The following is a 113,067-nucleotide window of genomic DNA, read 5'->3' as shown; positions in this document are numbered from 1 at the left end:
AAAAGAGAACATAGTTTATTTGAATAGCCAGAAGAAATACAGGGTGGTTGTTAACATAAAAAGTGGATGAGGGAGAGAGTGAAGGGGAGAGAGTGAAGGGAAGGGGAGAGTGGAGTCAGTGGACACCAAGCAATAAGTAGTTAAAACAAATCAGGCCATAAAAGGCTTTAAAGATATGTTAGGATGTTTGGGGTTTATGCCAAACAAAGTGGATAATTATTAAATGATTTTAAATAGAGGACTAACATGATCTAGGTTGGAGTTTTATAAGAGAACTCTAGTTTCTGATTTAAAAAAATGGATGGGAGAGAAAAAAGCTTAGAGGCAGCAAATTCCTAAACGAGGTTGCTTAAAAAATCCAGGATAAAGAGAGTGTGATGATCATATTTTAATGTGAAACACGTGAATAAATATAATGATATTCAGAAGACATAACCAATAGCAAATTAATTTTTAAATAATTAGAGAAAATAAATAAGATAAGGTAAACAAGCTTTGACATGGGAAATTAGTTGAATTCCATACCATTCAGTAAAATAGCGTGATCAAGAGAATGTGTTGATTGTGAGGAAAGAAAGGGAAGATGATAATATTTTTGAACACGTTGACTTTGAAGTTTCAGTGAGATATCCAAGATGAGATAACAAGTAGAGAGTTGACAAGGTGGGGCAGAAAAACAACTGGGAGTAGGGCTTTAGACTTCAATAACCACCAGCATACAGATTGTTATTGAATTTGTGAGCTTACTGTGTGCTAAACAAATTTAACCCCACAATAAGCCTATGAATTAAGTGCTATTTTTTCTTTTATTCTAAAAAGAAGAAATTGAAATAGGATAAAAAGACTAAAGGAAGAGTAAAAATTTTGTGCATTTATGCTTTTGATGGTAGAAAATCATATATACTTCCATCTGAGGCCTATCATTTTCTTAGGATTTGAAAAATCCTGACCTCTCTCCCTCTAATTCTACAAATAATTTTCTCCAACACAACTGAGGTCTTGAAATCCATAAGAATTGGATCCATTATTGTAGGATTTCCTGCTATTGATTTACATAAGAAATTCTATTAAATCAATATGATTATTGACTTCCCATAATCTTTTTCTCCATGTTCTCATCCCCAGATCACTGAATCCCTTTAGGAAAGAATTAGAGGGATGATCTTGTCCCCAATCTGTTTTGTTTTTATACCATAAATAATGGGGTTGCTTGCAGGAGGGATTGTGTGCAGAAGGGGTTACCACATAGAGGATCGCAGATGTGAGATGAAACTTCTGAGAGATATTGTGGTTAAAGCAATGAGTAAGGAGAGAGAACATGGCTGGTGTGTAGAATATGAGAATGACACTAACAAGAGAACTGTGGGTGCTGAAGGCTTTCTGGTGGGCACCTCTGGGTGGAAGGTAGAAAACAGCATGAAGAATGAGAGTGTACGAAATACCAATGAGGATCAGGTCCAAGATAATAGTCATTATGGGCACAGCAAAGCTATACCAGATATTGATGGAGATGTCAGCAGAAGCAAGTCTGACCACCCCTATTTGCTCACAGTATGTGTGTGAGATGATAAGTGTCCTGCAGAAGGGCAGACACATCACCAGGAAAACAACAAGCGAAATGGTACTAAAGCTCTGGCCAAAAATACCCACCATGATCTTGAAATCATTCCAGGTGTCAAGACACTAGTGTATATCTCAAAGGGGAACAAATGACCATATAATGATCAAATGCCATGCCCAACATGATGGCTGAGTCCAGTAAAACCTGAAGTGGAGAAAAAAACAACCAGATGAGGCAGCCAGGAAATATGATTATCTGAGCTTTCAACCATAGTATGCCAAGCGTTTTGGGGACACATGTGATGCATAACATTAAGTCTGCAGAAGCCAGCATTGAGAGAAAGAAGAACATGGGTACGTGGAGGCTGCGATCCATCATGATGAGGTAGAGAAGGATACCACTGTCTGAAAGGGCCACAAGGTAGATCATAAAGGAATCATAAGGGAAAGGAATTTCAATCCAGACGTGAAACTACTCCAGTTCTGGGATCCTCACCAAAATGAAGGAGTCTGGATTGAATTTTGTCAATTTCAATGTTGCCAACATCTTGATTGTCATTTCCTGAGGACAAAAATATCCATTTGATTCCTGGGACTGACTGTCCATAAATTCCCTTTAGGTCTTTTCCACAACAAGGATCCCTCCCTTTCTGTCACCTAACACACACTAGAAAAAAATGCAATCTCCCTCCTGTCACAACCTCTAAAGCATTTACCAAAAGCCACCAAGAGACCTCAATTAAACCAATAATTCCCCATCTATAGACATTACCATAACTATATTGTTACTATATTGGAAAAATATCCCAACAGATCTATGACCTGGGAGGACATTGGTCTTTTATTGTCAACTGTAGTAAAATTCCAAGATTATCTTGCCCTCACCAGTAACTCAGTTTAAGATTTCTCAAGGATGTAAGTATTGAATATCCTACCTGATGTGAGTCTTACTGAGGTATCTATTTAAAGAAATAATGGGGGCCATGTGTGAATTAGCAAACCTGCATTTTTTAATGCCAGTGTATCATTAGGACTAGGGTGAACCAATTTACTACATCCCAGAATTTACCCCCACCTCTTCAATATCTGGAAGAAAGTCTCTATCTAAGCATTCTTCTGTCAATTCTCCTGAACAATTCTCCAAGACTCATTATCTTATTCCACCTGCCAACTTCCTGACCCGCTACCCACCTTCGTCATCACAGCATTCTCCCACTGCTGGAACATAGTGATCTGAGAGTTGACTGTGACTCTTTGTCCTCCTTCAGTCCTTATAACTCATCTGCCAGCTCTTATGATCATTTTTGGAAATCCCTATTTGATCTGCCAACTCCATTTCTTCTTCACTTCTTCATCTACTTAAGTCATCTTGATCACTAATTGAAGCCATAGAATAAGAATTTTGGTGCTTTCAATACCTTGAAAACTCTTCTCTTTGTTTCAGGCTGCCAGATTGCTCTCTTGAAAATATGAAAACTTTCAGGCCAGGGGCCTCTGTGTTAGTGCTGACTATCCCTCATCCTTAGTCTTATCTGGCTCTATGCCAAAGCATATTCCTGTGTGCCTTAGATTTTTGTGTTGAACAGAGACATAGTTGCCTAAGTGATGGAGAGATTTGGAGCTGAGGAAGGGAAGGATACACAAAGGGAGGAGAATCTCTGCTCCCGAAGGAGAGGAGGGAATTAACACCATATGGGGCAGGGTCTGAGATTCAATTCCATATTAAGGGAGTCTGTGTATGAAAGACACATGTCTGTGTAAGCTGTGTATGAAATATTAAACTGAGAAACTGTGAGTCTGAGAAAGTGGCATTGAAGAGGTAAGTCTGGGTCAGATATTTTCAGGATGGAGAGGTTATAAATATGGAGGAATGGATGGGGAATGGGTACCAGATACGTGGATAATTCTATAGCAATGTTCAAGAAGGTGTGGAGGGCTGAAGGGGAGAATTGTCTAGGGTGACTGGCGTGAACTGTGTTTTCCTGGGGAGTGGGATGGAAGGGCAGTTTAGAGGGCCACTTTCCAGGTGAGAATGGAAAGCTTGCTGAGGAAGTGATCAAGTAAGTGATCACAAGTAAGTGATCCTTGGCTCTTAAAGAGGATGCAAGAATCGTAAGTGATACACAGGTTCTATCCTGAGACATTGAGGAATAACAAGGAAAAGAGACATTCTACCACATTTGGGGGACAACTTATAAAGGACAACGTTCCTGGATGATGCAGTCAGGTGAAGGATTCAAAAGCAGATGGAAAAATAAATTCACTGGAATAGAAGGCACAGTTTTTCTACCCCTGTTGAAATGAGAGACTAGGCATTTTTCTAAAGATGACAGAAGCATGAACCAGCGGGCAAGGGAATGAGTATATAAAGAGTAGAAGGTCTGAAAATGGCAGGGGGGCGGGCAGCCAGAGAGTCAACTTTAAGTGGAGCTCTTTGGGGTTGCTCACTTGTTTGGGGAGGTGGCAACATCAATGGGTGCCTGAATAGGGGTGAAACCAGAAGTCATAGGGATAAATGATAGGGACGTACTGTGAACAAAAGCTGCCTTGGAGGTTGATTATTGAAGAGCAGAACTGCAATTGAAGAAGAAAAATTGTGCAGGTGCTGACGTGACTGACAAAGGTGGGAACATATAGTGGAAGGTGTGCATGAGGAATAATGCTGTGGAAAGAATGAGCACAACAAATGGCACAGACTACAGACAAGAAGAGAATGTGAGCACAGATCTATGATCGTAAACCTGGGACTTTTATGATGAGTATGGGTCCTTGACAGTGTGAATTTACGTGGCTGATGAGTGGGAACTTACCTATTCAATCATTTTTCAGTTTAACATTCACTATTACATATCAAGTCTATCCCAGACACCGGTGCTGACCCTTAGGGATCTCATAATATTAATATATTGAGGCTGAAAATATTTCAGTGTGATAAATACTATAGAGTGAAATAGATAACTATAGGGGAACATTGGAGTACAGGGGAAGTGCATAACCCAGCTTCGGGAAATGAGGAAAGTCTTCCTAAATGAAAAATATAAACTGGCTACATTAAAAGGGAGGATGGAGATAGAGCAAGTGGATTGTATAAAAGAACACAGAGTAAGAAGAGCCGGTTCAGAGACAGGCATTTTGTCCACTATTGATAGAGAAAGCAGAGTACTGTGTACATAACTCTATTAGGCAATGGGAAATTATTATCTATAAGTAGCATGCTCAAAATCATCTTTTGAAACATAATTTGTATAGGGAGGATGGTTAAGAGATTGGAAAGACTGTAGGCTAGGAGGTTATTTGGGAGGTCTTTGGATAGTGGATTTGGAGCCTTAAAAACAATATAAATGGCAAACACAGATTTGGGAGGTGGGCTAAATGAAGCCACAGCAAGTGACAAGGTTGGCCAGGGAGAGTGAAGAGTGAGGATAGCCTAGAGATAGACCAACAGGAAGTACCAACAGTAAACCATCCAGCAGGGACAAAGGAGCCCTTAATGAGGACTGAAAAGGGAGGCCAAGGACAAGGGAAGGACCAGCGGAGGGCAGAGAAATCAAAGTCAAAACATGTATTTCATTGAAAGCGTGAGTTTAAAGGAAAGAAGAGAGGCAGAACAGGAGGTAGTGAGGCAGGCTAGCAGAATAAGATATTTTTATTATAGCTGTTAATTTTTTGTTTGCTTTCAAGGTTAAAAATATTTGACAGTTCATAAAGAATAAAGATCTAGGAAATTAGGAGAAACTGAAGATAAAGAAGAGAGGAGATAATTGACGGAACAAAGTCCCTGAGGAGGTACGAAAAAAAGGGATTTCAATAGGTGGGGAAATTATTCTTGAAGATAGACATACATAAATACATACATATGCACATACATATATACAATATATAGATGAAGTAAAATATAGCTATAACAGTGGAGACATTGAAACACAGAAGGGACATTAACTCTACTTTCTCTGAGAGTGGAGGAAATGAGAGAAGGATGATGTGGAGATAAGATAAATTTACAAGACTGGATTAATAATATAAGTTGTCTCCTGATAGTCTTGAAGTCTTAGATATGTAGTAGGAGAGAAGTTCTGTTGAAAGGGTGGAAGAGGAATTTGGGTGGTGGTAAAAGTTGTATACCATTGTGAGAATAATTTAATAAGACTGATGAGAAGTCAGCTGGCCTGGTAAGTACTAAAGACTATTTGTATGGCTGTATCGTTTTCTTCACATGCTGACTGAGTGAACTGAGAAAAATACTGGTTAGAGTTAGCTGAAGCTTAAGCATTTTCATAGAGAATGCTGCATAAAGCAATTAGGACTGAGACATTCTTGGTCCTGGCAGAAGAGATGGACATAGACTAGATTCAGAAGAAAGTATAAAAAGTTCTTACATCAGAGATTCACGAACTTTAGCATGAATCAGAATCATCTGGTGGCATTAAAAAAACAAAAATTCTTCCTTCAACCCCAGAGATCATGATTCATTAGGTGTGAGGTAGTGTCCAAGAGTTTGTGAGTTCCCTGATGATGCTGGCCTGGGGACCATATTTTCAGAAGCATTATTCCATAACTTCCTTCATGTTCTGGGTGATAGCCCCACACCTCAGAGGCACAGGGGTGACTCAGGAAGCACCGCATAGTTTAATAAGGCTTCCACAGACAAATTTAATTTAACACACCAGCAGGACACCAATTATGCTCATTTAAGATCAGAAAATTGTTACTCAGAAAAGAGTGACTTATCCAAAATCACAGTCTGGCAGAGCAGATCTCTGACCCACGTTTTTCACACCTTGTGCAGTGTTCTTTCTACATGACATTGTTGCCTTCATTGCCTCCTTACTTGTCAAAGCATCTGTAACTGAGGGAAAAGAGATGTGAGGTCTGCAGTGCCCAGTGCCCCCAACCCTCTGCTTCCACATAGTCTGTTAAGCAGAGGCAACTCCTCTCTGGTGAGGAACTGCAGCCCCTCTGTGCATAGCCTGAGGCTTTTGCAGAACTCATTACAGTTCCTATGCCCATAGAGATTATAGAGATTGTTTTTTATTTTTCTAGCTATTCCTGCTTTCTTCAGAACCCATAGCAGTGCACTGAGTCTGGCAATGTTTTCAAGCCTTGTGTTGCCTGAAAACCTTAGAGCTGTTTGGAGAGCCTCTGAATACGGACACAGAGCATGTCTGTGGGTAGGGCCTCTATCTGTGCACTTTGTGCAGAGCTTGTGTGTGATTGTCTGTAGGGAATATACCTGTGTACAGAGCCCATAATGGTTGTAGGAATTGTGAGTGTGTACACACCTAGTGGCTGTTTGCAAATCTTTATGTGTACTGTGCTAATGTATACAAAGTCTGAAGCTATTTTTCCCCCATGACACAGGTGAGAGCTCTGCAGAAAATCATGGCTCTCTTATTTGCTAACAGCACAGCTGCTGTGAACAGTTCTGACACTCGCATGGCAGGCTGCCTCCTCATTGGCATTCCTGGGCTGGAGCGCCTACACATCTGGCTCTCCATCCCCCTCTGTACCATGTATGTAGCTGCTCTCATAGGCAATGGCATTTTAATTTGCGTCATTCTCTCCCAGCCAAGCCTGCATGAGCCCATGTACATATTCCTGTCCATGTTGGCCAGCACTGATGTCTTGCTCTCCACTTCCACGATGCCCAAAACACTGGCCAACTTCTGGCTAGGTTCTAGCCACATTTCCTTCAATGGCTGCCTCACCCAGATGTTCTTCATCCATTTCCTTTTTGTGGCCGACTCTGCAGTCCTGCTGGCCATGGCCTTTGACCGCTACGTGGCCATCTGTTCCCCTCTGCGATATGCCACCATCCTCACAAGCACGGTCATTGGGAAGATCGCCGCTGCCACCCTGACCCGCAGCTTCATCATCATGTTTCCATCCATCTTTCTCCTGAAACGCCTGCACTATTGCCGGATCAACATCATTGAACACACATTTTGTGAGCACATGGGCATAGCCCGTCTGTCCTGTTCGGATATTTCCATCAATGTCTGGTATGGGTTGGCAGCTGCTCTACTCTCCACTGGCCTGGACATCATCCTTATCGCTGTTTCCTACATTCACATCCTCCTAGCTGTTTTCCGCCTCCCTTCTCAAGATGCCCAGTCCAAGGCTCTGAGCACTTGTGGCTCTCATGTCTGTGTCATCCTACTTTTCTATGTCCCTGCCCTCTTTTCTGTCTTTGCGTACAGGTTTGGTGGGAGACGCATCCCACGCTATGTCCACATCCTTCTGGCAAACCTCTATGTGGTCATTCCACCTATGCTCAATCCCATTATCTATGGAGTGAGGACCAAGCAGATTTTGGAAGGAGCTAAAGAAATGTTTTCAAATCTTGCCAAAGAATCTAAATAAATGCTCCCAACTTGAGCTCACCTTAATCCCTTTCTATACCTATTACTTGTCCTATATTTACCCATCCTTATTTCTACATCTTCCAGTTATTCCCATGCCATTGTCATCTGTGTCCCAATTTATTTAAATAAATGTTCTACTTAAATTGGTGGTTGCCAGATGGGGTTGCGGGGGTGGGGGATAGTGAAAAGGGTGAAAGGGATTAAAAAGAGCAAATTGCCAGTTATAAAAATTGTCACAGGGATGTAAAGTACAGCACAGGGAATATAGTCAATAACATGATAACTGTGTAATGGGTACTGGACTGACTGATCAGGGTGATAACTTCATAAGTTATATAAATATTTAATCACTATGTTGTATACCCGAAACTAATATAATATTGTATGTCAACTCTAATTGAAAAATAAATTAAAAATAAATAAATTGTGGAAGTCATTCAGCTCAGACAGTGGGACTCAGACTAGACAGCTTCCATTGGACAGCTTCTTATGACTGCACTTGAGGAAAACATTTAAAACCTACTATCTTAACTAGCTGTTTCATTTTCATTATTATTTACTGATGTAAAATAATGTCCACTTTTATATGGCCCTTACCAAATTAAAATAGAAGTTAGCTGCCATTTTTGATACTCTTTATTCACTATGAGTGATGTAATGATAGTCTAGAAAATCTACAATTAACAAAGACGACAAGCTTAGTAATCTTTCTCTCGAAGTGGTTTCTCAGACATATCGCATACTCACAATCAATGTATAAGTCTGTAGAAACATTTGGAATTCAGCAATATGAGTCAAATGCCTTGAAAATGTTCATTCTCTTTGACCTACTAATTCTTCTTCCTGGAATGTCACTCAAGGAAATAATCAGAAATGAGCACAAAGATTTATGCAAAAAGTAATAAATTCCACAATTATTTACAATAGCAAATAAGCCAAAAAGGGAAATAGCTTTAATATCCTGCACTGATGACAAAACAAATAAATACTTACTATCAGATATTAGTGAGCCATTAAAAATAATGTTTATAAAGAGCTTAATTGGTTTGATAAAATGTCTCTGGTTGAGTACAGAATACAAAGGAATAAATACAAAAAAAATAAAAATAAACATTCTGCTAAAATCCATTTGATTTTTTTCTTAGAAATCTATAATAGCCACCTATTCTTCCACCTATTATTCAAATACTTAATGATTTTCTATCATCTCAAGAAAAACTAACTAGGGGAAATGTGATAGCTTACCTGAAATCTACCATCCAAATAAGACTTTTCTCAGCATTTACTTGCATTTTCTCCCTACTAAATTACCTAATCCCTTACATATAATTTTGACATTTAGATTTGCCAGTTCAACATCTTTCTGACAATGAGAACTGTCATGTCTAAAAATTCATAGTCCCATGGGACGATACTTCTTTTTATTACCAGCTACACATGTCCGTAATCACATATGTGTGTATACACAAGTTCAGATATGCTAACACACAGCAATATATGTAGGCAGACACATCCATCTGTCAAAATGTAGGTAATTGTATAGGGATAGAGTACTCTTTTCCATCCCCAAATGCTTTGCATTTAAAAATTATATTCATTGTTGAAATAAGAAGTCAAAATACCAACTTATATCTAATAGATATAGAGTCATGTATTCTTTAATGAATTGTTAAAGAAATTTAAACATCTATATGTAATGTAGTAACTTGCTCACTAATCATTAATTAGTCACACCAGAGATTAGTCTAGCTTGATGTTCTCTGGGATTGAGAAGAACAACTCAGCCTGAATTTCAGTTCAAGATCAATTCATCCTCGAAAATCTAGTTCATATTTCAACTCTGTCCAATACAGCCCACAATGAAAGATACATCTTTTGAGATTCTTCACCTCTTTTTATCTAAGTCACTATTTTGTTGGGCACTAGGAACATGTGTTCATATGTTATCAGAGATATTTTCATGTTTGTGCCTTTACTCCCTGTCTAGAATGCATTCCTTAAAGAAAGGAGTTATTCTGAAAGTATTTTTAATCTCTGTTGTCCCAAAGCGTAAGACCCTGCTCATAGCAGATATGCAATATTCAACTGGGGAGAAATGTTTTCAAGTTATATTACAGATCAAAGGATAATTTTTCCTACTATATAATGGGCCCTTAAAATGTAGGGCAAAAACAATCACAAGTCTGATGAAAAAGAGGACAAAGACATACTTAATTAGAATATGCTTCACCTTTAACTTTTTAAAGAGAAAATACAATTAGGACTACACAAAAATACCATTTCTCACCTGTCAGATTGGCAAAAATTTAAAGGATTAACTCAGTGTTGGCAATGATGTGAGAAAACAGGCTCTCTCAAACATTGCTCATGAATATACAACGTAATAGAATTTTTGTGGAATTTGGAAATATCTTAACAAAATTCATATGCATTTATCCTTTGATCCAGAAATCACACTTACAAGAATATATACTTCCCTTTCAGATATACCTTCACAAGTGCAATATATGCATAAAGTTAGTCATCATGGCAAAGTTTTTATAACTGAAATATTTGAAATAACTTAAATAGAGTCTGAATTCCTGGATTTCAAATCCACACTCTTATGCTTGCTTACTAGGAGTATAACTGTTTCCAAGTTTACACAAAGGCTAAGTCACACAGATTTAAGTTAAAGTTACAGTTACTATATTCAGTACAGACTCGCTGTTTGTCATGGGGAAATATACTTAGCCTCTTTAAGGTTTAATTTCCTGCTCTGTAAAAAAATGGTAATAATACCCATTTCAGAATTGTTTTGATTATTGAGATTATCTAGATATTAAAAAAAAGTAATAACTGATGTATTAATGGGCAGTATTGCTATCAAATTTTTCACTATTATAAAATAGCTGGAATGTACTTCTTTTTTGGTATATTTGTTTGCGCCTCTGGGAGAACTGTATTTTTATAGGTGAAATGCCTGAACATGAAACATTTAAATCACAGATTATGCATATTAAATTTTGATAAATTACTACGTTTTTATTTCAAGACAAAAACTTTCTACTATTAGGTTGGTGCAAAAGTTATTGCGGTTTTTGCAATTAGTTTTAACCTTTTAAACCACAATTACTCTTGCACCAACCTAATATATATTTTTATTTTGTTTATAATTACAAAATAACAATGCTATTAGTAAAGAATTAAACTTTTAAAATAGAAAGCAAAGTTTCTTTGATGTTATTTCCACAAAAGTAACATGTTCTTGTCCAGAATCAAAGGGGGAATCTGCTCTTTTCCATGTTAAGAAATACCTTCATGCAAGAAACAATGCCTTGTAGATTGAGGGCTGAGAATCTGAGATGGAGACTGAATAAGGAAGGTGTGCTCCAGAAGGTATAACATAGTTTGTAGAGAAAAGTATCTAGGGTTTTGAGATATTTCTTCTCATTGAGTCCTTACCACTCTTCCAAGTCTTCCAACTCAGCCCTCCCCTAACATTATCTAAAGAGTTATTCTCAGCTATTACCTGAGAATGTCCAAATGTCTTTAATATTTCAATTTGACAGATTTTAAAAGAATTGAAACTGAAAAAACAATGAAAGAAAAAGCTGAAGCAGTTTCTTCTCCACCCCACCTGCATTTTTCTAAGCCTCCCAGTCCTCAATCCCCTTATTACTTTAAACTTCAGCCCTAGAACAAACATCAAGACCAGATGACAAACGTTTTTGCTCTTCCAGTGTCACAGCCTACTGATAGTCACTTTCATTATTTATGCTAGTTTTATTAATGAGAAGGCTTTTAAAAAATCTTATTTGCCTCTCTATGTCCATATTAATTATTATGTGGTATGTATGCACATACAGGGATTCCATGAGAATATGGGTCCCCAGGGCAGATCTGGTAGTTAAGGCTTATGTGCCATCTTGAGCCAGGAAGAAGGGAGAGGGGATAGTGTTTTGGGACTTCAAAGGGGAGGAAGTCAATTCACATGGAATGGAGATGGAAAATCAAATGTTTAGTAAATAAATGTTTATTAGGCCATCTTTAACAATGGGACACAGATTGAACTTTGATCAAAGGGATCTTGCTAGGTTCCTCTCTGTCTATCAGACTTAGTTCATACTAAACTATAGTTATCTATGATGATAGTTCCCTTCCTGGAGCAGGTCCTCTAAATGCTTTTAGACAGTTAGGGGTAAAGTCAAAGGTTTTTCCACAGTTTTTTTCCCCTTAAAAATGACCAGTTTAAAATAATCAATATCTCAAAGAGGCATGTTTTGGGGTGGCAAATTGAGCTCTCCCTCACTCCCTTAAATACCACAACACATTTCTCTTCTTGTTACTTGCATTATTCATCTCTTAACTCCCTTACCTATTATCCTTAATGTCTTTCATTAAGAAGTGAGAGTAAGAAACCTAGATGTACATCTAGAGTTATTATCCCTAATACCACCTACACGTTGTCACCAAAGAGCGTGGAGAGAAAACCAATTATTTTATTAATCCATTCTCTTCTATCTATACTCAATAGAGTCTAGTTAGCACTTTTTCCTCCATACTAAAGCAATAGCTGGACATTTATTCTCCCTGGATTTAGGCATTTTTGTTACTTCCAGGTTTCTTGAACCTGCTCACTACTGCCAGGGGATCTTTTCTTACACAACATTTAGCCTTTCAGAACATGTCATTCCCCAGCTACCTCCCTACCATCACACACACACACACACACACACACACACACACACACACCTGGTTAAAACTTTTAACTTTTTAGTGGTTTGCCAACAATATCAAGACAAACCAATGGGAAAAGAATATAGTCCTAGGACAACTGGATATCCACATGGAAAAGAATAAAACTGAACCTCTAAAAATTAACCCAAAATAGATCATAGACCTAGGTATAAGAGCTAAATTATAAAACTTTTAGAAAAAAATATAGGAGCAAATCTTCATGACCTTGAATTAGGCAAAGCATTCATAAAAATGACACCAAAAGTACAAGTAACCAAAAAAAATTGAATTTCATCAAAAATAAAAACTGTTCTTCAAAGAATGCAATCAAGAAAATGAAAAGATAACTCCTAGAATGGAAGAAAATATTTACAAGTCATAGAACTCATAAAGGACTTGAATCTAAAATATACAAAGAACTCTTACTTAATGATAAAAATACAAATAACCCAATTAAAAAATTGGCAAAGGATCTGAATAGTCATAGTAAATAAAGCTTATAAAGAGATGTTTCACACCTTTAGTCCTTAGGGAAATGCACATTTAAATGCCAATGAGAAACTGCTTCACACCCATTAAAATGACTATAATAGATGACATATAGTAACAAGTATTGGCATAGATGTGGAAAAGTTAGAACCCTCTTATTCTGCTGATGGGAATGTAAAATGGTACAGTCACTTTGGAAAACAGTCTGGAAGATCCTCAAAAGAGATTTAAATACACGATCCAGCAATGCTATTCTTAGGTATATACACAAGAGAAATAAAAAGCCTATGTTTTAAAAAAAAATTGTACAAGAAAATTCATAGCCACATTATTCGTAATAGCCAAACAGTAGAAACAATCCAAATGTCTAGAAAAAGATGAATAATAGATATGTAGATGTGGAAAATTCATACACTGTAATATTCAACCAAAAGAAAAAAGTACTCATACACCATACGACATGGGTGAAACCTGAAAATATTATGCTAAGTGAAAGAATCTACATTGCCCAATCTTGTCTGTCCTGATTTATCTGGACACCCTCCCTCTCTAAGTCCCCCTCCCCCAACCCACTTGGCCTGCTTTTTCCTCTAAGAGTTGCTGTGTCATTGAAACCCTACTGTCACAGTTTCTAGGCTTTATAAGCTTTGCATTTATTCATAAGGACTTAAAAACAAGCAGTTATGGTCTCAATGTTGTATGTGATAAAATTACAGATATAAATTTAAATTATAATCTAACTTAAAATTGATAAATTTTAATTATCTTTTTGCAAAACATGCCATTTTGATGCCAAGTGGTTATCTGTACTCACTCGTATAACGTTAGATATTTTTACTTATTTAGATATTTTAATATATTGATATGGAGTACAGATGTCTTATCTGTGTTATTGAACACTGACACCATGTCAGAAAGGTAAAATAAAGTGAAGACACTTTAAAGTATCCCCTCTGGCCTTCAGTGTCCTAGGCCTCAGAATTTGCAATTCAGTAAGCAAACAGCTAGCTACCTTACTTAAGCCGGATAGGACACTGGCGACCACACCCCTGCAGTGCAGGACCTTAGGGTATGTTGGGCAAATCCGCCCTATCAGCTGCAGCATCTTCTCCTCCCTCTCGTCCCGCCTCTCTCCCCCTGAGTCTTTCGGCTTTGGTGGACGTGGCTGCAACTGCAAATCTGGGGCCTTGATTCAAGCTACGGGTTCCAGGTTAGTGAGCAAATCCAATTTCTTGCCAGCCACCTCTGTCCCCACTAGTCCTGAGAGTTTGACTTAACATGTTGCGTTCGGAGTTCGCGGGTAGAGGAAGAGTGAGGGAGACCTCTGCAGTTTTGAGTTGTCTCAAGTTTGGGAAGGGATCACAGAAGAGGTACCTTGGGAGCTACGTAGGAGTAGTCTGTGTAAAGAGTAGTGATAGATAAACTCTTATTTTGGAAACTAAACCATGTAGGGGAGGCAGCTCCAGAAGTTTTGGTAGGGAATGACAGCAGACCAGCGACTGGCGTGGATTCAGAGGTCAGCGACCCCTCCCCCATCTCCTGCCTTTCTGCTCCAGGAAGTGAGCACCGTTTATCCTCCACCCTGGAGGCAAGGAGTGGAGCCATTCGCCCTCAGCCATACCTGCGGGCTGGCGGGGGAGCCCAGCCTATCTCCGAAAGGGGCAGGGCCAAGCGCTAGTTGAGCACGGAAAGAAAAACAACAACCAAAAAAAAACACTGGTGAGCGCCCTCCATTCCTCAGAATCTATTTTTCAAACCCCTTGGTTTGCTCTGAAGAGCCTTGACCACTGATGCTGCCGACATCTGGAGCTTCCCTTAATGTGCCCGTCACAGGAAGAGGTCTGCCGGCCGACTTGTGACTGAGCCACATTATTGTCACTTCTGGCACAGGTGACAGGGCAGGGAAAAACATGAGGTCCTTTTCCTTACAGAGCTCATATAACAGATAATCTTATCTTTCTTTTTCATCCTCACTGCGAATGAGCTTAGGAAAAACATTTAATCAATGAATCAATCCAGACAGAAATATATGGTTAGGAGCTTGGGTGATGCAGTCAGACCCCCATGTCCCAATTCCGGCTCTGACCCCTGGACCCTGGCTCTGTGCCCCCACCCTCACCTCCAACCTGTTACTTGACCTCTCTGAGCTTCAGTTTCTTCCATCTATAAAATGGACAGAGTAATGTTTATATCCTAGAGTTCTGGTGAGGATCAAGTAAGGTACAGGTTTAAACACATAGGCAGGTACACCAAATAGGTTTACTATTACTCAAATTATTAATTATTAAGGTATTGACAAATTCAGTGCTTACCTTTTAAAAGTCCACAATTTTTGAAAGCATAATGTAGGGAATAAAATATGTTAAAATTCACTATGATAAAAGAAAATAAGTCTATTGACTTCTAAACAAGTTAAAATATAACAGAAATTACAAGTGGCATTTCACAGAAGCAGAAGTAAGCAAACATAGAAATTTTATAATTTATCCTAAGAAACTTAGTTAATGGATTATCTATCACTCAGGGAGAAGAAAACCTGTGCAGGACAATATTTTAAGAATTTTCAAAGTTAATAAGTAAGTTTTTGAAATGCATGGGATAGTGGTTCTTTTGAAGTTTGACAAAATATTTGACACTGACTATTTTCCAATTCAAATATTTATGGAGTACCACCTTAGATAATCCAGTCCAGAAAATAGGTTAAAGTGGAATGTAATTCTATACGAAGATAAAAATAATGTTATTCCGTAAGTAAAGAAGCCCAACTTTGTAAATGTAGTTGCTACCTGTTCAGGTGTTTACTTCACTTTCACTAGCACTCCTAGCTGGGGAGCAGTCCTGTCCCTGTTATTTTTAATTTTCATTCTGAGCGCCCCTATCCTGTTCCGATCCTTTAATATTTCCTGACCAGTCAGTTACTTTTATTCTGAAAGCCATTTTTATATCGAATTATAACCTTCTAATAGATGGTTCAGATCTAAATATCAGTCCACTCTCTGGCCCTCCACCTATACCCCTCCTTACCCCCACCCCGCCCCTTTCTAGCTATTTTGCACACTAAATTGCATCTACTTAAAAAGGACATGCTGCTGCGTTGCCTTCCTTGAAGCATTGCCAGTGAAGCCTTAATGTGCGTACGAGTCACCTAAAGATCTTAAGGTGCAGGTACTGAATTGGTTGGGGTGATGCCTAGAGATTCTGTATAAGAAGCTCCACTAGGATACCAGTGCTGCTGGTTAGCAGGTCACTTGACCTTATTCTGCCATCTGCTTCTGATTTAACTGTTCCTATCTGGTTCTGAATTTGGCCTGTTTCATTTGCTACTTTGATCCTCGCGCTCTGGTATCTGCAGATCTCTCATTTCTCAGCCCATCCACACTGCTCTTGAGCCATGGCCTCCGTCTGAGACCCAGCTAGCCTTCTGTGTCTAACTTTTGGACCGCTCTCAGGGGCTGCTGGTGGTCTAGGGCCTGCTGGTATGTGGGCAAGGGTTGCTCAAACCCTTGCTAATTATACATTAGCTAACTCCTTCACAATTTCTTTTCCCCCCAGCCTCAACTTTATACCCTTTGACAGGAGACAGCAACTCTTACATCATCTTTTTTCTTTAACAGTCTTCTGTCTTGAATGTCCAAAGTAGTGCATTAGATGGAAAAGAAATATGGAAATACAATTTAAAATTTCCTCATTAAAAAGAAGAAAAATAGGAAAAATGGATTTTAATATTTTAACTGAATGTATCCAAAATATTAGGGCATGAAATCAATATTAAACTATTAATGAGATATTTTAGGTTATTTTCTCTTACTAAATCTTTGCAATCCAGTATGTATTTTATATTTACAATATTTCATTTCCAACTTGCCACATTTCAAATGCTCAGTAACCACAGGTGGCTACACTATTTGTCAAAACAGTTCTAATTTATGCTTAGATCAGAAAGCCAAGCCTTCAATTTTTCTCATTGCATTTCGTCTTCTTTTTCTTAGCTCTATTGAGTTATGACTTACATTTAGTAAGTTATCGATTTTAAGCTTCTAATTCTGAGTATGACATGTATACAGTTGTGTAACCACCAACACAGTCATGATATCTAAAGGACATTTCTATCACACACACCAGCTTCCTTGTGTCCTTTTGCAAACCATCCCCTTTTCACAGCCTTGAGCCCTGGAATACACTAATCTGCTTTAAAATGGTATAGTTTTGTCTTTTCTAGGATTTCATCTAAATGGAATCATACAATAACATATTTGCTGTCTAGCTTTGTTTGCTTTGGATAATGCTTTTGAGATTTATCTTGTATGTATCAGTAGTTTTATGCCGTTGTTTGGATATACCACAATTTGTTTATTTACCAGTTATGATTTTATGGATTATTTCCAGTTTTTGGTGATTATTGCATTGCATTTATGAGGCAGAAACTCTTCCCTAAGAGAATCATGTATACCAAGTATACTTTTGCCTGAAATAAATGTATGCATGTATGTTTATGTTGGGGGAGATGTAGTGGACCTTCAGCTAAAATAGTAAGTCTAGTATCACCAAAAAAAAGTTAAGACATTTTTTGAAGAGAAGTTTTATGTTCCCAGCAAAATTGAGGGGAAGTTACAGAGATTTCCCATATACACTCCGCCCCCACACAGGCATAACCTCCCCCATTGTCAGCATCCCTCACCAGAAGGGCACATTTCTTACATTGATGTACCTACATGAACATAATCAGCTGAAGTCCGGGGTTGAGTCTTGGTGTTGTACCTTCTGTGGGTTTGGACAAATGCGTAATGGTGTATATCCATCATAGTCTCATACAGAGTATTTCCCATGCCCTACAAACCCTCTGTGCTCTACCTAGTCATGCCCCCACCCCAACTCCTGGCAACCATTGATCATTTTATTGTCTTTTCTAATTTTGCCTTTTCCAGAATATCGTATAGTTGGAATCTTGCAGTATGTAGCAATTTCAGATTGACTTTTTTCACTTAGTAATAATATGCATTTAAGGTTCTTCCACGTTGTCTCATAGTTTCATAGCCCATTTCTTTTTAGCACTGAATAATATTCATTGTCTGGATGGACCACAATTTATCCATTCATCTATGAAGGACATCTTGGTTGCTTCCAAGTTTTGATAATTATGGATAAAGCTACTAAAAATATCTGTGCACAGCTTTTTGTGTAGATATAAGTTTTCATCTCCTTTGGGTAAATACCAAGGATCATGATTGATGAATCATATGGTAAGACTGTGTTTAGTTTTATAAGAAACTGTCTTCCAAAGTAGTTGTACAATATTGTTTTGTTTTGTTTTGTTTTTGTTTTTTTCTTGCTCTGTGTTTTCTGGTTTTGCATTAGGGTGGTGCTGGCTTCATAGAATGACTGAGTTGGGAAGTATTTCCCCTACTTCTATCCTCTGAGAGATTGTAGAGAATTGGTATTATTTCTTCCTTAAATCTTTCATAGAATTCACAAGTTAACCCATCTGAGCCTGTTGCTTTCTGTTTTAAAAGGTTATTAATTATTGATTGAATTTCTAGAAATAGGCCCATCAGATTGTCCATTTCTCTTTGTGTGAGTTTTGGCAAATTGTGTCTTTCAAAGAATTAGTCCTTTTCATCTAGATTATCAAATTTGTGGCTATCGAGTTGCTCATAGCAGTCCTTTACTATATTTTTAATATCCTTAGGATTTGTAGTGATGAGTAATGGCCCTTCTTTCATTTCTGATATAAGTAATTTGTGTCTTGTCTCTTTTTTTCTTAGCCTGGCTGGAGGCTTATATATTTTATTGATCTTTTCAAAGACAATTTTTTTAACATAACAATTTCATCAAATAGCACATTTGTTTCTGTTGTGATGCCCCCGTGCCAACATCAAGTTTACCTATAAGCTTAGCAGTAACTTACAGTTTTATTCCCATTGTAAAGTTAATTGCTCATCTCTGTGTTAGGTACCGTGGTAGGATCTGGGCCACACACATGATCAAGAGAAATTGGGCCTCTGCCTTCGTAATCCTGATTTAACAAAGGCTAGTGTTCTAAGTGAGGTTATGTAGGTATGTAAGGAAATGTTAAACCAACTAAGTGCCCAGTTAGTTGGTTAATTTGGTCAAACATGAGTATCTTAGATGACAGGTAAATACTTCTGTAATATTGATTAGTTGCTTGGCCTTCATTAATTGTTAATAATTTTATTCTGCACCCTTATGGAGAAGTGGAATAGAGAGAAGTAGTAAGAACTCTGGCTCCGTAGCCTGAGTGTCTGCCTTCCAATCCCTGATCAACCACTTGGACATGCTTCTTAACCTCCCTGGGCCTCAGTTTATACAACTGTGAAATGGGGTTGCAGGGACACTCACTGTTGTTATAAGGAATTATTGTTACATGCATAATAATTAGATTATTGCCCAGTACCTAACAGTCTTTCAATAAATACTTGCCTTTAGCATTACTATTACTAAACGAGGCAAAGCTGAACAGGTCCAGGACCTGCAAGAGCACCAGAGACCACTCGGGAACAGCACTGAGGTCCTGTTTTCAGTTCATTTACAACCCTGGCAATGCCCTGTACTCGCCCTGCTCAGCTATGTATGCTATGTCTCACAGAATGTATTCTCTTAGTCTGGGACACATGTTTTCTCTTTCTCAGGCCCTTCTGTAGGATCTATTGTTAGTGATGAGCAATTTGATGTTTTTGATCCATCAGGAAAATTAGTGCAAATTACAGGATCTTGTATCCTCAAATTATACCCATACTATGTTGTCATCAGTGTACATCTGCCTTTGCTGGGGGGCCAAACAAAGAAAAAGTTTGGAATTATACCTGCTCTCAGCTGCCCTGTGGCCTAGCCTGTACATGAGGGTCACAGTTGGGCCCAGGGCTAATGTGCCTTTAACTACACAGTGCATTTGTGTACTTGCTTTCCTTCAGTGGCCCAAATGAGACTTCAGCTAGGGAAGCAGAGAAAACAGCTTTCAATGAAAGTGATTTACTGGAACAGTAAAACTAAAGAAAGAAAGGAGAGAGGGAGGAAGGAAGGAGGGAAGGAAGAAGGAAAGAAGGAAGGCTAGAGAAGATTCTCAGTGTGATTTAAAACAACTGTAATCTAATTTAACAACTGAAAACTTCCAAGAATGAGAAAAAAGATGTTTTGCATCTATCTTAATTCAGCACACACAAAAAATAAAGTTAGAGTAAGTTGCAGTATTTCTAGTTGTCTAGTTAATGAAGTGTCTAGCTTTCTTAACTGACCCTTGTGCCAGGCACTCAGACACCTCATATTTGTCCTTAAATGTCATCTTATTAGATCTTGTTATGAATTGAGAGAGTGGGTTTTTCTCCTAGATCCCAAAGAAGTAAGAAGATATGAAAGGGGGTGAGAAAGTGAATCATTTATTCTTATAACAAATATTTATATCGATTTTGTTATTTCTATCCCCAGTAAAAATACTGAAGAGGTTCTTTTCCTCATGGTAACAGGTAAGGAAGAATCAAAGAGCTGTGACAGCATAAGTATAGTGATAACTAGTTTTTAATGAGACTATTCTACACACTAGCTCAGATAATTATTACAAATATGTTATAAATGAGGAATTAGTTTCAGCAATATACAAAATGTTAAACCACATCTCGGATCAGGAATTAACAGTGTTCCAAACCTAGAGAGAAAAATTCAGGATTTAGACCTGGGTCTATGTGACTCCAGCACTAGTGCCTTCTCTTCTGCCCCACACTGCAGGAAAAAGGAAGCAGCCTGAGTCCCTGGGATGTGACGCCAGGAATAAAACAGAGAAGGAAACTACTGATAACTCCAGAAGAACTGTAGGATGCCTTTTAATGCCAGGAGGAAGAGAAAAATCATGCAGAATCAGTACAGTCAAAAAATAAGGCAAGCACAAGTTAGGATATGGATAGAAACAAGCAGAGTCAATTTATGGCTGAGTGCCGTTGCTAGTGGTACAGGTGGCATGAAGAACACATCCTCTCCCTTTAAGGACCAGACTAGCCACACTGTTACGCTGGTTAACAACTTGAGACTTGGAGTTGCCTAAAACTGGATTATAATCTTCACTTCGTCACTTTGAAACTTTTGGTAATTAAATATCTTCTTAAGAAATTCACTTTTCAAATTCATAAAATAGGTATTCTTAAACTTCCCTGATAGAATTATTGTGGGACTAGATTATATAATGCCTATAAAGAGTTCAGCCATTGCCTAGCACATAAAAGGTGCCTAGAAAATGGTATCTATGATTATTTTTCTGCCTTCCACAATTCTTTAAAATGAATACCCTCATGCACACATACTTATCTGCATTAATAATGAATCTTTGTCTATGTCTTCAAAAATGGATTTGTCTCCTGCAAGGACTCTAAATGGCTTACCTCCTCATAGAGTATTTGTTTCGTTCATCATTATCTCTCCACGCCAAGAATAGCCCTAATGCTTGACTGACTTAGATTCTTACCCATAGCATGCGTGGTGTAAAAGCTGTGGGGTTGGGAGAACTCTGAACTAGAAGTCGCAAGACAGCCTCCCCCTCTTCTTTTTTTCCTCTCATACAATTTTTTTTTTATTGAGCTATAATTCAAATACCATAAAATTCACCCTTTAAAGGTATATACAATTCAATTTTTTTTGGTATAATTACAAAGCTCTTCAACCAGTACCACTATCTAATTCCAGAATATTTTCATCACCCCTAAAGAAACCCCAGACCATTAGCAATCACTGCCCATTTGCTTTCCCACCAGCCCCCAAAAACCACTAATCCTTTCTATGTGTATAGATTTGCCTATTCTAGATATTTCATGTAAATTGAATCATGTATTATGTGGGCTTTTCTGTCTGGCCTCATTCACTTAGCCTAATGTTTTCAAAGTTCATCCACATTGTGGCATATATTGATACTTTATTCCTTCCTTCCCTCTATCTTTACACTTTTCTCCCATCAGTGATTCCAAAATACTTCCTCCAAATGCTATAAGACATCTTTGTCCCAGCCACCCAACCTGCATACCTCTTCCTCAGGTCTTTGTGGACTATCCTATCACTAGAACCTGTGTGGCCTCGGCTTCCCCACCTACCCTCTTTCTCCCTCACACATGAGACCCCTAAAGGTTCTGTCAAAGTCTATGACAGGTTGTCGTGAAATTTCTTCATCAAATGAGAACTTTCCCATTTCCACAATCCTAAAGCATGCATCTGTGCCTGACTTTTACCACCTTTACCACTTGACTGGTTGAAGTTATGAGGTCAAAGCAGGGCTTTGAACCACAACTCTGGGCATGTTAGGTTATGCCAATTCTACAACTTAGAAGATGTGTGATTTTTATAAAGTCACTTAATTTCTCTATTTCTTTATCAAAGAGCCAAAAATACTCTTATTTATTCAGAGTTTTCCTCTGAGGGATAAAGAAAGCAGTGGAATCTTTCTAAATTACAATTGAGTTAGCTGTAAAAACATTACCGCACGTTATTGTGGTCATGGCAGCTGGTAAGTATATGGAGAGTGATTGTATGGGTGGCTGAGCCTTAGCGAGGCTCAACAGAGCAGACTCTTCTGATAAGGGAACATGTAAGGAGAATCTTCTGGTAAGGAAACATGTTGAATGAAATCAGAGTCATGCAGATATTAGGGTGAAGGGTCTTTCTTGCAGCAGTAACAGCAAGTGCAAAAATCCTGAGGCAGCAATATGTTTTGATGCTTTTAACGTTGAGTGGGTGTTTTGGTGGGCTGAGAAGAGGTCAAGTAGATGGTGGCTCACACAAGGTCACTCCTCTCCAAGTCTTCAAGTTGTCTCTCCATCCAGTAGGAGTAAAAGGAAATCATAATCTTTGCTCTAATGAGAGTGCAAATTGATATCTAATATGAACTGGGGTAATGAATATGTTTGAAGGTAGAATGAGAAGCTCTTGTTACCCTAGGTGTCTGACCTCTTTGTCCAGGATAGTCAGCATCCCTTTTCCCCTTCCTCATTTTCTTACTCTGACCCTTTTTTGTTTGCCCATCTACCCAGGATCCTGTAAGCAGGAAGCACCTTAGAAGCCAGACCTGGGCAGGTAGCAGCAAGAATGGCTGCAATGACTTCAACATTACTGGTGGACATACAGGATGAGGTCACCTGCCCCATCTGCCTGGAACTCCTGACAGAACCCCTGAGCATAGACTGTGGCCACAGCTTTTGCCAAGCCTGCATTACGGAGAATAGCCAGGAAGCAGTGATCAGCCAAGAAGGGGAAAGCAGCTGTCCTGTGTGCCAGACCAGCTACCAGCTGAGGAACCTACGGCCTAATCGGCACCTGGCCAACATAGCGGAGAGGCTCAGGGAGGTGGTGTTGGGCTCAGGAAAACAGCTAACGGTGATTCTTTGTGCGCACCATAGAGAGAAGCTGCAGCTCTTCTGTAAGGAGGATGGGAAGCTCATTTGCTGGCTTTGTGAGCGGTCTCAGGAGCACCGTGGTCACCACACATTTCTCATGGAGGAGGTTGCCCAGGAATACCAGGTGAGAGCCCACACGGAAGGAAAGCAAGGAAGAACAGAGTTCTTGGCAGGAGATTTTAACTTCATCATCTAATCTAATTTCTTTGTAGTCCTCCCATGTAACTAAAGGAATGAACCTAGAAAATGCCACTTTGGCCAAAAGTAGAAACATTGCTTCTTTCTTATTGCTCAAGTTCAGCTCTTGAGCAGAGGATGCTGCTGGGGGCAAATAGAGGTCTTGATGGATTGAGTGTGGGAGAAATGTTGGCAATGAGAGAAAAAGACTTAAAGTATTTCATGGTCAGGTTCTTTCCCCAGGAGGCAAGAGAATCAGCCTGTTCCCATTGGTTTCCATCCTCTGGTTATAAAAGGTACTTTGGCCTTCTCTATTTTTCATGCCAGGGCAGCACAGTCTTCTTCTGTTGTCAGCATAATCTCTATCCCATTCATTCCATGTCTAGGCACTGAAACAATTTAACAGTGGACCCTGGTTGACTTGATGTGTTTCTTCCAGGAGAAGTTCCAGGAGTCTCTGAAGAGGCTGAGGCAAGAGCAGCAGGAAGCTGAAAAACTAAAAGCTGTTATCACAGAGAAGAGGACATACTGGAAGGTAAAAGAGATTATTCCTACAGGTGTCCTGGGACAGGAATCTGGGCATGGGAGTCAAGGGCAAGGAGACGTGGTCCTGTCTGTTCCCAGTTTGGCTAGAAGAGCTTGCCTTTGCCTCTTCCTTCACTGTAGCCCTTCCAAACCAGGGTATTGTTCTTGGTGCAGTGGGAGGAGAGAAGGAGAGTTAGCAAATGAACATATCAAAAGAGAACCCAGGTTTTTTAAGACAATCACATAGGAGTGGAACCATGGCCATTGGCAGCACCTAATTCTTGATTCTAGACTTTGTTCTACAGTTTCAAGCTCTGAAACTTGGAAAGGCAGATTAGGCATAGGCCAGTCATTCCTATCTCAATACTCAAACTTGGATGGGGAGGCTGCTTAAAATCTAAACCTCACCCAGGAATCCAAGTCTATATCTAGGAGGCCTAGATAAGGCTGCCTGGGGCTAATGTTCTGAGAAGAGTGGGAGGGAGAATAGAAGGAAGAGCAGGTTCTGTAGAAGCAGAGCTGAGCCTGACTCACCATCTCTTAGAGAGGAGGCCCTCAGATGAGTAGACTAGTAGCCTCTTTCTCTCCCCATGTCCCTGAAGAGTCAAATGGAACCTGAGAGACACAGGATCCAGACAGAGTTTAATCAGTTGAGAAGCATCCTGGACAAAGAGGAGCAGCGGCAACTGAAAAAGTTGGAGGAAGAACAGAGGAAGGGGCTGAGTATTATAGAAGAGGCTGAGGATGAGCTGGTCCACCAAAGCCAGGCACTGAGAGAGCTCATCTCAGATCTGGAGCGCCGGTGTCAGGGGTCCACAATGGAATTGCTGCAGGTGAGACTCACGAAGGAGCCCTCGATCTGGGAGGCAGGCCAAAAAGATGCTAACTTTCTTACCCCTCTGACATGAAACTATATCCTGTCGGGTCAAGAACAAAATTCCTTGAACCTTATAGTGCCTCTTCCCTATTAAGCTGTGCAGAAGTCATGGATAAAGCATAGGTAATTAAAAGTACAAATGCTAAGGGGATGTCTCACTTTTATTAAATAGTGGTCCACAAGTTCATTTGATACTGCGGAGAAGATCTATTGTATCCAGTGATATTGCATAACGGCATTAATCAATTTTGGCATTGTTGACGTTGTGGGCTAGAAAATTCTGTGCTGTGAGGGGCTACCCTGCATATTGTAGGATGTTTAGCAGCATCCCTGACCTCTACCCATTGGATGCTAGTAGCAACCACCCCCAGCTGTGACAGCCAAAAATCTCTTCAGACATTGCCACATGTCCCTTGGGGGGGCAACATCTCCCACCTCCTCACTGTTGAGAATCACTGGTCATTAGGCACTTGTTTTTTTTGTTTGTTTGTTTTGTTTCATTTTGTTTTTTATAAATTCTATTGGGGAATTTTGGGGAATAGTGTGTTTCTCCAGGGCCCATCAGCTCCAAGTCGTTGTCCTTCAATCTAGTTGTGGAGGGTGCAGCTCAGTCCAGTCACCGTTTTCAATCTTTAGTTCCAGGGGGCGCAGCCCACCATCCCATACGGGAATTGAACTGGCAACCTTGTTGATGAGAGCTCGCGCTCTAACCAACTGAGCCACCTGGCTGCCCTGCCATTAGGCACTTGTCTTGATGCTGTGTTGGGATTTGTCAGGTACTTACACCAGCTTAGTCATGGGCAAACATATACCAAGTTCAAGTACTTCGAGATTCTGTAATCACCAGCCCTTCTTTGCTTTCACTGTCTTCTCTAGGGCAGAATCATTTAACATGTAACAGAAGTTTGAACTGGTCTTTTAAGACAAAAAGAAGCCTAGGCTTCAGTCTGTGTGTGAGTGTATAAGTTGGGAGAGTGCAAGGTGTGGCCAAGCAGCAGCCTAACCGTCTGTTTCCTTGTATTTGCCCCCAGTGAAAGGAGAGTCTGTGAGACGGACCCTTTAAGGGACTTTGCTACACCTTTGTGTTTGCACCTTATGTCTCCCTGTTTGGCCCCAAAAAGATGGCTGGTCAGCCAATAATGAGTAAGATTCCCCATGGGGGGGACAACTCAAGCCAGGCACAGTCAAGTGGGGACCAACAGGAGAACCCACGTGGTTCATAGAGGTGGGCACAGCCCCCCACCTTCCCCAAGCCAAAAAAAGCCTCTGCCTCAGTGGCTGCATTCCTTCCCAAAACCTGCAGGGGAAGAGATTCAATGATGTGCTCTCCATCTATTCATATGTATATAGGTTTTGTCCCTTGGGGAAGTACAAACATCCTGAGACTTAAGATTCTGCTGCCTGCAGGCAAGGGTGATTGGCTTGAATCAGTTTTCTATTATAGTGTATGGAATTCACAGATCCTGAGATTGACAAACTTTATCTCCTTTGCTTCCCCACCTAACTAATAAAAGCTTAAGCGTAGGCCGATTAGGCTCCACAGCCCAGACCTTGAGGCTGCCAGTCCCTTGGCCCTCTCACTTAAACTCTATTCGTGGCTACTGTCTTTTCTTAACCCTTTGCTGCCCTCCTTGCTCCCCACAACCCTTAAATCTGGAGGGATTTGATGCAGGGGCTTAAACTTTGTTGGTAGAAGTTGAAATCTTTGAAGGCTGTTTTTTACATAGAGTGAATACTGTGACACGAACTTGAGACAGAAGGTACCTTGTGACATTCTGGAACTTTCAGGCTGTTCTGCATTTTTTTCTTTGCCTTCTTGCTTTCCTCTTGCTCTCACTTTGCTGCTGGAACAATCATTTCTTTGCTTACTCTTGGGCCCTAGTACTGGGGTCTAAGGACAGTTACCTCCTACCTGTTGGAGCTTTTCCTCATTTACTGCTTCTGGTTTCACATCTTCATTTTATTCTTCTTGACCTTTTTTGTCTTTGATGTTGGGTTACTCTTAATGATTCCCCCTCCTTGTTCTAGCCCCTCCACCGACTCCTCAAACTAACCATTATTCCATAAGTGCAAAGGGATCATTTATTTATATTAATAGTCCAGACACCTGTCTTGACTCTCACACCCATTAGTATGACTGCCCAATGGACATTTTTAACTTGAATGTTTTCTCAGTGAATCTTCCTTCTCTTTTCCATACCTGTTTAACATTGTTGCCCATTAAGATTTCATAACTGGATATAAGCCTGCATCTTTGAAGTTGCAAAATGTGAACCCTGAGAATAAAGCTAACATAGGAGAAATAGCCATGTGGTGGCATGCTTATTGGGTCATTTGAGTTCCTCAGTACAACCATGCCTTAAAATTGATGTAATCCCAAATACTTAGTGTCAGTTGACACATCCACCTGCTCTATCACTTTCATATTTGAGCCAGTTTGAGTGTTTCTGAACCACAAATAGCCCCAATACAGAAAAAAATAGTTATTCTATATTATATAGATCAAACCATCAGCCTTTTCTTCATTCATTGAGGAGTACAGAGCAGAAGTTAGAGAGACCAAATAGACCATGAGGCAATTCTATTCAAATGGAGCAGACAGTGGCAGGGATGGTAGTAAAGAGCACGCGGGTAAAAGAAGTTAAGGATGTGAAATGGTCTAAGTGGGACATCAGCGTGAATATCAGGTAGTTTTTAGGACAGTACTTTGTCTTAATTTGCTGACTGTGTGGATGCTGGTATCGTTGAGGAATATGGAAGATAGCAGCAGACCTAATGATTGCAAGAAAAGTAAGTTTTCTTTTAAACCTCTTGAGCTTGTGGTGCCCATGGCTCATTTGCTGAGGAATATAAAAGAGATCTGAGCAGAAGTACAGATTTGAGAATCTTTAACGTGTGTGTGTGTTGAAATCAAGAAAAATAGATGAAGTCAGCAAAGGGAGAGTAGAGGATTAGAGGAGGTGAGGTTTGGGAAACAGTCACATTTATGACCGCTGTGTCCTCAACAACCAGAATGTAAGTATTTCGAGGACAGAAATTATGACTTAATCATGTGAGGTTCTCTAGATCCAGGCACAATGCCTGGTAAATAATAGATGATGTACATATATGACATTATACACACACACAAAGAGTTGTAAAAATAAAGGTTCTAATGAATGAATTGAATCATTTCCTAACATCCCTACATGGGGACTAGGAGCTGTCTGCTCTGAGTTCTTATCTCTATTATGTGGACTCCATATTGGGACTATCTTTATTCCTGTCATGTCACTGGGTTGTAGGGATGGGATGAGGAACGTGGATGAGGCTGTATTAGAGGGCACAGTCTATTACTCCTTGATTTAACCTGTTTCTTTCCTCCCTAGGATGTGAGTGATGTCACAGAAAGGTATGTGCAGGAGAACATGAGATGGTTCCTTTGGACTGACAAAAGATTCCTATACCCATAGGGTTATATTGTAGTCAGTGGGAGAGGGAAACAAATCATAGGGTAGGGAAGATTTAGGACTGTAGTGTCTTAAGTTGCTCATCATAAGAATTTTGGGGTTTCCAAAAGTTAAGGGAATGGCCTGGTTTCTATGATAGGAGAATTGGGATGATGGGAGGTCACAAACTGGAGGCAGCAGTGTCCTTAAGAATAAAGGGTTGCAGTATCATTGACTTCCCTAGTACCCTGCGATAGAACTACTTTTCCTCTTTACCTGCTTCCAGCCCTGAAACCAGTAGTTTTTAGCTGCCTCAAAACAGGCAGGGCTTTGCTTTGCCCACGTATCTGATCAGAGGGAAATTTCCCATCTGCCTTGTTTCCCAAGGTCCTGGAATCAGCTCTTGAGACAGATGCTGTAAATTTCCTTTTCTACCTTGGCTTTGGAATAGTCCGTGCCTTGCTACCTAGTTCTCCTCACATTTCCATTTTTTTCAGTTCCAATAAAAATATAGACCTGAGCTCTTGAGAAGAGTGGTTTTGGCCCTGGATCAAAACAGGGTCTCCTCTCTATCACACACTCTAGAATCTCACCCATGAAGGTGATATCTAATGTTGCTCCCACACCAGGTACCTTAGAGCTCTTCACAGACACATGAAATATGGAGCCTATTGTCCCTTCTGAAGTCTGCACTGTCAGTTTAGAGGTGAGGACATCTCCTTTCTCCAACTGGTATAATATTCCCAACACTGAATCCTAAGATGTTGCTCTGAAGACTTTTCTCTTTAGGCCTCTGGGAGACTCTAAGGCCTAAACTCAAAGACTCTTGAGAGAGGAGGCCTTCGCTTGATGCTCCCAAAGTCCCACCAACAGGTTCTCGGTGTTCTGCCTGTCAGCACAGACTTCTCCAGCCCCTCGTACACCCTCTAAGATGGCACTGACATTTTAAATAGTTTGGGGGTTTTTGTCTTGTATTGTTTTTTGAGGCAGCAAAGTATTTCCCAGCAATTATTTTATTGCATTCTATACAACCTCTAAGATATATGTAGAGAAGAGAAAATTACTGCATTTTACAGAAACAATAACCAAAAATGAGGCTTTGAGGGGTTAAATCTTTGATCAAAGTTTACACAGATGGTGAGAAGCTAGTTTCTAGTTAGGTCTTCTGGCTTCAGTGTTGGGGCTTTTCGCAGAATGGTGCCGATTTTCTTCAGGGAAGAGTGTTGAAGTTCACCCATGAATCTGGGAGATGTAAGACAGCAGTGTTGGAGGAACCCGAGGTCAGTAGTGTAAGAAATTCATAACGTCTGTTCTCTAGGAGTGAGTTCTGGACCCTGAAGAGGCCACAATCTCTTCCTACCAAGCTGAAGAGTGTGTTTCGAGCTCCAGATCTGAAAAAGATGCTGCGAGTGTTCAGAGGTGAGGAGACTGAAGGAACAGATTTTGGATGTGAGGTTATTGTAGTAGTAAGAAATAAATAGAATAGAGGGTAGCGTTGGTATTTGAGAATAGTGGTGAAGAAAAGGTCAGAGAGGGAGGGACATAATGTGTGAAGAGATGCAATTCATATTTAAGGGGGAGTGAAATGGCCAGCATACATCCATCCTCATAATTCCCTGCCACACTCCCTCAGTTAGTCACACCTGAGACTGTTGTTTCTCTACAGTAAGATTGACTCTTTATCATTACAGGGCTGACGGATGTCCAAAGCTACTGGGGTAAGTAGAAACCATGGCCTTTTAAGCTAACGTGCTCTGACCCTTTTTCACATGTTTCCCCCTCCCCACCCCCAACAGACCCCCACACACTCTCAGGTAAGATGTGATAATTCTACCCATCTTCCCATCACATAGTTCCAGTTCCTCCCACCCACTTCCTGTGTTTCCTCTTCTCAGTGTCATAAGATCCACGCACCCATCCTCATCTGCTGATGTTGTACCTTTTCCCACAGTGGACGTGACTCTGAATCCACAAACAGCTAATTTAAATCTTGTCCTGTCTAAAAACCGGAGACAGGTGAGATTTGTAGGCTCCAAGCTGTCCGGGTCTCATCTGGAAGAGCATTATGACTGTGGTATCCTGGGCTCTCAGCACTTCTCCTCAGGAAAACATTACTGGGAGGTAGATGTGGCCAAGAAGACCGACTGGATCCTGGGGGTGTGCAGTAATGCAGTGGGACCTCCATTCTCTTTCAACAAGTGTGCAAACACTCGAAATGTTTACTCCAGATATCAACCTCAAAGTGGGTACTGGGTAATAGGGTTACATCATAAACATGAATATAGAGCCTATGAGGACTCTTCCAGTTCCCTGCTCCTCTCCATGACAGTGCCTCCTCGCCGTGTTGGGGTTTTCTTAGACTATGAGGCCGGCACTGTCTCCTTTTTTAATGTCACAAACCATGGCTTTCCCATCTACACCTTCACTAAATACTACTTTCCTACCACTCTTTGTCCATATTTTAATCCTTGCAACTGTGTAGTCCCGATGACCTTGCGTCGCCCAAGCGCTTAAACATTGTGCTGTCCCCACCCACATCTGAGCAGTACCCTCTGAGGCTCATCTGCATGCTCAGTCTCCTTCCTGACCTATTTTCTGCTTCTCACTCCTTTTCTTTTGAACATTTACTCAGTGCTAGAATCATCCAGTGGTGACAATGAACATCCTTGATTAAGTAATTTCAGATCTCATGACGGGTGGTGGGTGTCTTTCAACATTTTACCATCAAGCATGGTATTTAATGGAGATTTTTTTTTTCAATGCATGAGATCATATTGAGGAAGTTCTCTTCTAATTTGCTGTAAGTTTTTGTACTGAATGGAAAATTGAATTTCAACTGATAATATCTATGTAATTACTGAAATAATCATGTGTAATTTTTATTCTGTTATTAGAGTACATTGATTTGTTTTAACTTTTAAATCTAACAAGTTTCCTGAAATAAGTCACTATTATTCCTCATATACAATACTGGATTGGTTTAGGTTTTGTTTCTATCTGTTTATGAAAGAAATTGATCTGTAATTTCACATTCTTGTCACATTATCAGGTTTTATAAAATGCAATAAATAAGCAAAGAAATTGCTGCATTTTTGTGGAAGTGTATATAGGATTGAGTGCTAAAAACCATTATAATGTTAATTTGGGTGGCTTTAAAGTCAAATTAAAGAAAGAGATTCTAACTTCAGTTTTCACTACAACCTTCATGGATCTTAAAAATTTAAGTATAGTAATGGAAAAATGAAAATATCTTCCAAAGGCATTGAAGTTAAAATGGGGGAGAGAGGGAAGTGATCGACCCAATACAGATTTTTTTTTTTTAGGAAGAGAATGATTTCTTTTAGTTTCTCCACATCCCCTTTCCTTTATGGTCAAACATGAACAGCTAGTGAGTGAGCAGCTGTGGCTTTGGTAGAGAAGTGCTGTGTGCTTTTTGAGCCAACCATAAAAGAAATTATGAAGCGGATATGAGGGGGAAACAAATATCAAGCACTTGACTAGAGTTGGCTGTCTAATATCGTAGCCAAGAGCCACCAGGGGGCTACTGAGCAATTCACATGTTACTAGTCTGAATTGAGATGTGCTGTAAATACAAAATACATACCAAATTTTGAACACTTAGTACAAAAACCAATGTTAAATATCTTAGTAATAACTTTTATATTGTAAAGTGCAATGATAATATTTTGGAAATATTGTATTAAATAGAATAACATATTAACTTTACCTGTTTCATTTTAATTTTTGATGTAGATACTAGAAAATTTAAAATTACATATGTGGCTCACATTACATTTCTGTTGAACAGCTCTTCCTGTAATGCAATTTCTATCCCTAAGGGGGCCCTAGTATAAGACAGATACGTTCATCTCTACATGGACCCCCTACCCCTCTGAGTAATTTTTATAGAAGGTAATAGTGATGAGAAGAGGATCTGAGTATATCCAGAAATTTATAATTTGGAAGATCATAGAAAGGGGTCATGGCCAGAGAATATGATTCTACCTCTTCTGGTCCATCTTTAGCCCAAATGTCTATTGGACATTTGAAGTTCCTTCATGGTTTGAGGAAATACTAGTTTATCATCAAGGCTCAGCTGTGAGACCTGTGGTGAGATGTGCAGGTTACAGTAAAAGACCAGTCCTGGTTTGCTCTAGGGTAGGGTCTCATTTGGCAAGTCAAATTTCTGGGAGACCAAATGTACCTTCTTCATCCTGATTTGGACTTCAAATGGAAGAAGTATGGAAGGAGAGAGAGCAAAAAGCTGGTAGAAGTTGGAGAATGAGAGATGATGCTAGAAGAATATATGAGTAATTTAATTGCTCCTTTTCCACTTATTTTCTCATGTAGGAAGTTCTAGGCTAAAGGAGTAAGCCCAGCTGTCCTCTCCATATGGAGTTATCCAGTGAATGACCTTGGATAATAGGGAAATCAAAGTGCTTGCTGGGATTCTGTATGTGAGATGTGGGGAGAATTATTGGGATGCATGGAATGGGTTTGCAGCCTTGGCTTTTTCCGGGGGGTCTGGGCAGAGGCCTACTGGCCTTGACATTTTTAGTGTGATCAGTAGACTAAATTGCTAGGAAGAATCAAAAACATAATGGATGAAATAATAAAGAACATTTTGATGTAAAAATCTAACATGAGTATTAACAGGCGTAAGTGGGTGACAGTTCCATGTGGGATTCATGAACCAGGCTTTCTTCCATCTGCTCTACCATCCCCTAGGACAGTATTGTCATCAACATCAGGACAGCAGAAGGTTAAAGAAAACTGGGGAGAGTTTATTTCTTAAATCCTTAGTTTATATATAGGATTCATAATTTCTGCTCATTTTCTGTTGCTGAGAATAGCCATGTGGCCCCACCTAACTACAAGGAAGATTGTAAAAATGTCTACCTACATGTAATTATGTACAGTCAAATTTTCAAGGGAAGGAAAATTCAGGTTTTCGTGGAGACCTAGTGGTCTGTGACACAGGACATTCAAAGGAGTGCCTGGAACCTGAAGCGACTCCTCTTCTGTAATGATTACAAAAGACCCAGAATCTTGGTTTTTTTCTGAGGTAATATTTATTCCATCCTGTAGCCTGAAGTTCATAAGGAAAAGATGGGAAGGGTAATGCTGTTCCCAGAGTTTTAGGCAAGTGGTATCGTTATCCTAACATTTCTCAGCAGTCTGCTTGCTAGAGCTGGCATTTGCAGTTGATCCTAATTTAAAGAAAACTTTTTGGACAGGAGGGCTTTTAAAATATCTTTACTGTGATGTAACTGGCATACAGTAAGTTTTACATACTTAAATGTACAATTTGATAAATATTGACTTGTGAAACCATCAGCATCAAGACAAGATAGATATCCATCCTCTTCAAAAGTTTCCTCCTGCCCCTTGGTAATCCCTTTTGTCTCTGCCCACTTCACCCCCATCACCTCGCAACCACTGTTCTGCTTTTTCTCTTTATCATTTGCGTTTTCTTGAGTTTTATATAAATGGAATCATTCAATATTATTGTCTGGTTTCTTTCATTCTCTAGATTGTTGTTTATCAAGAGCCTACTTCTTTTTTATTGCCAGATAGTATTTCATTGTATCAGTGGATGATTCATTATAGCAATAGAATTATATTGTATGTAATAACTTATCCATTCACCTATTGATGCAAATTTGGATTGTTTCCAGTTTTGGGCTTCTACAAAAACTGGGAATATGGCTGTTATGAATATTTTTCGTAAAGCTCTTCCGATAAGCATAATTTCATTTCTTGGATAAATACCTAGCAGTAAAATAGCTATATTAGACATATGGGCAATTATTTTGAAGATGCCAAACTATTTTCTAAAGTAGTACCATTTTACACCTGACTTCAGTTGCTCTACATCCTTGCTGTAATGTGGCTCAGTTTGTCTTTAATTTTAAACATTCCAATAGACGTGTACTGAGGTATCTCATTGTGGCTGTAATTTGCATTTCTCTAACTCCTAAGGATACTGAGCATCTTTGTGTGTGTTTGAGATCAACAACATGTCTATGGTGAAGGGTCTCTTCAAATTGTTTGCTCATTTTCTTTTTAACTGGATAGCTTATTTTCTTGTTACTGAGTTTTAAGTATTTTTTATACATTTTTGATACAAGTCTCTTATTATATAACTGATTTGTAAATATCTTCTCCCAGGATGTAGCTTGCCTTTTCATTCCCTTAACAGTTTTTCAAAGAGCAGATGTTCTTAATTTTGATGACGTCCAGTTTAGCAAGTTTTTCTTCTATAGATTGTGCTTTTGATGCTTTATCTAAAACTCTTGTACATTTTTGTCATATTTGTCCCTGCTTCATATGCTGATGCTATTGTAAATCATTTTGTCAATTTCCAGTTATTCATTGCAATTTTATAAAAACACTTTTAAATTTGTTTATTGATCTTATATCCTAAAATCATGCTAAACTCATTTATTAGTTTTAGTTGTTTTTATAGCTTTCATAGGATTTTCTACAAAGATGATTATGTCACCTGTCTCCACTGAGATGATCATATTTTCCTTTTGTTGTCTGTTAATATGATGCATTATAGTATCTGATTTTCAAATTTTAAACCAATCTTGCATCCATGGGATAAGTGCCACTTAGTCATAATGCATTATTCTTTCTATATATTGAATTTAATTGCTAAAGTTTTCTTAACTATTTTTCCATCTATTTTCATGAGAAATAGTTTAGTTGTTTTCTGTTTATTTGTTTATAATGTCTTTGATTTTGGTGTCAGAATAATGCTGGTCTTGTAGAATGAGTTGTTCAGTATTCTCGCCTCTTCAATTTTATGGAAGCATTTACATCGATTTGGCATTATTTCCTCCTGAGAGTTCGGAAGAATTCCCCAATGAAGCCATCTGGACTTGACGTTTTATTGTGGGAAGGTTTTTAACGCATAATTCAATTTCTTTAATAGATATCAGGCTCTTCAAGTTATCTGTTTTTGATTTTGGTAGCTTGTACCTTTTGAATGAATTTTTCTATTTCATGTAAGTCAGATGTCAGCAAACTTTTTCTGTAAAGGACCAGGTAGTAAATATTTTAGGCTTTGTGGGCTATATAGTCTTTCTGTTGCAACTAGCCATTGTGTTGTGAAAGCAATCATAGACAAAAAGGAAACACGAGTGTGACTTTGTTTCAGTAAAATCTGATTTACAAAAATAAGTGACAAACCAGATTGGGCATGCATGGCATAGTTTGCCAAACCCTTAAGTTATCTAATTTATTAGCATAAAATTATTTATAATGTTTATTACTCTTTTAGTATCTGTAGATTTGTAATGATGTCATCTTTCTCATTCTTGATATTGGTAATTTGTACGTTTTCTCTTTTTTTCTTAGTCTGGCTAGAGGATTATTAATTTAATTAACGATCCTCTTAAAGAATCTGCTTTTGGTTTTATTGATATTCTCAATTGTTTTTATTTGCTATTTCACTGTCTGCTCTTTATTATTTTCTTTTCTTCGCTTACTTTGTGCTTCACTTGCTCATCTTGTAATTTCTTTTTCTATATGATGGAAGATGAGGTCATTGATTTCAAGTCTTCTTTTCTAATACCAGAAAAGAAGGTCTTCTAACACCAGAGCTATACATTTCATTGTACGGCTTTAACTCTATCTCACACATTTGATATGTTTTCATTTTCATTCATTTCAAGATACTTTCTAATTCCCCTTTTGATTTCTTCTTTGACCATTAGATGATTTGGGGACTATCTATATATGTTATTAATTTCTAATTTAATTTTGTTATGATTCCAGTAGATACTTTATGTACCTTGAATCTTTGTTAAGATTACTGAGACGAGTTTTGTGGTTCAGCATATGGTCTATATTGGTAAATGTTTCATGTAAATTTGAAAACAAGGTGTATTCTGTTGTTCTGGGTTGCAGTGATCAACAAATATCATGTTGGTTGATGATATTGTTGGTTGATGATATCCTTGTTGATTTTCTGTCTACTTGTTTTATCAATTACTTTGTCTCTGGGTTGTGGCTTTCACAAGTGTCTCTCAGCTCACCTCCCCTTAGATGAGTTAAAAAGGATAGAGGTTGTTGGAGTTGAGTAAAAGTCTTCCCTAGTTGAACCAAGGCTCTGGAAAAGTCTTTTCCAATGGAGAGGAGGCATTTGTTATGGGGAATGCTCTGGGCATATTTCAAAATGTGTCTTTTATCCTCCCTCTGCCAGAGGAAAAAAAGGATTGATTTTCTTGGCTCCTCACTAAGGGAAACTGATTTGGGTTTCTGAAGGAAATTCCAAGAATATGTGGTGGTCCCTTAAGGCTGCTTCTCCCAGGAATTTCTCACTCTAAAGTTAGTCCATGCTTAGCCTCCAGCAATTCTTCAAAATTACCGTTTTTAATGCTCCTACCTATTTATGGCTCCTGCAACTTTTTCTCCAGGTAAGTAGATGTAGGTCGTTGTTCTCTGTATTTACTCAGCGATCAGATTTTAGGGTAGAGATTTGTCCTGTGCCCTTAACTCTGATGGGTCCAAGAAAATTCATTGATGTTGTGGGGGTCCAGTGGGAATCTCCCTAGAAGGGGCCACCCTGGTTTGCAGTTTATTTGGAGCTGAAAAATAATTGAAGTTCAACAAACTCAGGAAGAGGTGTTTTTTTTACCTCCCCTTTGCCTACCTAAAGAGATTCAGATCGAAAAACCTGCTTCAGGAAAGGAACCTTAGCATATTCATTTTAGGACAATGAATTAAATGTGGCAGAGGGTGGGGATCCAAGCAAAAATCTGTTCCCTAGATTCCTCTTTATGTCCCATTGTTTGTGGGTGGTCTGCAAGAATTTGCCAAATGTTTGCTCTTTCTCGTCCACCTGTGAATTGCCTACTTCCCCCTTCTTATTCTAAAATTATATATATATATAATTGTATAAAATTATATATATATATATATATATATATATATATATAATTTTGCCTCACTATCTTTGGAATTTTCATGCTTATATGAATTCTCCCTGCACACATATTAACATTTTATTTTCTCCTGTTCTTCTGCTGTATGTCTTTTTTGAATTTTTTGGCCAGCCAGAAGAACTAAGGGGGTAAGGGCAATATTTCCTCAGTGCTGACAATGTTTAGTTTGTTCAGCTTTTTTCTTGTAAGGAAGTAATGATTTTCAGGTTCTTTACATGTTGAAACTAAAACTGGAATTCTCTGATATTCTTTTTTTAGTTCTGCAGAAATTCTCTTTCACCAGAAACACTTTTCTCTATTTGCCTAGCTAAGTCTCTATTTTTCAATCTGGTTGCTTGTCCGACAACTTAGGATACAATGATAGAGAAAGACTGAGCAGTACTGGGAGGGGCTTCCTCAGCAATAGTGCAGGTCAGCCCCACTCTTTCCAGTCATGAAAAAACTAAGGCCTGTTCTTTGTCTCCAGTGAGATAGAAGGTCAAACAGTGCTGCAATACTTGGTGATATCCTCAGCTCTTATGGCATTTTCATTGCCAACTATCCCTTACCTACTTCTGAATTAAGATAAATAGAATTAATGAACTGCTTGATGAAGCATTTTCTGCTCTGGTCCCTTTGCCATGAATTTTTTATTCCTCCATCTCCAGGTAACCTTTGATGGGGGGGAGGGATTTCAAATCAGACACATCTAGTCTCTCTGTATGTTGACACACCCACCCCCATCTCCAGCACTGATCCATGGAAATGAAATCAATTTCTAACAATTTCCCTTTGACTCATGCATACTGGTCACCCCATTGCTACAATGAGGCTCTGGCTCACTAATGTTAAAAAGCAAAATTCGACCAAGTAAATTTGAAGATCTAATTGGTTTTATTAAGCAATTCAAGAATTGGGCAGCATCCCACCTATCTACTAGAAGGGCACTCCAAAGTGTTGGGAAAATGGAAAGTTTTTATAGAAAGGAAGGTAGGGCAAGGGAGCTACTTTAAAGAAAAGAAAGGATTATTTTGGGGCCTAGACACCTTTTATTTGGGGGAAGAGAACAAAGGTGTTTTGTTTGTTTGTTTGTTTGTTCTGTTTTATTTTTTATCAATGCAGATTGCCTCTAATTTCTATGGGGGATGGAGAGGGCCCACATGACAGATTACTTTAGTGGTGCTTGACCAGGAAATTTCATACTGGTTGATTAAGATTATGTTTCTGGGAGAGGTTGAAACTGCAGTTAGATCACCTCCATGGACAATGAGCAGGCAGCCATCACCCAACAGTGACCCGGAGTGTCTCAGCCCTGGGAATCAGATCCTCATTAGAATAATCAAGGATCTGCACTCATTTGTATGAAATTCTTGTGATCTTTCATTTTCCTGAGGACAATTGATACTGACTCCAACCCCACATCTACTTTTTCTTATTTTCATCTGAGTATCCTAAATTCTTCTCCCTTCACAGTGTCTGACCTAATAAGCTATGCACCGTCCTCATTCATGTGATTCTCATCTAGTCTCCCTAGAGTGGGAAGAGGGGAGTTATTTTTTTTCTTAACATTGCTTTGCCATTGAGACCCTATAGGTACAGTTCTGTATCCTGAGTTTTAAGTTTTCTTGAAAATACTGGAGACAATAACAAAGCCCATATTATCTTCAACTTATGGGGGGTAACATCTCATAGTTGATAAATAAATATTAATTATTCTACCAACACACAGTTATTCCAAGTGGTCATGTTTAACAAACTCATACAATTCTAGAATATTTGTATTTAATGTGGGATAGGAGTACATTTTTGTTGTTGAACGTCTTTGGGGAAAGCTGAAGTAAACAGTGGATGCTTTATCGCTGGCATTTGTGGCCCTCTTGTTCTTGGAGGCCTCAGATTTTACTCTTCTTCGTTCAGTAAATGTGCCACTTGGCACTGCTGAGTACAAAATGTTCAGAAGGTCTCCTTCCCCTGGCTGCATCCAGGAAGCTTGAGCTCTGAAAGTTCACACTGTGCTGTGCTCTCTGGCCCTGTCAGCATGCTCCTGCTCTCAGCTTGCCTGGCCCTTCCAAGTGATTCACTCTCAAACTACCACTGGCTGGGGTCACCAGGAGGAGGCCACTGCAGCATCATCTGGTCTTTTCTAAAGCTGGGCCAAGGATTTCAGTTTGGGGGAATTATCCCAGCTCCTTTCTGTCTCCTGGTTGCTGTCTTCTCTTACACACAGAAACTTGTTTTTCGAAAAGAATATAATAGAGAGGTTAGTTAGTATGTTGCTTGGTAGACAGGGGGGTCACTGGTTGAATAAACAAAAAGCAGCCATATTCTGAAACTCCAGGTCCTGGAATGTCTCTTCTCCAGGACAAAGATATGAGACTGCGCCTGAGGTTAATAAATTATCTCAAATCCCTTCTGGCCGGACAAAGGAACAGATCTGATAGATAGGAATGGGTCATTTCCTTAATCCCTTCAGGATGGGCAAACAGGACAAACCTGATAGATGAATTCAATTAGTCTCCAGCCCCGTTCCCCAAACAGGCAAAGGAAGGTATAAAAGTTAAGAGCTTTTGCCTCAGTCCCTGGGCTTCCCAGTTTTAGGTACCCTCTCTTGCTCAGGGGCTACAACCTCTTCTGCTCTAATAAACTATCTTCCTTTACAACTTTTTGCCTCTCCCTGGTCCGTGTGTCCATTCTTCAGCTTCACGAGACACGATCCTGGCCCACACCCAGAAACTGCCGGCAGATCCAATATCATTTACATCATTTGGGGACTCACAGGAAAATATTCCTACTTCAATAGCATATACAATATACCAAAATAAATTGCAGCAGAGGAGAAAGTGGTCATTTTATGCAAACAAGGCAAATGGTAGCAAAAACAACTACAAAAACAATGAAAAGTGGTTCATTACAAATAATTTAAATGTTCTAAAAAATTGCACAGTTCTATGCTAATAAGCTTTAGAATGTCTAAAGTTCTGAAAATAAAATAATATTCAAAAAACAACCAAAACTTCATAATACAATAAAAATTAAAAGATATACAAAATTATCTTCCATTACCTTAGCGACTTACACATACTGATACTTGTAGAGACCCAGGCTTCGGAGTCATTTCTGCAAGAGGCTCACTGAGAAGAGAACCCCACTGGGCCCTGCTCTGGGAGGGTGTGGGGGCTATAGAGAGATAATGGGAACAAAGCCAGCAGGATCTGGAAAAGCTTCCACTTTACTCTTGCCTGATACTCTTGCCTGATATCTATGTAGTGGTCGCCATGTTCCTCCAGATAATTCCCAGTTCTCTCTCTGCCTGCATAAACGATGATCAATGATGTGACCCTTGCCCACCTATTGTGGCCTCTCCTGTTTACCTAGAGCTCCCAGTACAATCCCATGGAATCATTCGTAGATTCCTGAATACACCAAACTTATTTATTCTGCTATCTAAGCCATTACTGCTTCCAAGAAGCACAGCTCAGCTGAGAGGGATGTTCTGGAGGAAATCTTGATACCCTAACTTCAGTTTCCAAAAGTGGCCATTTTTTTCTACTTTGAACATATTACATTTTGGTAAAGGGTTGGACTGGATAACTGTTATGGGAGCTATCCTGTGCACTGTATTAGGTTGGTGCAAAAGTAACTGCGGTTTAAAAGGTTAAAAAATAACTGCAAAACCGCAACGTTTGCACCAACCTAATATTGTAAAATGGTTATCCGTATGCCTGGCCTCTGCCCACTAGATGGCAGAAGCATCCCCCTAGTTAAGACAATTGTCAGACTTTGCCAAATGTCCCCTGGGGCAAATCTTCCCTCCCCACCCCACTTTTCTAGAACCACTGGGTTAAAGCATTTCCGTCGCTGCAGTGACCCTAAAGGACCGCCGCCCATTTGGCCCTGAAGCTCCTTCCCCTTTCTTTTTCCTGCCAGCCCCAAGAATTTCACTTTCACTTCTCAGCCAGCTGCTCTGGAGGACCTACGTACTTCGTACAGACCAAGCCCGCTGGAGAGTGAAGCCTGAGTACGCCTGCCCCGGCTTTTCCTCACCACTTAAACCAGGAGTCAAGACATCTCCAATGAGGTCTGAAGGTGTGTGCGGAGGTTTATTGGGGGGGTGGGGAAGAGGACAGAGGGTGGAAGACTCCGGAAGGAAAGTACTAGATGAAGTTAGGTGAGTTTAGTTTGTGACTCAGACATGCGCTGAGGGGACGAAAAGCCAGCTTACAGGCTTCCTGCTCTGAGGGCAGACAGATGGCAGCCTTGAGTCTGGAGAGGGAAGGCCTTGAAAGAAAAGAGTGTTGAAGAGGCGGAGGACCTTGTTTGTTTCCTGAAGGGGCCCTTATTTGTCCCGGCTAAGTTCACCCCCATCCTCTTCCTGTTCTGTAGCTTTGATTGTTTGCCTTGCTGAGGGGAACTGGAATTTCTCTCTCTCTCTCTCTCTCTCTCTCTCTCTCTCTCTCTCTCTCTCTCTCTCTCTCCTCTCTCTCTCTCTCTCTCTTTCAAAGAGATAATCAGAAAGTCTCTTCTCTGCCCAACTCCACTCCCTCAGAAGAAAAGCTAGTAAAAGAGGTCCCTGTTTTCCGAATGTGTGAAAGCCCAAGCACCCAGTATGGGGCATCAGGTAGAATGGAGCCTTGGGGGCGTGGCCAGGCGTAATATTGAAGCTGATTCGTTCACTCCCCTCCTGGCACCCGAGGGGCTGTCTGTTCCCTTACCGACCGAGCCTCAGCTGTTGGCCTGCCTGAAGACAGCAGGTTGGGTGATCTGACTGCTGCCTCTGAGGCTGCCTGTGTCCTCGGGAATCTACTTGCACTTCCCTGAATAAACCTGCTTACTCTTCAGCTGCCCATTGTCCTCAGTTGCCTTAGAGCTCTTAGACACACCTTTGCATCGATTGTTACCTCAATTGCTTGCTGTTTTTCTTTGTTCAGAGCTAATTAATAGGGGTTGATTATTGCTCAGAAGGAGCCCAAAGACTCAATGGTCTTGGCTAAGAAGTTTGCTCCATGAGTTGACATGTCACGTCCTAAGCTCATTTATGAGCAATTTGCACACTGATTGATATGTCACATACATTCCAACACCTGCCCATTCTGTCCTATACTCCCACTTTTCAGAAATCACTGTTGCTGCCTTCCTGGGAGTCTATGCCTTACTCCTGGAGAGGGTCTATTACTGGCCACATGTTGATTGTCTCCCCAGTGTCAAGAACTTGGGCATTCGTGGGTTCGTTGCTCATGTGTGGGCTTCTGCCTCCTCTACACTCCTCTTTCTGTGGTGATTATGGTGGCAGCTGCTTTGACATCAGCTACTTGCAGCCCTACTCTGAACATGAGGTCTACAACCCCATGGTAGAAAGCATGTTCTATTCCTCTTTCCTCTGTAGGCTCTTGGTGTTTCTCAGCATTGGTTGGATACTGAATAGAATGAAAGATAACAGAGAACTTCACATCCATGGTAGGCTTATAGCTTCATTTGTAAGCAAAGGTGGACATTATCATATTATGTAAATTCCTGGTCTAGCCAGTCATCAGAGCCTGATCTAACCAATTGTTACTGCATCCAATGGCTAACAGTGTATGGACTTAAGACAATTTTTAGTATCTGTACAATTGGCTGGATTGTACCTTCCAAGCACATTTATGGAGCCCTTATTTTTCATCATGTTCACTTCATGGATCATTGGAGAAGTGGGCAGATTTCTAGGCCTAAATGTAACCCCATACAGCATTCATCATACTCCCACCCTTTCTTTTTAGAGCAAGGGGAATATTTATGGTTTGTTACATACTTCATATCTTTCACTATCAAACCTTTTCAACTGTATTAGTAACCTAGGCCTGTAACAAATTACCACAAACTAGATGGCTTAAAACGGCAGAAATTTATTCTCAAGTTCAGAAGGCCAAAAATCCGAAATCAAAGTGGTAGTACAGTTGGTTTCTCCCGCAGGCTCAAAGGGAGAATCTGTGCCATGTCTCCTAGATTTTGGTGGTTTCCAGCTATCCTTGGCATCTCTTGCCTTGTTGCTACATTATTCAAATCTCTGTTACCATTGTCAATTGGCTTTCTTCCCTATGTATCTGTGTGCCCTCTCCTCTTATAAGGACACTGGTCATTGGATTTAGAGCCCATCCTATTCTAGAATGACCTCACCTTAACTTGATTAGCTCTGCAAAGACCTTATAAGGTCACATTCACACAAATGAATGTATCTGTGTGGGGTACACAATTTCAGTCCATTAGAACAAATATCAACACATTAATATCTACTGAGATCATTTTCCCCCCCTTCACAGTTCCTTGTCCATATTGAGGCCAGGTTCTAAGAATCAGCATCACCATGCTGCCACTCTGATATGCCTTCCGACTGACCATCAGCAATAGTTTCAAGTTTGGCTTGCCATTCCTACTTATGTGACACCAGGATATAAACCAGCCAGGGGCACTTAGCCTGGCAGAGGCATATAGGATGAAAGACACAGCATGTTGACGTGACTGCCTCAGGTGAGCTCTCAATGAGGGTCCATACAATGATATAGGAGGTACTTTATCCCCCTCTTGACAGGTCATTTGTAAACAAGAGTCTGTCACTTTCATATCATTTAGGAAGTGTCACATTTCTAGTCTCTTTAGGCTCATGTAATACAAAAGACCTAGCAGCTCTCTGCACACCAGCATTCTAATACTTGTGGAAGATGCTATGTTCTCCATCAATTGGGCATTTATATACGTGGTTCCTTCTCCCTGAAATATTTTTCCTCTTTCTCATTCCGTTTTCCCTTCTCATCATTCAGCTTTCAGTTCAATCCTTATTTATTCAAGAAGGATATCTTTGCTATTCTCTTGTTTGGCAAATTATTTGACTTGCCAAAAATGTGTACCTATGTGTGGTAGTGTTTATGACACTTACCAGACCTCCAAAAGAGGACCCTGAGGACATTAACCCAATTCAATTTATTGAATAATCTATGTAAGTCATTTAATTCTATGTACACATTGAATAAAGGGAGTACTCTTATTTCTCAAAGATTTTTATATGAGGAATGAATAGGTCAAAGTCATTTATGAATTGCAACAGGTTATACAATTGTTAGTGATAAGATTACTTCCGTATTGTGGTCCTTCCTGTTTTTGTGGGTGTCTCTGGGGAGTGAATATGAGGGTATGGGAGAACTCTGTGAGGGACAGGTATATCAGAAAGTAAATACTTCATCACTGGAAACCATTTCTGTGGTCCCAAAGCTCACCTGTGGGAGAATAGCTAATTCATGGAAAGAAAAGACAAAATTCTATTTAAAAAAAAAACAAGAAAAGTCTAATCACCTATGGAGAAATCCTGTGTATTCTTGGCTCTAGGGATACAGCAGTGAATAAAAACAAAGTCCCTGATCTATATGTGGGTTACATTTTAGGAGTGGAATATTTAAAGATTTATATATTTAGGAGTGGGATATATATATATATATATATATGCACACACACACACACACACACACACCGTGTTTCCCCGAAAATAAGACCTAGCCAGACAATCAGCTCTAATGTGTCTTTTGGAACAAAAGTTAGTAGAAGACCCAGTCTTATTTTACTATAAGTCTGGGTCTATATTTTACTGTAAGTCTGGTCTATAAGACTGGGTCTAATATAATATAACATAATATAATATCATGTCTTATATCAAATTTTGCTCCAAAAGACGCAATAGAACTGATTGTCTGGCTAGGTCTTATTTTCAGGGATATACGTATAGATATAGATAGATATACTGGGGTTGCCAAAAAATATATACAAGCGGACACTTTGGTCAACGTTGCTCAAGCAGCAGTTTGCCTTACTCAGAAGTATCTGGACACTGATGGTAACCACTTTAAGCACCTCTTGTAATTGCAGAAGTCAAATGTGACTTGTATTCATCTTTTGTTATCAGTATGTATTGATTATGACAATTTTAATACAGTTTTCCTTTCTTAAAATGTGTATACATTTTTTTGGCGCTGTGTGTGTGTGCTATGTGTGTGTGTGTGTGTGTGTGTATATATATATATATATAAAATAGTAATAATAAGAAACAGATGGCAAATGTACACGAGTGATGTTTTGGTGGTTGTGCTAAGTTATTCATATTAGGCCTTTCTGATGAGAGGACATGTAAGAACAGAGCTGAGTGTAGTATAAGAAGAAGTCATGCAGATATCAAAAGGAGGATCATTCCAGGCTAAAAGAAAAGCAAAAGCTCTGAGGCATTAGTGGCTTACCCGGGCCACTGAATTTCATTTCTGTTTTATTTTCTCTCTTCTTTTTTGTCCTTCAATATGTCAGTCTTGGCCAATCCCTGATGTCTGCACAATTAGTATCATTTCTATTTGTGCCATTCTTACACCATTCCCTTTCAATCTGCCCATGCATTCAGGAATCTTTAAGCAAGAAGAGCCTCAAGAGTCAGGACAGGAAGAAGCCAGGGGAGCAGCTGCTGTGGTTTTAAAATTCCTGGTGAACATGCAAGAAGACATGACTTGTCCCATCTGTCTGGAGCTTTTGACAGAACCCCTGAGTCTAGACTGTGGCCACAGCTTCTGCCAAACCTGCATCACTGACAACAAGGAGTCAGAGATTGGCCCAGGAGGGGAAAACAGATGTCCTGTGTGTGGTATCAGGTATTCCCTTAGAAATCTACGCCTTAATCAGCATCTGGCCAACATAGTGGAAGGATTCAGGGAGGTCAAGTTGAGCCCAGAGGAAGGGCAGAAGAGAGATCTCTGTGTGCGCCATGGAGAGAAACTCCTGCTCTTCTGTAAGGAGGATCGGAAGGTCATTTGTCGGCTTTGTGAGCGGTCTCGGGAGCACCGTGGTCACCACATATTCCTCATGGAGGAGGTTGTCCAGGAGTCTCAGGTAAGAGACCAGGATGGAGGGAGACAGGGCAGACGATAGTACTTGGTTGGGAAAGCTCACCTTTCTATCCTTCTTTACTCACCACGGCACCATAGTACCGAGCCCCGTAATCTCCTTTCATGTATTTCTCTTACCTTATGCTCATGCTCCTTTCGTGTATTTCTCTTACCCATGCCTGAAGGATATTTCTATGTATTCCTTCCATATACATAAAGGATGAGCCTAGAGTACAGACTCATGGCCAGGAGTAAAGGTTTTCTTTTTTTCACTTTTGTTGTGTGAATGAGGAATTTCTTTCACAAGTTTACCTCTCACTGCTCCTCTCGGCATGATGGTTGTTGAACATTGTGGATTGGATGTGGAAAGAGTTTCATTAAAGAGGACAGGATTTTCCTTGCCGTAGCAGAGTCAATACTTAATCTAAGAAAAGAGAAAATCAGGCTACTCTTGGTGGGGGGATGGTGACAGCCAGGAATGAAGATTAATTCACCTCCTCAGATTTTCTCTCATGTCATAGATTCGAATCACCAGATTCTAATGACAGTTTTTTTTTTAACTGGTCTCCTCTGAGATCAGCCTGATTTGTTCCCCATTTATTCTCTATCCAGATGCTAAGAAAGCTCATGGCTTGACTCTGTGTGATTCCCCTCTCTCAGGAGAAACTCCAGGCATCTCTAGAGAGACTGAGGAGAGAGCAACAGGAAGCTGAGAAGTTGGAAGCTGAAGTTAGAGAAGAGAGAACTTCCTGGAAGGTAGGAGGAGACACTTCCTGAGGGATTTCTGAGATATGAATTTTGGCAGGACCTTCCATCCCAATTGCAAGGGCACCTCTTCCTCTTTGTTTACTGACATTGAATGAGTCCAGAAGCATTCAATTAGTTCTCTTCCTTGTCCCGTCTCTTGGGGGTGGGGGCAGGAGAGTGAATATTTTAAGTACACATTTTACAAGTACAATGTTACAAGTACACACAGACATTTGGAACTGAAAGCAAAGACAGACTTTATGGTGAGAAAGGCTGGAGAATTCCATTTTCCAGTGAGGCTCTGACACCTTCAGTGAAAGACACTGGGAAAAGGATCAAGATTTTCCTCAAGATTCAAATCGGGAGTGTAGTAATGTAGGAAACCATGAATGTCCAGGACAGCTGTCTATAACCTAAATCTTACTCAGGTTTTGCATTTGTCCCAAGGTTATCCTAGATAAGACAATCGGAGGCATTTTTGATTTGTACTGAAGGGAAAATACTAGGGGGGAAAAAAAACACTAGCTTTCCCAAAAGTTACTCTCCTGCGTCTACACCCCTCCTGGTTAGAACTCCCTGAAAAAATATTTCTTTTCTGGCTCCTAATTCCTTGCAGAGTAGGCTGTCAGGCTGATTCATTGCTTTTCTCTCTTGTTCAATTTTGCAGTATCAGATACAGACTGAGAGACAAAGGATACAAACAGAATTTAATCAGCTTAGAAGAATCCTGGACAGTGAGGAGCAAAGAGAACTGGAGAAATTGGAGGAAGAGGAAAAGAAGACATTGGAGGACTTGGCTGAGGCTGAAGCTGAACTGCTCCAGCAGAGCCAGTTGCTGAAAGAGCTCATCTCAGATCTGGAGCGTCGTAGTGAATGGTCAACAATGGAGCTGCTGCAGGTAAAAAGGGTCATCCAATCTGAGATTCTTAAAACACAGTCTAAGTTGCCTTCTGTTCGGTGTCCTTAAGTTCTTAGTCTGGTAAGATGTTTCTTTGGCCTTGTAGGGAGTCTGAGAATAAAGGCAACAGATAGAAAAGGAGAGAGATTCACGAGACACATAGAGGACAGGATTTGAGCTTCCAGATCCATCTGTGATCTCCCTGATCACAATCCCTTTTTTCTTTTCTTTTCTTTTCTTTTTTTTTTATTAAATCAATTTTGGTTGGCTTCTTTGTCATGTAAAATTAATTATACTAATCCAGACAGCAAAAACACTCCTTTGGTTGTAAACCCAGCTGGTGGCATTTAAGAGTAAGGCCAAATATTTTCATACATATTGTTTAAAACAAATAAACCCATAGTGGTGATGATGTGGCAATGCAGACAACCAAAAGAAGTTAAGGATGTGGAATAGGTGTTGGTAAGATATTTTAGTGTTTTGTATAGAGACTAAGTGAATACTGGTACTATTTTTGACAAATGGGCATAATAGAAAAAACAATACGGTTGGTAAATAGTAGGTTATATTTTAGATATTCTCAGTTGCTGCTATGTTTTTTCTTCATTATGGAATGTGTTATACTGGATAGATGATTAAAAACAGTAGACAATGATTAGATATGTAAAATTTGGAATCAACAGCATCTGCATGTGAGCTAAAATTTAAAAAGTAGAAGAGGTTTCTCGTATAACATAATGTAGTCTGCAAATAGACATAGTTTCACTTTTTTTCCAATATAGATGCTTTTTATTTCTTTTTCTTGCCTAATTGCCTTGTCTAGAACCTCTAGTACCATATTGATTACAAGTTGTGGCAGCAGACATTCTTATGTTATTCCTGATGTTAGGGGAAAAGCATTCAATTTTTCACTATTAAGTATGATGTTCACTGTGAGTTTTCTGTAGATATATTTATCAGGCCGAGGAAGTTCCCTTCTATTCCTAGTTTGTTGTAATTATTACTGTTTTGTTTTTATCGTGAAAAGATGTTGGATTTTTTCAAATAACTTTTTTTTTCTGCCTGTTAAAATCATCCTGTAGTTTTTAAATCTTGTTTTCTATTAATATGATGGTTTATATTGATTGCTTTTCTTGTTAAACCAACCTTGCATGTCTGGAATAAAAACGACTTGACTATGGTATGCAATCTTTTATATTTTGCTGGATTCAGTCTTCTGCTCTTTTGTTGAAAAAAATGTGTGTCTATATTCACAAGGGACATTGGCCTGTAGTTTGCTTTCCTTGTGATGTCTTTGTCTGGTTTTAATATCAGAATAGTACTGGCCTCATATTAGAATGAGTTGAGAAGTGTTCTCACCTCTTCTATTTTTTTTGGAAGAACTTTTGAATTATTTGTATTATTTCTTCTTTAAACTTTTAGTAGAATTCCCCAGTAAAGCCATCTGGGGCTGGACTTTTCTTTGATTTTCAATGCAAACTCCACATGTTTTGGGTCTGTTCAGATTTTCTATTTCTTCTTGAATCAGTCTTGGTAGTTTCTGTGTTTCTAGGAATTTGTCCATGTAATCTAGGTTATCTAATTTATTGGCATACAATATATTCCCTAGCCTTTATAATCTTTTAATTTCTGTAGGGACTAGTAAGGGCTCCTCTTTTTTTGCTTATTTTAGTAATTTACCTCCTCTTTTTTTTCCCTTGAAGCATCTAAAGTTTTGTCAATTTTGTTGATATTTTCAAATAATTCGCTTTTGATTTCTCTGGTATTCTTTATTGTTTTTCTATTTTTTTCTTTTATTAATCCTACTCTATTATTTATATTCCTTGACTCATATTTTCTTTCTTCTTCCTAGGACATGAGTGGAATCATGAAATGGTAAGTATGAATGACGAGGAGTGGTGCATTTGTGTTCTGAAGAAAGGTTTGTAGTCATGAGTGTTATTTGGTCGTCAGTCAGAATGAAAAAAATCTCCCAAAGTAAGGAAAGTTAGATGTAGTATTATTTTAAATTGCTGGTCATAGATGAGAATTTAAGTGTTCCATATCTATTGAAAATGAACCAGATTCTATGGTAGTGAATTCAGTGGTTGGAATTCACAGAGTTAGAGCCAGTAAAGATAAGAGGGATAAGGGACTTCACCATCAGTCTCTTGTGACTTCACTCCTTTAATTCACCCTGTCTTTTCTCTGGTTCCTGTATTTCATATATGCTTGACTTTATCACATGGAGGGCCTCATCAAGCCCTAAAATAGGTTATGGGGCAACACCTTTATATTTACTTTGCTTAAGCAGGAATAGAGGAGACCAGGCCATTATACAAGGTTCTCTTTAGATTTCCAAAAACAAACAAGCCTTGCGGTTAGTGGCTTTGACCCTTGTGCCATTAATTAATCCCCCCTGTTCACACACTTTAGAAGTTTACATGGGAAAGTATAGCCATTATGTCTGAAATTGCCAATCCATCTGCCAGCTTCAAATTCTTTACAAACACATGAAATTCTAATCTTTTTCAGTTCAGTAGACAACTTCTCCTTTGCCAAGTTCTTTTAACTTTTCCCAGAACACCTGAAATCACAAATGTTATTTGAGATTTCTACAACACTGGAGCTCAGGCTTTGGACTAGGGTACAGGCTCACAGGCTCTCCAAAACAAACAAACAAAGAAACAAAAAAAAAACCCACATCTCAGCCAAGATCTGTAGCCTCACTACTGATCTGCCTGGGAATACACATGTATGGCCCTTTTTTGGGAGACTCACTATGATGACTTTTCCAAATATTACATACCTTTTTTAGAGGTAGCAAAGGCTTTTCTTATACATTATTTCATATTATTTCCGTGAGGTATTAAGGGAAGGGTTAATTATTTATTTTTAGAAGAAGAAGAAACTATTTCTTTGAGGTGAAGACTTTCCCAAGGTCACACACTGGGTAACTGGGAAGGTAGACATGAGCACGTCTCTTCTGGCTCCTGTGTCAGGACCACCCTTTTCTCCTCCTCAGGCTTCTCAGAGAAGAAAAGTTCAAGTGTATTAATGGCATGGAAGGAGAGGAAGACAGTGGTATTGGAGGGACACAAGATAAGAGATGTGAGGTCAACATTTTTTGTCATCCCTAGGAGTGACACCTGGACACTGAAGAAGCCAAAAACTGTTTCCACAAAACTGAAGAGTGGGTTCCGTGCTCCAGATCTGAGTGGAATGCTGCACATGTTTAAACGTGAGGAAAGCCAGGGCAGGAGTGTGGATGTCAGATTTTTTTTGTGTCAGAGACTAACCTGGGGAGCTGGTGTAGTTTCAAAGTGAGGATAGAAGGGAGGGTGTTCAGAGAAGAAGGGATATTGCTAAAGATGGTTATATATAAGGTAGAATGGCTAGATATCTGGTTTTTCCTCTCATTCACCAGTTACTAGCCTCACAGCAATCTTCTTCCCCCTCCCTACTCTAGAGAAGAGATAGCTATCGATGTTTAATCATTTGCTTCTAATCAACATTATTGAATCTTTTTATCATTTCAGAGCTAACACATGTCCAGTGCTACTGGGGTAAGAAGTGACTTGGTCATCAAATCATTGTGTTCTGATCCCCTTTCAGAAGTTTGTGGTTTCTGTGAGATCTCATGGTCTTAGCCCCATGCGTTCTCCTCACCTCCCAATGCATATGTACAATATATTTCGCCAGTGTTTTACACCACTTCCCCAATCCGTCAATACAAGCTCCGCCTAGTAACTTTCCAAGATTTGTTTTCATGTCACCAGATAAACCTACACCATACCTGTCACCTAATATATATATATTATTTTTTTTCTCTGCAGTGGACATCACATTGAATCCATTCAACCTAAATCTAAATCTTGTCCTTTCAGAGGATCAGAGACAGTTGGCGTCTATGCCAATTTGGCCTGTAAAGTATTATAATTATGGTACTTTGGGCTCTGAATATTTCTCCTCAGGGAAACACTATTGGGAAATAGATGTGTCCAAGAAGACTGCCTGGATCCTGGGGGTATACTGTAGAAGACGTTCCCATAATACAAAGATTGGTGTTAGACGAGGCATAAATCATCAAACAGTTTACTCCAGATTCAGACCTGAAAATGGCTACTGGGTTGTAGGATTACAGAATGAATCTGAGTACAATGCCTTTGAGGACTCTTCCACCTCTGATCCCAAGGTCTTGACTCTTTCCATGGCTGTTCCTCCCTGTCGTGTTGGGGTTTTCCTAGACTATGAAGCAGGCACTGTCTCATTTTTTAATGTCACAAACCACGGGTCACTCATCTACAAGTTCTCTAAATGTCGCTTTTCTCAGGATGCCTATCCATATTTCAATCCTTGGAACTGTCCAGCTCCCATGACTCTGTGCCAGCCAAACTCCTGAACCTTCTCAGGCCCTCACCCGGTTGTAGAGCCTCTTATCCTAAGTGTCATCTCCTGCACCTGAGCTCATCTGTACCATTCTTAGCATCTCTACCTTGCTGTCTCCCTTTAGAACTTTTACTCATACTTGGGACGTACAGTTTCTGGTTTGAGTTAGGAGAGGACCTTATTTACCCATTTTTGTTTTCTCAAAGAAAGACATCAGAGTCCCTCCTAAAGACAGAGCTGTATTGGTATGGTAGCATCTGTGCCCGTCCATTTATCCATACTTTCCTTTATCACTGACTTGATGAGACGTGGTAAAACCTGTCTTCCACCATCCTTGATCCTAAGACAGTTTATAATAATCCTACCCACCATCAACAACTAAGGAGTCTTTGAGTGTACGTCTGTTTTTGCCCAAGATACAGAATGTTCATTAGAGAGTCAAGAAAAGAAAAACAAAAATAATATATGTACCCAGAGTGAAAATTCTGTGTTCAGAGTGTTTGAGTTCAAATCCTCTCTTATAAGCTGTGTTAATGATGAATAAATTCTGAGTTCCTTTTTCCCAAAATAGAAATTGAGCTTTAAAACTGTACCTAACTCTTAAAATCATTGTGTACAACTGTCATTCAACGTAAAGTACCTTCTTAAGTGTCCTGCACAATATAATAAATATTTGCTTTCGTGATTACTGAAAAGTATAAGCTGTGTCAGTGTCCTATACAGCAGATTCGTGCCTTTGAGAGGAGCAGTAAATGATTCTGCTGAAGTCTCATTTTTTGAGTTCCCAGGCACTGCTGTCAAGACCACTCCAGTTTCAGTCTTGTTTATAGAACTTTCTAAACTGATGCTGGGACTGCTTTAAAGGCCCTTTTGGGGAGGAAGGGTTAGAAAACTGCAACATATGAGTTTCAAAATCTGTCCAGCAGAGGGAGCCATGTCTTAAAAAGAACAGCCTTTTGGTATTCAAGCCTTTACCTTGAGTATTCCACCATATACACATACCATCTCACACATTTTTTTTCTAATCAGTTTGAAATTATGATGAGGTTTTGACTTACTCAGGATAGCAAAGGAACACACTTTTCTTAAAGAAGCATACATTATAAATTAGGGCCAATCACTGCATAGAGCCCATATCAAGATATCAAGGGGTAATAACTTATCTCAGGGGAATGAGAAGGAAAGTACTTGGCCTGGGAAAGGTATGCATATGCACATATAAACCTCATACTTACACACCAAATGTATATATGTATAATATATAAATTATGTGCATAAATATGTAGAGAGAATGTTTATCCCAATTAATCTTGAAAAATACCATAAGAAGAAAAAATCCCTACAGGGTAGTTAAATAAATAAATATATAAACCTATGAAGTGTTTCCAATATCCCACAGCTAATGAATGGAGGAGGTAGGATTAGAACTTGGTCTGTGTTTCTCTAGCACAGGTGCCCTTTCTGCAGTGTATTCCTCCTAAAAAGATAAGAGCCAGATACCCCAGGATGTGGGTTAGGAGGGAGAATCCAGAAGATGTAATCTACATCCTTCTACAGAAGGAGCCAGGAGCATCATGGGAAAATCTTAGGTGTCAATAGATATAGACTGATGTGTTCAATACATGTATCCATTAGTGATATAGAAACAGCTCGTGGTATTGGCTTGAAACATGTTGAGCTTTTTCATGATCAGGGAGCTCTTGAAGGTAACATACAGGGTGAACATTGGGAGTTAAGAGCCTGAACTTTGAAATGAGATAGAATATCATTATTGTGATGTTGCTCCTTGCAGGCCTTTATTAAATGAAATGTAATTGGATTCAGTTTCTCATCAGAAATAAACACACTAGAACTTACCTGATAGTGATATGGGGGAACTAAATAACAAAATGTTTGCAATAATTTCCTCATTTCCTAGCACTTAAATACTGATCCAGATTGGTGTTAATTAATTTTCACTGTGATTTTTAATAATGAATATTAACAATAAATATTTGTACTTCAAATATGAATACCTTTGTTATGGTTTGAAATACCATAAGTTTATTAAGTAATCACCGATCATTTTTAAATTTCATCTTTGTAAAATAAGTATTTGCTTTTTTTAAACTTCAAATATATTTTATCTTATAGGTAAATAATTTTCTGAGTATGCAATTCTAGGTTGTTATTTATTTCTCTAAACATTCTTTTTGAATTTGATATTTAATAGTCTACAATGAATTAAATTGTTCTTTTTTATTGTGGTAAAAACACTTACCATGAGATCCAACCTTGTAAATATTTAAGGTGTTGCAGTTCAACAGGTGTAAAAATTCAGGCATACAAGATGAATAAGTTCTATAGATATGCTGTACAACATTCTGCTGATAGTTAACTATATTGTTATTATGCACATAATAAATATTTATTATAAAAGAAAGTCTTATCTTCTTCATAGCTACCTAGTCTTTTATTTTAAGTACTGGAATGAATGGCCTCTTTAATCTAAGTGAATATACTAGATGAAAGTTGATTTGACGTTCTTGTCTATTTCCACAGTAATTCTCTTTCATTAGAAAGCCTTTTCTCTGTTTGCCCAGACAAATCTCCATTTTTCAGGTGCTGATTCACATTATGACTTCCAGTGATAGAGACAGGGTCAGGAGTTCTACCTGAGCTCCCTCAGGTTTGGCGTAAGTCAGTGTTTCCTTTTCCTGGTCAGCCTCTCTTTTTCCAGGGAGCTGGAAGGCTACAGTTGTCCTCAGGAGTGAGTAAAGCCTGTTTTCCTCCAGGGAGGCAGCAGGGTGAATGCTGCAGCAGTGAGTGTTCCTGCAGCACATGGTGTTGTCCCCATGCCTTCTGGCATTTTCGTTTCCAACTCTTTCCCAAACTATTGCTGAGCTGAGAAGCTGACAGAAAAAGAAATATTTGGCTACTTGACCAAACAGTGTCTTCTCTGGATTCTTGTCTTCACAAGAAATTCTTCAATTCTCCATTTCTGGGTGGCCTGTGGTAGGAGAGGGATCCACTCTCAGATACTGGGGGAACCTGATTCTTATCCATATTCCCTTTGATTTCTGCTTTGCTGTCACCCTATTGCTGTGATGGCTGAGGCCATACGTCATTAGGAAAAACCTGTATTCTATGGAATTATACAACAGGTACTCTCCAAGGATATCCATGGGTTTTTGTTCCCTGGAATTTCAAGTCTCCAGTTCAGAATGTGAAACAAATTACAGAAAAAGTACTTGAGTTAGCAAACACAAAGGAGAAAGTTCTTCACACTGAGACATCTTTAAACAAAATACAGCAGCCTCTTCCCCCAAATAAAGCCCTCTCTTCACAAGAGTATGAAGCCTGTAAGTAGCTTCCACTTGCATTGCTGCTCCTCAGAAAATGCCCTCAGAAGGGATTCTGGACTCCTAATAAAAGTTAATTGAGCATCAAGTGTGGGTTTTCTCATGGTGCAAGTTTTCCCCTCTCACCTCTGAACATCATAGTAACAAATACTCCATCCTATATGTTTGGGACCTTTAGGATAGTGCTGGGCCATTAATTTGTGAGATGGATATCCACGATAGAAATTTGAGGGGAGAGGATCAGCAGAATTTGAGGAATAAACAAGCTTCATCCTGTAGGTTGGTCCATGGAAATTGAGCAGACACTGGTACTTAGAGCTCTCACTAATGGTGACCGGAAGTTCTAAATTTTGGGGACCTGAGATCCCAGTTGGGATAGAGACACATGATCTGCTCTTAAGGATATCAGATTGCAATGATCATCCACTTTGCCCAAGATTTTTGATGGTGGATTTATTAATCCTGATTCCTAATCTCTCCATATTGTCCAATCTTAGGTTAATTTTTTGTACGACACATAGAGCAACTGTACCATACCTCCCAGTGCTACAAACCCTCCCAGTCCTGGTGACTCATCTATCACCCAGGGATGATAGATGATCACCCAGGGATGGAAAGTGAGACATTGTTGATCTCCACAGGGTAATTTGTTTTTACATTATTTTAAAAGAATGTTTAAATTTAATTTTCTAATTATTCACGAAATATGATGCTAACTCTAAGTTCTTCCTTTTTTCCTTTTCATGAGATTGATATCCCTAATTTATTATTATCATGAACAGGTACTATATTTTGTTATAATGCTTTTCTGCATGTATTGAAACCACCATGCGATTTTTACCCTTTTGTTTCTTGTTTCAATCAACTCCTTTATAGTTCTATTATTGTTGTGTTTGTAGTAGTTTTTCTGTGGTATAAGCTTATGCTATTTCCTTTATAATTTTTACAGATGATTGAGGAACTGTTCATTGTTTTTATATTTGTTAATTTTTATGAATCTACTTTTCATTTCACATCATCTTTCTTTTGTGATCCTGAATTTCTCTTAAGAAAAACTTCGATTTATTTCTTGAGTGATTGTGGTTTTTAGTTTTAGTATTTCAATTGAAAAGAAAAATATTTCTATGTATTTTCTGACATTTCCTATTTGGTCATTATATAAGCATATTTTCTTTTGCATCTTTCACCTTAGATATAATAGCTTCTGTGAAGTCCTTGTATATTAAATACAACATCTGGATTATTTCACAGTTGGTCTCCATTGACTTCCCTTTCTCCTGAACAGGGTCATATTTTCTACTTTTTTCATACGTTGAATAATTTTAGATTGTATCTAAAATTCCCCCTGGGGAATTGTGAATATATGTAGAGATTCTGTTTATTTCTCTGAAGAATATCATTGTATTTTGTTTTGTTTTTTCACACAATTAAGTTGGTTGAACTCAAGTTCTATATGCTCCCCTGCATTTTACAGGAGCTGGGATTTGTGATTAGCTCCATTAGCCCTATTTAGACTGCTCGTCATCTGTATCAAACATTTGTAGTTCAGAGATTTGATCAGACATTTTATGAACAATTGGAGATTTCTTCCTCTGGATATCTCTTTTAAAGATAATCTCTTACCGCTTTTTAGCCGCTGTGGTAGCTCTACATTATTCTTGTTCTTCAAGTGAGTAAGTCTGAATGTTGCTGAGTTATAACTGTCCACACACAGTTGACTGAGGTGTTTCTTCAAATAAAATCACAAAACTGGGACCCATCCCCAATAGTGTTTCCTTCTTCCAAGTATCTATTACACAGTAGATTCTGACTGCTTTTGTCACTCTCTAGGTCCTTCACGTTTAGTTTCCTTCCTTCCTTCCTTCCTTCCTTCCTTCCTTCCTTCCTTCCTTCCTTCCTTCCTGCCTTCCTGCCTTCCTGCCTTCCTGCCTTCCTTCCTGCCTTCCTGCCTTCCTGCCTACTTTCCTTTCTTTCTCTCTGACACATTTGTGCAATGTTTATAATATTGATCTATCGATTAAATGTGCTGTTTTATTGAAATGAATATCTTCATTAGTAGAAATAGAAACTAACTTTTGCTTTCTTTGCATCTTCTTAGCTGCAAAATTGAATTACTGGATTTTACGATCTCTCGTTATACAAATTACTAGATTTTGTTGAGAGTGCTTGTACTCTTTTGTAGTCCCACACACATCCAGAAGAGGACAATGAACATATGAAATATGGTGATTAATGTAAAGATATTTAGAATAGATGTAGTTTTAGGTATATTATATGATTGAAAGTAGAGGGTATTGAAGAGTTCAGAGTGTGACTGTGCTTGTGTGACAAGCACCGCATAGGGGTATTGACTGCAATGTTCAAAAGTTATGAGGCCCTTATCCAAGACACCCTTCTCTGTCCAATACGTTTTTCTTTTACAATCCATCCACAGTTACAGTACCCTTTTACTGCTCTCGCTTTAAATCTCTAAACTGACCCCACATCCTTGGTCAATATCTTGGGACTCTTTTATGAAGCATACGATTTCAAACTGAGACCGCGTGATCCTGCCAAGAAACTTGAAAACTTGAGTCAATATGAAACCTGAATCTGCCACGCTCCTCTCACTACACGGAATTTTACACCAGAGCTGACCATGTTGGCACGCTCCACATTCCTTGTTATCATGTTCTAGGTGACAGGAAAAAATGAACCCTCCTTAGGGCTCAGTATTTGCACTCCAGTCATTATTATCTCCTGCTTAGAGAGAAACCTGATGAAATAGCTTTCCTTTTGGCCCATGGATTTTTAACATTTTCCCATTTGAGAACATCTTGGGGCAAAATAAAATTTAAAATGCCGTTGAAATGTGGTAGTGGAGACAATGAACACCAATGTGATGAAGTCTTAGGAAGAAAACAGGAGATAGGAAAAATTGTTGGTTATAATTTAGCAAAAGAGAACCATATATGGTAATAACACCAGACAAACAGCTAAATTTCATTTTGTGACACAGCAACTATATTTGCAGCAGGAACAGTATAATAGAAGCATGATTTATCCTCCACATGTTCAATCAGTTAAAATTGTATTTATCGCAGTGTATCTATTTATCAGTCCTTAGATGCAATACCTTCTAATAGAGCTAAAGAAATAAGCAAAATAGAACAACTCCCTTCCTGATTTCATGAAACTTATATTTGTGGATGCATGGTGGTGCTGGTGTGAAGATTACTAATGGTAGTATTAGTGATAATACTAGGCTGCCCATTGCACTTTCCTTACTGCCTTCCACTTACGCATTTTCATTTCCTAACTTAGGATATACTGACCTGAGTTCTCACCTCTAGGAGTAATCCTAGTTCCAGGCAAAAGAAGCCCTAGGGAAAGAGTCTATGTGGTCTCCATGGGCCACAGCTCAGGCTTCTGGGCCTGTTCTGCGCAGATACCAGCAAAGATGAAAGCTATGTCTGGTTCTGCTCAGGGCTGAAAGAGATATTTTGAGAAAGAACACAGAAGAAAGCCACAGAGTTCTTTGAAGCTTAATGATTTAACACATGTAAGATTGAATAGTATAAGTATAATAGGCTTTGACATGGCTCTTCACATAAATTCCTAGCACACTCTCCTCTCTGGATTTGGTAGCCTTAATGATGTGACAGCTGACCTGCTCTGTAGCTTCTCTTGTGTTTACTAGTCCTACAAGATTTCCAAGTTCAAACTCTGGGATCTCTTGCAGTTCCTGAAAAGTCACTAACCTTGCCCATCTTCTCTTCTTTCTGCCACCCAGAAACTGATTTTGTCTGAGAGACCAGGAGCAGGAGGAGCACATAGTAACAATTTCCATAAGGGGAATCTTTGCAACTTTCAGTAAAACCAAATGAGATGCTAACTTGGTATTAACAATCTGAAAAGATGTCCTAAGTGGCATGATATCAAGATTCTGAGACCCATGAAAAAAGTGAGTTAAAGTGGGGGCCTCATTATTTAACCACTTCTCCTCCTATTAAACACATAGCTCTAACCCAGTATGTAGACTCACTCAGAGGGTACATACACTCAAACCTCTCTCTCTTTCTTTTACTCTAGCTTTTCCTTATCAGACCGGATTTTACTGGATTAATGTTGACTGTGCATTATCACTTTTACAACATTCTCCTTGTACCCTTACCTCTCCCAATCCTTTTTAGACACACATCTTTTGAAATGGCACTGTTCACCTGAGTCATTATCATTGTCACAGTTCAGCTGTGCCATTTAACCCAGGATTTTAGAATTCTTTCATACTGTATTAGCTACAGTTCTCTAGCGAAACACTCAATATTTTATATACATGTAATATATAGTGTATATATTATATATAATATATACATGTATATATATATATATATATATATGTATACACACACACACACACACAAGGTCTGACAATTACATTCATGAACTTGTTGCAACGATGTTGGTAAACTTTTTTGATATCAGAGGGATTATTCATTATGAATTTGTACCAACTGGACAAATAATTAACCAAGTTTACTATTTGGAAGTGCTGAAAAGGCTGCGTGAAAAAGTTAGATGACCTGAACTTTTCCCCAACAATTCATGGCTCTTGCATCACAACAATGTACCAGCTCACAGGGCATTGTCTGGGAGGGAGTTTTTAGCCAGTAAACAAATAACTGTATTGGAACACCCTCCCTACTCACCTGATCTGGCCCCCAATGACTTCTTTCTTTACCCGAAAATAAAGGAAATATTATAAGGAAGACATTTTGCTGACATTCAGGACATCAAGGGTCATACAACAACAGCTCAGAAGGCCATTCCAGAAAATGAGTTCCAAAATTGCTTTGAAGGGTGGACTAGACACTGGTGTCAGTGCATAGTATCTCAAGGGGAGTACTTTGAAGGTGACAGCAGTGATATTCAGCAATGAGGTATATAGCACCTTTTCTAGGATGAATACGCAAACTAAATTGTCCAACCTCATGTGTTTGTATGTATGTATATGTATATATATGATATGTATGTGTATATATATGCATATATATGTATATACATATATATATGCCCTTCATATATATGAAGGAGATTTATTATGAAGAACTGGCTCATGTGATTATGAAGATTGAATAGTTCAAGACCTTGCCTAGAGTCCCAGGAAAATTGTGGTGTAATTTAGTCTAAGTTTAAAAACTTGAGAACCTGGGTAGTCAATGGTATAAATCCTAGTCCAAGGGCAAGAGAAAACCTACATCTCATCTAAGGTAGGCAGGCAAGGAGCAAAGAGAAAACATTCTTTCTGCTTCTGCTTCTGTTCGATGCAGGCCCTCAAGAGATTGCATGATGCCCTAAAACATTGGGAAGGATAATCTGTTTTACTGAGTCCACAGTTCAAAGGCTAATGTCACCTGGAAACAACACACTCACAGATACACCCAGAAATTATGTTTAATCTGGGCATCTTGTGGCCAGTTGAAGAGATACATAAAATTAACCATCACAATTACTTTTCCGTTTCATTTGTATTATGTGAGGACTATAGAGATTATATATTAGTTAAATAGTATTAGATGACATTGCCCAACAAATGACACTTCATGGATTTTCATCTTTGCAGTCTCTTTAGGAAGTGTCACTTTGGTCATATTGAATACAGGTTCTGAGAGTCAGCATCAAGGTGCTACCACTCTGTGATAGCTCCTTTGACTCAGTACCTGAGGTAATTTCAGATTTGGGTAGCCAACCCCTCTCACATGACCTAATGTACCTTAGCTGGTGAACAAGCACAGAAGACATCTACCAGTATTGCTGCCTCAGGTGAACCTTGGGTGTAGGTCCCCACTGTGGTATTATTCCTTCCTCAAGACGTCTCATTTTAAGGCAAAAAGACCAGGTGGATGTGTGTGAAATTACACTGCTTGGGTAAGCCTAGTTCTCCAAACCATGTGTACATTGAAGAGCTTTGAGAACAGCTTCCAAGAGCAGAACTGAGACAGGATTAAGAATGGAGTCACTGGCCCTGCTGTCACAGGCACAAAAACCTTGAAATTTCCCAGGGCCCCTATGTGAAGGCCTCCCATTGGTCCATTGTGTTTCTACTTTCCTGCCCCTCCCCCAAGAATTTAGCTTTCGTTTTCACTCTGCTGCTCTGGTTCCTGGGTGGAGATCAATCAGGTGCCTGGCTCGGGGAGTGAATCCTGACCGAGTCTGCACCTCAGGCTGGAGCTGCAGGTCAAGTAGATAGGGCTGTTCCTTGGCAGATTGGAGGTGAGTTTTCCTGTGCTCCCTGGGCAGTGCCTGGGGTGTGATAGCTTGGCAAGACTGTGTCTTCCGTTGTTTGAGACCGTGGGCCTGGAAGTGTACCACCCGCCACCCCAGGCTCTAGGGCCAGGCGCTAAGTGGAGTCCGCTGTGAGGGCTGCTCAGGCCCAAAGGCTGTGGCGGGACGCTGGTGGCAGGCGTGCTCCGGTAGAGCCGCGATGGTGGCGCATGGGTGCTGGCCCTGGGAGCGCGGGCACTGCCCTGTCAGCTCTGGAGGCACAGCTGCAGCTCGGGGGCGGTGCGCCCTTAGCGGCGCTGGCAGGTTAGAGCAGATGCAACAATGGAGCCAGGCAGCCTGGAGCAGGCAAGGCAGGGGATGAAACAACTGTGGAGCCCCCTATGTCTGTGTCAACGAAAAAACATCCAGCCTAAGAGAAAGCCTATAAGAGTTTATTTGAGCCAAACTGACGACAATTTCCAGGAAGCAAAGTCTCAACGGATTGAGAAAATGCTCCGGAAAATGGCCATTTTGCAACTTTCTACATTAAAATCAAAAGAGGAAGAAATTCATGAGATCCATTGGTTGTAGGTTAAGGGCGTGAGAGAAAGCAAAGCAGGGAATCTCTGGGTTTGGATAAAAAACAAAATGTAGAGACACACATTTCTTTTACATTGGAGGGTACAGAATAGTTAATAGCATTTTACAGCACATAGAGATGGTATTTGGGGAACAAGATAACAATGAGGGATTTTGTAGTTTCCTGCTTCTGTGGTGGTTTCTGCCCCCTGGGAGATCCGGAAAAAGCAATTACTCTGACATTCCCAGGGCATGTTATTTTAGATGCAAAAAGAAAACAGACAGGCTCACTTAAGGTAAAGATTGACCTTTGTCAAAAAGCTACAGGCCAAGGATGTGAACTCCTGGCATAGCCCACCTTAGTTAGGAATTTTTTGTTTACACCATCCTATGTGGTTATTTTCAGTCTCCTGAGCTTGTCAGGTTTAACATGTGGCCCCTTCATTGTCCACATCTGTTTCCAGTACAAGTCCAACATGCTTCCTTCCACTCCTGCAGAAGATGGGTCTCCTTCATAAGTGGTGTAGGCACTTCTCAAACTTCTGCTTTTGCACGGAGTTCTTGATGTCCTTTAAGTCCTGTGTATGAGCCCTCTAAGAGAGGAGCCTCCATTTCCTATAAGTGGTGTAGGCACTTCTCAAACTTCTGCTTTTGCACGGAGTTCTTGATGTCCTTTAAGTCCTGTGTATGAGCCCTCTAAGAGAGGAGCCTCCGTTTCCTATAACCCTAAGGTTTCTGGGCAGCTTAGGTAGGAGTGGGGACATCCTCCCAGTGTGACGGGCTCTAGGCTATTTCCTCTCCTATGTCATGTGGCAGCAACTTTGACCTTAGCTGTTTATAGCTCCTGTGAAAATAAATTCCATAGCCCCAAGGCAGGATGCCTGCTGTGCTCCTACCTCCCATATAGTCTCCTAAAACATCTCAGCATTAGTTGGATCCTAAATGGGATAAGAAATAATTGGAGGCCCCAGCCCCATGTTTGGAGTACAGCTTGAGGCATAAACAGGGTTAGACATCATTTAATATTTACCCCTGATAAAATGTCTACCTCTTATCTTGCTGTTCATCAGAGCCTGATCTGGGCCAGAGTCTCTACAGCCAGGGGCGAACTGCATATGGCCTCTGGGCTCTTTTCAGTATCTGGACCATTAGCTGGATTACATTTCCAATTCTCCTTCTGCCTCCTTCCTTATCAGGTTTCCTTCAAGTGTGATGAACATGGCACCAGAGGACATGGTCAGTAGGTCTGAATTAATCTCCATGCACAGCCTTTATAGCTTTTCCCTCCCTAGCACAGAACAAAGGGAAAACTTATTGTCTCACACTGGAGATCTTTCTTTTACCATCAAACTTTGGTAACCATCAGGACATTAATATCTACTGAGATCTTTCTTGTCTTTGTTCCCCTCATAGTCCCATTTACCTAGTATTCCTGATAGAACTCTGGAGCCTAGACTGTGGCCACATGGCCATATTGAGTTCAGGTGGAGGAATGAGCATCACTGTGCTACCGCTCTGTGATATCCCCTCTGACTGACAGCAGCATCATTTCCCATTTGGATGGTCATTCTTATCCATGCAACCTCCTTAAGACATAAACTGCCAGGGTCTCTTAGCTCAGCTAAAGATACAGGACAGTGTGTCAACATGGCTGCCTCAGGGGAGCATTCAGTGATGGTCTTCACAGTGTTATAGGTAGTACTGTATCCTTGTTATCTCAGCTTTTTAAGAAGCCAGGCTAAGTGGATGTGTGAAACTATCATACCTTATAGGAACTTAGAGCTACAGAAGGCGATTGCCTGGTGAAATCCCATAAGTACAACTTCCAGGGCTTAAAAGAGACACCCTTGGTTATAAGAGTCACAATCCCTGTGTGAAAAATGAGGCCTCTGCTTACTAGCTGGTGTTTGAGGTCTATATAAAGTTTTCCTAGAGCACATGCACTTTACATCAGGCCATTTTTCTATCAGTAATGTGGCCTTGCAAGGCAGCTGACCTTCCACTTAATTATAATTCAGTATGTTTCCCAGAACACAAAAACAAAAAACCAATTTACTGGAAGAGTAAGCCAGTGTTACCTTTATAGGAAGAAAGAACTCAGGCCTGATGTTGACCCTTTGTTCCCAGGTATCTAATCGAACTGCCAAGCTTTTCTTTTTACATCTTCTTATCTCACGCTCATGTCTTGCTCTCCATTTCCTTCACACCTTTTCTGAAAGCTCTCATCATCTCTCCTCTGGGCAACTGTGCATGCACCCTACTGATCTTTCCAATTCCACACTTGATCCACCTAACAATTTTTCACAACCCAAGGGCAGAGCTAGGTATGTCCTCTTCTCCTCCCTGAGGGGAACTCATGAATAATTTGGGAAAGAGTCCCTGATGTTACTTAATTTGGGAAGCAGCATATATCATGGTCACTGCACGCTCTTGTGATACTAAAGACCCAACAGTGTACTGCGTACCAGAAACACTGGCATTTATAAACTCATACAAGGTTATACATCTTCTATGAACAGATCATTTCCTTTACTGAATATATTTTTTCCTCTCCGTTATGCCATATTCCCTTCATCTTTTTCAATTTTCAGTTCAATCCTTATATTTTCAAATGGAATTATTGGATAACACTTTGTCTGCCCCCCAATGATTGGATTTCGCAACAGCATGTATGTCTCTAGCAGTGTTTTTCACGTCTGCTCTTTCATATACATATGTCTGATTATTTAATTTACTGTTACTTTCCAGGTCAATGTCAGGGTCATAGTGGTTTAAACCCTGTTTAAGCTCATCTTTGCGTTTATATATCTTGTTTATACAGTTCACTGGCTAGCATGTAATTCATTGTCATTAAAAAATTAGTTCAATGTTCTTGCTTAATATTTTGAGACTTCTTTCCCAAGACTAATAATTCATTTCATCTGTGTTTCAATTTTTCAGATATGTGACTTGTTGGTCCTCTGAATTTATTTATACTGTCTCCCTCTCCAACCCACAGACATACATACATACATTCAAGCTCCTACCTACCGCCTTGGCCAAGGTGAATTTCTCTATCTATAAACACAAGAATCCCCAGAACCTCCTACCTGGCCTGGAGCTCCTCACTTTTACATCCCTCATTGCTCTGGATGTTAATAGGATCCATGAAGTCATGTCTCTTTTTGTTGTTAACTCAGTGGGGTAGGTACAGACCTGTGAAGGTGGACCCTGAGTATAGAATACATTAGGTTCATCCCAACTATGTCTATTGAAGATATGTTACCTGTGTAAGTCACTCACTATTTCTATGTTCACATCTGATAAAGGGTTTTCCCTTGACATGTACACAAACACATTGTCATATATTATGTCATGATAATAAGGAAAATCATTTCAAACATATAGCAAGGAATGGCAATGGTTATAAGCAAGTCAGAAGAGGTCTTTCTGGTAAGAGAACATTTAAGGAGAGAATTTCCTAAAGAATAAGATTGAATCCTACTGAGAGCAGAGGAAGCATTGCATGCAGACAGAAGAGTAGGTATGAAAGCCCAGATACATAGGTGCTTTTAACATTGAAGGTGTGTTTCGGGCATGGGAAAGAAAAAGCAGGAGCCATGGTGGGTGAAACACAGATCTTAGTAGAAAAGGCCTCAGGTCATCCTTTTGTTCAGTAAAAGTAAAGGGAAATAACCATTGCACAGATAAAAATGAAATCTGTCATGTCATATGAACTAAAAGTAAAGTATTTAAAATTTTTGTGAAAAGTCCTTTCCTTTTTCTCTACCTTTTCATTGTTGTCCTTCAGAACTTGTTCTTGGCAGAACTGAAACTCGTTAAGGAAGGTCTGTACTAGTTTACGTATGGCCTGTGAGCACTTAAAATGTGACTAGGGCATGTGAAGAATTCTTTGTTTTATTCAATTTTAATTAATTTAAAATAGCCACTTGTGTGTAGTGGCTACCCTACTGGATACCAGAGTGTAGACACTCAATATTATTTGTTGAATAAGTGAATAGATGAATGAATAAATGAATGTAAAATATGTATTAAGTCTGAAAAAAAAACAATTTGTTCTTGGGCCATCCTTCATTTCTACACAGTTAGTATCATTTTATTCCTTCCTTTCTTACTCTTCCCCCTTTTAATCTTTCCTATCAGGCAGGGAGTTGAGCAAGTGGAGCCTCAGAATCGGGACAGGTAGGAGCAGGGGAGCAACTGTGATGGCTTCAAGAATCTTGCTGCACATACAGGAGGAGCTGACCTGCCCCATCTGCCTGGAGCTTCTGACAGAACCCCTGAGCCTGGACTGTGGCCACAGCTTCTGCAAAGCTTGCATCACTGCAAACAACAAGGGGCCTGTGATCGCCCAAAAAGGAGAGAGCCTCTGCCCAGTGTGCAGATTCTCCTACCACCCTGGTGACCTGCAACCTAATCGGTTTGTAGCCAACATAGTGGAGAGGCTCAGGGAGGTCAAGGTGAACCCAGAGGAGGGGCAGAAGAGAGATCTCTGTGTGCGCCATGGAGAGAAACTCCAGCTCTTCTGTAAGGAAGATGGGAAGGTCATTTGCTGGCTTTGCGAGCGGTCTCGGGAGCACCGTGGTCACCACACATTCCTCATAGAGGAGGTTGCCCAGAAGTACCAGGTAAGAGAACTGCATGGAAGAAAGACAGGGCAGGCTGGGAAATCTCCACTTTGTATTTGGTTCTAAATATCTTGTCACCATAGACTTGAGTTCTGTGATCACTTTTCTCCCTATGCTCACTTTTAAGGCCTGAGGACCATTTCTGTGCATTCCACCCACTCACAAAAGGAGAAGCCTACAGAACAGACTTAACCAGAAGTTGATATTTTTGTACCTTGTGTTAGTAAGTGGAGGTTTGGTGCCCAAGCAGCGCTGTCATTTCCCCTGTGAACAGGGGTAACTGGGGAGTGGGGTGGATTTCCTTGCTGCAGGATCAGGTTTCTGGTAGGACAAAAGAGAATTCGACTTCTCCTAAGAGGAGATGGTTCTGTTACCTGAGTCTTAAAGAACACATTCACCACCTCAGGATTTCTTCCAATTTTTTATCTCAGTGTCTGTAAACTAGTCTCTTCAAGGACCAGCCTGATTTCTTCTCCATCAATCTCTGTTCCTATGCTGAGAAAGCCCATGGCTTGACTCCGGTGTGATTCCTCTCTCACAGGAGAAGCTCGAGGCAATTCTGGAGAGGCTGAAGAGGGAGCAGAAGAAAGCTGAGATGTATAACAGTTGCATCAGAAAAGAGGGAGCTTCCTGGAAGGTAGGAGGAGACGCTTCTTGAGGGAGATCGAGAACAATCTGGGCAAGAGCTAGGGTGCTGGTCAGAAGGAGCTCCTCTTCTTTTTGTTCCCGACAGTTGATGTGTCCAAATGTCATTTAATTGGTCCTCTTCTGATAGGGGAGGGGGCTGTATTTTAAACACGTCACTAATGAACATATATATTTGCATGGAAGTATTCTCATAGAGACACTCTGGTGTGGATAGCTTGTGAATTCTGTGTTCCATTCCTGTTACGATTTTCAGTCTTTAACTCTTCCAGGGGAAACCAGTGGCTCATGGTTCTGTGTGTAGTGTTTAATGTTAGGCAGAGGGTCAGGGCAGCAGTCAGGAGTAATTCAGGAAGGCACTTCTGTCCTGGACAGCTGTGTTAAAGCTGAGCCACACCCAGCTGTCCCATTTTGGCTGAGAGTTGGCCTCGATTATGGACTTGAGGCTATTATTTTGGAACGTGATGAAGAGAAAATACTAGGAAAAGTCAGCTTCCCTAAGAATCACTCCCCCGTGTCCATCTTCCTTCCCTGTGAGAACTTCCAAATCAAATACTTCTTGTTCTGACTCCCAGTCTCTGCCTGAGTCCCTCTCTCTCTTGCTCATTCCTAAAGACTCAAATACAAAACGAGATACAAAGTTTCCAGAATTGCATTAAACGACTGAAGGATATCCTGGACAGTGAGGAGCAGAAGGAACTGCAAAAGCTGAAGAAGGAGGAGGGAGACATTCTACATCACCTGGCAGAGTCTGAAAAGGAGCTGGTCCGGCAGAGCCAATTGGTGAGCGATATCATCTCAGCTCTGGAGCATCGATTGCAGAGGTCAGCCATAGGGATGCTGCAGGTAGGACTTGGGAAGAAGCCCCAGCGTGTGAGATTTGAGAAAAATGAAGACTTAAGTTTGCTTCTCTGCTCTGTTGCTGTGTTCTCTCTGGTGGTGACACTAATTTTTTTGATCTTGCAGTACCCTTCCCCTGCATCTATTCCAGAGGTTATAGGAAAAATTGAATGCATGAACAACAAGGGAGAAAAAAATCTCACTTTTATTACTTTTAAAGAGCAGTGCCAATATTTGACTGTGGTAAAAAGATACAGTGTGTTCAGTGATATTCCATAGACTCCTGTGAGGTGTTACCTAGTGTTAGGCATTTACCAGGAAATGCTTTATGACCCAAGAGTTGTTGTTTTTTCCTCCTAAAATGAGTTGAGATTTTTCTCCACTTGTCTCTTTTCTGAATAAACAATTGTGAAGGACTGGTGTTATGTATTATTTAATTATTCAATAAATTCACCAGTGATGCTGTCTCACTGAGGACTTTTCTTTTTGGAAAAGTTTAAAATAGTTTTTGTGGTTTTTTTTTTTTTTACTTGTGTTAGGTTTATTTAGAATTTTAACATCTCTTGAATCAGGTCTTGGAAATGTACATCTTTATAGAAATTTGTTGATTTTAAGTTGTCCGATTTGTAAATATGAGTTTCATCATAATAATTCCTTAGAATCTCTTCAATTTCTACAGTACCCACAGTAATGTCCCCTCTTTTATTCCTCATTTTGGTGATTTTTTAAAAATCAAGTTAGTTGATTTTTTTCAAGAATGAACTTGATTTTATCTATTTTTGACCTTTCTATATTATTGATTTCTGTTTACCTAGTGTGTGTATGTGTATATGCACATGCAGACGTGTGTGTGTGTGTGTGTGTGTGTGTGTGTGTGTGTGTGTGTACTGGATTTAATTTGGTGTCTTTTTCCCTGTTACTTAAAGTAGGAACTTAGACCACTGATTTGATACAATCTTTTCTGTTACAGTTTTTAATGATGTAATTGCATTGCTTTAACTGTGGTCCATCCATATGTTTGGATTATTTAGTGGTTATTTTCGTTCAATTCAAGTTATTTCCAAATTTGCTCTGTGAGTTTTTTGTTAACCCTTGGGATATTTGAAAGTGTGTTAATTTAAAAACCCTTGGTGATTTTTCTGCTTTTTCTTCCACTGTGTATTTTAAATTTAATTATTTTATAATCATTAAACATATATTTTAATATTTCAATATTTTTAAAGTATTGACACTATAGCTTTATGCCCTAAAATATTGTATGTCCTAACATTTTTATATGAATTTGAAAAAAATGTGTATTGTGCATTGACTGGGTGAAATGGACTATAGATATCAGTTATGTCAAGTTGGTTAATAGTATTGGTGATGTCTAGTGCATCCTTGATAATTTTCCTACTGGCTGTTCTACAGTTATTGAGAGTGAATTATTGAAATCTCTGAAGTATCGTTATTGAATTATCTAATCATTCTTTTAATACTTTCTATTTCACTTTGTGTATTTTGAAGCTGTGCTATTAGGTGAATATCCATTTATAATTGTTCCATTTTCTTGAGGTACCAAACCTTTGTCATTATGAAATTTCCCTCATTCTTATAATATTTATGGTCTTAAAGTTATTTTGTGTAAAATTAATGTGCACACTTGCTATCTTGTGATTCTTGACTGCATGGCACACTTTATTTTATTTTATTTTATTTTGCTGGGGAAGGGGAACAGGACTTTATTGAAGAACAGTGTGTACTACTTCCGAGACTTTTTTTCTTTTCAAGTCAAGTTGTTGTCTTTTCAGTCTTAGTTGTGGAGGACGCAGCTCAGCTCCAGGTCCAGTTGCCGTTACTAGTTGCAGGGGGCGCAGCCCACCATCCCTTGCAGGACTCGAGGAATTGAACTGGCAACCTTGTGGTTGAGAGCCCACTAGCCCATGTGGGAATCGAACCAGCAGCCTTCGGAGTTAGGAGCATGGAGCTCTAACCGCCTGAGCCACTGGGCCGGCCCCGCATGGCACACATTTTTTATATCAAAAAATTTGTTTAAATTTTTCCATTACGGTTGATATTTATATTCAGTGTAATTATTGATGGGTATGTAGTTACTGCCATTTTGTTCATAGTTTTCTGATTGTTTCTGTAGTTCTTCTGTGTTCTTTTCATACTCGTTTGCTCTGTTCTCTTGAATGTTGATGACTTTCTACAGTGTTGTATTTGAATCCCTTTTTCTTTATTTCTTGTATATCTCTTGTTTTTGGTTGGTGGTAGCCATGTGCTTCAAGCTATGTTTAGAACAGTCTATTTTAAATTGATGGTCGCTTAAGTTTGAACACATTCTAGAATCCCTACCTTTTTTATTTTTTCTCTCCACATTTGTTTTTGTCATTATTCTTACTTGTGTGTGTGTGTGTGTGTGTGTGTGTGTGTGTGTGTGTGTCCCCTTAATTTACTGTTGCAATTGCACATGATTTTCCTACTTTTGCCTTTTAACCTTTGTACTGGCTTTAGGTTTGGTTGATCCACTACTTTTTTTATGTATTAGCCTTTGTCAGTGAGAATGATTGTCTTTGTGATATTTTGTTCTTTTTTTTCTCTCTCTTCTGAATGAAGTCCCTTTAACGTTTTTTGTAATACCTGTTTTGAAGTGGGGAACTCCTTCAGCTTTTTCTTATCTTGTAAGCTCTTTATGTCGTCTTTGGTTCTAAATGATAGCCTTGCTGGGTAGAGTAATCGTGTTTGCAGTTCCTTGCTTTTCATTACTTTGAATATTTCATGACAATCACTTCTGACCTGCAAGTTTTCTGTTAAGAAACCAGCTGACTGTCTTAAGGGAGTTCCCTTATAGGTAACTAACAGTTTTTCTCCTGATGCTTTTAAGATTCTCTCTTTGGCTTTAACTTTTGGCCTTTTATTTGTAATGTGTCTTGGTGTAGGCCTGTTTTGGTTCATCGTATTTGGGACTCTCTGCACTGCCTAGACTTCTATCTCTACTGCCTTTGCCAGGTTAAGGAAGTTTTCTGTAACTTTTTTCTTCATATAGGTTTTCAATATTTTGCACTCTTGTCTTCTTATGGTACCCCTATGATGTGAATGTTGTTAGGCTTCATGTTGTCCCAGAGGGCCCTTAAACTATCCTCAGTTTTTAAATTCTTTTTCCTTTTTACTGTTCCTAGTGAGTGTTTTCTGCTACCTTGTCTTCCAAATCACTAACTACTTCATGTAATGGGTTATTGATTCCATCTAATGTATTCTTCATTTCAGTTGTTTTTTTCATTACTGACTAGTTCTTTTACATGTTTTCTATCTACTTGTTTATGTTTCGTACGTCTTTGTTAAAGTTCTCACTGAGATACCTGGGAGCATCCTTATAACCAGTGTTTCGAACTCTGCATCTGGTAGATTGCTTGTTTCCATTTTGTTTCGTAATTTTTGAAGTTTAGTTCTGTTCTTTCATTTGGGACCTGCGTGTCGACTGCTTCCCTGTGTTTGTTTCTATGTATTAGGTAGATGCCTCTCATTTCCCAGAGTTGGCAGTGTGGCCTTATGTAGCAGGTATCCTCTGGTGCCCAGTGGTGCAGTCTCACTTGAGCCAAGTGTTCCAGGGGTGTACCTTGTGTGGATTGTGTGTGCTCTCCTCTTGTAGTTGAGCCTTGATTGCTGTTGACATCTCAGTGGGTGGGATTGACCCTCAGGCTGACTAGGCTGACTTGCCATGACTGCCATGATCAAGCCATTGTGCACAGACTGACTCCTCAGAGCAGGATTCACTTTAGCAGGGCTCTGGGATCTGTCTGGTCCATGCTTTGGTTGTGTCATCTGTGGCACTAATTGGGTGGTGCGCTGGTGTGCTCTGAAGCAGGCCAGTGGTGTGTTGGTTCTGGGGCATCCCAAGAGGCTCTGGGGCAGGCCAGGGTCAGCCACTGCCTGTGTGTAGACCAGGTAAGAGCTAGAGAATGATCAGCAGTTGGTAGCTGCCTGTTCTTGTTTGGAGGTGCCGGGGAGAGGCTATGCTGTGAAGTGAGGCCAGCTGCCACTATGGCCAGAGGTAGAGCCACTTAGTAAAAGATACAGGGAACACGGAGGTCAGCTGCTGCTTGTTTGCAGACCTTTGAGAGATTTTGTTGAAATCTGCAGCATGGGCTCAGGCTGCCTGCTTTTGTGGATTAGCCTCTTAAAGAGGTTGAGGCCAGGACTTGTATTGGGTGAGGTCAGATCTCAGAGAATCAACAGGGCAGGGTGACAGCGGTGTTGTCCAGGTTAATGGAGACTCAGATTTGACACCCTCCTTTGCTGGCAGGCTAGGCTGCATGGGGACAGGGCTCAAAAAAGGAACAATGGCACCCCCTGGCACTTTAGTCCAAGGGACAGTTGCCCCTTTGTCCTTACCATGAAGCCAGACAATTCAGTTTCTCCCCATATGTCCCTGGCACTTTACGAGCGTCTCTGGAGCTTAGGACAAATGTTTGTGAGCAATGAGTCTCTGCTAGGGCCCTTTAAGAAGATCATGGGATCTACCGCAGCCCTCCATCTCACCTGCACTGAGTCCCTGCTGATTTTCACATCCAGCTAGAGTGGGACTTCTCTTCATGGCACTAGTGTAGGCCTCCCCGGTTGGGGAGTCCAGTGTGGGGCTGGTACCTCTCACTCCTCAGGGAGTAGCTCTGCAGCTGAGATATCCATTCTGGTTAATAACGGCCGCATGTGGGTATGGGAGTATGCATTTCATGTCTCCACTCCTTCCAATAGTTTCGACGTGGCATATTCTTTATATCCTTAGTTATAGGAGTTCTGTTCAGCTCATCTTCAGGTGGTTCTCCAGCGTGGTTGTTCTATAATTTAATGGTAGTTTTGATGTGGTCATGTGAGGAGATGAGTACAGCATTTATGTACACTGCCATCTTGACCAGAAGTTTATCATTTTACTTCTGCCTTTTCTGTCTTTGAATCCAAAATATGTCTTTTGTACATAGCAAGAATTGAATTTTGTTTTTAATCTAATTTAACAATCTCTGCCTTTTTATTGGTACATCAAGACAGTAACGTTTAATGTAACTATTGATGTAGCTCTTTTAAATTTATTATTGTGTTACTTGCCTCTATGTCACCTGCAGTTTTCATTGTTCTCTTTCTCATTGACCAGCTTCTTTTGCGTTAAACAGATAATTTGTGCTATAAAGTTTAAGTTTTTCTATTTTCTTCCTTTTTTTTTTAAGATTGTTTGTGGTGGTTGCTCTTTGGATTACAATATGAATCTTATCCTATCATGATCTATTTCAGATTAATACTAACTTCAGTCTAGTAAAATATGAAAAGTAACCTCCAGCATTGCTGTACATTGTAACAGCAACAAAAACACAGTGAGACTTTTAACATGGGCAACTGATCCAGTGCAGGCCAATGACATGCAGTCCTCAGAAGTTTTTCACATAACTGGAAAGAGTTCTCTTTCCTTCTGGCGTTTATATGAGGAGATATATGTTTCCTTCATGAACTGAGGATAAAGTCAATATGGAGGGAATAAACACAATTTGGAGAATGACACAGACCAGCTCCTGATGACAGTATCTTATCCTCAAAATTAAGCTTTGATTAAAGTTACAAATGTCCCCAAATTCTTTTTCTCAATCTAATCTATTTTAACTGTTTTTTGTCATATACAACAAAAAAGTCCTCACACAGAGAGAAAAGCAATATCTTTTTTTTTTTGCCTGTATAGACTCTGGTTTGCATAGTTTTTGGTGTCATGGAGGAAGTAAGTCTGAGGTAAAGGAGACTATATACTATCTGTGAAAACAAATAAATCTGTGATGATTAAGATCTGATGGCTAAAAACTGTTAACAATGTGCACTAAACTGGCTTGGTAAAGACTGAAGTATAGGTAAATATTGTAGTTTTCAGGGCAGTGAACAAGTGGATATTGGTAACATTATGGACAGATGGCTATGAGGGAAGAGACAGTTTGGTAGGAGAAGAGTAAGGTACATCTGAGACATCGTAAGTTACTGGTTCCTCTGGCTTCCTTACTGAGGAATATATTAACCTGCATTTAAGAGACAAAATTTTGTAAAGATAAAAACTTGGAAGTCCATTGCACATATATGTGTGTGTTGAATTTAAGAGAGTGGATGAGGTCACTTATAGACAGTGTACTAAATGAGTCGAGACTTCAGATACACCTACATGAATGCATTTTGCCTGTACCCTTAGCAGAAGTCATGTAAACTTTTTGAGGTGTATTGTGTCAATTTACTCATCTTTGATTCTCCAAATTTTTGCATAATGCTTGACAAGTAATAGTCATCACTTGGCATTTTTGTTGAATAAATAAACAGACGCTTAATTATTCAAATCATCTCATGACGAGTCTGATGAACTTGGGGAAAATATTATGGCCCTCATATTTTCCTCATAAATATGTCCCACCTCCAGGTACTAGAAGCCTCATGCTTCCACAAGGGTCAAAACTATTTCTACATTTTAGGAAACCTAACAACCTCACATGCATCTTCTGGAATGATTGGTCTATGACTTTTCTTTACTTTTTGGCTCTGACCTTAGGACCAGCTCTATTTCAACCACATCAGGGGGTGGTGGGGATATGATGAAGCCTTGTAAGTGGGGAGCGCCTATTACTTCTTGATTCGTGTTTTTCATTTCTCCCTAGGATGTGAATGGCATCATGGAAAGGTATGTGTGGAATACCAGTGCTGTGAAAAGAGGTTTGAAGCCGTTAGAGTTGTCTGGTGATTAATTAGAATAAAAAATCACTCAGGGCAATACAATTTGGGTGTAGTTTTATCTTAAATTTCTGTTCACAAATCATGGTTTGACTGTTCTATAACTATTACGAATGTACAGATTCTGTGGTAGGTATTTGTGTGGGGGAAAGTTGCAGAGTTTGGGTCAGTAGCCGTTAGGGATAATGTGTTACCGTATCAGACTCCTGTACCTTCACAAATTTTATTTACCCGATGTGCCTGTTTTCAACTCAGGTTCTCGTATTTCAAAGCTCCTTTATGTATCATGGGTAGGTTTGTCTTCTTTACCTGCCAAGCATTCAGAATTGGAGACTACGCTTTTATATTTAAGTTTCTACTCTGGGAATAGAGGAGACCAGGGCCTTCTATATTGTTCTCTTCGTTTTCCAAAAACAGAGTTGAATTTCAAGTAATATTATGGCCCCGATATAAACAACTGATCCACCTTGGTCATATACTTTTGAAGCCAGAGTGAAAGGGCAGTATCTAAAGTTGTACACCTACTTGTCTGCATGACACTCTTTAAACACATGAACATAAGATTACTATTAGTATTCTATTCATAATATCTATTTTTCCTAAGTGTTATAATTTTCCCCAGAGAATCTGAAATCTCAGATGTTACTCCGAGGGCCTCCCTACTGGTCAGCAGACTTTAAGGGATTGGTCCTATGCGGACAGTATTCCCACAATTGATGTCTCAAACAACCAGGAGCCAGGTTCTGCAACCTCACTTTCATGTTATATCACTGGGAATCCACATCTGTACAGTGACTTTTTCTCATATTTGTTTATTTTGAGGAACCAAAGTTTTGCATTTATAAAATTCATTTCATATAATTTCATATGATTTTGAGGAGGTAGAGAGAGGTTAGCTATTTCATTTTGGAAGGATTAAACTATGCTTCTGAGAAGTGTAGGTCTTCCCAAGGTCACACAGAGAGTAACTGTGAAGGTGGACATGATCATATTTCTTTTGGCTCCAAGGTGAGTCCATTCTCTTATTTCTCGGGGTCTCCAGGGAAGGGGGTTCAAGTGCTTCAATGAGGTTGAATAAATGAGGAAGTCAGTGGTTTTAATGGACAAAATGTCAGAGTTGTGTGGGTCAATTTTTGTCATCCCTAGGAGTAAGACCTTGACTGTGATGAAGCCAAACACCCTTTCCCATGAAAGCAGAAGAGTGTTGAAACCCTCTAATCTGAGCAGGATTCTGAAAGTGTTAAATGGTGAGGAATGCTAGAGCAAGTGGGTGGCTCTTGGATTCTTGTGATGATGGGGGTTTCATTGGGAGGAGGTGTAGTTTCCAGGTGTGGATAGAGGAGACAAAGGAAGGTGGATATCATGTGCTGATAACATGGTCATGTTTACGAGGGAGCGGTCAGGAGTCTAGTTCGCCCTTCATTCCTCTGTCTACTACTACCTGTAGTCCACAGTCATTCTCGTGCTCTCAAGAGGAGATAGATTTTAGTGCTGACTCCTTTGCTTATATTTAATATTATGAATTTTACCATTTCAGAGCTGAAAGATGATTGACGCTACCCTGGTAAGGAGAAATCACAGTATCATGAAGCCACCCTGTTCTCATCTTTCAGAATTTTGCATTTTTTGCGAGGTCTCGTGTCAAGACCCATGTTTTCCCTCCCAGCCCACGCATGCATATTATGTTTCTGCAGTGTTATTTCTCTCCCCCAGACAAAACTAAGATGTTCCCAGTTCCCACTCATGTTATTCTCAGGAGCCCTCTACAATGTCACAAATAAAGTTATATCATACCCCTCACGCAGCCCTGTAATTTTTCTACAGTTCACATGATCTTGGATCTTCCAAGGAATAAACCAGATATTGCCATTTCTGTGGATTGGAGTCAATTTTGATGTGTGTTAGGTTGGAATGCAAATTATACATATCAGAAAGGTGATTATCTTGACTATGGTGTCCTGGGATCACTCATTATCACATCAGGGAAACATTACTGGGAGATAGGTGTGTCAAAGTCACGAGACAGGATCCTGGGGGAATATGGTGAAAAATGCTCTTATTTCGATATGACTGGTTTTGTTCGACAAGGTAATAATTATCAACATATTTTCACTAGATATCATCTTAATTTGACCACTTACAGGGTTATGTAATCAATTTTTATATGATGCTTTTGAGGACTCCCCCTCCTTTCATCCACGATGGTAACCCTCTCCCTGAGTGTTCCTTCTTGTCATGTTAGGGTTTTCCTAGGCTATAAGGCTGGCATTATCTCATTTTTCAATGTCATAAATTTACAGTGAATTGAAAGTTCTCAAGAATAAGGAGAAAAACCTATTCTCCAATGAGATAAGAGAGGCATTATTTCTACAATGGATGTTTATTCAGGGCTTGGTGGCATCCCCTTGTCTTTTTGCATTTTTATTCCTAACTCTTCCCCAATCAAGTTCAGAGCTAGGGGGAAAAAGTGCGCTCTTTGCTCAAGTATTATCTACTCTCATCTCTGCTTATCTCTAGGAATTCTCAACTTCCACATCTTTGGATGAACTTTGATGAGACAAGGAATTCTAAGGTGGATATTTCATGTCTCTGTGTGTATGCACCCATTTATATCTTAGGACCCATCCATGGAAACTGGGTGAAATTCATCTTCTAAATTTTCCCTTTGACCTAGCCTTTCTGTTAACCCATTGCTATGATGACAGGAGTTCTGACTCACTAGGAATAATCAGCACTGTTATTGTCAAATGACTGTCAAGGGGCATTCATGTCTTTTCAGTTACTGGAATGCCCGTCCTCCAGTTCAAGATGAAGCATGTAGTTACAAGGAAAAAAAGACCTAAATAGACATTTTTAAGATCCTTGATCCCACTGTCAAGACTACTCCAGCTCTGCTTTTAACTTTCTCTCTCTCTCTCTCTCTCTCTCTCTCTCTCTCTCTCTCTCTCTCTCTCTCTCTCTCTCTCTCTCTCGTATGTTTTGTTTTCAGTTATTTTTCACCTTGTTCACCTCACTCTTCCCAGTGGGATGATAGACTATGGCCGCCTCAGGCATGAGGACCAGCTTGTCCACCCCCAATGCGAGGGAGGAGAGTTGCTTCTGAAGTGGTTATTCGTGCAGAGCTTGGGAAGATCCCATGTCCAGTCCTCTAGAAATACACACATATCATTGCCCTTGAGTAAATACAATAAGTAGAGTTACTGGTTTTTAGAGTCAATGTATTTTATGTCATAATAAACAACCAGATATTTTTCAAATGTTTGTCCCATTCTTCATTCTCACCATTGAGAAAGGAGAAGAGGATGATTAGAGTATTGTGGTTAATGCAGAGATACACAGTAGACTGACTTTTGGTATACCCTATTTTTGATCCATAAATCTTGTTGACAAATGGAGGGAAGTGGAGGGTTCAGTGTTTGTGAGTGTTTTTAGGTGGAGTGCACAGGGGCAGGCTAGGATTTGTGCCTCCCACAAATCCCATATCATCCTTTTACTCTTGCTTCCCTTTGATTCTCTTATCTGAACCCACATCCTGGGCCCCTGAGAATTAATGGATTCCCTCCAGACTCTGTGTGAGCTGTTTGTATGGGGTGCAGTGCTTTTGGAATGTGAAGAAAGAGATTCTTTTGGCAACAAGGCATGTAAAAGCTGGCTTTTTATGAGGATTCCTCTCTTGAGCCCCCCAAATCCCTTTCTTCCAAAACTCAAACTGCAGTATACTTTATGCATTTCTGAGTAGGTTGAAGTAGGGCAGCTTTGGGCTGTAAAGACTTAGACCAATCTATAATTTGAAAATTGTGGCTACAAAGAGGACCTGATGTTTTTAAGTTTGTCTGGGAAGAGAGTATAAAAAATTTCACCTGGGTCTTTTCCTTTAAAGGTGGCAGAGTACGAGTTGATTATTCCCATCATAAACTTTTGGGGTTGGTATTTACTCTTTCTGTCGCTTAATTTTCTTCTCTCCATGAACAAGATACACTTAATGAAAAAGAATTACTACAAGGAAAATTGGGTCTTAGTGATACCAGTATGGTAGACTTTGGTATGGATGTACACATAAACCTTTATTCTTTGAGAGAAAAAAGAACATCAGTTGTTGCACAGCTGACATAGCTTCAAGCAGAAGCAGAAAGAATTGTGAAGATGTTTGAAGATCCAGAAACCACAAGGGATGGTCAACCAGGGACGGTCAACCAGGGACGGTTGGATACTGTTTGACTACCTGGCAGACAAGCATGGTTTTAGGCAAGAATATTTAGAGACACTACAGATATGCAGCATTCAAGTATGAATGTGGGAATTACTCTGGATCAGCAGAATATCTTTACTTCTTTAGAGTGTTGGTTCCAGCAATGGATAGAAATGCTTTTAGTTCACTCTGGGGAAAACTGGCCTCTGAAATTTTAATGCAGAATTGGGATGCAGCCATGGAAGACCTTACACGGTTAAAAAAGACCATAGATAATAACTGTGAGTTCTCTGCTCCAGTCTCTTCAGCAGCAAACATGGCTCATTCACTGGTCACTATTTGTTTTCTTCACTGACCTTAAAGGGCTTGATAATATTGTCGATCTTAATGCGTTCAGACGATGTTTCCACATACTCTGATATTTGACTACAGCACTCATGACGAACAAAGATGTTTGACAACGCCAGCAAGTGGTAAAAGATCTGATCAAAGATGTTCAACAAGAGTTTTACCCTCAAAGGCCCAGTGACAGTTTGTTGAATGCTTATATGTAAACTTTGACTTTGATGTGATTCAGAAAAAGCTGAGGGAATATGAATCTTGGTTTGAGAATGATTGTTCTTGTTGGCTTGTCTTGAGGATTTCTTTGAAAATGCCCATCTCTTCATATTTGAGACTTTTTGTCGCATCCACCAATGTATCAGCATTAACATGTTGGCAGATTAACTGAACTGACTCAAGGAGAAGCTGAAAGGTGGATTGTAAATTTGATTAGAAATGCACAGATGCTAAGATTGATTCTTAATTAGGTCATGTAATTATGGTTAAAAGTGCACTCTCACTCTATCAGCAAGTGATTGAAAAGACCAAAAGCCTTTCTTTTACAGGCCTGATGTTGGCCATGAATATTGAGAAGAAACTTAGTCAGAATAGAAGGCCAGAGGCTCCTAACTTGGCAACTCAAGACTCCAGTTTCTACTGAAGAACTGTAAAAAGATGAGAAAAACTGTAAAAGAAAGATGAAATAATAAACCTATTATATGAAGGGTGACATACATTTTAGAAACTACAATTGAGTATAAATTTAGGAGACTTTGAATAAAAATGGCTATGTTTCATTATCTTGTGACAAAAATTCATTCGGAAAATGTGTAATAGGGAATCAGAAATCCAAGAGGGGTTTGGGGCACAGAGGAGGGGGACCTCCTCTGAGAGATTTAAGGTGGAGAGAAAACAGTGAGGAAATCAGACCTTGTCAAGGTATAAGAAAGTGTGGGCCAATAGGAAGCCCAAATGAACCGTCTCCTTCTCCCATCACCCAAAGTCCATCTCCAGAGACAACCACAAGGCTAAGGTTCACATTCTTGTATATTGTGTTCTGAAGGCCCAGGGAGTAACACGCTCTCCTTAGGGCTCTGTGTTCCCTTTAGTCCCTCCATCTACTGTTGGAGAGGAATCTAATGAAAGATCTCCCACTTTGGGCCTATGGTTTTTAACTCTTTCTGGTCTGGAAAAAAGCACATGGCACAGGAAGTAATGCGATTAGAGTATGGTGGTACAGATAAACAACAAGCATTAAGGTAGGTGAGTAAATCAGGAAAAAAAGAATAAATGAAAAATGGTTAAAATTTGTCAAAGTAGTTTATATAAATGTTAATACCGGAATTTTATTATGACCACAGCAATTACGTTGACTGCAACATCAATAGAACAGAATTATGATTATCATCAGTATATTCAATGTAATGAACGTCGTATCTATAGCTGTATAACTGCATGGCTTTCTATTAAAATATCACTCCCTGCACACAACACTTTGTAGTCGATCTGAGACAATAAGGAACAACAGAGAAAGGGTCCCTTCCTGCCTTCGTAAAACTTACTGTTATTGGATGCAGGGCTGGATGGAGAAGGATACTCCCTGTTAGTGTTAATGTGATAACTGAGATGCCAATGGAAAAAATGCCAGCTCTCAGGATGCAATTTGTGCGAAATTTGCATGATTATCATTGCACTTGAGGATCAGGAATTTATTCATTGTTAGAACTAACTTCATTCATACCCAATAACATTAACCTAATAAGGCTCAGCAATTATTCCTATATAATTTTCCATTCCTGCCTCATAGATGTAAGTGAATTAAAGAGTTTAAGCCAAGATTAGCTTAGTGTCCGGGGGTTACAACAAGACCAATATCTGTGCTTTAATCCAAAAAACATTGACTTCTCAGTCCCCCTTCATGTCTCATATCAGTTAATGTGTGAAAATCGCCAAGCTCTGCCATCTTGTCAGTCAGGGACCCTGGTTCTGGAGCTTCCACTACCTTGTAGCTGCAGCATGAGAACCAGGTAGTCAAAGGAAGAACAAGATAGATAACAGGACAGCAGAGTATTTATAGGAATAGAAAGTGTTTCAGTTCTGCTTTTGATGGATGGTGTAAAAAGGATCAAACATTCCCAAAGAAAGTGAGGAAAAGTGAACTTATTATGGAGGTGTGAGTGTTACTCAGAGAGAGACTACACTTGAACACCACCATCCGTTCACCTCCATGCTCTTCCTGCTCTTAGTTGCTGATAACACAGCACTGAAATGGTTGTACCACCATGAACTCCGGAAGACTTCCCCTTCTGGCCTGCCTAGACAAGGAACAGAAACTGGTAATTACCTGGTGGAACTCTAAGATTCAATGATGTGGAAAAATTTTGTCAATAAGGTCACACTGAAAACCCCCCCGCCCCTCTTTTTTATTGTTAGGACCATTCACGAGGACAACTGCTAACACAGTAGCAGCTTAAATTCACTGGCCTTTATCACTGATTATCTTCCCCACCACACTTTGCTTTACAAAGGGCAGGTACCCAGATTTTTTGGATACTTATTTTATCCCTGGTAATTTGTTTAGGACCTGAATGTAAAATAAGCTGAAGTAATCATTATAGGATTGAATTAAAATTCTGAGTATTCAGGCAAGCTGTCGAATGTATCATTAGAATTCACATTGTTCTCACTCACATATTCTTGCTGGAGGAAATGGAGATGGGAAAAGAAAACAGTGAGTACCTCCCTGGTGCATGCCCTAGAACATACTGAAAAGCATTACCCTCCCCCAGTGTCCTGCAGTGACTCTTTGTTGTTTACTTTCGGTTCTGCTTTCAAAACGTTTCCTTTCCACTCCCAACAACTTAACTTTCATTTCTCATTCACCTCCTGTGGGGGCCACTCCTCTGCAGGAAGCTGGTCTCTGTCTTGGTGAGTGAATCTTGACCTGAGCTACTCCTTATCTGCACTTAGCCTGAAGGTATGTGGGGGCGGTTTCTGAGGGCAAAGGGGAGGCGGCTTTGGGGTAACAGATTGAATGTGTTTGGCTAAGTTAAATTGTGGTTCTGAAGCTGCTCTGCTTTTGGGTGTCTCTGCTAAAGTGGCAGAAAAGGGGAGCATTGAGTCTGGAGGAAGAGTGACCTTTAAAGAAGGGGCGTTTAAAAAAACAAAGAGTCTTGTTTGTTTCTTAGAGGTACCATTTTTCCTTGAGGCTGAGTCACCCTCATCTTCCTATTCTGTAGTTTTGACTTTCTGCCTTGCCAGTTCAGCCAGAATACTCTTTATTGCACAGGCAGAAAAGCCCTTCCTCCTTTTATCCAGGGAAGCTTGTGAGATAGAACCCTGTTTTCCTCTTCCTAAAGCTGAAGGTCCTGCTGAGGGCTAGCAGAGATGAGCGCCCTTACCTGGGCACATGTGGGAGGGATGGGATGTTAGGGGCTCTGCAAGGGATCAGATCCTTTTGAAGCTGATCCTGTTATTCTTGTCCCAGTAACTTCCAGGAAGCTGTGCACGACCTTTCCGATAAATGACCAGCTCTTTGGCTGGCCTGAAGGGAGAGGCTGGATGATCACGTTGTTGTCCACTTGTGTAGCTCCCCTGTGGTCACTTGTCTTCTGGAGGTCCAGGCACAGGGAATTTGTTCTCTGAGTGCCACAGCTTACTCTTATTTCAGGTAATCGCATGCCCCTCTGGTATCCTCTCATGATTTAGAAGTTGTTTTTTTTATCATCAGACAGACACTTCCGTTGTTTATTATGCAACCCCTTATGCAATTTTCCCGTGCACAGATCTAAGGAAAGGAGTTGGGAATTTCTCAGAATGAACTCCATCTTCAGCTCATCCTTTAAGCACTGTGTACCGTGATCTCTGTTACATATATTTTAATGTATACTTACCTTTTCTCCCCCTTTTCAAGGGGCATGAGTCTGTGCTGTATGCCTGGACAAAGTTCATATCTAATGAATATTCACTGTCTACTCAGGAGCTAATATAGTGCCCAAAAAACTGGAGAAGATGGAATTTAACATTTTTAAATATTTGTTGTTAAATTCATAAGAAAACCATACAGCTGTGGTAAAATCAGTATTAACATCTGTTGAACACACAATAAATATTAAGCACCTACCAAACATATTCCAGGTCAGGGGAAAGAAAGTAAACAAATAGTAAAAGAATAAGATAGTATGAAGCAAGATGAAGATTACTATGGTAGAAATGTAAAACAAAGACGCAGCAATGATGATAAACCAATAGGTCAATAATAGAGCAAGATATCTATAGTTACCTGGTAAAGGTCTTTCCAATTTTAAATAGTTTGCAGATTGCATCTCAGTGTGGGACGGTGATTTTGAACAGATTCTTCAATGGATTTTTGTCCTGAGCAATTAAGGTGGCCAGTGAGGGTTGGTGAAGTTGGGCTCAAAGGGTGAGGCAGTAGGAGGGGATGTGTAATATAGACTTAACTAGACCATGATAAAGATCGACTCACTGATAACATGCATTTGAAGAGAGGAGTGATATGACTTATAAATACTTTAAAAAGTCACTCTGGCCAGTGGTGTCAGAAATGATGACAGCAGACTATAAGAGACCACTAATAGTTTTAAGAGGACTAGTGGGGAAACTATTCCTGGATCCAGGTAAAGCACTTAGTTGGATTGGACCTAAGTGGATGAGACCACTAACAGTTTCAAGAGGACTAGTGGGGAAACTATTCCTGGATCCAGGTAAAAGACTTAGTTGGATTGGACCTAAGTGAAGGGAGTGCTATAGGATTTTCTGATGAACTGACTGTGAGAGAAGGGCTGAGACTAGGGGTAGCTTTATGAAGACTGCCTATGTTACAATACGACTTCTTTGAAACAAATTGACTTGAGAGCTGGAGCTTGGGGGTCGTTCATTAATGCAGATCAAACCCTGGAGTCTCAGGGGCAGTAGAAGAGGGAGCTCTGAATATAGAGGAATGAGGAAAAGTTGCAATGTTTCTGAGTTCCCCAGGTCTGGATGCCAAGAACAGTTTCATCATCCCATTGGCAGTTTCTGACCCAGGGAAAAAGGGAAGTTTCAAGGATGTTGGCTGAAACCCTCATAGAATTTTCTCCCCATTGTGGAGACATTTTCATTTTTATTGTCTGAACTGTACAGATACAAAAAGCTTCTGTGCAGACAACCAGCGTATAGTGAGAAAGGAAACTCAGGACGGAGTTGACCTTTACCTTACTCTGTAAATACTCCTGCACTGTACCATCTCCAACAGGTAGCATACGGTGTACCTCTATCTGTATGTCTGTTGTTCTTAAATGGGTAGGGTTTCAATTGTGTAATGCTCCTTTGATTATAGACTAAAATGAATGGATAAAGCAAAAATAAGCACTTGTATTAGTTTTCTAAGTCTGCCATGAAAAACATGCCGCAAATGCCGCGTCCAGCGCAGACAGGAGGGCTAGACCTGAGAGGGAAGGGTGGGAGATTAAGAAAAACACAGAGACAGGGAAGTTGGGATCAAGAATCCACTGTCCACGGATGGCAGAGCAGTGGCGCAGTTTTTATTTTTCACACAGTTTTTATACTGTCTAGAACAATTGTCTAAGCAAGTATTAGTAGAAGTTTCTGTTATGTGTATTTGCAACCTTGTGTGTCTGCGGCTGTGATTGTGCTGTCTTGTTCTTTCTGGGGTAGGATGCGTCCCTTGGAATGACCTCTCAGGCTGCAAGGACCTTGTCAGTTTACTTCCTGCTCTCCACAGCAAACTAGTGGCTTAACTGAAATTTGTATTCGCACAGTCCTGGAGCCCAGAAATATAACATCAGTGGTGTTGGCAGGGTTGGTTCCTCTCAGGACTGTAAGGGAAGGATTTGTTCCTTGACTCTCTGCTCCATTCTGATGGTGCTGGCAATCACTGAGTTCCTTGGTGTATAGTTTCATGACCGTGATCTCTTCATATGGTATTCTCTATGTGTTCATGTCTATCTGTGTACAAATTTCCCCTTTCCATAAGACAGAGTCATGTTGGATTATGTCCCATCCTAGTGACTTCATTTTAACACGCTCATCTGCAAAGACCCTATTTCCAAATAAAGTTGCCTTCACGCATCCTGGGAGTAGGACTTCAACAACTTTTTACGGGACACAATTCATCACATGACAGCACTCAACATGTTTGAAACAGGACAGACTTTCTCTTTCCACTATATGTTGAAACCTCTATATTGAAACTGCCCTCCTATGACTGAGAGATGCCTCCCTGGAATTTATGTTCCTTACGTCTGTGCCATGTGTGTGATCTTCAGTATATGAACCCCTCTCTTCCTCCCTAAAAACAGAAATATTCAGGTGCCTATTGACATCTTGCCTTATGTCCAGGTCAAGGGAAAGGCTCAAGACTCCCCAGAACTTCCCACCTGGTCTTGAGCACTCCATTTCTACACCACCATAGCATTGGGTATCAATTTAGTTCTTGCATTTTCTACCTCTGATTGTCATTGGTTAAATCAGTGCAGTAGTGGAGAGAACTCTGAATGGGGATCCCGAGGATCACATGTTCACCCCAATTCTACCTATGACAAAAGAATGATCTCTGTAAGTCATCTATTCTATTGACACATTTGATGAAGGGAATACTTATATTTGTCAAAAAAAATTAATATGAATAATAAATAGGTCAAGGGGATCTCTAAATTATAACTGGTTATAAAATTGTTAGTGATAAAATGACTTCCTCATTGTGGTCCTTGCTGTGTGTAGGTGTCTCTGGGGAATGAGGTTGAGGGCATGAAAAGGCTCTGTGTGGGACAGATGTGTTAGGAGGTAAACACATCTCAGCTATTGGAGAACTCTTACTTTTTAAAAAATGTATATAGATATTTATTAAACTTATTGGTGTGACATTGGTTAGTAAAATTGTATAAGTTTCAAGTGTACATTTCTATAATACATCATCTATATATTGCATTATGTGTTCACCACCCAGAGTCATGAAGAACTGTTAATTGATGGAAAAAAGCATGAAAAACTGCTAAGAAAAGTAGTCATCCATGGAGAGAGGAGGAAGTTCTAGTTTTATATATTCATCAAACATTGTGTTACTGTATGTGATACACTGTTCTAGGTACTGACGATATACATCAGTGAACAAAACAGTGCCTGATCTATGCATGCATTACTTTTCAGAAAGAAGAGGGAGACAGTTAAAGAAACATGTTATATATTATGTAGTAAAAACAAGAAAGATAACAAATGTATAGCAAGCCATAGTATTAGCACTTTTCCTACAGATAAGTAAGAGCAAGTCCTTCTGATAAAAAAAATAGGTGAAGGGGAGACTGAGTAAAATGTAAGAGTGAGTCATGCTGACATCAGGGAGCTGATCGGTTCATGCAGAGAGATACGCCACTGCAAAGTTTCTGAGGCAGCAATGGGTTTGGTGCTTTTAATAAGAATATGTTTTTTGCATGGGAAAGAAAGGCAAGAGAGACGAACCTCAATGACAGCAAAGTGAAAGAATTCAGACTCAAGAAACCATATATTGTGATTTCACTTTTATGAATTAAACAGAAAAAGCAAATCACTAAAAACACAAGGGGATTAATTGATGCCTGAGGCTCAGGGTCAGACAGGGGGTGACTACTAATGGAATTAGGTTAGTTTTCAAGAAATAAAAATGTTCTCAAATTGGATTTTGGTGTTAGGTATACCATTCCATAAATTTACTAGAAATTATTGTACTCTTAAAATGAATACATGGGATGTAAATATAACTCATGAAACTGTTAAATAAAGGTAAATCAAGCAAATGGCAGTCGTAGGATCATTCTATGCAGAGAGAAGAGCAAGTGCAAAATCCTGGGGACACAGAGGGGATAGCACATTTAACATGCAGGATATGTTTTTAGGTAGGGAAGAAAAGGCAGGACTAATGATGGGTTGCACAAAGCTCTTGGTCCGAAGGCCCTCAATTTGTCTTTCTTTCCAGTAGAAGGAGAGAAAATAGTAATCATTGCCCAGACAGGGTGAAATTTGTTATGTGACAAATTAAGAGAAAAGTATTTGAAATTTTACAAAGAGCCCTTTTCATTCTATACTGACCTACTCTTCTCTCTTTTCCTTTCTTTATTGAATATTAATGTTCTCTTCAGTTCTAATTCTCTGCACAATCAGTATCCTTTCTATTTCTCCCTTTCTTATCCTGCCCCCTTCATTATCCGCAGCCCTGCAGGAGTTTGTGAGCAAGAGGAGCCTTGGGCATCAGAACAGGAAGAAGTCAGGGGAGAAAGGCAATGGATTTTTCAGCACAAATGAACATACAGGAGGAGCTGACCTGCCCCCTCTGCCTGGAGCTTCTGACAGAACCCCTGAGCCTGGACTGTGGCCACAGCTTCTGCAAAGCTTGCATCACTGCGAACAACAAGGAGCCTGTGTTCGCCCGAGGAGGGGAACACCACTGCCCTGTGTGCCAGAGCAGATACCAGCCTTACAACCTTCGGCCTAATCCGCAGCTGGCCAATATAGTGAAGAAAATCAGGGAGGTCAACACAAGTTCACACCGGTGGCAGGGGGCAGATCTTTGTAAGCACCATGGAGAAAGTCGCCTTATCTTCTGTAAGGAGGATGGGAAGGCCATTTGCAAGCTTTGTGTGCTGTCTCTGGAGCACCAAGGTCACCAAACATTCCCCATTGAAGAAGTGGTCAAGGAATGTCAGGTAGGCCCCAGAGTGGAGGAGCATTGGGCTGAATGGTACCTGAAGTGAAATCTTCACTTTTTAAATCATATTTATTCACCTTGTTATCTTAGAATTGAGCCCAGCATTCTCTTTTCATAGCCTTGGCTACACTTCTGAGAGCTGAGGGACATTTCTGTGCATTCTTTCGTTTTCTTCAAGAATAAACTTAGACTACAAAATTTTAGCAAACAGAAGTTGTTTGAGTGAGAATTGCTTCCCAAGCTGAGTTCTGATTGCAGAACACGATTAGTTAAATGTGGGAAAGGAAAGGACTTTTCTTGCTGCAGGAGCAGGTCTTCCTCTAGGAAGAGAAGTGCAGGCTACCCTTCATAAAGGGATGGAAACTTCCATCACCCAGGGATAAAGATTTTTGTCTACGTTCTCGGTTCTAATTGCCAGTATCATTTCTGTGAACTCTAGTCTCTCCTGAGATGAGCCTCATTTCTTCCCTATTTATCCTATATTCAGGTGCGGAGAAAGTTCATAGTTTCACTTTGGTGATTTCTTTCTCACAGGAGAAGCTACAGGAAACTTTGAAGAAGCTGACAGACGAGGAGCAGGAAGCTGAGAAGTTAGAAGCTAACATCAGTGAAGAGAGAGCTGCCTGGAAGGTAGGAAGAGATTGTTTCTGAGGAAGTTCTGAGACAGGAAATTGGGCAGCACTTTGGTCCAATCACAAAAAAGCCCCTTCCTTCTTGTTACCTCAGAATTTGTGAGTCCAGAGGACATTTGATTAGTCCTCATTCTATCCCTCTCCTGTTGAGGGCTGGGAGCTGGAGAGTACACCAAGTGAAACAAACTATTTGGAGGCAAAGGCATAGAGGGAAGCAATGTAAAAACGACTAATGAATCCCATGTCCCATTTCCGTCATTAAGTTTCAGGCTCTGATACTTTCAGAAAACACACTGAGGAAGGCCCAGGATTCCCTGTTTAGGAGTTACAGGTTGAAGAGTTTCATATACAGTGTGGCATGACTATCCAGGACAAGTGTCTGCAATTCAGACTTCATCAGGGAATCACATTGTGTCTCCTGGTTGGCCTTGATGAAGTAGACTTGAATGAATTGCTTTGGAAGGAGCTAAAGGGAAAATAGTAGGAAAAATGGTTTTCCCAGGAACTGCTTACTTGCTTTCAATTCCCATCTCTCTGAGAACTGCCTAAGGAAAATAGGTTTGTTTGGCTCTCAGGCCCATGAAAAGCAGGCCCTCAGCTAGACAGACTGACTGTGTCTTTTTCTTCTCATTCCCAAAGCATTGTGTGCATACTGAGAGACAGAAGATTCTGAAAGGGTTTGATGAAATGAGAGGCGTCTTGGACAGGGAGGAGAGGAAGGAGCTGCAAAAGCTGGAGGAAGATGAAGTGAATGTGCTAGATAACCTGGCAGCGGCTAAAGACCAGGTGGCCCAGCAGAGGCAGTACATGAGCGAGCTCATCTTGGATCTCCAGCATCAGATATGGGGATCATCACTAGACACGCTGCAGGTAAGGCCTTTGAGAAGTTCCTACATTTGAGATTCTGGGGAAAACACAGAGACAAAGTTTCCTTTCCTTTGGATCCCTGCACTTTCTGCCCCATTAACAGGTCTTTGACCCCACAAGTACCCCTTCTCTATCATTCAGTTCAAGGATCATAGGAATAATTCAGTGTACAAATTTCAAGGAGAATTCCCATTATTTTTATTCTATAAAAAGCTGTTGAAAAATTTGGAGACAAGATACTTTAGAGGCTCCCGGAATTCTCTGTGATCTGGCACTTGTAAGGCATCCATCCCTTCACTAAGCTTAGACAAACCACTCCAGTCTCTGTTTATGTTTGATTTTGATATTTGTTGCTGTTTTGTTGAGGGGAGGCTAATGCAGTGCTAGACTGTGTAATACTGAGGTGAGGGATGAGCACGTAGGAGTATGTATATGTGTTTCTGTGTTTGTGTGTATGTGTGTGTGTTTGTATCAGCTAGAGAAGGTTGTGGGAAGAAACCTGTACAGACTTAATGGAGGAATTGTGCCTAGTATGAATGTTAAAAACATTTTTTTTCATGGAATTAACTGCATGACTGTGATCTTAAGCTATGGGAAATTCAGGAAATTTCAGAATTTGTCTACTTGACTTCTTGCCATTCTCCTTTACTATCTAAACAAGAATTTCTTAACTTTGGTTCCAATACTGAAATAACCAATTTCTATCTGCTATCAGGGGTGTCCAAACTTTTTAAAATGGTTTTCACCAAGGGCCATATGCGGTAAAATACACAAACAGCCGGGCCACTCACTCGAGATGAAGTACGTATTGCCTCACCTGGTTTATTTAAGTAAACTAAATATATTTTTTGGAATTCGCTGTGGGCGAATTAACAATCGATTGCGAGCCGCAGTTGGCTCGCAGGCCGCACTTGGGACACCCCTGTGCTAGATCTTCACTTCTGCCTTAAAACAAATTTCTTGATGTATAAATTACATATAAAATCTACCCATTATACATATACATTTCAAAGATTTTTAGTAAATATATTAAGTTGTTAATCCACTAACAAATTCAGTTCAACATTTGTTGAAAAGACTCTCCCTTCCTCCACTGAATTATTTTGGAATCTTTGTCAAAAATCAATTTGCTCTAAGTGTAGTATGTATTTCTGGATTATCAAGTTGTTACATGAACTTCTGTGTTTGTTCTTACACTGATATTCTCAGCATTTGATTACTGTGCCTTCATAAAAAATTTTGAAATTGGTCATTTCCTCATATGATCTTCCACATCTGGTATCTTTTTCTAACTTGTTTGAAAAAAAACAATTGAAACAATTCTGTTTCAAAACAATTTTATTCCAAGTTAGTTGGTCTCTATGGAGACCATTTTACCCACCTCCCCTTAGGGAAGATTTGGCGAATTCTACTGCCATCTAGTGGTTAGTAGCAAAAGATGCTGCTGCAATGCACAGGGCCGACTCCACGACAAAGAATTACCTGGGCCAGTATGCCAGTAGTGCCACCGCTGAGAAACGCTGTCCTAGGTCCATTGTATTTGCTACGAAATTTTTTGGATATCTTGTGAACTTTTATTAAAGACTTGCTGGGATTTTGATAGGCATAATAACATGGAATTAAACAATAATTTGAGGAGTACTGCTATCTTAACAATATAAAATTTCTTAATTTGTTTAAGTAGTCTAAATTCTAACAGCAGTATTTTGTAGTTTCTAGCTCAGAAGTCCTTTACTGATTTTCTTAAATTTATTTCTAAGTATTTCAGATGATTCTTTTTGATTCTATTATAAATAAATTTCTATTTTGTATGGGTTTTACATTACTAATATCAAAAACACAATAGATTTTAATATTGATTTAGTATCACACATTTTCCTAAACTCTTTTGTTAGTTTTCAGTTGTGTGTGTGTGTGTGTGAGTATGTGTGTGTGTGTGTGTGTGTGTGTGTGTGTGTGTGTGTGTATTCCTTGAGATTTTCCACATAATGGATCATGCCATCTGTAAATAAACACAACTGTACTTATTTTCCAATCTGGACATTTAAATCTCTTTCATTTTCCCCTCCTTTTTCTTTTTCTTACATTTCTTTTTCAAGTTTTCCTCATATGATCTAACCAATTCTTATATTTTCTCTTCATCTTTCTCTATTCCATGTTTATGAATGTGACATTTTTGCCATTCAAAAGTAGGCAGGTAGAAATAATGCTTGGTCATTCAGAGATAACCAAGTGAAATCTGAGAATGACACTAACTCAGGAGAAGTATAAGCTCAGAAATAGCACACTAAGGTGGTCATTTGAGTTCAGACCAGTTATTCCTGGCCCCAGATAAATTACTGAATATTTTATTTATTCTGTTGGGCACAGTCTACCCCCATCTTTTCTATCAAGCCTTTTTGATTTTGTATTTGGTCATTGGAAATAAACAGAAAACTGAGTAATTTGTAAATTATTTCCTGCATTTGTTGGGCTACAAATGGAAGGTGGGAGTGAGGGAGCTCAGTACAGAATCACTTATTCTATACTGAGATTCAGACTTTGTTTTTAATAAGGCTTGAATACTTGATGCTTTTGCATATAGTTGTTTTGTTTAGCTTTTGGTAGTGAGATATAGGACTGTGATATTTCAGCTAACGTTGCTAAGGAGAGACTCCTCCATTTTGCAACAAAATCCAGGTTTTCTACTCCAAGCTAAACATAGTGCCAACAAAGCCAGAGAGGATGAAAGCAAAGTATGACTTATGATTGGGACTGAGGAAGAGCTAGAGACTGAGGAACCAGTCATAGAAATGTCAAATGGCCAACTTCCTACCTGAGTATAATACAAAACAACATTTTAGATGTCTGTTCATTGCAATGCAGATTAGGGATAGGGACCAATTGCCCATTTTGAAATAACTCTGTGATAATGTCCAAATATTAACAAATAAACTAAACTCTTGGACACAAACTTGAGATTCAAAATTTGTAGGACTGGAAGAGACCTCTAGTTTTGGTGACTCGCTCATATATTGGCAGTAAGAAAGCAAAATCACAACATTTTAAGGAAGTACTCGGGAAAGATAAATCATAATCCTGAGAAATGATGGCTCATGATTGTTCCATCCATGAAGCGATATATATACTTTAATATGCAACCTAGAAAATTGTACCTATTGGAAACGTAGAGTCACACAATGGACAGTATCTACAGTTTTCCTCTTAGGTAGGGTCATGGACCACTACTGACAGAGATAGATCTGGGGCAGCGATGTGGGCCAATCAACAAACACTTTGAGTTTATGTTACTCATTTTCAAGTTGTAACTTGTTATGGTACCATGTTTCCCCAAAAATAAGACCGGGTCTTATATTAATTTTTGCTCCAAAAGACGCATTAAGGCTTATTTTCAGGGGATGTCTTGTACAACAATCTACATTTACTTAAATACAGTCATGTCATCTTCTGGAACATCGTCATAACGTACTAAACGCGTCCGTCTGGCTGACGATCTTAACTGGGGCTTATTTTCGAGGTAGGTCTTATTTTTGGGGAAACATGGTATATGTGATGGGCTTCTGGTCTTTCCCCTCCACAACTTTGCCAACTGGGAATTGAGATGACAGTTTCCCTGTTATCTGGATTATTTTTTGGTGATGGACCATTTTATCATATATCTGTTGTTTGCTGAGCAAATTATGAGTTTCTACTTTTAGACCGATAAGAATAAAAGTGATAAAAATGTTGGATTTGAAAGTAGATTTGAATATTACATGAGAGTTTAGATCTTCCACCCTAGGAAAGAGTTCTCATCCATTTCTTTTAGCACATTTATAAATATATAAAACACATCTATAATTTTTCATTTAATGTATAAAATTCCATCATACTTGTTATATTACATTATTAAAATTTTAAACAATTGTGTATGTTTTAAAATTTTGAAAAATACAACATAAAATTTCTCATTTTAACAAATTTTAAGTGTATACTTCAGGGGCATTAATTATATCCACAATGTTGTGCAAAAATTACCACTACCTATTTGTATAATGTTTTCATCTCCGCAACAGATACTCTGTAACCATTAAGCAGTAACTCACCATTTCACATCCCAGTTTCTAGTAACTGCTAATCTACTTTCTGTCTATATGAATTTGCCTAATTCTAGGTACCTCTATAATATAAGTGAAATCATACATTGTTGGTCCTTTTATGTCTGGCCTATTTTATTTAGCATAATATTTTCAAGGTTCATTCATGTTGTAGCATGTATCAGAACTTAATTGCTTTTTATGGCTGAATAATATTCCATTGTATGTATATACCACATTTTGTTTCTCTATTCATCTATTGGACACAGCTTGTTTCCACCTTTCGGCTCTTGTGAATAATGCTGCAATGAACATTGGCATAAAAATATCTGTTTGAATCTCTGCTTTCAATTCTTTTGGATATATACCTCAGAGTGGAATTGCTGGATTATAATGGTAACTGTTTAGCTTTCTGAGGATCCACCAAACTTTTCCTTAGTTTCGTTTTATATTCATACAAGCAAAGTGTGAGGGTTCTAGTTTTTCCATATCCTCCTCACCCATACTTGTTATTTTTCATGAGGTTTTTTTTTTCTTTTTGCCATCCTAAGTGATATAGATTGGTATCTCATTGTGGTTTTGATTTGCATTTCCATAATGACCAATAATGTTGAGCTTCTCTTCATGTGTTTATTGGCCATTTTGTACATCTTCTTTGGAGAAATGACTATTCAAATCCTTTCCTCATGTTTTGAATTCCGTTGTTTATTTTTTGTTGTTGAGTTTTAGAAGTTTTGTTTTTGTATATTCTGGATATTAATGCCTTATCAGATATGAAATTTGCAAATATTTTCTTCCATTCTGTGTATTGTCTGTTCAGTCTCTTCATGGTGTCCTTTGGTTCACAGTTTTAATTTTGGTGAGGTCCAATTTATTAATTTTTTGTTTATTGCCTATGCTTTCTGTGTCCTATCCATGAAATCATTACCAAATCCCATATTATGAAGCTTTTTCCCTGTGGTGTCTTCTAAAAGTTTTATAGTTTATATCTGAATTCAGATCTTTAATATATGTTGTTATAATTTACGTATGATGGAAATCAGCCATTATAATATTATGGTAACTATTGTATTATATTAAAGCATTTTTTGGAAATAATTTGGTAAAAAGTGTGAGGAGATGGCGGTCATCTAACTAGTGTCCAAGTCTTTTTTGGTATAAAGGGATTAGAATAGAGAGGGGGAAACCAAATATATTGGTACATTTCTGTTAAAAACATAAGGCAAATACTAGTATGATGGGGAAAAGAAGATAGCCAAAAGAAGTTGAGGATATAGATTGGCCTATATTAATATAATATTTGAATTCAGGGTAAGCTATAGTTTTGAGACAATGACAGAGTGGTTGATACCGTATTGATACCATTCTAGACAATGGAATGTGAGTAGTTGGGAAACAGTACGTTGCATTTTAGGCCTTCTCTGCTGCTGGTTCCTGTAGCTTATTTCATACTTCAAAATTGATGAGGCCCTCTATGAGTAGTGTATAGGAGGTATATAAAGTGAGCAGAGGGAGGTCAGAGAAATGTTTGCTTCAAGTGCTAGTTTGCTTGTTCCTGCAGCAAAAGAAAGTATATTTCTTGAGGACCATAATTATTAATTATTCATCTTTGATTCCCCAGTGCCTGGAATGATGTCTGACAAATGGAAGATTTCAACTTTATTTGTCTCTAGAATAAATAAAAGCATACAAGTTAAGGAGGTCTTGTCATGAATGTATATTAAAGAAATAGTAGGTCTCTTTTCTTCTTTTAAATACGTTCCATCTCCAGATCCTTGGAGCATTTTTCTTACATCCTCACATGAGTCTTTTAGGATGGTTGGTCTGGGTCTTACCGCTACATTTTCTCTGCCATATTCTGACCATCTATTTATTCACACCCAAGCAAGAGATACTAGGGGTGTGAGAAGGAAGGTGATAAAACTTTGTAAGGTAGGAGGGATTATCACCCCTTTGAGGATTGCCAGACCAAATATGGATGTGTAGTTAAATTTGAATTTCAGATAAATGACACATTGTTTTTCAATAGTAGAGTATCTCAAATATTGTAGTGGTCATGCTAATTCTAAAACATATTTGTTATTATTCAAAATTAAATTTTAATCTGCCAATTTTATTTTCTCAATCTGGCAACCTTCTACTTGACTCATGTTTTTTCTTTTCTCCCCAGGATGTGATTAACGTCATAAGAAGGTATGTATGCGAGATCAGGTATGGTCCTTTTTGTGTGTGTCAAGACAGAATGATAGCTATAAGAGTAATCTTGGAATCAATCTGGGCTTTTAAAATTGACAGACATGGGAAATTTGAGCATTACATTGTGTCCAATTGCTGATCACAGATGAAACTTTTTAATGGTAGGAAATTTGGGTGGTGGGAGGTCACAGAGTTAGAATCAATAGAAGCATTAAAAATTAGGGGTTGTAGTATCAGACCTCCATGACTTCATTCATTCTAGTCAAACCTTAGTCTCTGCCTCAGTGCTTATTTCTATAATACTTTATAGGTGTCTGTCTTGTCACAGGAAGGATATTGTTTCTCTTTATCTGCCAGGCCCCCAAATATTCCAGGACGGCATCTCCTTTACATTTTCTTCCCTCCCTGAGGATGGAAGAACAGTCTTTCTAGGTGGTGTTCTTTGGATTTCTAAATAAATAAATAAAAATAGGCTGAAGTCTGGGGAATAGTAGCTTTGGTCCTGGTGCCAATAATTAATCTCTTTTTGCTTACATACTTTAGCAGCTTGTAGGAAAAATGCCTTTCTTTGGGTAAAGTTGCCTACCCACTTGGATAAAGTTACCTACCCACTGAATTTCCCAAGCACATGATAATCAGACCACTATTAATTTGGACCTCCTTTCCCACATTTTGTAATGTTTCCCCAGAGAATGTGACCTCATATGTTATTCTCAGCATCTGTACTCTGGTGAAAGGCTTTGGAGACTGTTCAGACTTCAGTACAGGAGCCCCACACTTGATAACCTAAAACTCTCAGTAGCCAGGTTTTAGAGCCTCTCCACTGAATGACAATCTGTCTGGGAACCCATGTCTCTGTCCCGTCCCTGGACGAACCAGTGAGATGGCAGTGACTTCTCCATGTATCAAATACTTTCTTTTAGAAGCATCAGACACCTTTTATAGGTACATTATTTTATCTAATATTGTATTATTTTTAAGAGCTTGAGAGCATGGGGTTTATTTTTCCATTTTAGAAGGAAGAACATAAGCTCTTTTGAGGAGAAGACCTTCCCAAGGTCATACAGAGGGTAAATAGAAAGTTAGACATGAGGACATTTCTTCTGGTTGCACTTTCAGGGCTCTCACCTCTCCCTTCCTCAGGCTCTTCAATGAAAAGGATTCAAGTGCATCAATGAAGTGAAAGGTGAGGGAGACAGTGGTCTTGTAGAGACACAAGGTCAGAAGTGTGGGGGGTCAAATTTTGTCTTTTTTAGGAGTGAGAGCTGGACCTGGAAGAAGCCAAAAATTGTTTCCAAGAAACTAAAGAGTGCATTCCGAGCTCCAGATCTGAGCAGGATACTACAAGAGTTTAAAGGTGAGGAGAGATAGGGGAGGGTTCTTATAGTATCAGAGCAAAATGAGGCAGTGGATGTTGTTTCTAGGCGAGGACAAAAGACAGGAGGTAGGTCTGACAGGGAGAGATACATACCCTATGCTGAAGATCTGATCATATCTAAGGGGGAATGGCAAGGTTTCCTCTCCTTCACCAGTTGATAGCCTCACAGGGCTCCCCTCCTTTCTCCCCGTTAGAGGGAAAAGATAGGTATCAGTGTTTCCTCCTTTTCTTCTAACATCAATGAAACTTTTGTCATTTCAGAGCTGACAGAAGTCCAAAACTACTGGGGTAAGAAGAAGTTACAGGGTCTTCAAATCACCATGTTCTTATTTCTTTTCAGAAGTGTGGTTACTATTAGGTCCCATGATCTTAGTTTTATGTGTCCCTCCCAAACATGCATGTATACAAGAGTTCCTAAGTGTTCTACTCATCTCTGACGCATTAACTCAATCAATTCCCAGTCAGTTCTTCCCAGTCAATTCCCAATATCCTCCTTATAGTGTCACAAAACATACATGTCCTATATAATTCACCTGACTGTGTAAATTTTTCTATAGTGGACTTCAGGCTGAATCCAGTCATCCCTTTTTCGGATGTTGTCGTTTCTGAAGATCACAGACAAGTGACGGCTGGGAACAGTTTTATTTTTAAGAATGTATATCCAAGCACCTTTTTTGCTTTTGATGTCTTGGGTTGCCAAAATTTCTCCTCAGGGAAATATTACTGGGAAGTAGATGTGTCTCAGAAGATAGCCTGGATCCTGGGGGTATACAGTAACACAAATGACCTCAATAGAAAAAGGAGCTCTGGGTTTCTTTTTACCCCACTTGTAAATCATCAAACCGTTTACTCCAGATTCAAACCTGAAAATGGCTACTGGGTTGTAGGATTACAGAATGAATCTGAGTACAATGCCTTTGAGGACTCTTCCACCTCTGATCCCAAGGTCTTGACTCTTTCCATGGCTGTTCCTCCCTGTCGTGTTGGGGTTTTCCTAGACTATGAAGCAGGCACTGTCTCATTTTTTAATGTCACAAACCACGGGTCACTCATCTACAAGTTCTCTAAATGTCGCTTTTCTCAGGATGCCTATCCATATTTCAATCCTTGGAACTGTCCAGCTCCCATGACTCTGTGCCAGCCAAACTCCTGAACCTTCTCAGGCCCTCACCCGGTTGTAGAGCCTCTTATCCTAAGTGTCATCTCCTGCACCTGAGCTCATCTGTACCATTCATAGCAGCTCTTTCTTGCTGTTTTTCTTTAGAACTTTTACTCATCCTTGGGATGTATACTGTTTCTGGTTTGAATTAGGAGAGGGGCTTATTTACCCACTTTTGTTTTCTCAAAGAAAGACATCAGAGTCCCTCCTAAAGACAGAGCTGTATTGGTATAAGAGCTTTGCACTTTCATTTATCCATATTTTTCTTTATCACTGACTTGATGAGACATGGCAAAACCTGTCTGCCACCATCCACAGTCCTAGGATAGTTCATAATAATCCCTATCCACCACCAACAACTACGGAGTCTTTCAGTGTATGTCTGTTTGTTGCCCAGGGTATAGAGTGTTCATTGGAGAGTCAAGGAAAGAAAAACAAAAATAATATGTGTACCCAGAGTGAATATGCTGTGTTCAAAGTGTTTACGTTCAAATCCTATCTTATCCTTTATAAGCTGTGTAATGATGAATAAATTCTGAGTTTCTTTTTCCCAAAATAGAAATTGAGATTTAAAACTGTACCTAACTCTTAAGATCATTGTCTACAACTGTCATTCAACGTAAAGTACCTTCTTAAGTGTCCTGCACAATATAATAAATATTTGCTCTTATGACTACTGAAAAGGATAAGCTCTGTCAGTGTCCTATACAACAGATTTGTGCCCTTGAGAGGAACAGTAAATGATTCTGCTCAAGTCTCATTTTTCAACTCCCTTAAGATGGAAAATCTAGAAATATTTGCCCAAATAAACAGTGCAGCAAATACAAAGATATAGTGCTACAGAATGAAACCACTCGAGGTAAGCAGCTTTCCCAAGTGAAAGCTTGCAATAGCTCAATGGCTGATATACAAAAGTCTGTATTTGGCATATGAAAGGTGATTTTGGTGCTGTTGTTCCAAAGTTCAGTTTGAAAAGTTGATATGCAAAGTCATGCATTCCCAAGCCTTTGTGTGTCAAGTTAACCTGACACAGAGCTGCTCCATTTGTGCCAAATTTACCCTTAGTTTTCCTCTAAATAGCAATGATTTGTCTAAGAAACATCTCAAATCCATTTATGTGCAGAAAAGCTGTACTCACTGAGATGTCTAGATTAAATGTTGATGCATTATTTCTTTTGCTTTTGAATTCATTTTTTCAAAAAGATTTTAAATAAAATACAGCTAGCATAAAATATTATATTAGTTTCAGGTGTACACAATAGTTATTCAACATTTACATACTCAAAAAAGTGATCACCATAAGTCCAGCAACCATCTGATAATAATCACAATATTATTGATTATATTCCCCATGGTGTATATTACATCCCTATGATTTACTTGTTTTATACCTTGAAATTTGAACTTCTTATTCCAACTGTAATTGAAAAATTACAGTTGACAGTCAATATTATTTTATATTAATTTCAGGTGTACAGCATAGTGGTTAGACATTTATATAATTTAAGAAGTGATCCCTCTGACTAGTCTAGTACCCACCTGGCACTATACATAGGTATTACCATGTTATTGACTATATTCTCTGTGCTTTACTTTACATCCCTGTGACTATTTTGTAACTACCAATTTGTACTTCTTAATGCCGTCACCCTTTTCACCCTGTCCCCAAATCCCCTCCCATCTATTACCTCAATAAATCTAGTACCCACCTGACAACATACCTAGTTATTAAAATATAATTGACTTTATTCCTTATGCTATACCCGACATCCCCATGACTACTGTGTAACAAACAATTAGTACTTCTTAATCCCGTCCCCCTTTTTACCCATTCTCAACCCCCTCCCATCTGGCAACCATCAAAATGTTCTCCGTTGGATCTTGAGAGTATAATGCTAAGTGAAACAAGTCAGACAGAAAAAGCAGAGAACCCTATGATTTCACTGATATGTGGTATATAAACCAAAAAGAACAAGACAAACAAATGAGAAAGAAAAACTCATAGACACAGACAATAATTTAGTGGTTACCAGAGGGTAAGGGAGTGGGGGGTGGGTGATGAGGGTAAAGGGGATCAAATATATGGTGATGGAAGGAGAACTGACTCTGGGTGGTGAACACACAATGGGATTTATAGACGATGTAATACAGAATTGTACACCTGAAATCTATGTAAATTTACTAACAATTGTCACCCCAATAAATTTAATTTAAAAAAAAATGTTCTTCGTATCTATGAATTTGTTTCTGTTTTGTTTGTTTTGTTCTTTAGATTCCACATATAAGTGAAATGACATTGTATCTGTTTTTTGCTGTCTGACATACTTCACTCAGCACAATTCTTTCCAGGTCCATCCATTCTGTCACAGCAATATTCTATTGTATATATGTACCACCTCCTTTTTATCCATTCATCCATCGACGGACACCAAGGTTGCCTCCACATATTGGCCATTGTAAACAATGCTGTAATTAACATATGGATGCACACGTCTCCTTGAAGTAGCATTTTGAATTTCTTCAGATAATTACCCAGAAGTGGGATTACTGGGTCCCTCTTTGTCACTTGTTATAGCCTTTGTTTTAAAGTTTGTTTTGTCTAGTATAAATATTGCTACCACAGCTTTGTATTTTTGTTTCCATTTTCGTGAAATATCCTTTCCCCATTCCTTTAATTTTTTTTCAGTCTGTGTGTGTCTTTTGATCTGAAGTGAGTTTCCTATAGGCAGCATATGTATGGGTCTTGTTTTCTTGTCCATTCAGCCATCCTGTCTTGGAGCATTTAATCCATTTGTACTTAAAGTAATTATTGATAGATATGTACTTATTGTCATTTTATTTTTCATATTTTTGACCTTTTTTGACTTAAAGAAGTCCCTCTAACATTCCTTATAATACTGGTTTGGTGTGATGAACTCTTTTAGCTTTTTCTTGTCTGGGAAACTCTTTATTTGTCCTTCGATTGTGCATGATAGCTTTGCTGGGTACAGTAATTTTGGTTGAAGTTCCTTGCTTTCATTGTTTTGAATATTTCCTACCAATCCCTTCTGGCCTGCAAAGTTTCTGTTGAGAAATTAGTTGGTAGTCTTATGGGAGCTCCCTAGGTAACTAATTGCTTTATTTTTGCTGTTTTTAAGATTCTCTCTTTGATTTTAGCATTTGACATTTTAATTATGATGTGTCTTGGTTTGGGCCTATTTGGGTTCATCTTATTTGAGACTCTCTGTGCTCCCTGGATTTGTATGTCTATTTCCTTCACCAGGTTAGGGAAGTCTTCGGTAATTATTTCTTCAAGTAGGTTTTCAATTCCTTGCTCTCTCTTTTCTATTTCTGGTACCCCTATGATGTGAATGCTGTTACACTTGATGTTGTCCCAGAGGTCTCTTAAACTATCCTTGTTTTTGGATTCTTTTTTCTTTTTCTGTTCTGATAGGGTGTTTTCTGCTACCTTATCTTCCAAATTGTTGATTTGATCCTCTGCTTCATCTAATCTACTGTTGATTCCCTCTAATGTATTCTTAATTTATGTTATTGTACTCTTTATTTCCAGTTTTTTTTAATGCTTTCTGTCTCAATTTTTATGTTTCCTATTTCTTTGTTCTCCCTGAGATCATTGGGCATTCTTATAACCAGTTGGAATTCTGCATGTGGTGGATTGCTTGTCTCATTTTGTTTAGCTTTTTTTTCTTTTTTTTCTTTTTTCTTTTTTTTTTTTTTTAGGAGGGTGCAGCTCACAGTGGCCCATGTGGGGATTGAACCGGCAATCTTGGTGTTATTAGCACCACGCTGTAACCAACGGAGCTAACTGGCCACCCTTTATTTAGTTCTTTTTCTGGAGCTTTGTTCTGTTCTTTTATTTGGGACATATTTATTTGTCTTCCCATTTTGGCTGCCTCCCTGTGTTTGTTTCTATGTATTAGGTAGGGCTACTATGCCTCCCAGTCTTAGTACAGTGGCCTTATGTAGTAGGTGTGCTGTTGGGCTCAGTGGAACAATCTTCCTGGTCACCTGAGCTGTGCACTCCCCGTGTGTCCTATGTGTGTCTTGTGTGTGTCCTCCTGTTGTAGTTAAGACTTGGTTGCTGTTTGCTTGTCATTAGGAGGTATTGACCCCTGGCTCACTGGTTGTGAGGACTGGCTGTGACTCAGTAGAGGAGTTGTGGTGCAGGGGCAGACCCTATAGAGCAGGATCTGCCTCAGCAGGGCTCTGGTGCCTGCCTAATCTGCTCTTCGGGTGTGTTGTCCTAGGTGGCAGCTGGATGATGCTCTAGCAGGTCCAAAGCTGGCCACTGGTTGTTCCAACCCCACTGCCAACTGGGAGGGGACCTGCTGCGGGTCAAGTTCAGCTGCAGCCCTTGCCCCACCTCGGGCCACCTGGCATGAGCTACAAAGCAATCCACAGATAGTTGCTGCCCACACTGTGCTTGGAAGTGCCTTGAGAGGCCAAGCCAGAATGAAGGCCAACTACCACTAGTGCCGGGCTCAGGGCTACTTAGCTAGAGGTATGGGACATGCTAAAGACAGGTTCTTCTTGTTTGGGTTCTGTGAACATTTGAGACACCCTAGGAAAATCTGCAGCATGAGCCAAGGCAAGTGGTTTGTATGAAAAAGCCACTGGAAGTGGCTTGAGTGCGCCCAAAATTTGGGCAGGGCAGGGTGTCAGAATCACCAGGATATGGCAAATGAATCATGTCAGCCATCTTGATGTAGATTCAAGTATGGTGGCCCCCTGCATCTGTACATTGGGAAGGGGGAGAGCAAAACAAAGAAACAATGGCTTCTCCAGGTCTTGTCCTGAAGCCAGACAACTCAGTTCCCTACCCCCACCTTCCACCCCCATATATCCCTGTCACTTCTCCAACTGCTGCTCCAGCACTGGAACTCAGATCCAGTGATTCCATCAGTGAGTAAGTCCATGCTTGGTTCCTTTAAGAGGAGCACCTGGGACTCCAGCCGCCCTCTGTCTCAGCTACAATATCCGCTGGTTTTCACAACCAGAAATTATGGAGACTTCTCTCCCTGGCACTGGAATCTGGGGCTGGGAAGCCTGATATGGCACTGGGACCCCTTGCTCCTTCAGGGGGGGACCTTCACAATAATTTGCACTGTTGGATTATTGCCAAATGACTGACAAGGGACGTTCATGTCTTTTCAGTTACTGGAATGCCAGTTCTCCAGTTCAGTATGTAGTACATAGTTACAAGGAAAAAAATACCTGAATTTTTATGTACAACAAAAAGATCTGTACACTGAGGGCCAGCTAATTTTTAACAGGCTCCTCACTCCAGAAATGAAAACCTCTGCTGAAAAGAATATTACAATTTTCAGTTGCTCCCAGTTACACACTGTCTTATCAGCAAACTACCAGAGAAGATTTCCTGGATTCAAAAAAGTCTGATGGGTACCAACTGTAGACTTGCTGTCTGCAAATTAATTCTAGGCCTTTCTCATTCATATAACCTCTGAACCGTTAAGTAATAATCATGCCATCTCATATTTCTGGTGCTCCAGGATTGTACCAGGCCATCAATGAAACAGATGTGAATCCATAGGGGAATGCTTGGGTGGATTCAGGGGACTCTTAGGGCATAAGGAACCTTTAACCTGTAGGATCATCCAAGGACAATATACAGGTATCTAGGGCCATCACCCAATGGTGATTGTAAGTTTCTTTACTTGGGGACATGAAATCTTCATTGGAATAAACACATGATCTGTACTCATCAATATGGGATGCCAGTGTCCTTTCATTTTGCTTAATGATGATTTTGCTTTGTGCAGTCTTCATCTTGACTGCTCATCCCTTCATACTGTCCAAACCTAGGTCTCTTCTTCATCTTAGCACCCACAACCTTCCCTCTGTTATGTACCTTCTCAGCTCAGGTAACTCTCGTCTGTCTCCCTGATTTCAATATGGGGCAATTATTCTCAGTGTTGCTTTGCTATTAAGACTGTACAAGTCCATTCCTAGATTCTGTACTAGTCAGGGTATTCCAGAGAAATAGAATCAATAGGATGTATGTGTAGATTCATTGATGGATAAATAATGATATATGATTGATAGATGATAGATAGATAGATAGATAGATAGATAGATAGATAGATGATAGATAGACAGACATTAAAGAATTAAACAACTATGGGGGTGTGACAAGTCCAAAATCAGTAAGGCATATCCAATTCTCATAGTTAGCCTGGGAGTCAATCCCACTCACGACATGACAAAAGAATCAAGACTCAACTACAACAAGAGAATACACACAAGGGACATTCCTGGAACATACTCACAGGAGATCAGGGAGACTGTGCCATTGGACTACACAAGACACATACTACATGGGGACACCCAGTAAAGACTGAGAAACAGAGGAGATGTACCTAATACATAAAAGCAAACACAGAGAGGCATACAGGGTGAGGAAATAAGAAAACATGTCCCCCCTTCCACCCAAAAAACAAACAAAACCCCCTAAACAAACAGGAATGCCAGTTCTCCAGTTCAGAAACCTCCAGAAATAGAACTAAATGAAATGGAGGAAATTAACCTAGCAGAGGCAGAGTTTGTTACAAGATGCTTAAGGAATTTAATGAGAACATCAACAAAGAGATATTAAGCATAAATAAGGACATAGAAACCACAAAAAAAAAACTAGTCAGAAATACTAGAAATACTTTGATTCAACATAGCATGGAAGTCCTAGCCACAGCAATCAAACAAACAAACAAAAAGAAATGAAAGGCATCCAAATGGGAAAGGAAGAAGTAAAGTTGCCATTATTTGCAGATGACATGATACTATATGTAGAGAACTCCAAACATTCAAAAAACATTAAAACTGATAAATGAATTTAGTAAAGTAGCAGATTACAAAATTAACATTCAGAAATTTGTTGCACATGTATATACCAATAATGAATTATCAGAAAGAGAAATTAAGAAAACGATCCCATTTACAATTGCATCAAAAATATAAAATACTTAGGAATAAATTTAACCAAGGAAGTAAAAGACCTGTACTCAGAAAGTTATAAGACATTGAAGAGAGAAATTAAAGAAGATACAAATAAATAGAAACATATACCATGGTCATGGATAGGAAGAATTAATGTAGTTAAAATGTCCATAGTACCCAAAGCAATATGTACAGAGAGTGCCAAAAAATGTATACACATTTTAAGAAAGGAAAAAACTGTGTTAAAATTATGCTGATGGTAACCACTTTGAGCACCTCTTGTAATTACAGAAGTCAAATGTGACTTGTATTCATATTTTGTTACCAATATATATTGAGTATTATAATTTTAATACAGTTTTTTCATTTCTTAAAATTTGTATACATTTTTTGGCACCTTCTGTAGATGCAATGCAATCCTTATCAAAATAGCAATGTCATTTTTCACAGAATTATAAAAATGATACTGAAATTAATATGGAACTATAAAAGATTGAATATGCATGGCAATCCTGAGAAAGAAGAACAAAGCTTGAGGTATGCTACCTGATGTCAAATTATACTACAAAGCTATAGTAATCAAAACAGCATGGTATTGGCATAAAAACAAACACATAGATCAATGGAACAGAATAGAGAGCCCAGAAATAAATCTATATCCATATGGTCATTTAATCTATGAGAAAGGAAGTAAGAATTTACATTGGAGTAAAGACAGTCTATTCAATAAATGGTGCTGGGAAAATGGTACAGATACATGCAAAAAAGATGTAACTGGAGCACGTTTTTATGCCATATACAAGAATAAACTCAAAATGGATTAAAGACTTAGATGTAAGACCTGAAACCACAAAACTCCTAGAAAATACAGGCAGTAAACTCTCAGACATTATCCTTAGTAATATTTGTATTGATATATCTCCTTGGGCAGGGAAACAAAAGAAAAAAAACACACAGATGTGACTACATCAAACTAAATTTTTTTTTGCACAGCAAAGGAAACAATCAACAAAGTCAAAAGACATCACACTGAATGGGAGAAGATATTTGCCATTGATACATTTGATGAGGGTTTAATATCCAAAGTTTATTAAAAACACAAACAAAACAAAACTCGTACAAGTCAACACCAAAAAAAAAAATCCAATTGAAAAGTGGGCAGAGGATCTTAATGGACATTTCTCCAAAGAGGACATACACCTGGCCAATAGACATATGAAAAGATGTTGAACATCACTAATCATCAGAGAAATGCAAATAAAAGCTACAATGAGATATCACCTCACTCCTGTCAAAATGGTTATCATCAATAAATCAACAAACAAGTATTGTTGAGGATGTGGAGAAAAAGGAAGCCTCATGTACTGTTGATGGGATTGCATATTTATGCAGCCACTATAGAAAAGAATATGGAGGTTCCTCAGTAACTTAAAAATAGAACTACCTTATGACCCAGCAATTCCACTCCTGGGTATTTATCCAAAGTAATCCAAAACACTAATTCGAAAAAAATATGTGCACGCCTATGTTTACTGCAGCGCTATTCACAACAATGGAAACAACCGAAATGCCAGTCAATAGATTGTGATTCCTGAAACACTAATGGCATCTTTGTGGATAATAAATAAATAAATAAATAAATAAATAAATAAATAAATAAGGCATTATGGATCAGGGGTTCACAAATCCATAGATACTCTGAGTTCCTGATCTAGAAAAAGGAAATTGTAGCCTAGAAAGAAATTAGCTCCTGTACGATTTTAACAAGGTCTTTCATTTGGAGAATCAAAACTGAGATCACTGGGCCGACCCGGTGGCTCAGGTGGTTAGAGTTCCATGTTCCTAACTCCGAAGGCTGCCGGTTCGATTCCCACATGGGCTGGTGGGCTCTCGGCCACAAGGTTGCCAGTTTGACTCCCGCAAGGGATGGTGGGCTGTGCCCCCTGCAACTAGCAACGGCAACTAGACTTGGAGCTGAGCTGCGCCCTCCACAACTAAGACTGAAGGGACAACAACTTGGCTTGGAAAAAGAGTCCTGAAAGTACACACTGTTCCTCAATAAAGTCCTGTTCCCCTTCCCCAATAAAATCTTAAAAAAAAAACCAAAAAACTTGAGATCACTACTTACAGCCAAAAAGGTTTCCTGATTAAAAACATAAATTAATCACACACACACACACACACACACACACACACACACGCAGGCATGCATGCATGCACAAATACCAAAAACCTGGTTTCAAACCACCTTCCAGAATTAAAGTTTATAGAGATTGGTTTGTCTAGAGATTGGTTTGTCTAGACACATTCTGCCCTCAGGAACTGAACCAATCTTCTTTCTGTCTCAGTAACTAGATCTACGATATTCCTGAAATCATTCCTGGATCAGGATTAGAAGCCACCACACTAAGCCTTGATTTAGGCAGAGTGCCTGGGAGAATAAAATGAGGTAACTGAAAGGAGGAGAAGAAGAAGAAAGTTAAAAAAAAAAAAAGAGAGAGAGAAGTCAGAGGGGATTGCATTCAGAGAGATGCCACATATCACCAGGATATATGGAAACAGGTCATATATATGTATATACCGTGTTTCCCTGAAAATAAGACCTAGCCAGATAATCAGCTCTGATGCATCTTTTGGAGCAAAAATCAACATAAGACCCAGTCTTATTTTACTATAATATAAGACTGGGTCTTTAATATAATGTAATATAATATAATATAATATAATATAATATAATATAATATAATATAATAATATAATATATAACAACATAACACTGGGTCTTATATTAATTTTTGCTTCAAAAGACGCATTAGAGCTGATGGTCTGGCTAGATTTTATTTTCAGGGAAACAGGGTGTGTTTGTGTGTGTATATATATATATATATTATTCTCCTTAGCACACCAAGTTTCATAATTTGTAAATTATATTTGTGAAACTCACTATTCTTGATTCATTTTAACCTCTACATACTTGTATGTTAGTAATAGTAGGTACATTCAAATGTCTATTTTGTTTTAGTAATGTCTCCTTCATTCTTAGTTGATATTTTACATATTTTAATATTTTACATATCGAGGATATATATATAATATATATATATAACATATAACATATGTCACATATATATAACATATAACATGTCGCATATATATAACATACATATAACTTCTATATGTAAAATATTAAAATGTGTAAAATATTAACTAAGAATGAAGGAGACATTACTAAAACAAAATGGGACATTTGAATGTACCTACTATTACTAACATACAAGTATGTAGAGGTTAAAATGAATCAAGAATAGTGAGTTTCACAAGTATAATTTACAAATTATGAAACTTGGTGTGCTAAGGAGAATAATGGCTGCCCAAATGCTGTTCTCATCTTATACCCCTGTGATTATGTTAGCTTACATGGCAAATGAAATTAAGTTCCAGATGACTATTATATAGTCAGTAGACCTGAAAATAGGGAGATTATCCTGGATTACCTAGGTGGCTCAAATGTAACCACAGGAATTCTTAAAAGTGGGAGAGGAAGGCAGAAGAGGAGTCAGAGGAAAATGTGAGTATGGGAGAAGGTTACAAGTAACATTGCTGCCTGTGAAGATGGAGGAAGAGGGCTTCTAGATACTAGAAAAAGCACGGAGAGAGATTCTGTTCTCAAGCTTCCAGAGTGGAAAGCAGCCCTTTCAACACCTTGATTTTAGCTCAGTGAGACCTATGTTAGACTTCTGCACTACAAAACTGTAAGATAATAAATTGTGGTGTTTTAAGCCATGGAGTTTGTGGCAATTTGTTATAACAGCTATAGAAAATTCTGCTTTTAACAAAAAGGATATTTTTATTTTTTATTGAATTATTATTGACATACAGCATTATGTTAGTTTCAGGTGTACATCATAATGATTCAGTATTTGTATACATTGAAAAATGTACACAGTAAGTCTGGTTAACATCTATTAAATACATAGAAAACATATTTTTTCTTGTGATGAGACCTTTTGAGATCTGCTCTTAGCAACTTTCAAATATGCAACACAGTATTAACTATAGGCACCATGCTCTACATTACAGTCCCAAGACCTTACTTATTTCATAACTGAAAGCTTGTACCTTTTGAGCAACTTTACCCATTTTGCCCGCTTCCTTCCTGACCCCTGCCTCTGGCAACCACCAATTTGTTTCTCATTTCTATGAGTTTAGTTTTTTCTGTTTTGTTTTTAGATTCCACGTATAAGTATGATCATATAGTATTTGTCTTTCTCTGTCTGACTTGTTTCACTTAGCATAATATCCTTAAGGTCCATCTATGTTGTCACAAATGACAAGGTTTCATTTTTTTATGGCTGAATAATATTCTTTTGTACATATATAACACGTTTTCTTTATCCACTCATCCATGTATAAACACTTAGGTTGTTTCCATATCTTTGCTATTGTAAATAATGCTACAATAAACATGGGGGACATATATCTTTTCAAGTTAGTGTCTTAACCAATTATTGAGGAAATTAGAAGAAGTCTACATTACTGGAGGCTTATATCATATTTATAATATAACTATATAATATTATAAACATATCAAGTATTTCCATATTAATATATAGATACAATGCAGTCAAAATAAAAACTCTGCGTGTATGTGTGTGTGTGTGTGTGTGTGTGTGTGTGTAAGTTGAGAAAGTGCTTATAAAACTTTCATGGTAATGCAAAGTGCAATGAATGGGTAAGAAATCTTTGAAGAAAAAGTTGGAGGTCTTATCTTCCAATATCAAGACCAGAAATTTTTCATTGTATTTTACAGTATTGGTACAAGTTTATTCAAATAGATTAATTAAAGAATATCTCATATATAGGAACATATTTGGACCTCTGAGAATTTGTCTCAACTGGCTGTTTCTGAATTGTCTAGATTGATTCTCCTTGGGACTTAATCTCCACAGCCTACTAAAACTACAAAGCTGTAGCCAATCTCAAGGGAAAACAGCTAATATGGTTGATTTCATCCTTTGTCTGGGAATGGGAAATGAAGAGGACCATATGATCTGTGTTCTATCTCCTGGGAATACAAGAAAATACATAAATGTTTTCATTTCACCTCCTACAGAACTTCTCGCAGTTTAAATTTTTGTTTCCTTTTAAATAGATACTTCCTACTACTCCTGTAAAGCAAGAGAGAAGACAGAGTTTGGTGAGTTGAAAACTACAGTCAATCAAGGAAGAGGAAAACCCTACAGACTCTTCTGATAGCAATGATTCCATAAGTTGACAGATCCCGGAAGAAAACTATTGATTTCAATTGTAGACCAACTAAAGTGGCCAGTCATACAGCAGGGTATTCAGCAGGAAAGGAGAGCTATTTGAGTAAAAGAACTGAAGTCAGAATAGGTTTTGACTGAAGCAGCAGACCTTGATTTGGACTTTTTCTTTTGACTCTCCCTTTGTAGTTTTAATGATTAGTGGTTTATTCCCCCTCATCCCCGCTTAAATTTATTTCCTGTGACTCTGAGGAAATGTGCTTCTGGTCAGGCAGCAGTGAGTCTGCCCTCCAAGAGCCTGAGCTGCAGTCTAGCCTAAATTATAGAGACATTTGGGGCCTTCTCAGTCTACCTGCTTTTCATGTCACAGGAGATTATGACACCATCCTTTTAGGGAGGATTTAACGAATTCTGTCATTATGGTTACTCTAATAAGCTCAGTGCCTGTAGTTTAGTCTGCACCAAACTTGGAGATGTAACATTCTTATAGCTGTGGGGCAGAAACTGCCTTTAGACAATGGGAGCTAGTTACATTCCTCCTAGGTAGATGTTTTGTTCACTTTGGCTAATTAAGGACTTTGGCAAGGACAAAACCATCCCCTAAATGAGAGATGCTCACTATGTAAAACTTTGCCTGGGGTTCTGGCAAAGATATCACAAAAACTCTTACATCTCAATTTATTCTTCCCTCCTTGTGCACAAAACTACAGATTCCTGCCAAACGCAATACTATAGAGCTGTTATGACTTCCCCACACAATCTACTTCTGTTCCTTAAAAGCTTTTTGGATGATTTGTAAATTTGTTGGGGAAGGTAAGAACTAAACCTCCACAAAACTGGTCTGAGGATGGCTCAAGTTGTGCTGGGCCTCTTCATTGCTGCACTCCCTTGTGGCACTGTTTCTGATTCTCTTACCAAAAGTACTTTATACAATAGATCACACAATGGAGTTAAATCTCAAAGCATGTTTTCAGTGCAAAAAAGCACCTCCAAAGGTAGGCTCTATTTAAAATAGTGCAAAGCTAGAGATTCCCAAAGACTAGTTCCAAGTATTGCAGATCACAAATGAAAACACTGAGGCTAAACTTCTTTATTATTTTTTAATTCATCGCTAGGAGGTGAGAATCTGCTCTGCTTGACTTTGCTTAAACCCAGTCACATCAGCTGATATCTGTTATGGAGACATTATCAATCTGACTGATGGGTAGAGCTGTGTCCCCTACTAATGTTAGGAAACAGAGGTTCCCAAGGTTTAAGGCATTGCCCTGAAGATATCATCTTCTGAGCTTAGTGCTCTCTGCTTGAATCAAAGGAATGCTGCTCTCCTGATCCTATGCATTTTCTGGTTGATGTATTCTCATATATTCACATCCCATCAGGCATCCATACTACACTAAATTCTATTTTAATTCTCATGTAACAAAAGCTACCATCCTACCCACAGCATTGGAATGTCCTTTCTTTTTCCTCCGCCTTGCATTATTTTTATCTACTGTATTATTGAAACTCTTCAGCTTATTTCATCAAATCCATTGTCTGGAACATAGTATATGTTCTAAAAGGTCAGTTACTCCCCCACTTAATATTTTTAATCTCTCTCTCTCTCTCTCTCCACACACACACACACACACACACACACACACACACACACACACACACACATTGCCAAAAAAATGTATACACATTTTAAGAAATGAAAAAACTGTATTAAAACTGTAATAATATATAGTCACATTTGACTTCTGCAATTACAAGGGGTACTCAAAATGGTTACTATCAGCATCCACACATTTCTGATTATGGTGAACCAAGATAACATCTCTTAAAATGTGTATACATTTTTTGGCAATGTGTGTGTGTGTGTGAGCGTTTGTGTGTGTATTCCCATTCGAACCTGGACCTATTCTACATAGTCTGCATTAAGAAAGGGACACAGTTACCTAGGCTTAATCCCATGAAATTGCTTACCCTCAAAATAACC

The 113,067-nt window shown here is 39.2% G+C and overlaps 3 protein-coding genes and 1 pseudogene across 4 annotated transcripts; 3 read left to right on the top strand and 1 right to left on the bottom strand.

Moving 5' to 3' along the window:
* Positions 1-1,126: 1,126 nt before the first annotated feature.
* On the bottom strand, positions 1,127-2,107 carry LOC308503406 (olfactory receptor 52H1-like; annotated as a pseudogene). Its single transcript has one exon. The product of its transcript is annotated as an olfactory receptor 52H1-like (transcript).
* A 4,802-nt stretch (positions 2,108-6,909) lies between these two features.
* OR52B6 (olfactory receptor family 52 subfamily B member 6) lies at positions 6,910-7,920 on the top strand (the record flags this gene model as incomplete). Its single annotated transcript, XM_081063452.1, has 1 exon — positions 6,910-7,920. The coding sequence occupies one exon, from the start codon at positions 6,910-6,912 to the stop codon at positions 7,918-7,920; it is 1,011 nt and encodes a 336-aa protein (XP_080919578.1).
* A 15,284-nt stretch (positions 7,921-23,204) lies between these two features.
* LOC308503405 (uncharacterized protein) lies at positions 23,205-54,774 on the top strand (the record flags this gene model as incomplete). Its single annotated transcript, XM_081062707.1, has 15 exons — positions 23,205-23,636; positions 24,129-24,224; positions 24,817-25,047; positions 28,460-28,482; positions 29,838-29,938; positions 30,211-30,237; positions 30,471-31,025; positions 41,380-41,538; positions 45,863-46,344; positions 47,001-47,096; positions 47,755-47,985; positions 49,838-49,860; positions 51,105-51,205; positions 51,504-51,530; positions 51,801-54,774. 15 exons carry the CDS (start codon positions 23,205-23,207, stop codon positions 52,364-52,366), a joined length of 3,150 nt encoding a protein of 1,049 aa, XP_080918833.1. The 3' UTR covers positions 52,367-54,774.
* Positions 54,775-61,829: 7,055 nt separating this feature from the next.
* On the top strand, positions 61,830-101,109 carry LOC308503404 (E3 ubiquitin-protein ligase TRIM22-like). The gene is made up of 13 exons (XM_081062706.1): positions 61,830-61,946; positions 66,660-67,144; positions 67,686-67,781; positions 68,405-68,635; positions 75,283-75,305; positions 76,502-76,602; positions 88,089-88,561; positions 89,098-89,193; positions 89,835-90,065; positions 96,309-96,331; positions 97,591-97,691; positions 97,974-98,000; positions 98,270-101,109. The coding sequence occupies exons 2-13, from the start codon at positions 66,722-66,724 to the stop codon at positions 98,863-98,865; spliced, it is 2,421 nt and encodes an 806-aa protein (XP_080918832.1). The 5' UTR covers positions 61,830-61,946; positions 66,660-66,721; the 3' UTR covers positions 98,866-101,109.
* Positions 101,110-113,067: the final 11,958 nt, after the last annotated feature.

Source organism: Rhinolophus hipposideros (assembly GCF_964194185.1).
Source record: "Rhinolophus hipposideros genome assembly, chromosome: 10".
NCBI classification, from domain to species: Eukaryota; Metazoa; Chordata; class Mammalia; order Chiroptera; family Rhinolophidae; genus Rhinolophus; species Rhinolophus hipposideros.
Note: the sequence above shows the minus strand (reverse complement) of the source record. Positions and strands in the feature narration are given on the sequence as shown.

Bases quoted from the DNA above. Each gene is read 5' to 3' on its own strand.
- LOC308503404 (XM_081062706.1), top strand. From the start codon at position 66,722: ATGGCTTCAAGAATCTTGCTGCACATACAGGAGGAGCTGACCTGCCCC. The intron at 89,194-89,834 runs GTAGGAAGAGAT...TCATTCCCAAAG, and splicing joins AAGAGAGAGCTGCCTGGAAG to CATTGTGTGCATACTGAGAG. The intron at 90,066-96,308 runs GTAAGGCCTTTG...TTTTCTCCCCAG, and splicing joins CATCACTAGACACGCTGCAG to GATGTGATTAACGTCATAAG.